At 35.8% G+C, this 144,179-nt stretch overlaps 1 protein-coding gene across 2 annotated transcripts; it reads right to left on the minus strand.

Annotated features, from left to right (window-relative positions):
- Nucleotides 1-9,554: 9,554 nt before the first annotated feature.
- LOC149770139 (sodium- and chloride-dependent glycine transporter 2-like) lies at nucleotides 9,555-92,727 on the minus strand. 2 transcript variants are annotated; one of them, XM_089949328.1, is made up of 15 exons: nucleotides 92,465-92,727; nucleotides 76,304-76,527; nucleotides 66,903-67,034; nucleotides 64,557-64,697; nucleotides 62,113-62,284; nucleotides 57,910-58,042; nucleotides 55,709-55,843; nucleotides 45,627-45,730; nucleotides 42,873-42,997; nucleotides 40,153-40,265; nucleotides 33,664-33,804; nucleotides 32,319-32,418; nucleotides 28,798-28,898; nucleotides 27,706-27,885; nucleotides 9,555-21,487 (listed from the first exon to the last, which is right to left on the minus strand). In XM_089949328.1, the coding sequence occupies exons 2-15, from the start codon at nucleotides 76,509-76,511 to the stop codon at nucleotides 21,308-21,310; spliced, it is 1,965 nt and encodes a 654-aa protein (XP_089805454.1). In that variant the 5' UTR covers nucleotides 76,512-76,527; nucleotides 92,465-92,727; the 3' UTR covers nucleotides 9,555-21,307. The 2 variants fall into 2 exon arrangements, with proteins under 2 accessions (XP_089805454.1, XP_089805456.1); XM_089949330.1 differs by lacking the exon at nucleotides 92,465-92,727 and adding an exon at nucleotides 87,371-87,456.
- Nucleotides 92,728-144,179: the final 51,452 nt, after the last annotated feature.

Here is a 144,179-nt window from a genome sequence, read left to right on the forward strand (position 1 = left end):
ATCCGACATGGTGCCATGCCGCGAGCAAGATAATACAACGAAGGATAAAATTCAGGACTTCGGGTTATAGATAAGGTGTGCAAGGTCGTTAACTGTCAAAGGTATGTGAGTTCGGCGGCTTTGACGTCACTAAAAAGATTGCGATTGAAGCAAACAACAGTAGTAGCGAAAAGTCGGGATCTGATTATAAGACTTTACTGAACCAAGACCACTTTCATTGAAATGACTATTTACTTAATTACAATTTGTGTGATTAATTTTCATTTATTTGAATTTTGTATACATTGCAATAAACCCAAACTTATGCAAGACATCACGTGGACAAATTAATATCTTACAAATCGACCATCCGTTGAACTCTTGAAACCGATGATCGATCATAAAACATGAGCCAATTCTCAGCTTTGAGTCAGCAGGTGCGTTCCTATATTCTCTAGTCTTTCTGAGCACGGTACTTAATTGAGCTTAAAGTCGAAAAGTTCGACAGTTCGCAATGTCAAATATAGTAAAGTTCAAGACAAAATCTTTTCACACTTTTATTAACTTGAGTACATGTCCTAGAATATCTGATTATGGGACTTAGAGCGTGAGTTTAGTACAGAAAAAAAATTGAGTTTATGTGGCTGCTACGAGTGACGTTGATCACACAGCTTTGAATTAAGTGATGAAATCTCGGCTTACAAAACACAAAGAAATCCTTCAGATTTAAAAAAGAAAGTGCCATATATTTGGTCCCTCCCCCCCCCTCAAAAAAAAATGAATTATATGTACATGATACTGTATAACCATGCCTATGATTTTAACGTACGAGGTTTTGAAAACTCGAAAACAAGTTCCCTTTTGTAAGCTTTTTGACTATCAAACCAGGACATATACTATCGAAAGTTTAATTGTTATATGCTCATTTTTGTCTCATTTGACTTTACATTGTTATTGTTTATTGGTGAATATAATATTATTTATTTATTTTTGATTACAACATAAATTCAATTATTTTCTTTTTTGTGGTGTATGTTTTTATAACTAAGCCTTAGGTAAATAAGAATATGAGTATATAATAAAAAGGTTACTGCAATTGAATGAGAAAGTGTGAGCTAGTTTTATGGGAATAAGGATACACTCCCAAAGGTCGTCCAGTATTATTCAGGAAAGAAAACCTTGTTCATATTTTCACCATACAAATGCAATAACCAAAAGTACAATACTCATGACTCACGTCGAGTAGTTTGATTAAATGCGTTTTATGCATTACTGCACTAATATTTCTATATTATATTAAATCCAGTACATTAGTAACTTTTTTATATCCACCAAGACGAGTTTACTTATGTTAGGCTCTTACAGAAATACAGCAAATCCCAAAACATCCGTATAGTTTTAGTCGCATTTTCTGCAAGCTGTAGTACCCGAACGAATACACTGGAAGTTTTAGTGCCTGTGACTTTTCTGGAAAGTGCCAAATCACGATTTATTACGTTGTCATCTTACGCGAAATACAAGAGGCTGAACTCATTAAATATTTATTTCCTGTATGGGCCTAAATGCTGCTTTCTGTAAAATGCAGGTAAATCATTAGTGGTTAGCACGTCACCAGGAAAACATCAGAAATAAAATATTAATGCCTTTATCCGGGACTGTAGCATTATGCAGAAACAGCTGATCGAGTCAATTAGTTCAGTGACAACTTATAGAGACGACAAAAGCTGTCCATACTTAATCCATGTATTTGTAGCAATACTAGAGAAAAGCTTCAAACTTTGTTTGCATGTTCTCTAGTGTATTTTGCTCCAGATTACACTTTATCTGACAATACAAATATCTAAGTTAAGTGTCGTGTAATGGCGTAGATGAATTTTACCAACAGGACAGATGTCGATGTGGAGTGTCGTGTAATGACCTAGATGATTTTGTCTAACAAGATAGATGTCCAATTGAAGTGTTGTATGATACCCTCGATGGTTGTACCTTGCAATACAGATGTCGCAGTGGAGTGTCCTTAAATGGTCTTTGTGCATTGTTTAAAAGACAGATGCCAAAGTGAAGTCTTTTGTATAATGGCCTAGATGATTTTATCCAACAAGACAGATGCCAAAATGAATTGTTGTGTAATGGCGTATATGATTTTCTCCAACAAGACAAATGTCTAAGTGGAGTGTCGTGTAATGGCTTAGATGATTTTATTCAGCATGACATATGTCTAAGTGGAGTGTTGTGTAATGGTTTAGAAGATTTTGTTCCGCAAGACATATATCTAAGTGGAGTGTCGTGTAATGATTTAGAAGATTTTGTTCAGCAAGACAGATGTCTAAGTGGAGTGTCGTGTAATGGCTTAGATGATTTTTTCCAGCATGACATATGTCTAAGTGGAGTGTTGTGTAATGGTTTAGAAGATTTTGTTCAGCATGACATATGTCTAAGTGGAGTATCGTGTAATAGTTTAGAAGATTTTGTTCAGCAAGACAGATGTCTAAGTGGAGTGTCTTGTAATGGCTTAGATGATTTTATTCAGCATGACATATGTCTAAGTGGAGTGTTGTGTAATGGTTTAGAAGATTTTGTTCAACAAGACAGATGTCTAAGTGGAGTGTCATATAATGGCCTAGATGATTTTATCCAACAAGACATATGTCTAAGTGGAGTGTCGTGTAATGGTGTAGAAGATTTTGTTCAGCAAGACATATGTCTAACTGGAGTGTCGTGTAATGGCTTAGATGATTTTATTCAACAGGACAAATGTCTAAGTGGAGTGTCGTGTAATGGTTTAGAAGATTTTATTCAGCAAGACAGATGCCTAAGTGGAGTGTCGTGTAATGGTTTAGAAGATTTTATTCAGCAAGACAGATGTTTATGTGGAGACTCGTGTTATGGCCGAGGTGAATTTATCTAAAAACTCATATGTCTATGCGGAGATTCGCATAATAGCCCATGTGACAAATATTAGGTCCAAATACTCAGACCCACTTTCCCTACTCAGAATAAATTACGCATCATTTATATATTTGAGATAGTTAAAATACACTTATGAAAAAATACCAATTATGTTCAATTTTAGTAAAGTTTTCAATATTCCTTCTTTAAAACCAGATACAAAGTATCACAATATTTGGCCGAAATATACAGCCTGGTTGTTGCTTTGGAAGTAACAAGATCCACAACAAGCTTAATATGGTACTTCAAATCAATCAATTACTGGATCTGAAGAAATTATAAATATAAAACTTTAAAGATATGAGACCATCGAGATTTACAGGAACACACTGGAGTGACATATATTCATTTGTATGTTGATCTGCAATTGTCAAAAGGCGTGTAAACTGTTGACAATGTATTATGGCACTTGTTTAGGCTGTAATAAACAGTAACACATGAAAGGGTGAAAACAACAAGCTTTGAAAAATATACAATAATTTACTTCCCTGGAAAAATTCTGTAAAAATGAAAAAAATATAATCTTACGGTATTATAGAATCAATTCGAAAAACAATCCAAGAATAAAATGTTAGTAGTCCTAATAATAAAATGTTCTACTGATTTCACGTTCCAATCCCGACGAAGAATCCAAGATGGAAGACGATGACGTATGCTTCCATCTTTAGTGTTAAAGTCTACATTTCTTGTAGAAACCAGAATTATCACTCCGGTTTCAGATAGCTGAATATATTTATTATATTAACAAAAGCTGTCATTGTTCCACAACATTACATGAACGCACGTATTTTACAGAAAAATAAAGGATTTAATTCTTTTTAATCCAAGTAATTTGAAACAACTCCAAACCAATTAATTTGAAATAACTCCAAACAACACAACATACAACTAACAGTTTAACAGCCCAGCTTCTACTGAGATTAATTCTCCAAAAACATGGGTTATATGGTCTTTCTAAAACGTAAACAAGGGGTCACGTGATCATCTTCTGGAAGGTTATAGAAGCTAGTACTTGTTACAGATCACCTTTACGTAGTGTGACCCTGACGATAACCATACATTTTACTCTTAATAAAATGTTTACATCTTAAAGACAAAGTCCCATCACGACCTGGAAAACAACCAATCATTTTAAAATAAAATTTACTTGTTTACGTCGGTTGCTACAAATTTGAAAACAAGGTTAGGATTTAGAGCAATACCTGGTGTTTATAAATTACAGTCAAGGTCAAACTATTTTCTGAAAAAAGTATCATCTCTAGTGAAGAAATTGACATTACACTATCATGTAATGAAAAATAAAAAATGTAAAACTGACACAACAATTAAATTTTAATAAATATATATTAAATCAGATATAATTCAATCAAATATACATAACAAATGGCAAATTTTCGAGTCAAACATTTAGTATATTTCTCATAAATGAACAAACCTAATGCACCAAAGCATGTCTTGCCATCTTAAAACAGACAAGTCAAGCTGTTTTCAATAGAAAATGTAACGAAATATGTAAGTTTGTAATTCATGCAAACACATACATAGGATTATTTCTGTTATGGGATCAGTGCCTTAAATAATTAACATAGTCACATCAAACTTTTTGCATCCAAATAAATTTTCCAATCAAATCAAAGCTATGTCACCATGTAACAAATTATTGTGTATAGTAAGTGCAGAAAAAGTCTTTTCCGAGGTTGATGATTGCAACCTTAAAACAAAGAAAAAAAGCGAGCTGCTTTTATTGAGGTACCCACAATTGATGAATGTCTTCAAGACATACCTGATGATCATGCTGATGAAAACGTTATCATCAAAACAGCATATACAATCAACGTGGTTATTGGTTTCTTTAAGTTTTCGATCACTTTGTCGACATTAGGTTCCACTCATAATTGTCCATAAATACATATGGAAATTAAGTTATTTTAGTGTTGATTTTCCGTTCTTATGTTTCCTAATGAAAATGAAGTCCTCGTCTTAAGTCTCTTGTATCCGTTTCCATAGTCCTGTCTGCATCTATTAATATACAAAAGGTATCAATGTTGTCTTGTCATTTGAAAGCACTCGTGAGACCTATCTTGACCGTCGTATTATGATAAGGATTTGTATCATAATCTTCTTCTCATTTCTTGTTATGAGAAGGAATCAATCATAAGTTAAGAAATGTCTTTGCCCATCGGAGAGAGAGAGAGAGAGAGAGAGAGAGAGAGAGAGAGAGAGAAAGAGAGAGAAGAAGAAGAAGAAGAAAGATTTCAGGATCTCTTAACAAAGGGTGTCACTGATAACGGTGTGGATACGGCTATACGTTGGGGAATGAGATACAGAATCGCGAAAAGGAAAGGCAGAGCCCTCTGAAAGATTTTTAAAAAATATATATATATATATATATATATATATATATATATATATATATATATATATATATAATACTACATTCTTGAGATACGTTTATAAAGCCTTTATATTTAAAATATACGAAATACATGCAAAATTACTCTTTTCCTTCGAGCTTACCAACTTCATACATTTGTATTATTTCTGCATTTGAGAATATAATACAGATAATTAAATCTCGATTAACTTCATGATAGCCAGAGTATAAAATTCAATAGTTGCGATTAATGCAACACTCATTTTGAAGAATTGTATTTTAAAAATTTAAAATAGAATACTAATTAGGAATAGATTACTAAAGTATCATTCTTTATTGCTTGAAGAATCTTTTATTTCCAAATTAAATCAAAACATGGTAATACATACCACAAATACTAATGAATATAAATTCTTTGAAACGCTTAAACATTTTATTAAATTATAAGATAAAATGGAAATAACTCACAAAACTTATGCATAAAATATCAAGTCAGGATGTAACTTTACCATGAAAATCTCAACATTAAAAAGTCATTATACTTTAAAGAAGCTTACGAATACAGACGATTCTTACCTGTAAGGAACTACATAGCCCTAAGATTCTCGATGACGAATTCATATAAATACGCAAACATGCTCTCAATTTATACACAGTACTTCTGTGCGTACATTTCGAATCAGAACAAGGCTCTCATCCTTTCCATGGGAAATGCATTCATCATCTAACTTACTCATCCATATAGGATTTAGGAATCTGCCTGTTTAGCAGATACCCACCAAGTCTAAATTGATGACCATTGGATACAAGAGAAAAGTATTTTATGGAGTCTTGCACTTGCTCGTAAAGCACCATCTTTATTAAAATAGTATATAGTTATAATACAGAAATAGATAAAATTAATCTCAATATATTTTAGTGGAAAATTACTTTCAATATAATATAATGAAAAAATACTTTTAATACAATTGAGAGAAAATTTAAATCTAAATACTTTTACTCTAAACTTCTGTCCTAATAGTCGTACAATGGAAGTATGTTTAGAAATAAGAGAAAACCGGTCCAAGCCTGTTAAACAGGAAACGAATAACAGGAAAAGGCAGAAGAATTGAACATCACGCAACATTTCGGCCCAACAGTTGCTGTCCTCAGCAAAGATTCCCATTCGATTTCGAGCGTTCAAAATCTGTCTTGGATAATTCCTTTAGTGTCCTCTCAACAAAAACTAAACTGAGGACAATGATACACTTTTTGACTCTTGAACATAGTCACATGTTTGTGTATTGTATGTGGTTGTCACTCCGTTTTCTTATCTAAGCGATATCGGGTAACTCAATTGTATCGACACCTCTGTCTGCGTGGGTTCGAGTCTAGGATTCGACTGATGTGGGTACGTGAGAAACCTTGCCAGTAGCTTCTCGTGGGTCGGTGGTTCTTCCCGGGTTTTTCCTCCACCATTAATACTGGCCGCCATGCATAGCCTATCGTGTGCTGAAAAATGGCGTTAAACCCAACAACAACAACAACAACATCAACAATTGTATCGAGGTCATCAGGTCACACAGCTGCCCAAATGAAGATGTTATTTACGCATACGCTGTCCATTTACCCAATTAACACTCACGGACTTGCTCACACGTTTGCATAGACAAATATCTTAATAATGTCTTAAAAAGTAATACATTTGAGGTTTATCACTGCAACAAAGTGAAATAAAACTAAACTTTTAGCACTTACAAAGCAATGTCTTTGCACAGCCAGCTAAAACCTCATACATGTCTTTCAGTTGATGGTACAAGTTCACAAAAGCTGGCCTTTAAGCAGTAACACTAGATCCTAGTCAAAGATAGAGCCGAATCCAGAATACACATCATAATATCGTTCGGAATGGAGGATAGACCCCTTGATGGGGTCATAGGAAGCAAAGCCTCTTAAAGATTTTGTATTTAAAACTTTTTTAGGGCACAATTTTAAGGATCTGACTGGGAAAAAAACTCGCTCTAACAAACGTTTCGGTTGTTTCTAGCTTAACTAGGGAGGGGCGCCGGCTGGGCCCACGCCAGTCAATAACAACCACCTCCCAATTTAAATTTTGGAGGACAGCAGTTTTTGGCACGTACTTGTGTTAACAAAATTATGAAAGCTAAATACTTCTGTGAAGTGCCTTGCCGTCTATATAAACATGTAAAAGATTCCTTTGTTCTACATTTCCACTCATACAAATACAAGTAATCTACAATGTCGCTGCAATATTCACACTAACGTGAGATGAGTCTACAGACTTTCGAACGATTGCAGTACTAATAATGGTGTTCAAGGAGAGGCAACGATCTACAGATTTACCAGTATAAATGCGTCGTTATTGATTTGTTTCTGCGTTAATGAAGGAGCACAATCAAGAGGTATGGGGAAAACCAAGTTATTTAATTGGTTTTCGAAAGCATTTATGATGTTGATGGTAGGGCATCGCCAGGTTCAGGAAAAGTACCGATAAGATTTTCAAGACGGCTGCATTATTGTCCAAGAAAAGCAACAATACATCATAACAAGTCTTCTGGTGAAAAACCTGGCAAATAACGCACAAAGACAGGGCAAATACTTAAGATAATGGAACATATTTACTGTTGACACAAAATGTTTGAATAAATATATAAGAACTAGAAAATGTTTGCTTTGCCTATGTGTTGATCATTCATTTTTAATATCCATTACACTCAACGGACATAGGGGCAGTACAAGTGCGGTGTCCTCTACAAATCGGCAGCTATCAGCACAAAAATAAATGTATCTATCTTTCTTTAGATAAAACCTGTACCAATACAGTTACATTTAGCTGAGCTAAGTTTTAAAATGTCTCTGCACGCCTTTCTTTTCCCCCAATACTTACCATATGTATATTACAAATATATACCCCTAAGGAATGTATTGCATCATTATTAAACGAGATAAAATGTCTAGTTTTATAATTTTAGAATCAATATTCAGTATTTACCAGTATTGTCAGTCTCAAACGTATATGTGCCATCTTTGCCATGTCTTTGATGTGTACTCTAACTATAAAACTATCAAGACATTGATTATATACATATTTCTTTTATTTCTTTTGATTATTTCTTTTGATGAAACACATAGCAATAACAGAACATTTTCAGTTAAGTAAAGTTTTAAAACGTCATTGCAAGCTTTATTTCCCCAATATTTACCTGCATAATAAAAATATGTCTCTCCACGGATGCAACAAATAATGAGAAGAAGATTCCATTTTTGTTGACTAAAGACACTTCTAAATATTTACAATAAAATTTATTACAATTGAATTTAAAAGGACCTTTAAAAGGGGAACAACATATGGAAAATAGAACATTTTCATTTTAGAAAATTGGAATCAATATTCAACTTTTGTCAGATTGCAATGACCATGTGTCATCTTTGCTGGTATTTGTGGCAGTCATATGCATTGCACTCGTGTGTGCAAAAAGAGGTAGAGTATGGGGTATCAAAGGCGTGGATTTGGATGAATAACCACTGTCTTAAAAACCTATTTTACAACCAATAACTTACATCCAAAATAGCCAATATAATCATTAATTTGTGTGCTGAAACCTCCATGCAGGTTACAGTTTGCTTGCTGAAACAATTAAATTTTGAGCCGTACCATACATACTAAATGTGTCATACCAGTACATCTTAGAAGTAGGTCAACAGTGTAAGCAACTGACACAGCATGAGAAGTAGCCTATACTGCATGCCCAATGGTCAGCTGATCATAATGGATGGTACCAACATTGCTGACATAAAGGAACATAACCTGGAAAATTCCACTGACCCATCATACAAACCATATAGAATAAAGACACATGCAACAGACAACTGATAAATTGTTAAAGCTATGTTAAAAATAAAAATCACGCACACAAAACAAAACCAAACTCAAGGCTACACACACTCACTGGGTTCAATCAGATAATGCTTTTGCTCCATTCCCAATATAAAATAGATAAAACTACCAAGCTGGTGATTTACATGGTTAGACAAATGTTTGCCCAACAACCGAAACATGAGCAATGTGTCTTAATAAGTATAATGATTCACTCCTAAATCTAGCTGGTGACTGGGTTGATCAGCAGTTCCCTGAAATCTCTTGAATGCAATGATCATCAGATGACACCCACAGCCATAATCTAAGTCACTATATGTACTACTAACTGACACATAACGATATTATAACAATAATAATAACAACAGATCTGCATACCGGTACATAATCTTTTATTATTTTCTTCATAATGTCAGGTTTCAAAAGCAAGTCACAAATACCGCATGAAGCTTAGAGTCTAAGGCTTCATATCACAAACATGCCAATAAACACTGATAATATATAACAGGGTTCTCAATAGATTTCCAAACTGAAGAGTCAGTTGACCCTTGACCTCAAAATCTCAGGAGGCAAAAAGAAAATCATAAAACTGTCAGTTCACTTTTCAACTAATCCTTAAATTTTGAAACAAATTTTGCAGACTGACTCTTCTTCTCATCAGATCTGACACTATGTTTCGGTTTCTTTGGAGTCTCAGGGTCAGAAAATTAATCACTGACGGGTCGTTTCTGAGACAGAGACAGAAAAGAAAACATACTTCTTTGCATCATTGTGCTTTTAAAGTTTAGATGTATGCACTGAGTGTTATGTTCATTAAATTTGTTTCTGAATGGTCCATTAATTAAATCGTTTGAGGTTTTAAATGTTTGATGATTTAAGCAAATTAATCACCAATAAAACACAATCCCATGCCGAAAACTGGCTTAGTGAGAAGCCATATATTTCCGTTTTGTCTAAATGATTATAACTTAAAGTGCAATGAAACAAATGCTGATATTTTATCATAAATGAATCTAGTGAAGTCGTAAATGATTCCAAACTTTTAAACACCCTGCTAAATAAAGCAACTTGCCAATAAAATAAAGTTGGTCCACTTCTGTTCACAACTGGCTTCACGAGCCACCAAAATGATATGTTCCAGTTCTAACCAGTTAATTATAATTTGATGTCCCAACATACCAATGCTGACATTTTATCCAAAGGCAGTCCATTTATGTCATAATTGTTTCCTCTTCCTCCATCATAAACTTCAGATGTAATCTCAAAACAATCCAACCTGTCAGTTGAATCCTGACTTCAGTGAACCACTAGCTCCTGCCAGTTCATGCATATCTTCCATTGGTGGGATATTATTGGCTGTCAAGGTCTAGTAGATTATTGTCAAGCAGATGTCAATCAATGCCTCATACAGTAAATTTGTCTAAGTAAGAAACTATGCTGAAGTGAATCAATGGTAACTAAGGTTGATGTTCCAGCCAAAATTTACAGGCATAAAAAAGACACAGAAGTTGAAATTTCCGTGTGTCAAAAATGGGTAATTGTTAAGTTCCAAGCGTCAAAACCCTAGGGTACAAGCTATTGAAAACCCTGTACAATTTCATGACAAGAATACTGAAAGCACCCAACAAGAACTGTTACTGTTAATATAGCACTCCCTCACTATAATACCATTCATCGTAACATGGTTCCTTTATAACAATAATAATATGATTATGGTTCACATTTAATTATGAATACTATTATATGTATAATGTACTTGATTATAAGGCAGTTTTACTATAATGCGTTATACTCGATGGCTTTCGTGGACAGCATTACGATGCTGTACATGCTTCCGAGATTATCCCATCAAAATGATTATTAAATGACTTATGTATGCTATAGATCTACAAAGACATAATGCCCCACTACTGTAAACCTGTGATTTTCAATGCTTTTCTCAATAAAAGGACAATGGCTGAACATAGATGTCAACAAGAATTCACTTAAGTGACATTTAAAAATAAAATGTTTCCAAGAACAGCAAACAAAATAAGCATTATAAATAGGCATAACAGTATGTCTTGTACCTACAACATTTGCATCATTTTGAGGTACATGTCAAAATTTACACTTAAAAATGGTGCCAATGTGTTATTTGGTAATCCAAATTAAAGCTATACACAAAAATTGTTGACCAGAATACATGTCAAGAGTTCCTCATTTTTGTCAAGTTTTTACTACCGGTATTATATTTGCCATTTCCAGCAACCAAAAAAACAGATAAAAAAATAAAAAAAATAAGGAACATTATGTTAGAAAAACACTGAACTAGTAAATACCCAGTAGGTTAAGGGTTGGTAAATTTGAGTTTAAAGGATGGTCAAGTAAACATATGTTATGGGATAGCAAAGTTAGTTAAAATTTAACAGGTCTTTATCAACTCATAAATGACAAACTACAGATTAAAGTGGAAAATAGAACACCCGTAAATCTGAGATATAATGGACACAAGAGACCCCAAAATAAGAAATTATAATATATTATTATAACTGACACAACAGTAGGCACTTACAATGAAGCCATTAGTTAAAACACAGCAATTTTGGTCATGGATTCCTTTTCATCAAGTAGAAGTAAAATTATTAGTGTAATATACTTTATTATAAGGCTGTCTCAATACGAGGGATAACACTCTGTTGTTCCTATGCCGAGTGCATAAAAAAAGTAGCTCAAAAGTCAATGCCTTTTAGACATAAAATAAGATCTATATAAAGAAAGTGTACAGTATTCTTCAGAATGAGAGGCCCATGTGTTATCACTCACCTTTGCAACTAAAAACTGCAAGGTTGTGAAGTAGACTCACATGTGTACATACTGTAAAACTGGAGTGGAATGAAAATTTTGGAGTACTTGGTTGCCACACAGTCCTAAAATATTTTCATGCTAAAAAAATTGGATTGGTTGGCCAGAAAAAGTTTTTTCTTTCAAATCATCAAAACATGACCTAATCTTATAACTTTGGAAAGAGAGACCAATAGTTAGACACAACTCTCTACATCAATATATATATATATATATATATACACACACACACGCACACACACAAAGAACCATATCTCTCTTTTTGAGTCCCGTATGCCAAACAAGAGGTCGCGAGTTTTAAAACTCGTAGCAGTCCCCCAATCTTTAAAAATATTTTGGCATTTTTTTCATTTTCAAACTTTCCTTTAACTCAATCATCCAAATTTGTATTACTTTTATCTACTTTTATCTACTTTTTTTTCCTTTTTTTATCTTGAAACTTTCTTTTATCACTCCCATGCAAGGACAGGCAATCCAGCTGCCAAACAAAAGGTTGGAAGTTTGAAACTCATGGCAGCCAGTCTTTTTAATACTTTTTCTTTATGTTGAAATTAATCCCTTCCTAGGATGGGCAATCCGACTGCCAAACAAGAGGGTACCAATTTCAAACTCGCAGCAGCATCATAATTGTTTACAATACTTTTTTGGTATTTTTATGTTAAAACTTTCTTTTCAACAGTCTCATCTCAATTTAAAAAAAAACAATTCTTGTTTTAAATTTTTTTTATGTTGAAACTTTATTTTACCTGTTCTAGGATGGGTAACCTGGCTGCTAAACAAGAGGTCACAAGTTTAAAACTCACAGCAGCATTACAATGTGTTTTTTAAAAATACTTTTGTAGTATCTCTCATAATCTTACCTAATTATTATGCAATTCTTTATCAAACTCATCCAAATTGAATGATATTCAGAATATATTACAGTTTTGGTCAATTGAAACGCAGCCTAAAGAGTGGAAGCAAGTTCATCCAATCAGACACATCATCATACTGTTAATGTGGATGAAAGTTCATTATCAAACTTGCATGGATGAAAGTTCATTATCAAACTTGCATGGATGAAAGTTCATTATCAAACTTACATGGATGAAAGTTCATTATCAAACTTGCATGGATGAAAGTTCATTATCAAACTTGCATCGATGAAAGTTCATTATCAAACTAGCATGGATGAAAGTTCATTATCAAACTTGCATGGATGAAAGTTCATTATCAAACTTGCATGGATGAAAGTTCATTATCAAACTAGCACCGATGAAAGTTCATTATCAAACTTGCATGGATGAAAGTTCATTATCAAACTAGCACGGATGAAAGTTCATTATCAAACTTGCATGGATGAAAGTTCATTATCAAACTAGCACGGATGAAAGTTCATTATCAAACTTGCATGGATGAAAGTTCATTATCAAACTTGCATGGATGAAAGTTCATTATCAAACTAGCACCGATGAAAGTTCATTATCAAAACTGCATGGATGAAAGTTCATTATCAAACTTGCATCGATGAAAGTTCATTATCAAACTTGCATGGACGAAAATTCATTATCAAACTTGCATCGATGAAAGTTCATTATCAAACTTGCATCGATGAAAGTTCATTATCAAACCTGCATCGATGAAAGTTCATTATCAAACCTGCATTGATGAAAGTTCATTATCAAACTTGCATGGATGAAAGTTCATTATCAAACTTGCATCGATGAAAGTTCATTATCAAACTTGCCCAAGATTTTGATGATATAAACACATATTCCAAGTTTGATTGAAATCTGCTCAGAAATATGGACCCCGAGTGGCAACAAGCAACCGTTGATGGCTGGACAGACAACAGACAACACTTAACAGAATACACGGTCGTACCATATTCTCATTTGACCAAGTAAGCTAAAAGCTCAACGGAAAACGTTTTTCATATATCTACAACAAAATATTGAAATGAAGGTTTTGACTCTTGAACTGCTTTCAAATTTAACTCAGACTGCTTAATAATTCACACACACACACACACATCAGATTTTCCATTACAAATATAATGTAAATTAATTTATCTGGTATATGCAATTTTAAAATATATGACAGCTCATCCTGTATTATAAAATCAAAGAACAATTGTGTATAGCATGGAATATAATGAATAACAATTGATGATGATATAACTAATACTGTAATTAGTTACAATACAAGATAAAATCCAATACTTTAAAAGGAAACCATAAAACATAGATGGTTCTAATGATGTTTTAGTGATATATGTAATGAATTCATTACATATGATGTTTTAGTGATATATGTAAGGTATTCAATACATATAATGTTTTAGTGATATATGTAAGGTATTCAATACATATGATGTTTTAGTGATATATGTAAGGTATTCAATACATATGATGTTTTAATGATATAGGTAAGGTATTCAATACATATAATGTTTTAGTGATATATGTAAGGTATTCAATACATATGATGTTTTAGTGATATATGTAAGGTATTCAATACATATGATGTTTTAGTGATATATGTAAGGTATTCAATACATATAATGTTTTAGTGATATATGTAAGGTATTCAATACATATGATGTTTTAGTGATATATGTAAGGTATTCAATACATATGATGTTTTAATGATATAGGTAAGGTATTCAATACATATGATGTTAAAAGTGTTATGACAGAATAAACTAAAAGTTTATTCCAATGTCAGTGAAAGGAATGTCCAATATAATTTTTGCCTTTTAACAACATATTTTACAATATGTGTTTCCATAAAAAGAAAGTTCTCCATCTGTGAACATTAGAAAGGATATTAAGCAATTGTAAATAAATTGTGTACATAATTTTTTGCCAACTTTTTTTCTTCTGGTGGAATTTTCAGTTGTAGCATGGCAACATTGAGAAACATCAATTTTTCACACATTCAGATTTTCTTTTGCTTACAGAGAGCATAAAGCATAAACAGTGGCAAAATTTACTGCCAGAATACATACACAATTTACTATCAGAATACATACACAATTAATATCAATGATTTGATACAAATATTTGATACAGTAATCTTTTCTTACCAATGTCACTCAAAAATATATCAACCAAATACACAACCCACCATTTCACAAACATCTGAACCTTAAATTTACATAATATGGGCTACACCACTTAATTGTACACGTTAACCAAGGAAGGCTATAAAAAAAATGCCAGAGTACTATAATTAGTCAGATCTTTGAAAACAAATAATTTTAACTTTGATCAATGGGGGGGGGTGTCTTTAAACGCAAGTGCAATTTTAACTTGGATCAATGGTGATCTTTTAAATCAACACAATTTTAACTTGAGTCAATGTTGGTTTTTTAAATGAAGCATAACTGTAACTTGTTCAATGGTGGTCTTTAAAATCAAGCATAGGTTTAACTTGGATCAATGGTGGTCCTTAAAATCAAGCACAATTTTAACTTGGATCAATGGCAATCTTTCAAATAAAACACAATTTTTACTTGGATCAATGACAATATTTTAAATTTAACACAATTTTAACTTCAATTAACAGTGATCTTTTTAAATGAAATATAATTATGCCAGTTAACTTAGAAGAATGATGATCATTTAAATCAAACAAACTTTTAACTAGGATACATTGCTTTCTACTTTAATTTTAAAGTGCCTTCCCTGGGTCCCAACTATGTTTAACTGGAACTGTCCTAATTATGCCAGTGTCAATGAATGAAGAAGATGTCAATTTACCAACCTACTCTTTAATCCAACACTTTAATTGGAAATCATTGCAATACTGATGTACTGCAAAGGGCAACGATGCTGTAACCTGATAAGCTTCTACACATTAGAATCTAATTACCAGTAGAGAATACATACTTTAGGATAACTATAACACTAACACGTTTAAATGAAATACCGTAAAACAAACAGGCATTGTTTTGAGTATTGTTTTATCAAATATTCAACTCTCGTTATAACAGAATATTTGGGTTCCAACATAAAACTGATTTGTGAATTTTATGTTTTAATGGAAACTTCAGCAGATTTCCCAGGAACAAACACGTATATTTCCTAGATTCTATTGTTCTTTCCTTGAAATGTTACATTTCTGGGAACATCTCACCAAGATATAATGTAAACGTTTTTAATTCTAGAAAAATATCTGAAATGTGGGAAAATATGTACAAGATTGACCAAAAAATGAATTATGATCATGTTATATATGAAGGATAGATTTAAATTTTGTTTTCTCATTACTACATCCTGCTTTGCAACAAAAATACAAGGACAATAACTCTTCTAAACTAAGGTATGATCTTGACAAAGACGGATACGTTGCAACAACAGAAGGCTGGAAATGAGCCTCGTCATTGTAAAACAAGTTTCCTGTAAATGTTTCAGCTCTAGGAAAGCTAAGACCCAAAATTAATGGCACATTGTTCCATTGTTATTGCATATCTTCGTTCATGCTGTTGCAATGAAACAAAGAAAAGTTGCCTTATGAGTTCATAAAACTGTATGCAAGCTGTTTTAAGCCCTTGGACGGCAAAATGAGCAAAAATTATTTTTCTTAAAATAACAAAATAATACATCTGAAAACTTAAGACTGTTATACAAATCCAGAATACAAGTTACAAAAATAAAATACAAACAATCTTACAAGATGCAGACAAAATGACCTCATCTTCATTATCATTTTAAAACTGTTTATTTTGGAGCATCCCCAAAATGAACAAAATTATTACAAACGCTGAAATATACAAGTGTACGAGATACAAAATTAAAACATACAACATGTCCTTCTCTAATATACTTTATTACATTAAGAATATTAAATTACTACAGGTCAAAAATTAAAATGAACTTCCTCAGAAGTTGGTTCACATTTTGAGATCTATTAATTTCCATTTACAAAAGAAAAAAAAAAAAACCTGAAGTTTAGAATCCTTAGATGAATATTTACAAAATAAAAGGTAAGTTCTAACAAGGTTAGGAACAACATTATAACATGAATGTGTTGTACCACAGTGATTGTCTGTAAAGAATTGGCAGATTTTGGTAATATCAAGGGGAAATAAAATTGATCACTGCAAGGAACTAAATATATCTCATGTTGGAGAACATATAAATCAATTACATATTTACATGATTTTTTAAAATCAGTTTATGAATTAATTTCATTTACATGCTTCCATTTATCACAATATCTGGCAAAGAAATTGAAGCAAAAACTGCACAATAAGTAAGAAATTAGATTTGTGTTGTCAAACATGAATGCCTCAAATACAGCAGTTCAGTCCAAGTCCCAATATTCAAACCTAATACTTTGGAAAAATTGCTAGACTGTCAGGCAAATCTAATCATGTCATCAATTTTTGCATACAAACATTCAAACCAAATTTCATATGTCTACCTTGCATGATTTTTCCTAAACTGTGCTCACAAAGTCTTTTTTTTTTGTATAAAAAAAAAAGGCCATAAAAATACAACAAATCTTTAAAAAAAATTAAAATCCAATCTGGTTATCTATATATGAATACAAGTGTGCCTATAACATTTCATCTGTCTACCTCATGTGGTGTTTGCTTATCTGCTCAAAAATGTATAAAAGATTTTTTTAAACTCATCGAAATACTTCTGCTGGTCTGAAATGTTTTAATTAGGTCATCAACTTGTGCCACATTTAAAGTGTGTAAAACTTCATGGCTCCAAGTCAAGTAGTTTTTGTGCTGAAAGGGATTTTGGACAGAAGCAAAGAATTATAGACATCTGACAGTCTGTAGCAAAGCAATCTGCCCCCTTCTGCGATCCATGGAGGCATAACTGAAAATAGCATTATTATATTTGATGAAAGTATAACAGTTAAGCATTATTAAACCTGAGAAATTCCAGTGAATAAACATCTCAAGTCAAGCAATGCTTTTCTTCAAAGAAATTCTAACCATTCTAATAAAAGTAATACCATGAAAACATTTATAATAATTTTTTTTTCAAAAACTCAGTGTAAATGTGAAACAAATAAAACATTTAAATTATTAAAAGTTCTATGACTGGGACAATGTAAAAACTTTTAGACTTTATCAAAGGGATTGATGATAAGCATTTTTAATATCATCTTTTAGGAGCCACAAAATCAACCTTAAGTAGTTCGAAAAGAGAATGAATAATTTATGCATTACGTGTATTTGTAAAAAATACTGTTATTTATCCCATTTTCAAACATTGACAAATAATTACTTCTCTTGCTGTCCATATAATTTGTGTCCAAATGAAAATTATCATTTTTCCCCCGAATTATGCTATTCCAAAAATTAAAATCTCTATTGTGTACTGATGTGACTGTCCTAAGTGGCCTAGGTAAAAAATGTTGTATCATTTAATGGCCTGCGAAAAAAATAACACTTTGATGATGTTTTTGTTCACAAATAATACTGGTTGCCATGCTGGGATTTTTCTTTTCTGTTCAAATAAATAAACTGCCATTTAAAATTGTGTGCCTAGTTGTATCAGATGCACATTTCAAAATGTTTTTGTTCTGGAATGGGTGACATCCCCTTTTTTGTCAAAACAATGGCTCTGGTAAATTAAGTGATGGTCTCAGCCCTGAAAATGTCATGGCCCAATCTGTGAGAAATAAGTTTAGTTTGACTGTTAATGTAGTATATACTGAAAGCTAATTTTCTCTCCAAATAACTCGTACACAAAGTTGTTCAGCTCAAGATTAATGAGAATTTGGTGACCTATAGGAAATAAAAGTGAATGTGAAAAAAACTGATAAAAATTGGCAAATGAAAATGTAATAAATCACTAGCTTTTTAGTAAAAAATTGAGTTAGTGCCTGGAAATTTGAATGAATGTCATGAAATTTGCAACATTTAATTCAAAGTCATATATTTTGTTCAATTTTCCTTACAAAAGTTCTCAGAAAACTGTTAACATCAATACACGACACATTTTCTGATCAATTAAAATGTCAGTCATGGTGGAAACACTTTAACAAATTAAACTACCAAGTAAATAAGTTTTCTTGTGTGAAATTTGATCTTAAGTTTTATCTATTTTTAATTTGGTTTAATTAGAATGATCATAAATTAAATATTGAATTCAACATAAAAAGTGTCAGTCAGTTGTCACAAGCATGTCTGAGCATTTCTGTGAGAACCTAATTCAGCATGGTGTTTCTCCTACCTGTGTCAGTGTTTGTTACATTGTTACAATCTATTAAAAGTTGACATGCATAGTACTATCATGTTTATTACATACTTTGTCTCAAATCAAGAAAAGGGAGAAGAATAAAAAAGCTAAAAGGCATGCAAATCCTATTTGTGAATGAGCTATCAGTTACAGTTGTGTGTCAAGCAAGTTAGTTAACCAAACACCAATATAAAAATTATTACACCAGTAATATAATTAAAGTATAAAACATGAATCAGTAATTTATCCTATTCATTCACCAAGGAACCATGCAATAGACATAAACAATACATGAAGCACCCCATTTCACAGACAGGGTTCATTATGGAGAAACAAATTTGAAAGTTTCAAGTGAACTCAAAATTCCCAAATTGGCACTCCATGGATGAGAAGAAATTCAAAAATTACTTACAGTGAAATTACTGCAGATAACAGGACAATACAAATTGAGTTTGACATTGTTACTTCATGATCTCAATATCCAGCATTAAGAAAAAGAAATCTTATTTTGCTGTGAATCAACAATAACACTAGAAGGTATTCATACTAACATACAAAATGCATTTTATGTAATACACAATATGTTTTCTGGTATACATTTGATGAATGCTGAACCTCTTGGAGTAATATTTTTAAAGATCTTTCTGAGATATTTATTGGCAATTATTCCTAATGAAAGTATAAAATCAGTATTCAACCATTTAACCCACCCCTTCCCCAATCACCTCACTGGAAATGTCTATCCCTTTCTTAATTTTTCAAAAGTCCCATGGTAACTCATGTTCCACGTATGCTGGGGTAATTGTTTTAAGACCCCATTATGCAAGAGCTATTGAGGCATTGGTGAGCTTAAGGACTGAGGCATTGGTGAACTTAAGGAAACTGGTCTCCAGTTACAGCCTCTAGTCAAAAGAACACAAGGTAAAAATGTACAGTCCTGCAACATGATACAGTGGGAGTGGCCTTTCTTGGGAAAGGCCTTAAAAAATACCACTAGATAAGAATTTTAAAAAAAAATATCTTGAGAATTACCACAGGGCTGTACATAAATATCGGGTATAACTGACATGCTTTTGCTGCTGTTAGGTTCAAATGAATTAAGAAGGCAAATATTTACAGACCTGCCAACCCTGATGAGACCATCTCAGTAAGGCAGTTGATTTATTTTCTTTAAGTTTGACCAGTTTTCAGTAAGGTGTAACAAAATATAAACTGTTATTGTAAAGCTGGAGAACGTATTTAAAAGTTCGGTATTTGAAACAAGCAGAGATGGTAAACATGTTCAACTGAAAAGTTTGTAAAGTACATCCAGACCGTATTTACCACTAGTACCAGTGCACAAACTTCAGTTCCAAATGCTATGCTGCTAGCTCAATGGCTTGTTGCTATCTCTCAACTAGATGTAATTGTTGGAGAAAAAAAAATCCATTTTACGTGAATATAGCAATTCTTTTATTCACATGAATCTGAATAATCCTTTTTATTCTTCTGTGTTGATTCTTAACACTTTAAGAGGCTTATTTTTTATTTTGTCTTCAACATGCATCACTTGCTGGACGCCAATTTTAAAGAATTCTATAATCAACACTTTGATTATGCAGATGCTTCCCATGAAAACAATATTTACAGTTTAAAGCATCTGAGGTACTGATGTAAAGATAGCCTGGTTCCCTGACAAACTGCACTAATTCTAATATGAAACCGGTATCCAAATCAAACACGGATGAACAAATTTTCCGGACTTTTCAGCAACGATCATTTTCCACAAATTTTGATTTAATGCCATAAGTCTGTATTTTAAAGATAATTTTTGTAAGACTTCAGGCAAAATTATAAGGGTTGGCAGGTCTGTGTTTACCTTGTTGCTAACTTTTAAGGACATTAACTATCTTGAAGTGAAACCAAGTAACTTTTGGTTTGCCTAAAATCAATTTAAATAATTTTGTAGTTATTTATGTTCATAATTTTTCAATACTCTTGAGATAAATTAAAAAATGTTTCCAAATTTCTTATTCATAATTCATTTTAATTCCACACAATCTGCAATATTACTCTTTTGTGAAATAGAGTACCATCAAAGCACACTTAATCATCTTAAACATGGGCATCATACTTCTGGAGTAAGGCATTGGCTGTATGGGTATTTCCTCCAGTAAGTGGCAGCATAGATTCCATTTGTTCTGCAGGAAGACAGTCGAGGGCTTCACGAGTGGCTCTGTGCTCCTTCTTTACAGGACCCCAATCTGGATCTGTTTTGGCCAGGGACTTCATGCACTACAAATGACAGAAACAATAACTGTGAGTTTGTCTCCATGAATAGGGAAGGAGTCCCTGCTGTATTCAAAGACAGACATCTAGAAAGTGTGACAAGTCACACAGGGGTCCCATGTTAAAACAAAACAGAGATAAAAGGTAATAGCTCTGTTCCAAATGAGGAGTCATAAAAGGTACATGTAAATGTATGAGACAATGTTTATACAAAACTGCACTAAAATATTTTTTAACAGTTCTTTAGCTGTGCACTAGCAGCACTAGAGGCTAGGGTAAATAAACTTTTCACTGAGATGACTATTTCCCTCTAAGTTAAAAGAATAATGAAATTGTTCAGGGTCTACGGGTGACTAGTCCACACCATCAGATGGAAGGGAATGTCCACACATCCTCTTAGGCAGCACATTCTTCCTTTAGCTATGCAACTTAAAATCAACATTACATGTCAAGATGGGGCCCCAAGTGGTCTAAAGCGCTGTCCGTTATGGATCACTGTCATCTCACCTCTGTCTGCGTGGGTTCGAGTCTCGGATTCAGCCAATGTGGGTATGTGAGAAAGCTTGCCAGTAGCTTCTCGTGGGTCGGTGGTTCTTTCCGGGTTCTTCCTCCACCATTAATACTGGCCGCCATGTATAGCCTATCGTGTGCTGAAAAATGGCATTAAACCCTACAACAACAACAACATGTCAAGATACTGTCAATGCAATAACTGTATCCAAATTGAAGCTGACAAAGGGGACATTTAGGTACACGAGACAAAGTACAAACCAAAATATACTGAATGGTTCCTGACATAAGCTCTATCTGTTTTTAGCAAAGATTTACAATTGATTGCAAAACTGCAATAACTAAAAAAAAATTGAATTGAGGTACATTGACACCGAACTGGTAAGTTAACTCATCTATCGAATGGCATTGTATTGTGTAGATTTTCAGAAATATGATGGTTATAAGAAATGTGAATGGACAGACATACGAACAGACAAAAGTAGTAATTACTTTAACACTCCCAAACCCTGATGAAGGGCCCTTATTATTCATTGGATATTCAAACTTTATGACTTGTAACACCCATGAAGTCTGGGAAAATTGTTACCTAAAGACCAAAAGTGAATTAACTGTATAATTATAAGTGTAAACTGCATTTGGAAATTATACTGCATATAACAGTCTACATGCACTTGCATGTTGATAATGAACTTATCTATAATGATATAATTGTAGGGTCATAATATATTACTGTATCTGACATTTAATGTCTTTCCTAATTAAGCAAGGACCACTAGCTGAGGATTGTAGAAATATATAATTGTGCACATTCACAAGTAACCCAAGCAAGACACAGCAAAATGAGCTGAGCTGGTACAAAAACATTATACTGCAATCACAGTATATTCATGTTGTTGTTGTTGTTGTTGTTGTAGGGTTTAATGCCATTTTTCAGCACAAGATAGGCTATACATGGCGGCCAGTATAATTGGTGGAGGAAGAACCCTGGAAAACCCCGGGAAGAGCCACCGACCCACGATAAGCTACTGGCAGGCTTTCTCACGTACCAACGTTAGCCGAGGCTGAGACTCGAACTCACGCAGACAGAGGTGAGATGGCAGTGATCCGTAACGGTGAGCGCTTTAGACCACTCGGCCACTCGGGGCCCCCACAGTATATTCATGCATTCAAGGAATTCAGGAAAGGCATGGTCTAAGTGGCTCACCTTGGCTAAAAGCTGCCTAACAAATACATTTTTGGCAGCTGGCCAAGAAATCTGGGTCAGAATGATGCTTTGTCCTGAAATTTTATCCAATGCTGTTGATTGCATATGTTATGAAAACAAATATTTCAAGTTTTCTCCATCTTTTGTATCTTCATCTATATTTTGGATGGCACATCAACATCATTTATTTAACATTAATTGGCATTTAACAAAGTGCTTTGAGATAAAGTTACTGAGCAATTTTTCTATTTTTACATATGATGGCCATATTTGATGCCAACTTGTCATCAGTTTTATGAATCTGAAAGTCTTTCAAACAAGGATGCTGTATCAAACTTGGTCAAATTCTATACAGCAGTTGTCAAGAATTTGTTTCCTTCAGTTTCTATCTTTAGTAATAGCAGCAATATTTGATAGCCAATCAGCATCATTTGTACAAAGCTTCAAAACATATTGGGCCAGTGTGCATGGTTTTGAATTTGGTCAACTTCTGCTACGCAGGATTTGAGAATTCTTTTAAAGCTAATTTATTTTCAGCAAGGGCAGCCATATTTGATGGTGGATAACATAAAATATTGAGCTGTGACCTTGATCTTCAATATAGAACCCCAACTGTCTTAATGTGACATACATACTAGTAATGATGCACAAGTGTACCATGCTTCATTCCTTAATCTCAAATGGTTTTAAAGATACCAAGTGGAAAAGTCGTACAACGGAAAATGTAAAATATTTAGGCAAGATCTTGACCTTGAAGACAGCACCCCTGTTGTGGAATATGACATATGTTCAAGTAATGATGTAAAAGTATTTACAGATTACTGCATTTGTATGGGAAAATATGAACAAGTTTTTCGGATTGATATACTGCAGGACCTTGGGAGTGCAGTATATCTATCCGACAAAAAGAGTTTATATTTTCACATACAAATGTAGTAACTTTTTTTATATATTGCTATGCCGCTACTTCATGTATCTTCCGATCAGCTTATTTTAGTCAAAACACGTTGTAGTCAAGCGTAGCCATTTTCAAATATTTCTTCATACATCGAAATGCTCGTTACCTGTTTGCGTATTTAGTACAACAATACAAGATTTTAAAATTAAATTACCTGGACAGACATTCGAAGATGAGAATAATATATTCAGGTAGGTTTGTCACGACTGATCATATTATCTAATATTATGTTAAATTAGAAGAATTAAAACACAGAGTTGTGTGTATTACTGTCGTGAGGTCAGGTTCCATCAGCATGGTCGATTTGGATTGCCTGACTGATTGCAATACTCATGAATCCATACCTTGTTTACCACAATGCTTACAAATGCCAAACCTGTATATAAACAGCATCGTTGTTCCAAGTCGTAGACAGATAGGGGTAGGAAGATATGGAGGCAGACAGAAAAAGGATAGAGGAAAGGACTGGTTTAAGCCCTATGAATTAAGACTCACAAAAGTCTTATTTGTATCTAATGCATGCTTTTTCTTCTCATATCTGCTTAAAAAAAGCTGGCTTGTCTATTATGATTCCCTGTTGAACCAATCTGTGTGCCATATGCAAATGCTGTTGTTATTAGACTAGCCACTAACTGAATTTGTCGAATGTATCACAGCACTCCCAAAAAAGAATGGAACTACAAGCAACTTCATAGACTGAATACTGAGCTATAACCTTGACCTTGAAGATAGCACCCTCAATCTGGTACATGACATTCCCTGAAGTGGTGATTTAAAAGTAAACCAAGATTTGTTAATTAATTTTGAATCACTTTCAAGTTACAGCATAGAAGGGAACATTACAAATGTGATATATTGAACTGTGACCTTGAAACTAGCACTCCCAACCTTTATCTTCTGTCCTGCAGCCCCAATTTTGTATATTAATACTTTCTACTGCTTATGTTCCAGTACACCAAGTTTCATCCTTTAGTCTTATACAGCATTCAAGTTACTGAGTAAAAACAAAATTCTGCCAGATGCATAATGTATATGAACACTAATGTTCATGACTGTCTTCCAAAATTCTTTTCTATTTTACAAATGGGATTCAGTAGCCTCAGCATGTATGTCATAGTGGCTTAAATAGCTGATGTTTTTTCACAAGGTTCTTACAGATATGAGATATTTCGTCAGGAAATTCAAACACTTTTCAGAGACCAAAATTAGTTTTCAAGCACCGAAATTAACCTCATGTAAACTTCAGAAAATGTTGATTATAGTATGCAGAGTCTACAAAATTTATGAATTAATTTTTAAACAAGAACTCTGAAAAATTATTACTCAACTAGGTCTAGGTGAATATACTAGGTAATAGGACTTTGGGGCATAGGAGTAGGGGTACAGTTATCTCACTGGGGCTTTGGGACATATTGGTGAAGGTGCAGTTATCTCACAGGGAGTCTGGGGCACAGTGGCCAAGGTGTACTTGCATTGCAGGGGTTTTGGGGCATAGTGGTTAAGGTGTACTTATATTGCACAGGTTATGGGGCACAGCGGTAATGGTGTACTTGTATCGCAAGGGATTTTGGGGCACAGTGGTAAGGTGTACCTGCATCAAAGGCATTTTGGGGCACAGTGGTAAAGGTGTATTTTTATCACAGGGATTTTGGGGCACAGAGGTAAAGGTTTATTTGTATCATGGGGATTTGGGGGCACAGTGGTAAAGGTGCATTTGTATCACTGGTGTTTGGGGGCACAGTGGTCAAGGTGAACGTCTATCATAGGGAATTGGGGGCACTTGGGTATATATGTAGTCATTCCACTGGGAATTGGGGCGGTACAGGGGTAAAGGTGAAGTTATCTCACAGAGACTTAGGGGCACAGGGCTCAAGGTGTAGTTATTTCACAGAGGCTTGAGGGCACAGGGGAAAGAGGTGTCGTAATGGCATGAGGGTTGTAGTGTATTTAACTCACAGGGGCTTTGGGCCACAGGACTGTGGTGTAGTTTTCTTACCAGTGTTAGTTCAAGAGCTAGTACTCTTATCTGCCACAGTTTCTAACTCCTCAAGGTTTGCATGTTTTCATGTTTAAGTAAACACTATTCTAAATTTATTCCTCCCATCAATATTTAATTTTTATTATGCTTTTCCCTCTTGCCATGAGACCTCTGGGTACTGTGACTCATTGACTTAGCTAAAAGTGTCTCTCATTTTCCTAGTTTTAGTGATGGTAGGGACTTTAGCTCCATATATCCATAGTAATACTGCTGGTAGGGACTTTAGCTCCATACATCTTTAGTTATACTGATGGTGGGGACTTTAGCTCCATACATGCTTAGTTATACTGCTGGTAGGGACTTTAGCTCCATACATCTTTAGTTATACTGATGGTGGGGACTTTAGCTCCATATATCCTTAGTTATACTGATGGTGGGGACTTTAGCTCTATACATGCTTAGTTATACTGATGGTGGGGACTTTAGCTCCATACATCCTTAAGTTATACTGATGGTAGGGACTTTAGATCCATACATCCTTAGTTATACTGATGGTAGGGACTTTAGCTCCATAGTTACATCCTTAGTGATACAGATGATGGGGACTTTAGCTCCATACATCCTTAGTTGTACTGATGGTGGGGACTTTAGCTCCATACATGTTTAGTTATACTGATGGTAGGGACTTTAGCTCAATACATTTTTAGTTATACTGATGGTGGGGACTTTAGCTCCATACATGCTTAGTTATACTGATGGTAGGGACTTCAGCTTCATACATCCTTAAGTTATACTGATGGTAGGGACTTTAGCTCCATACATCCTTAGTTATACTGATGGTGGGGACTTTAGCTCCATACATGCTTTGTTATACTGATGGTGGGGACTTTAGCTCCATACATCCTTAGTTATACTGATGGTAGGGAATTTAGCTCCATAGTTACATCCTTAGTGATACAGATGATGGGGACTTTAGCTCCATACATCCTTAGCTGTACTGATGGTGGGGACTTTAGCTCCATATATCCTTAGTTATACTGATGGTAGGGACTTTAGCTCCATACATGCTTAGTTATACAGATGATGGGGACTTTAGCTCCATACATCCTTATTTATACTGATGGTGGGGACTTTAGCTCCATACATGCTTAGTTATACTGATGGTAGGTCCAAAATAAGAGGTTTTTCCCTCTGTATTTTGTAGTGCAACCAGAAAGTCCAGATTATTTGGTATCATTGTAGAGCTACATCTGTCTACCTTTCTATAATACCACCCACTTTAGTGTATCATACAAGACCATGATGCTACAGAGCTCGGCAGTAGTCTACAACCTCCTGCCATGTAAACTCGTCACCAGGGGTTAATATGTTAATTAAGGTGTTATTATGTATTAAAAAAAGCAGGATAGATGTATGGATGGATGGAAGAACAGACTGGCCAAATGTAATATCCTGTTTTCTATCAAAAGTGGGCGACAACAACACAATAGTAGCAACGTAACAACAATGGCAAATTATACTTATTTCTTGTTAATGCTTCCAAAGATGGACAAAAAGTAAATGGTATTTACCTCAAAAACCGATGTGCCATTACTGCGTTTGTGTTGGATAATTTTATACACCATGATGACTGGAATTGCAAGAACTGAAGAGAAGGAAATCAACCAACCCAGAGCATCAGACCATTTGGGGAATTCATACTGTCCATATACTGTTGGCTTGAAATCTGCCCATGTAAATACCATGATGGCCTTAAAGAAATAAACCAGAATGTAATCAACAATTACATAGCTCACTTCCACTTTCATTAGTCTCCAGTGGTCATTGTAAATATTATCATGCAGAAATCAACAATTACATAGCTGTCATCCACTAGTCTTTAGTAGACACTGTAAACATTATCATGCAGAATATAAATTCAGACTACAGTGATATCAGAACCTTTTCCAACTGAAGATTTTCTTTTGCAATCTGCCATCTTAACATCTGAACTTGTAATCCTTATCAAATTTATATATTTAGGTCACACTGTGCCTCTGTTGATATAAAAGTGTGGTAGTAACAGAGATGTAACAGTGTGGTAATAACATAAAACAGTGTGGTAGTAACAGAAGTAACAGTGTGATAGTAACAGAGATGCATAAATAAACATCACTAACTTTCATGATTTGATTTGACATTTTTACTTTTCATGATGTACTCCTTGAACCAGGTGATATTTTATATATCTCTCAGTACCACAACCATACTAGAAATGGTCAATGTGACCTGCTTATATATATACCAATGGTCACAAGGATAAATTTAACGGTTTGCAAGTTTTACTTCCAGAAACAAAAGTGTCAATTGAAATTGGATGGACAGATAGACTAGTGAACAAAAATGAATACAATACTGAAACTAAACACTTCCTAAATGTAAAGGCACATCTAGATTACTAGTCTAATATATGTATTAGGCTATACTGAGATATCTTTTAAAGTTCTGCAGTTACGCTCCAGATACAAAAGTGTAATGGATGAAATGAGCCCTTTTCTTTAAAACCCACCAACTTTGTTGTGTTGCCCGCCCCCCCCCATTTTATGTGTCTCTACATAACTAGAAAAACTAGACAGCCACTTTTCTCCATGCTGATGACAATAGCACTGTCAACCTTTACCTACCAGGAGAACAAAAGGAGAAACAAACTTCCAGGCATAGGCCCACATGATGTGTGGACGGTGTCCAAGCATGGATTGAATATCCTTCAGGAACCTGTCAACACCTATTGAAGATAAAAATAAGAGAAGCTGAAACTTTAAATCTTGCATTTTTTCTTTTTTTTCTTTCTTGGAGTTCCATGGGGCTAAAATCTGTCAATGTCTTGATAAAAAATATTTCAAAATCATTCTTTTTCATCTGCAATTTCAACAATTGTTACTTATGAAGTTAATTCTGAAATTCTTTCACTGAAATTATGGCACCAAACCACATTTCTGATCATCCTAAGAAAATAACACGAAGGACTGCACTGGGAGATATTTCAAATCAAAGATTGTGACTCAAGACCAAGAAAAATGAGACCTGAATGTCACTCCACCATTTCTTGAAAATGTAGTGCAAGTAAAAAAGAACATGTGCTGGCAGAAGCATGTATTTATTAAACATACAATGGAATTTGGATGTTCGTACCTGCACCCATTGCTTAAAAAAATTGTAAGTAACACTGGCAGAATGTAAGCATGTTAATATAAAACATTCAAAAGAATATTCATAATGCCAAATCCAAGCTTAAATAAAGAGTGAGACCCTTGTGCTTAAATAATTGTACAAACAGTTAAAATCTGTAACACCAAAAGAATGTATAAATAAACATGCAGAAGAACATGCAATCCCCCAATACCACTTGTGCTTGAACAAGTGGTTAAGTTGAAAAAGCAATAATGCAGGCAGAAAATATGCATGCAGATATGAACATGCACAAGAACATGAATATCCCTAATCTTACTTGAATCAGTGGTACATGTAGAAAAGAGCCAGAATGCTAGCAGAATGTATGCATATATATATATATATATATATATATATATATATATATATATATATATATATAAAAAATATATATATATTTTTTTAACATGCAAAAGAATACAGATGTCCCCATCTCCAACATTTGTTTGAATTTAAAATGAGCATACATATAAATATAAAACATGCAAAAGAACAATTAATAATAGAATTAAAAAATAAACAACAACAAGTATAACTCAAGAAAATCATCAGAACATAATAGAACAAGCTCGCCTGATGTCATTACTGTCAGCTAAATTTCAGCACAATTCATCAAAAGCTGTGGGATTAGTTGCACTCACAAAATTTCTTTTTTGCTACAGAAATTACATCAAGAAGGGACATAACTCTGAAAAACAGGTAAGAGCTTGATGACAGAATGAAATACACATACTGGACTGATGTCAGCCAAATTTCAGGGCCATTCATAAAAACAGTGTGATACATTTTATACACAAAAATTATCTATCACAGTATACACATTTAGCATCAGAAAGGGGGATAAGTCTAAACAGATATACATCAAAGGATAATGGTAGAATAATAGGTACAGACTGGGCAATTCATCATAAGCTGCCGGCTTTTATTATATATGGTATGTACATTTAAAACAGAAAAGGGGCATAACTCTGGAAAAGTGCATTCGCACAAGTAGAACAAATTGCATATATGCCTCATTTCAATAATGTCTGCCATGTTTCATGACAATTCATCAAAAGTGTGAGACTAGTTTCATATACTAGAATTATCATATATAACACATATACTAACTACCAAAAAAAGGTATAACTCTATATAAAAAAAATCATATCAAATGGTAAGAACAGAATAAAATGCTTTGTTTGCTTTGTGTCAACATTATCTGCCAAGTTTCATGACAATTAATTCAAAGGTCTGGGATTAATGCACATCCAAGAATTGTCGTGTATAGGCATCCCATCTAGAATATTTAATCATTATGCATTTTTCTGTTAGCCTTAAACAGAGTATATAATAAAGTTCCAGTGCGAATATCCATGCCTGATTCCTGAACCTTGAATTTCTTCAACATTTTAGCAAAACCAATAAAATTAATGCTAGTCTTCCTCATAAATTATTCTCATTGTTCTTCCTTTTTCATCTCTGGTGCCAATTTTCACATATGTATAACCTCATTCAACTGGTTTTTTGTTATGTAGCATTAGTTTTTTGGTTTTTTGTGTGCAAAGCTATATTCTATGTAGATTCTAATCTATCATATTGGTGCTGAAGAACTTTTGCATTTGGACCACCTCAGCTATTTCTGGATTACAAAAATCTCTCTCAAAACATTTCAGCACAGTAATTTGCTGAATAGTCAAATATATTTTCTTCAGAAATGTCTTTGCAAAAGAGAAACTGCAATCTCTTTGGACCATCTTGGCTATTTCCATGATTGGGCTGACCATACAATTCACAGTAAGTTTGCAAATGAAACAACAGTTTGATATATTCACAACTTCTTGGTGAATACTCATTTCACAAATATATGAGGAGGTCTGAATGGCAGCTATCAGAATACATCCCAGGTATGAGCCATACAACTGACCTTGAAGTTGCAAATGGTACATTTGTTACTACTTGTGTCTGCACAGAAAATTTCTATTCAAAATGTTACCCCATACAATTCTGATTGTGGAATTGTCAAAAATGTTTTGTATTATGTTTGCTCATACACTCTACTCTTTAAAAGTACAACTTGCTTCAAGAATAATTTCTTTCTTGTCCTGATGTGTTATTTATGAAGAACCTTTGTCCCTGAAGTGTCCTTTAGATGGAACTTTTGTGCAATGTGCTCTTTATGAAGAACTCGTCAATAAAGTGTCCTTTATCAAGAGCTTTTGTTCATAAAGTGTCCTTTATCAAGAACATTGGTCCATAAAGTGTCCTTTATAAAGAACATTTGTCCATAAAATATCCTTTATCAAGAACATGTGTCAATAAAATTTCCTTTACCAAGAGTTTTGTCCACAGAGTCCTTTACAAGGAGTCTAGTCAGATGTATCCCTTATAAAGGGATTTAGTCCCTAATGTGTCCATTAAAAGGTTTTGTCTGATGTGTGCAACATAAAGAGTTTTTATCCAGAGTGACCTCTACAAGGAGTTTTTGTCCAATGTGTCCCTTGTAAAGAGATTTAGTCTGTAAAGCGTCCATTACAAGCAGTTTTTGTCCAATGTGTCCCTTTTAAAAAGTGTCCATTACAAGTAGGGTTTGTCTGATGTGTGCTTAATGAAGAGGTTTTATCCAGAGTGACCTCTACTACAAGTTTTTGTCAAATGTGTCCTTTATTAAAAAGACCTTTAGTGCTTAACGAGTCCTTTACATAGTTTTTGTCACCAAGAGTCATTTATAACCAGCTTTTGTTCCTAAAGTGTCTTTCACAAGAAGTTTGTCATCTGATGTGTCCATTATAAAAAAGCTTTTGTCCCTAAAGTGATCTTTATACAGTATTTTTCCTGATGTGACTTCATTAAGAGTATTTTCATAACTGCAGAAAAAGGAGTAAATCAAAGATTGAATATCATTTCAAACACTATTGCAACACTTTGGCAATCAATCAATATATTACATGTGAGGGCTCACTGACCCCCCTTCTATTTTATTAGTTTAACTCACCATACACCCATGACAACGCCAGACACTCCACAAGGCCAATGATCAGGAGAGAGTAAGTTGCAGCATAGTTGTCAAATAACTGCAAAATGTACATTCCTCCCTACACAAAAGAAAACAAAAAAAACCAACAGACAAAAGTAGTTTAATGATTCTCAAAATGTTGAAGGAACAAGTTGTTTAAATTTATAACAGCTAATGTTTGAACTTCCCCCATTCTATAAGCAGGAGGCCTATATGTAACTGTGATAAAAAGTTGGAGGTGGGCTTATCATGGAAAAAACTTTGCTAGGTGCAAAAGAATTGCCGAAAGTAAAAGCTGAATCTAGCCTTCACATTAAACATTGGCTTATTATTAGATGTATATGACAGTGGCTTAAAGTACTAGGAATCAAAGGGGAACTAATTTGTTCTAGTAAAATGTTTCTTTGAGAACACTTACCCTATCATAATACCTTAGGAGAACTACTACAACCTCACAAATCCAGCCCACCTATGTGGAAGTCAGGCAGAGTGATCTCGCCTAGGTATAGGGATTGGCACCAAATCTCGTGAATATCTCAATTTACTACTGGAGCTTAAGGCACACTCTATGTGGCTGTAACTGCAGGGAGACTGGGAGGGTATATGTACATTATGATTAGGTAAGTATTCTTGAAGAAACATATTTTACTAGAAAGAATTTGTTTCTTTAAATATGTTACCCTATCATTATCATAATACATTAGGAGAATAGGAAAGAGGTGGAAGGAGATACATTCCCTTACCCTGGAGAGACCATCTCTGGTCCCCTAAGGTATGTGAGACAGCTTTTAGATAACCTGACTGGAAAAGACTAAATCTACTGGGGAACAGCTTCGAAAAGGAAATGATCTGGAAGGGTAGCATCCGTGCCCCAGCTAAAGGTTCCTCCAGATTTACTTGAGCCGTTTAAAGATGAAAGATCTCAATAAGAACTGGAAAAGTGCATTCACATCTTCAACCTTCACCATGGACACAGATGGAGAACTGTTTTACTCATATGCAGTGGTTGTGGTGACTTAATTAATTAATTTTACCCTATTGGAGCATCCTCTTTCAAGGTTTTGCAAAAACAAAATTGCATTTTTATTTGTGCTAACAGTTGCAAATATGACACTGATAGAAATGTTAGTTTTGCAAAGAAATCATACTCCTGGCACCTACATTTGTGGTTTGTTGCAACTTTGAAATGCACAAAAGCTAGTATCCCTACAAAGAAAAGTGAATTGATAGATCTTGACACTTCCTTTTGTGATGAAGCAAAGCATGGTATGATTGTTTCAAGTACCAATATAATGTTAAGCAAATACGGAAAAATCCAACTTACCCGTGAACAGAAAACCAACCCAATCAGATAGCAAATAACACAAATGCTGATGAGAAGTGCAAATTTCCTTTTCTGATTCTTCCTGAATACAGCTGGGAACTGATCCTGAAGGGTTGTGTTTACCGTGGTAACAGTTGCAATCTGTAATAGAATCACAGAGGATCTTGCATGAGTGCTCATTACAATGACTTATGGGAACCTAGGCCAGCAAAAGACTGAAGTTATTTGACAAGTTTCTCAAAATTTATTTGAAATTTTGCACAATCGTAAGGTTCTGTTTATCTCATGATTTTAATTGACCAAACTGCAGAATAGTGTGGTGAAATGACTTTGAAATATATTTGAATCCGTTGGTCATTACACCTGTCTTTTGTATGACATGTCATTTGTGTAATATTATGTTACTTGGATGACAATATGTCATATGTATGACACACTGTCATTTGTGTAACATTATGATGTCATTTGTATGAAATAATGTCATACATTATCTCATTTGTGACATTGTGATGTCATTTGTACATGTCATTTGTGTCACACTATGATATCATTTAAGACATCATGATGTCATTTGTATGACATTATGTCATTTGTGTTACACTGTGATGACAATTGTGTGACATCATAATGTCATTTGTGTGACAATAAGTCATTTGCTTGACACTGATGTTATTTATGTGACATTGTCATTTGTGATGTGAAAAGCCTCCTGACACAGGAGGTGGTTTGGGGAAAATGATCACATTTTAATACATAATATGATTCATATGACATGAACTCCATCTTTACAGACCATGGGAGGATGGTCATATCTGGTATCATGTTTCACAAAAAGGAGAAACTTTTTTCTCAACATACGATAGAAAAATCTAGCTGATTTGCTAACCTTACTTTTCTTATCTCAGTCTAGTCATCTCAGACCAGTCATCTCAGTCAAGGTGTCCACGCGCTCAGAACTACTTTCTAAAAAAGAAACCATTGTTGTCTTCTGCTGTGCCTAACGTAGTTGTTCTAAAATCAATCAACAACAACAACAAATGTATTTAAAAAAAACAGTAACTTAAGGTCAATCCATCGTTGAAAACACACCATACAAAAACATTTTGAGAGAGACAAAGACACACATGCATAGGATATCAAGCTTTTTGATATTATGCTAGTTCGTTCCATACAGCATGCATTGGTCAGTTTTGTCCCATATACAGGCCTAGCTCAGTACATTTTCAGGTCAGCATCATTAAATGTAGCTAAAGCCACCTAACTAGTTTTAGATACTTCGTGTGAAACAAATTATACACTGTCTGCTACAGTTAATGATGCTGGCCTGAAAACTGTGTTACAGATAGGATACAATTCTCAATGCTGTGTGAAATGAATGTGTGTGTGAGATTTGGATTTTTAACGTAGCTTTAACAATTTTTCAGTCATATTGCTAAGATGTCTGCAGTGTGACAGTTTATAGTGATGTCTAGCACTGGGTCATCATGCCGCAGACATGTAGCATAATGTCCCACCCAGTCACATTGTCCTGACACCAGGCCGACCAGTCCTAACACTAACCTCTTAATGCTGAGCGCCAAGTGAGGCGGCTGTTAGTGCCACTTTTGCAAATCTTTGGTATGACTTGGCTGGGGATCGAACCCATGACCTCCTGCATCTGAGGTGGACACTCTAACCACTAGGCCACCAGAGCGGTGTGTGCAATGAACTATGACAGAAAACACTGATCCATGCACACAGACTATAGACCTACTCTTATGTCACTTGTTTATGCTCGAAATAAACAGTAACACAAGAAAGAGTGAAAACAACAAGCTTTGAAAAATACAATAATTTATTTCCCTGGAAAAATTCTGTAAAATTGAAAAAAGTATGAACTTCTGGTTTTATAGAATCAAATCCAAAAATAATCCAACAATAAAATTTGAGTAGTCCTAATAACAAAATGTTCTACTGATTTCACGTTCCAATCCCGACAAAGAAGCCAAGATGGAAGACGATGATGTAACTACACACTTAGTGTTGAAGTCTACAGTTCCTTGTAGAAATAAGAATTATCACTCCAGTTTCTGATAGCTGAATAAATTTTATCTAAAATCTGTCCTTGTTCCACAATATTACATGAGCACATGTATTCTCCAGAAAAATAACAGAATTAATCCTTCTCAACCTAAGTAATTTGAAATAACTCCAAACAGCACAACAGAGAACTAACAATTTAACAGCCCAGATTCTACTGAGATTAATTCTCCAAAATATGGGTTAGATGGGCTTTCTAAAATATAAACAAGGGGCACGTGATCATCTTCTAGAAGTTTACAGAAGCAAATACTTGTTACAGATCACCTTTACCCAGTGTGACCCTGATGAAAACCAATCATTTTCACTCTAAGAAATAAAAAAAATAAAAAATTGTTTATATCTTAAAGACAATGTCCCATCATGACCTTGGAAACAACGAATCATTTTAAAATAAAATAGAACTTATTTATGAAGGTTACTACGAATTCTGAAACAAGGTCAGGATTTAGATCAACACCTGGTGTTTATAAACTAACAGTCAAGGTCAAACTATTTTCTAAAAAAAGTATCATCTCTAGTGATTAAATGAACATTATAATATGTAATGAAAAATATTATTTTTGTTTAAACTGACAAACAATTAAATTGAAACAGATATATATTAAATCAGATATAATCAAATCAAATATACATAGCACTATACACTTCATAGCTTCTCAACTCTATTAACACCTATGGAAAGCCAGAAATGTGTTGTGTCAAACATGCTTTATTCTAATTTTGTTAAGCATATCCATTGTGCCCCAGTTGAATCAAAAACATACCTACAATATTTAATGACAAATAATGCACTTACCAGCCAGAAGGAATCATTTATCCATCAACAAAATAATCCATAAGCAAATTTCACTGTAGCACTTGCCATGTTTCCAAGACAGAAAAATACATTTTCAAAGAATCCATGAACTTGAAAGTTTCGCACATGGTTGTATGATAGGGTCCATATTTGAAAGGTCTTTTATACACTGGGATAATTTTACAATCAATATTAAGGACAACACAAGTATATCACAAACAGTTTCACCTCCTCCAAAGAAAAGGAGAGTTATATAAGATAGTGACACAGATCACTAATTACCCATGAATAACTCAAGCATTGGACACTCATGCTACATGTAACTTTTCGTTATAATAATAGCCTATACACTAAAATAAAGGTGTGGGCCCAGTATTGTTCCATTATTTACAATATGATTTTCTTGTAATAAATATTAGCTATTTATTGTTAATTTCATGTAACATCCATATATTAAATGTGAATATTAAATGTGATAATACCTCAATACTATGCAATGTTTTATGTTGTTATTTTTTTGGCTCACGCATAAAAACTGTACTTTGGATGACATGGAAATACCACAGTCCTCATTAACATTTTTGTATTAATTCACTGCATGTAAACATTTGCATGTGAACTATATTGCACAAGTGAGAAGTTCTTTTTTACTTTAAAGGAAATTACTGGGAGAGAAAAATAATCTAAAGTTGGGTTTTGGACCGAGACAAGGAAATCCTAGTCGTGGGGTTACATTATATGTCTCCCCACTCAGCAAGCCTCGTGGCGAGACAAATAATGTAACCCATTGACTGGGATTTCCACGTCTCAGCCAATAACCCAACACAGATTCCATATATCCCCTAAATAAAAGTCCAATGCTATCTTGGTTGGTAACTCAGTGTAATGATTACTGAATTTGCATTTAAAAACACCGCAAGAAAACCAAACCAAAAAACAAACAAAACTGTCTCAGTGGTACAGTGAATGGACGACAATGTAGGTTTTAAATCCATAATGAGACCAAACAATGAAACAAATACTGACACAGTGTTCTTACTTACAAAGACCAAACCCTTTCACTTTTTGTACTACTGAACCTTGGTTTGGGTCATTTATAGACTGGCAAAGGAGGCCTATCTATTTCCTCTGGTTACATCTTTAATGCACAAACCTGCACTCATGATTCATGGATTCTCTATCTGGAAAATTGTCTTGTCTTATTGAAGAGAAGAGGTGCATTAAAAAAGGATTTCCAAGAATCCATGATATGTCCATTTCTAATGTCCTTTTAAACTGCTGATTAATGAAACCATTTCAGATACTCTTTAGAAACTCCAACACACCAAAGTTTGTTACAAAAATGTATGCTCACAACATATTTGATAAGTGCAATAAAAGTGTTTTGTCATAGCCTGATTTTGAACCTGATATGATGGAAAAAACATCAATAAACTGTCTCAGTATCTGTCAATATATACTCACATGCAACATTTGGATAAATTTATAATTCTTACTTCTTTTCTGGAATAAACCCATTTTTGATATAAAAAATCTGGCATCATTTAAGGCATTGGTCTTAAAGATATGGCCCACCAAGCCATATCATGTAGCCTGCAAAATGATTGCTGTCATAAGGTGTCATGACAGATATCAAAGGTGGTGTGGCCCTTGGGTCATCAAAATTATCCTCATGCGGCCCTCAGTGTGGTTTGAGTTTGAGACCCCTGATTTAAGGTATTCTTCAGCCGAGGAGGGTTGATATCACTGATGCATTGATAAACTGCAATGATTTCCTTAGTTACAGTTTATGGTCTCAAACTAATGACACAGGACAACATGATTCTTTCCAGCAATTTGAGTAGTTTTTATGAAGTAATTCAAATATTTGATTCTAGAAGTAATTCAAATATTTGATTCTACTTTTAATTTGATTATTTGATTTTGGATCAGCATTTTTGATAATCAGAAACAGCTTCATGCCATGATCAAAGTGACCTGGTGATGCAAATTCGTGTTACACTGTAAAGCCTTAAAGGAAGGCTCACCTGTACTAAAGTGTACTGAAATAGCAGCTGCATCCCCATTTAGATCATTGAGTTGTCTGTACATACTGGAACAAATGACCATGATAGGAAACACCAAATTTATTGAATTTACTCTGAAAATCAAGAGGTCTGATTGGTTTGCATTGACAAAAATCAAATATTATTTCTGGATGGTTTAATAATGAATGTGGTAATTTGGAAATAGAGTTATGCAGTATTGGCAACATAGAATTTTGTTCCGTTTAGGTGAGGAATGATATGTATACCAACTTGGTTTCTGGCCCTAAAGATGACATGATTTGCAGAAATCAAGGATTACTTGACAATGTGCTGAAGAGCCACTTTGTTTATCTGAGATAAAATGATTCATTTGCCTCAACAGATTTTCTGAGATTGAGTACATTCAGGTGTGATTATGAGCTCAATCATATGCTATTAAGCCATATAAGGTCCAAGTCCTGCATAACCAAAATGAGACCTTTTTGTCTGTTCCCCATCCAGCATTTACCATGAACTGCATTAGATCCAGGACTCAGTATTGCACAGGGAGTGAAGGCTCATGGGGTTCAGGCAACATTTTGTCCTATGTCCCAAAAACCTTGACCCTGTGTGCCACCCCTGCTTTTCATTAAAACAAATATGCACAGCTTTTCATTAATGGGTGCCTATCTATGTTTCTCTTGGTGCTAACAATGGCCACTGTCTCAAAAGGTGATAAAAAGTTTAAGCAATGAAAATCTCTTTTAAAACAATGTATTTGGCAATGAAAACATTCAGGCTTTTGTTCTAAAGTAACATTTACAGCCATTAGTGTAATGTATTTTCAAGATCAAAGTCATCCATATGGTAAGGAAGATTTAATTTATCTTTGCGGAAATAACAACAAATGAGACTAAATTTTATGCAAATACACAACTTGTCATTTAATTAATGATTTTGTTAGTTTGGAAATAAAAGCAATTCAGAAAACAAAGATATTTATTATAATAAATGCTAGTAGATCAGTGCAAAATCTGGGTTGGAAAAATCCACCGTGCTGCTCATTTAAGGTTAACATGATATTCAAACATGAACAAATGATATAAGTTTTACTGTAATAATGTAAGTGTCCATGAAAAATATATTACAGTACAGACAAAAAGTTATGGTTGCAAAACTATCAAAGCATATAAGATTATCAAATTTTTAGGCCTATTAGCACATTATGTAATAATAATTTCTTTTGTCCCTCTAAAATGCTGTGCCACCCCCTTCAAATGTGGAGGGTGGGGGACACAGTGTCCCCTGCCCTTGGATCCTATGTGTAACACTGAAGGCTTAGCAAGATCTGTACTCAAGGCATTTATTAAGCAGATGGAAAGTTTGTTTATGGTATACAAAAATCACAAATATAATTTGCGGAAGGAACAGTTTGCGGAAAGTCTCTGTAACAATCTTCTCAGCAATTCTGAATGAGTAACAATAACAATCAACTGCTAATGCACAATGAACTTGAGCCCATCACATAAGCTTCTCTGGACTTCATATAATAAAAGCTCTGGAAAAAATTAACAACCATAGGAATAAAAGTTACATTTCTTTTACCTGGGTACCAAATCCAAGTGTGACAAGCATTAAGAAGAATAAGACAGACCAAAGCTGGGAGATGGGAAGTTTTTTCACCACTTCTGGGTATACTGTAAAGGCAAGTCCGGCTCCTGAAATGGATATGTTTGAAAAGCACATTCAACATAGCAAGTTATTTTTCCTGTTGTCAATTTTCATAAAACTGCTGTTAAAATTAAAGACAATTTTTTCCGTATGGAAAGCAGGCTCATGTATTACAGCATCATGGAAAATACTCTCTGAAGAATTAATAACCCAAACTACCTGAGTCAAATATAAATATTGGTGGGAGTTAGAGAGTAGATGTATATGTCTGTGTAGCTGATGTGGAAGGATGAATATAATACTCATATAAATTTGAAGACACACATGTATGTCAGTTTTCTTTAATTTATTTACACAGATATTTAAAAACAGACAAAGACATGACCAAAAAGGTAGAGAAAATGTAAACATGATCAGAAAATTAATATCTGGTAGTACAAGCATATATGAATCCTTGGACTTAGAAAATTTGGTATAAGGTGGATTTTGGGCTTGATCTGATGTTTATCCTGAAAAGTATTTTCTTTGGCTTCTATTAAAATATGCTCTGCAAAATCATACTCTAGTGAAAATGTAACATAAATTTCAGCAAAATCACTGAACATTTCTTGACATTCACTCAAACGTTCTTTTTCACTAAAATTATATAAGATATAACAAAAACTTTTTTTGTTTCTTGTACAATTTGAATGATTTTCAGCAGCATTTATATTCCCTATTTCTGACAGATGTAATTGTATTGTTTATTTTGGGCATAATAACTTCTTTCCACATCTTTCCGTGTTATATTTCTTTATCAAATTTTGTTGTTGTTGTATTTTTGTTTAACTTAAACTGAATTTAACTTCAAGTTTTCTTGTTTTGTTTTAAATCAGAATTTCACTTTCCTCCTGACCTGAATCTGATTTTCCTCGATACGGACCCTTTTTTTAATATCGTCTCCAAAACTTTCTTTTAAATAATGCTCTATCAGGTCCCATTCTGCAACGATAAGCATTTGTTCCATTTATTATTTAAAGGATGATCGCTGTAAAGAGCTTTCCTGATTGGTCAAAATTTTGTACTTGCCCAATGAATTGTTGCATAAAGAAAACTGATAGGAATGCTAAACATGGCAATTCGAGCCAGATACAAGTTTGAATAACCATTTGAAACGTGTGCGGCAATGAGAATAGCTTAAATGCAAAGTCGATGGGAACGTAATTGGTCAGTCTGTATGAAAACTGAACGCTAGGACTAGCATTTTGCTTTTCATGCCATAAAGAGCTTCAAAGTAGCACTTAACATGCTAAATAGGACATGGAATAGTACCAGGATGATTTCGAAGTTATGTAACTCAAAACTGATTAACTTCCAGAATGAATTTAAGGAGGACAACATAATATCACTGATGGGAATTGTTGCAAAATACCCATGTCTAACAAAGATTGTCATATCTTTGCGGAATTTTCTTGGCCCACACGTAGAATCATTTTTCAATATCGTGAGGCATTATTGTGTATATAATCAAAATATTCTAGGTGTGTTGCAATTCAGTGTAACAAGAGTAATTATATCATGATAAATGTTTGTCACAGCTACTTATGGAACAAGGACTAATTAAAGAGACCACAACAGCATCATAGTTTGTACATTAATTAAAAATCAAGTCTGCAGTACAAGTGACATACGGCAGGCTCCTAGCATTTCTTCTTTTCATGTCTCAAATGGATGCTTTTCTGTAATCATTAAGTTTTGTATGCGAGAAAGAAAATGAGCACAAGAAAAACCTAAATCTTATTTGATAATGTCTGTCAAAATAAAATGTATGATCCATTTTAAAAATTATTGTCAATATTTATCATTGATTCCCAATATTGTCTAAGAATCATTAGGCAGTTTAATAGAAATCTGAAGCAGATTTTTGTATGGTTTTGGCAGAAAGTGCTTAAAAAACCCGTCTGAAATCCGCCTTAACTATACCTGGAAAATTTTGTACGGGATAACTATTACCAAATTCCATATGAATTATTTAAAAATTCCATATGGATCATGTACAAATTCCATATGGTATATTTGCCAATTCCATATGGACTATTCACAAATTCCATATGGAGCATTGCCAAATTCCATATGGATTATTCACAAATTCCATATGGATTATTGCCAAATTTTATTCCAAATGGGCAACCTACAGATCTCATGGACTAATTCGCATATTCCATTAGATTTTCCATATGGAGCACATAAAGAATCCATAACATTTCCATATGGATACACTGAAATCCATAAGAGTGCTTCAGCTATAGAATAAAAATGTCCAGATGGATATTTCTGTAAAATTACATGTACGTATGGATTACATACCCAATCCATGTGGAAAATTTCGCAAAGGTGGTAGGCTAATACTCTGGAGAAAAGGGAAGCAAATATCTATACAACTATTTCTTATGAAAGAACTACAAGCAAGTATAAACTAATTACAAGAGTACCATAAACAACTCTTCTGGAGATTATTGGTCAATTTGTCTCAATGCAACCTTTGATCAGAGTATGCAGTCTTTAACTAAACTTAATGTACAAAAATCATATTTTCTGATTTGAATTAACATGACCAAGATCTTTGAAGTTTCATTATTACCTCAGAATTATTCTGTTAACTTAATAAAGCTTACCTCCAACAACAACTTCATCAATGCCAACTTTCATTTCAGCTGCCATGTATCCAATAATGGAGAAGATGACAAGACCAGCAAAAACACTTGTTAGGGAATCCGCAATGGACACAAACACTGCATCACTGAATAAGAATTGTATTAATTATTTGTTTACCACCAGACAAGAATACTGTGTGTGTGTGTGTGTGTGTGTGTGTGTGTGTGTGCACAGGCATGCATTATCCAAAAGTTCTTGCAGGCATTCTTTCAAGAATGTTATTGCTATTATTTCTCAAATCTATTTAATGTAAAACTATTCAAAAGAGGTTTTATCAACTTGTGAAAAAGAAATATTTGATTAACATTTATTACATAATTTTTCGGAGCCTTTTCCAAGGAGGGATTGTCCCATTCATTTGCACTCAATGGAAATTGAGTTCTGTGGGAGTTCTCCCCAGAATAACAAGATCTAGAAAGCAGCATACCTCTCTTGGGGTAAAGGGCTTCAGGTACTGGGAGAATGTTGACAATCCACCATGATTGGAGGGGCCCACATGGGGGTTGCAATCATTCTCCATAGATGGACATTGTTCAATCCCCTCTGTGGTTAAGTTTTATCACAACCTAAAGAAAGTGATGCCCCTCACCTACTGTAAGGGGGTGGGGGTGATTCCAATCCCAGCTTTTGTTGTAGCCCATAGTAATTGTTGCTGTCTTTATCTTAGATTACACTTTCTTGTTATCTTGAAAGGCACTACTCCTCCCTCTTTTATTTGGGGAGTGCAATCAATCACAATATCCAGTCGAGAAGTTGTTTCTGCCTCAAAGGAGGTAACAGTTTCTGTCGCGGAGAAATTGCTGTCTCTTTCTCTTTTATTAGGCGGGGACACATTTGATCCCATTATTAGAAGGTACAATGAGATCCTCAGGATTCAGTGACTGACAAGGAAGAAAATGCTCCCTTTCTCTCTTTGTAAGAGCCTGTTTTTGGTGAGGCTCCAGATACTGTCTGACTATAAACAGCAAGACATGTTGTATTGGTATTCTATAGGAACCCTTTTATGCCCCCACTTGCCCACAAGTTGTGACATTCTGAAACAAAAATATCTAAAATATCACAAATTATGAATGGTCAAATGTGCAATCTCTACAAATGTGATCTAGGGGATTACAAGTGAATTTTAATGATCAGTGTTGTTATGTATATTTGACTTAATTATATCTGATTTAATATATGTTTATTTCAATTTAATTGTTTGTCAGTTTTAATTTTTTTAATATTTTTCATTACATGATATTGTAATGTAAATTTATTCACAAGCGATGATACCTTTTTCAGAAAATAGTTTGACCTTAAACTGTTAGTTTATAAACACAGGTGTTGATCTAAATCCTGACCTTGTTTCAAAATTTGTGGCAACCATTTAAACAAGTTCTATCTTTATTTTAAAATGATTGGTTGTTGTCAAGGTCATGATGGGACTTTGTGATTAAGAGGGAAACAATTTTTTATATATTTTATATCTTAGAGTAAAATGATTGCTTTTTGTCAGGGTCACACTGGGTGTATGTGACCTTTAACAAGTACGTAGTTTTTATAAGCTTCTAGACGATGATCATGTGACCCATTGTTTATGTTTAAAATACGATATAACCCACGTTCTGGAGAATTATTCTCAGTAGAAGCTGGGCTGTTAAATTGGAAGCTGTATGTTGTGCTGTTTGGAGTTATTTCAAATTACCTGGATTCAAAAGGATTAGTTCTGTTATTTTTCTGGAAAATACATGTGCTCATATGAGATTCTTAATCAAAGACATTTCTTATAAGAAATTTATTTTAATTTCCAATACCGCAGCGATAATTCTTGTTTCTACAAGGAACTATAGACTTCAACACTACAGATTGCAGCATACATCGTGCTCTGTCTTGGATTCTTTGTCATAATTCGAACTTGAAATCAGCAGAACATTTTGTTATTAGGACTACTAAAATTTTATTCTTGGATTAGATTCTTAAAACTAAGTTTATATTTTTTCATTTTTACAGAATTTTTCCAGGAAAATAAATTATTGTATTTTTTCAAAGCTTGTTGTTTTCACTATTTCTTGTGTTACTGTTTATTCAAGCCTAAACACATAAGAGCATTCTAGAAATTTTTGTTTTCTACATGATAAATTCCAAATCCACAAAGGGAATGGAAGGTATGGGATTAATCATGACTGAAAATAGTGAATTCTGGACTATAAAATGAAGTCTTTGATAAGCAATGGACTAAGAGATAATGTCCCCTAATCAGGAGGAATATGCATAGAAGTTCCTTAATGCCAAAAAAAAAAAAAAAAACACTAAAAGGTACTTTTACCTCGAGCAAGAATTTTCCACATGTTGACAAGATGTCTCATCTTATAAAGAACATGGATGCAATATTGTGCACATGCCAGTGACACTGAGTTTGACACTGACTATGCACATCCTAAGAACATCTAGGACAGGAAGAAGGTGAATCTGACATGGATGAGGGGGTTTCTATTGTGGAAAGAGTAAGCTGAACAATAGTGACAGGTCAGTATTACTGACACTAAAATGCTTTTACCTTAAATTCAATTTTTTACATCAGGAAGAGATAATAAACCTTCTGTGATATCAAAATATGTTTCTGCCTTTCATGGTGTTAAAATCTGTAACACAAGTGGAATAAACAAAAATAAAAAAGAAATGGGATCATGGGGTATCATATCAAGAGTATCATTTGATAAAGATGGTTGACTCACAGAAAGCAGTTGTTGTGGAACTTGTTGTAGCTGGACAGCGTAATCAGCCCTCCCCAGCAAGGAGATAGGGAGAAGAAAATTTGTACAGCAGCATCTCCCCATACCTGCAAAGCAAAAACATCATTGTTATTTATGTATATGCATCAAATGCTGTCTCACCTGCAACAAAACATGCAAAGATGCATGTAATGACTATCATCAACTCTGCTATGAAATCTTGAAACAAAGTATATACAGTTGACACATTTGCCACTCTATCTACTGATGCAGGAAAACAATTTATTTCATTCCTACACCATTGAGACATGTTTCAGATTAATATAATCCATCATACATACTAGTTTAATGCCACAAAAAATAATACTGCTACTAAAATTTGTCTTTCATTACAAAAATTGATAGAAACTTTGCCAACATTCATGATATCACCAGTATAATGATATCTACAGCAGCAATGAATGTACTTCTTACATCAGATGGCTCCAGATGGCCGAGTGATCTAAAGCACTCCCCTCTGCCAATCACTGCCATCTCATCTCTATCCACATGGGTTTAAGTCTCAGGCTTGGTTAATCTGGGTACGTGAGAAAGCTGCCAGTAGTTTCTCATGTGTCGGTGGTCCTTACCAGGATATCCCTGGGTTCTTCCTCCACTTGCCTTTCTCACATGGAGATACCGATTTTCCCTAGTAAAATATGTTTCTTTGAGAATACTTACCCAATCATAATACCTTAGGAGAACTACTACCATCTCGCAAATCCAGCCCTCCCAATTAATACTTTTAGCTAAAGGGATCTAAAAGTTGTCTGCCAAATAATGGTGGTGATCAGGCAGAGTGATCTCCCCTTGGTATCAGGATTTGCAGCAAACAAACGAACCTCTAAGCTATTATTACTGGTGCACAAGACATGCTCTCTATGGATGTAACTGCATGAAGGCTGGGAGGTGTATGTGTCTTATCATTGGGTAAATATTCCAAAAGAAACATTTTACTCAGAAAAATTGGTTTCTTCTTTAAATACATTACCCAATACCCAATCAATACACCTTAGGAAAATAGGTAAGAACCGGAGAGAGGTACTTCCCCTTACCCTGAGATACCATCTCCAGCCCCTTAAGGTTTATGAGACAGCTTCAGGTAACCCAACTGGAGGGGATTCCATATGTTGGGGAGTGGCTTCAAATAGGGAAAAAATTTCACCCACCCCACGCAAAGCCTGTGGAAGTTGTTAAGCCAGGTCTTAAGAAGTTGTTGATTGACCTGGATGGGTGACCTGTTGAGCTGCAGATATAGGTCCCACTAGATCAAAATGGGCCTTTTGGGATAAATACTAGAGAATGCGGACTCTGATCTCCATCAGACGGCCTGAATGTTGGATAGAGAACACTTCCAGTTGAATGCGATGCTGATGGACACTGCCCTAATCTCTTGAGCCAAATTGTGTAAAAAGTTCATTTGAGCGGACGTTATCTCAATATGTGTGAATAACCCACTTAATCCAGGATGAGACAGTCTGTGTTTATATATCTTCTAATGTTCTTTCTTGAGAGGTAATAAAAGGCGTGATCTCCCTCGACACAGCAGATCTGTTCTATTAAGGTACCACTTCAAAGCCCAAGCTATATCTTACAGGTGTGCTTGAACTGATGTGTCCAGACTAGACAAAGGTTTCATCATCAAAGACTGGTTACCCTTGGAAGGGAGCCTGTTCTTGGTTATGAAAAGGATGCTGTCATGAGTAAAACTGTCCCATCTTGTGGGAACTGCATGTAATTTGGGTCGGCTGGTAGGGCAGGTATTTAGCAAATTCAGCCGCAGTTTCTAATGCCATGAGGAAGCTGATCATGTACGAAAGGAGAGCCAGAGATGCCCTTGAAAGTGGTTCAAAATTTGTCTTGTTCTGCCAGGTTAGGACCCAAGACAGGTTCTACATTGGGCAAAGGGCTAATGTTTTTTTGCAATGTCCACTCAGTGTTAGAGAAGAGGTCAGGTAAGTCCTTGTTTTGTCCAGGATCCACTCTTCTGTAACGATGATAGGTATCAACAATCACAGAGTGGTAACTTTTAGTCGTACTGAATGCCAACTTTCTCATCAAAGAGCCAGAGGAGGAAATTAGCTATTTGTGGTATAGATGCCTGAAGAGGTAAGATGTGTTTGTTTGTGCACCACTGGTTGAAAATTTGCCTTTGTATGCTTTCAGAGAGGAGGGCCTTCTTGCTTGAATTCTCTCTAAGACTGTGAGAGTTGTTCATTTCTGAGAGCCTGTCTAATATGATCAAGATGTGAAGGTTCCATAGCTTTGGGGAGGGATGAAACAACTGCGATCATGGTTGTAGATGAAAAAAAATCTGAATTTTCTGAGGAGTTTCCATTGCGAGATTAATGCAGTTAGTGAAAATAGGGATGAAAATTAGTGAATTCTGACATGAATTTGTGAAGCGATCTTCAAGTCCAGGAATATTTGTCGGAACAAATGTTTAGCATGGTCTTCAGCTGATTAAGGTAGATTGCGTTCAACAAGAAAACTCACAAACAATGCTTCAGCACTGGTAGCTTGCAGGTCTTCTGTTGAGAACTGAAATCTGCTGCGAGTACATAATTTTCCCAACCTCTGTGTGCTTTTTGCAATGTGCTTCCTCACATCATCTCTGCCACCATACCCAAAGCTAAATAATGTGGCACACTGCGCGCAAAAAGCATGATGTATATCACTGTTTGATGGCTGAATGCAAGGCACATTTTTGGTATATTCCAAACTAAACTTAAATTTTTGTGTGATACATTTCTTTTACCTTGTTGGTGAAGACATTTTCAAGATACGTGTTAATTTGTGAGTGTACACATTAGTTTACCCCAGAATAAAGTGCCTGTGGATGCAGTGCAGAATGGTAATTCAAATCAGGGTTTGCGGCACATGTGCAGAGCAAAATTTTGGTTAGGCCCCAGTTACTCTCAAAAGCATTTGTAAAATAACTTTTTTATAGATCAAAATACACTAAAATGCTTGCTACCAAGCCAACTGTATCAATCAGCTATAGTTACTTTATTAATGATTTAAAATAAGTGAGAATTGGGGAATTCCTGATATTTTGCATGCAGCATGAATCCATGAATTGCTGAAAAAGTCATGAAATTCATGCCAAAATCATGAGGGTTGGCAGCTATGATGATGAGGTCATTGATCCAGAACTTCTCCGATCTGAGTGGTGTAATGAGGATAAGACAACTCTGATTTTCTTGCTTTCTGTATCACTTTTGGAATCTGAGGTGTTGGAGGGTAGATGTAGGCATCCAGAATGTTTCAATCTTTCGACAGAACACTGACTATCCATGCCTCGGGTCTGGGACTAGAGGGTTGTTGTTGTTGTAGGGTTTAACGCCATTTTTCAGCACAAGATAGGCTATGCATGGCGGCCAGTATAACTGGTGGTGGAAGAACCCTGGAAAACCCAGGGAAGAACCACCGACCCACAAGAAGCTAGTGACAGGCTTTCCCACATACCCACGCTAGCCGACCCTTGGACTCGAACCCATGCAGACAGAGGTGAGATGGCAGTGATCCGAACGGTGAGCACTTTAGACCACTTGAATACTCATGGCCCCAAGACTGGAGGGACCAAGGTTGGGAGGTTGCTACTCCACCTTGTCACAAACAGGTTCACCAACTGTTGTTCCCACCTGGTACATTTCTGAGTAAAAATGGAGAGACCATTCTGTCTGTATTAGTTGACAGTTCCAGGACAAAGAATTGGCAAGTATGTTTAAGCATCCCTGGATATGATGAACTCGTACATGGATTTGCTGTTGACAATACCACTTTATAAAGTCCCACACCAGGATGCAAGGGTTTGGGGACTCGGTTCCTCCTTGTGGTTTGAGAATAAGTAACTACTGTAGAATCGTCAGATAGAATGAGGACTCCCTTTTCATTTAAAGATTCATGCACCCAGTGAAAGGTTTTTCCAATGGCCTTTGTTTCCAGAATATTGATATGCAGAGACCAAGCATGGCTGGCTTCCCAGCCCTTTGTACTTGCAATGGTACAGACTGTAATCTCTGGTGGTTGTACCTGCAGAAGTATACCCACTGTGAGCCAAGTTAGATTGCCCCAATTTCACAGATGGTACCTCAACTGTATGCAATGGTGAGGGGTTGGTCCAGTGGGCAAACTTTTGGCCTCCACTGGGACAGAAGAATCATTTGCAATGGGTGCGTCTAAACGTAACCAAGGATGATGAGGTCCGCTGCAACGTTGAACAAGCCTGGTAAACAAGGAATTTCAATGCGGATAGTTTTCTAGAAGTAAAGAAGCCACCATGGTTCAGACATTCAGTACCCATTCATAAAGGAGACAAACTATGTTTGCTTGTTTATTGACCTCCATACTTAGGTGAATAAATCGTTGAGATGGTACTAAATTGGATTTTTCCTTGTTGTCAAGAAAGCCCAGCAGTGTGACATGGGTTATTCAAGACATGTTCTAAGATATAGCTCACTTGATGTTTCTACAGAATGTCATACAGATAAGCTGAGGTTGCCATTGTCAAAATGGTCCAGACATGCGCTATTACCTGGTTCATTAGATGAGCAAAGACCCAGGGGCTGATGTTGCGTCCAAATGTGAGTGCTCTGAATTGGTATATAGGCGAATTGCAGGAACTTCCTGGAAGCCTTGTGAAAAGGGAAATGAAGATATGTGTCTTTAAAGTCCACACTGATCACTCTTAAATGTAATTCAAAATATACCATGGTGTTTCCACTGAAAACCAAGGAGCATAAATTAATTGATTGAAGGAACTTAGGTCGAAGACTCTACATAGAGTGCTGTTTGCTGTTGGGACCAACAAAAGTCTGAAATAAAACCCTGGAGAATTAGCATTTTGAAAGAGATCTACTGCCATTTTCTGGTGAAGGTTGTTCATTTCTTGCTGCAAGGTGGTGGTTTTGAATGGATCTGTTGGGACTTTTGTAACTGATGGGACTCTGTACAGAGGATGAGGAGTGTAGAAAGTGATGCACAGTCCTTTGGAAACCACTTGTTGAGTCCATAGTCCATAGATCCACAAGGTAAATCCTGACCATTCGGCAGCAAAGAATTGGAGCTTTCCTCCTACCAAGATGTGTGAAAAGGGTGGAGTGGAAATGATGTAATGTTTTGAGGCGGCAGCTGTCAGGAGGAGAAATGTTGGAACAAATGATAGGACCTTCTCTGTGTTTTACTCGCTTTAGTTTGTGAGAACTGTGGTTTTCACTGGGTGGAGCTTTGATAGGATGGTTTTACAGAGGTTTGTGTCCTGTGTGTGGCCCTTGTGTCCTTTTGCTGATTTGCCATAATATCCCTGTATCATTGCTGTGGTTGCAGGGAAAGGAAATTGCTGTCTTTGGTGGTTTGTTTTTGGACCTTGTGAGAACTGAGGTTTTCACTGGGTGGAGCTTTGATAGGATGGTTTTACAGAGGTTTGTGTCCTGTGTGTGGCCCTTGTGTCCTTTCGCTGATTTGCCGTAATATCCCTGTATCATTGCTGTGGTTGCAGGGAAAGGAAATTGCTGTCTTTGGTGGTTTGTTTTTGGACTTTATCAATCTGGCCAATAAACAGAGGTTTTGTGAATAAAGGCTGTGCTTGTACCTTGATCTTATAGTGCTACTTCAGGAAAATGGAGGTTAAGAACACCAAATCGTATTCTGCCAATTGCAAATTTTTAGCTGCGGGTACAGCATTGGACAAAGTGTGTCGATCAGCTCTGTTCAGTAATCAGGCCATTCTTGAGACCGACTCCCAAGCATGCTCTGAGGTATTTAGAGTGGGAGAGGATAAGCTACGTTCCACTTGTTGGAAGATAGCAACAGAGGTAAGTTCAACATGGAACCCACAGCTAAGAAATTGCTCACTAAATGCTCCATGTCATCAAAGGCCATCTGCCTGATCCACACATATGAAGCATTGATATCACAGTCAACTTCTTGGGTTTCCAAATATAATAGTGATGCATGGCAAAGGTAGAATCTTCAACATAAATTTGATGGGAGAAGAAGAGTTAGTTGATGCTTGGACCTTGCAATTTATGATGAAGGCAGTTCAGAGTGTTTGTAACTCACCCAGACTGCAGAAGCAATTTTAGTTTGATTCTTCCATTTTTGTTATAAGATCAACAGATGCTTGAGCTCTGGTTCAAGTAGTTGAGAGAGTGGGAGGAGGAGGGTGAATTTCCAGGAGAAAGGGGTTAAAAGCTAAAAACTTCCTCAATGAAGGCCTGGAAGGCTGAATCTTCCCATGAAAACGTATAGTCTAGAACTGATGACATCACCTGAGAACAAGCATCATCGTCTTCGGTGGCATGAGGTAAAGCTAAAATCTCCTGTAAGGCTTGGGACTTTGCTGGTGAAGAATGACAACACCTGCTACTCACTAAACTCACAGAGCACCCTGAATTTGAAACCATCACTTCCAAGTGGTTGCTGATTAAGGAGACTCTTCTTGTGTCAGGGTGTCTTGAGATTTGTAAAGTGACATCGGCTGAAATGTGAGGAACTAAGCTTGGCATCTTGTGTGTGTGTGAGATTTGGATTTTTAACATAGCTTTAACAATTCTTCAGCCATTTTGCTACGATGTCTGCAGTATGTCAGATTACAGTGTTGTCTAGCGTTAGGAGATCATGCTGCAGACATGTAGCATGATGTCCCACTCAGTCTCATTATCCTGACACCAGGCTGACCAGTCCTAACACTAATTTCTTAATGCTGAGCACATAGTGAGGCAAATGTTAGTAGCATTTTAAACTTGGTATCGTAACAAACAAGTAAACAAGTCTCTCGAGGCAGTATATGAGTTAAACTGGTCCCTATAAATATCTGCAATGGTCAGATCTAATGCATGGAAGCCAGCCTGTTTCTTGGTGACATATTAGCTGTTTTGGCCTCTCATGATCTCTAGTATGTGGCCAGGGCCAGTCAAAGCAGAAATGAGACATCCATGTTGGGAGGATGTCATCAGAATCGTCAGTTGGGAGGGGTTCTGGGATGTTTGATCCATGTGTCCAGTCCATTTATCTGCTGAGTGAGAAGGAAACTTTGGCTGTTTGTATAGTTCTTTCCCTCGCTGTTCCACAACAGAAATAGAGTCAAACAGACCAATAGGGGTCACCAATAGTGTTGAGTCCAGTGGTGGTGGAACAGGCTCAAATCATGTCGAATTCCAGCACTTTGTGACTGAAGTGTCAGGAGTCTATTTATCTCCCTTGTCCTCCAGAAAATCTCTTACTATGGAATGGTCAGCCTACAAACTTACGATGTCTTCGTCCTTCTGTGTTTCTGTGCTTTGCCCATGGTTCCAATCTGTATCACAAATAGAACAGATTTTAAAAAACTGTGTAGCCCCCCACCCATCTTTTGAATACATCGCTGGTGCAGAGCTATATATAACAAGCTGGCCCAAAATTGATAACAGTCTAATAAGCAATGAAGCATACAGGCAAATATAATGACAATATCACCTGTAGGAAGGATAAATTATAAGGTACAGAGCTATACTAAATAATGGTTACCTGGAAAATAGTGATAGCAGGCAACTTCACGTCAAATACTACCTGTAGGAAAGGTCAAGGATGGCATGTGCAGGTAAAATCATTGAAGCATGACATCCAGGACACTAAGAAGACCATGATAAAGGAATGCAGTGTCCAGGTATAATATAAGTACAATACTACCTATAGGAAGACTCAATGATGGCCTGTACAAATAAAATCAATGAAGCTTGACACCCGGATGCCAAGGACGCCTTGGTAAATAGTGCATATGTATGTGTGTCACCTGTATGTATCAGCAGTGATAAAATTATACAATATAAGGAGTTTCTTAATGACATAAACACTTGCACACATATAACATTATTGTAGCCCGAATCTATCCTGTGAAGTCACATAGGCTACCAGCACAAGTGACTAAGTGCTCTTAACTATGAAAAGATGACAAAGTGTTAGCAAATTGAAAGGTAGAACCTTGTCGGTGTAAGGAATAGAGAAAAGCTGGAAATAGACATGAAGTGTACTTTACCTAGAGGTGAAAGGACTCCTCCAACTTATAACGATGTGCTTCCAAAGCGAAACTGGTTTTGCGAGGTCTCTTGTGGTGAGAGAGGATGCTGCTTCGCACGAGCAGAAGCAGTAACTGAGAGGTTCATGGGTTTTGCCACCAATCTATATACCAAGGAAGAGATCACCACCTAGGTTGGCTAACAGTTTTTAGCTCCCTTTAGCTAAAAGTATTATCTGGAAGGGTTGGATTTTGTGAAGTAGTGGTAGTTATTCTAAGGTATGATTAGATAACATACTTAAGGAAGAAACTATAATATACATATATACAGGAGTAAAAGAAAAATCAATTAGGTATTTATTCTCCCATACCATTTTCATAGTACAAAGGGATAAAATATGAAGACAAGCAATGGTATCCCATAAAAGTGCACTTGATATGAAATTAAACATACTATTGTATTCGACTCAAATGACCTTAATCTTAGTGTAATAGACATAATGGACACACAAACACTTAAGCCAAAAGTGATTGCTTCAACACTCATCTTAATCTAGGATCTGAACACACATAACTGATGCAAAGATCTGCACCAAAGTGACTGCCAAGTCAAGCTACTGCCAGGACAGGACTGACAGGCAGCATTTTTGTTTTGGAATGACATCATCCATTTGTTAATGACAGCATATAATTTTACCATGGCAGTAATTAAAGCTATCAAACACAGCAAAACACTCCCAGGTATGATATTATGTTAATTCATATCTGCAAGGAATTCTTATAAAGAATCAGTGAAAAACATACAAGAAGTGAAGAATTATGCAATACTAATGTGACCTATGTGAATCTTTGTCATGAATAAGCGAGTGATTGAGCAACCAATCACAGTGCATGAACAGACACTAACATCAATTCCCTGCCCCTGGCACTTCTCCTCTCATCTTGGGATGGGCAACTCTTTTACTCCCTCTAACATTTGTACATTTCGAGTCGGGTAAGATAAAATTTATGTTAGTGAGTTGACATAATGAAATACCGGCACATGGGTTGTGTATTGTATTTGTCCTGTTTGTGGTATTGTACATTAAGTATTCGTTCTGTTCTATTTTAGGTTTATCTCACACGTTTCCTGTTTGTTAATATACTGCACGACCAGCGAGAGTTGTAGTCATTTAGACCTACATTACACCTGAAAATGTATATTAAAAAGACCATGTCCTCTCAAGTTTAGTACATACAAAAAACATTGAGCATGCTTCTGTGTATTGCAATGTTATAGAATGCTGGTGTAGGCAAGATTTTAGTATTCTCATTCAATTGTATGCAGTAAAAACTTACTTGAAGAAAACTGTTATAGGAGGCTTAACTACTAATTCACTAATTTATGTCACATAGAAAGTGCAATCACATTTTTAAGAGGTCACCTTTATTAGATTTAATGTCTTGTTGACAGTCTGGGGAGAGGTAGTATCATAAGACAAGCTTTACTGTGCTGAAATCTGTTTTGTTTTTAATATTTTATGGTACAACACATCAAGGTTATATGATGCCAAAGGAATTAAAATACTCATGGACACACCATGGCAGCCAACCATGACTGTTGTGATGGAAGGATCTGTGTCTGCACACCTCTGGGTCTGGCAACTGTGCCATTACAGCCACCAGCTTATAATTCAATTAAAACCAGGGTTACAATATTTTTGCATGCTAAAGTGTACATTTTCAAAACCAGTTTTCAAAATTTAAGTGCACAATCAATAATGTCCAACCTTTGCATAATTTTGGATGTATGGGCTTAGAAAAGAATCCACTGTGTATGTGTGCACCAACAAATTTCAAACCCAATGAACATCAAAAGCACAAACTGGTGTCCAAGTGGTTAGTTTATACATTATCTTTGTATTTCAAGAACAACCTAACATCTTACTCATACACCCCACCCCAATTGTAAAACCTGGATATTACGGAGAGAATCTTGGTGTAAGTTAACTACCATTACACCGGCATGAGTGGAAAATCAAATTCTTTCTGTGCTCTGTATGATAATCACCTTTGCAGTTAGAAGTCTCTCCCACTGTGGCTTAAAGTAGTACTTGATTCCCTCTGAAGATCCTTCCAGGGTCAGACTTCTTATCAACAGAATCAACAAGACTATATATGGAAAGAATGCTGTGAAATACACTGCCTGAAAATCAAAGAAAATTAATTAAAATAGGACTCATCACAAAAATGTTGAATTGGTCTTAAAATTCAAATAATTGGACAGGAATATCAAATAATTTTCTTACAGATTTTTATCTTGGAAAACATTTGCTAATATAACAACAGACCCAAGTGGGTGTGAGATTGCTCACCTGGCCAACATCTGCCTAACATCCAAATGCAAAAGCAGTTGGCCTAGAAATCTACTAGGTCAGTAAGCTTTTTAAAGAAATGTTTTCCAATGATGATGACTGCATATGTAAAAATTATGATTTGTGTACATTTATTTTCATCATGACTTTCATTCTAACTGTTTTGTAGAAAAAAGGTGGATCTCAAATTAGCAAAGAAGGAACCATTCTCTGCCAGTTGTGTAGCATATACACATCTTTACCTGCAAAATCAGATACCAATGTCAATATTAACTGAAAGCAACTCTATTGAGGATGGACTATACCAAAGCTCCATCAAAATATCTGTGTCAAGCCCATCTTAAAAGTTGACATGGAAAGAATTTATTACTAGTAGTTATAATGGCTGATATGTGGGCGAAATGGGTGCAGACAACTTGCCTAGGATTTTATACACCGCTGAGTTGCAGTAAAATGGCATATAGAACTCAGGGAGGTCATGTTCACTAGAATTGTCTCTATACCAACCTAACATATTTTTCAAACTGGAAACGTTCTGGCCATCTATGATTATTGTCATTAACATCTTCAATGCACACATAATAAATCGGTATGACAAAAAACCCTACTATAATGATTCCTGTTAAATAAATGTCTAATTTAAAATTGTAGACAAGTACACACTGAAATCTATGCAAGAAATGAAAACAAGATACTTGATGAGACTGATGTTATACTAGGAATAAATATTTTTCAAAATTCAAGACAAGACCAAGTTTCCTTTAAACTGTTGAGTGTTGAAACCTGATATGTTTCAGCAATAACAAGATTTTGATATGTTAACTTGTCACCATTTTGATTTAAGTGAAAACCATTTCATCCATTCCTGGAAGTACTGAAAACAGGATTTGTAAGACAGCTGCTGTGATGGCAATATTGGCTGTATGGCTGGGGTCCATTTTCATTTAGGACCAACTAGGTGTCATAAAAAGTGAAAACCCAATGTTGATATAGCCATTTATTTGGAGATAGTGGAAATAAGAATATTTTCAAGACATGAATTTCCATTCATGAGAAAAAGCACTAAGAAGATTTTCAAGATGACTATACTGGAAATCAGCTCACACCATTTCATTAAAGACCAACTGGATATCATATGAAGTCTTTCAGTGAAAACCTGATGTTGAAATGGCCATCCATTTGGGAGCAGTAGCGATAAGATTTTCAAGATCGTCATTGTGGAGGCCATGTTGTATGTCTAGCGGCACATTTTCATAAATTTCAGACTTTCAAGATGGCTGCCATAGTGATCATAATAGAGGTCAGATCATCAATTATTTCATTTAGGATCAACTAGATATCATACGAAGTCTTTCAGTGAAAACTCAATTTTGAATTGGCCATCCATATCCATTAAGGAGGAGAAGTGATAACAAGATTTTCAAGATCGTCTTTGTAAAGGCCATATTGTATGTCTAGCAGCACATTTTCATTCAGGAGCAACTAGACCATGGGATGAATGCATGTAAAATGTTTCAAGGTAATCCTCCAAGTAGTTTATGAAAATTAGTGATAATAAACTTATGCTAACAAATGATTGATGATAGACGACAGACAATCCCATTAGCTCTTCTAGCCTATGACCATAAGAGCTGAAAACAAAAATTACAAAATAAAAATACTTAGTAAAAAGAATTAACAATTACATATACATGTATGGCCACAACACAGAGCACAACAACAAAACTGATATTAGTATAATACAAGTTGCTTTCCTTCCAGCAGTCATGTGCAGATGGCACAAATCATCAGGCTAGTGATATGCATCATTATATTAATCTGTGACTGACCAATAAACTTCAATAACCTCAGTAGTAATGTGCACCTCTGGTATACACGAAGTCACACTTGAACTTACCTTGCCTGAGGATTTGATTCCCCTGGCCAGACAAACAGCCACAAGAACCCAAGCTAAAAGTAGACAGAGCACTAGTTGCCAGCGCAGACCTCCCACTTCCTGTATATTATCACTGATGTCAAGCACTGATTTACTGCAATGAAAGGCAACATTCCTTTATAAGGGATCATCATCACTGAATCTAACAATAAATAACCAAATTTTTTCAACTGAAACAATTAAGTTTTAACTATGGTTAAACGACAGCTTTAAATTATTTACAACGAAAAATGTACATCATGAAAGTTTATTTTTAAAGAAGATTAATGAGCTCATGAAGCAAGTGTATTCTAGGATGTGTGACTGTAGACATGTTCACCCAGAATTCCAAATTTATGCCTGCAGTCATGTTTAGAGGGTGCTCACCAGTTATTATGTACTTTTGAGAGAGTGACACATGTAAGGTTAAGTTGTCTGCATATAAAACATGCACAGTAGAGAGAATGTTGGCATACCTCTATGCTACTTTGATGTAACGTGGCTGACATTTCTTTGGATATTGTACTTATGGAAACTGTACATGACCAAAGCACACTGCTAACTAAAATGACTGCTCCCTTGTGCTAGAAAAAAATCAGCCTGCATTAGTCTAAAGTACACTATCTTTAGCACCAATTAAAATAGGGAAAATGAATTTTGCCCAACTAGACAATACCAGTTTCTGAAAGTGCAATGGATGAATTACCAAGTATATCAAATGTAAAAACATTTATCGGCTATTTTATTTACAATTTACTTTTGAAATTCAGTAAGTGAAAATGACCAAGTGGAGCTAGCACTTTTCTGAAAGTGCACATCTCGAGTAAGGCCAAGCTATATACTCTATAACCCATATTACACCCATCAATCATACACCAAAATAAAGGGAATTAAAGGTTCTTTGAACAATACCCAAGATATAAAAGGTCTTTTCTAAATAGCCAGTATAACCAGTGAGAAGGTCTTTTTTAAATAGCCAGTATAACCAGTGAGAACACCTGCAGAAATTCTTTTTCTTAAAAATGTTAACTCTGTGCAAAATACAAAACTGTAGAGTGCCACCTTACCAAGAATTTTAAATGATTGAGTGCAGACATGTTTACCCCAAATTCCAGGATATGTGACTGCAGACATGTTTACCCAGAATTCCAAATGTGTGACTGCAGATGTGTTTACCCAAAATTCCAAATTTGTGACTGCAGACATGTTTACCAAGAATTCCAAATTTGTGACCACAGACATGTTTACCCAGAATTCCAAATGTGTGACTGCAGACATGTTCAACCAAAATTCCAAGATGTGTAACTGCAGACATGTTTACCAAAATAGAGTTACATATTAAGTAGATTTTTTAAAAGCTACATCCTTAATTTAAGTCATCTGCCCATCGTTATAAATCTTAACACATAATGCCTGTATAGCACCAGCTTAGAACCACCGCACAAAGTATGTGGTACTTTCCAGCACTGCTGATCACATCTTATGTTTACACTCCCTCCGCCACTTCTATGCATTATCATAGTTACATCAATAGAATGATGTTAGTGTTGGTTACTTTTCTGCTGCATTTTCAGTAATTTTTATGTCTCCATCATGCCAAGGAATAGAACCTAATTGTATTTCCCAAGGAAACAGAGGCAGCTAGCATGGGCTGGCCTGTGTAAGTATCGAACCTGTGATCCTTTGATTATGCAAGAAACACTCTCCCAGTTGTGCTACCACAACTCCCCAACTTGACTGATGCATGGTCAAAATTCCAGTTGTCTTTCTTCATTTCTATTAACGACAATTTCATCTTATAATCAGAATTATTAAAATCCTTTATTTTCCTTTTCCACAGTTCATCAAAAATTAAAAATCACAAGTTTGACATGTAGTCTCTCTCATGATCAAAAAGATGCTTAAATTTACTACATAATTGCACTTGTGTAATACATCTTATCATGCAAGAGCTTGGAAAGAACTCCAGCATGCTACTTATTCATGGAAAAAGATCAGGCCCATAAAAATGATAGTTTAACCCCAGCCTAACTTGTCAAACTTTCCATGGAAACTGCTGTTAAACTGTAGCAGAAAAAGCTCTGCGATCACAGTTTTCATGCTAATTTATCAATAATAATTCCAGAAAATGTAATACTTAGAAGCAGGAACATCAAGAAAATGTGACACAGTTGCACAATATTCACAATTTTCCCTTGGTTCAGAAAATTTCTGAAATAGATTGTAGCCAATCTTTTTTAAGTCTGATCTGCACAGCTGTATGTGGAGACCTTAAGGGCATGACCAGAAGTCATGCTCTGTTGAAACTGTGGTTCACAATCAAATCACAGCTTTCAAATTTCTGAAAGTACTCATCATTTGGAACATTTGTTTCTAATGATAACTGTCCAGAATATGAAATTCCATGCTTGTTCCGATAGGCTACTAAACATAAGTGGACTGTAAGTTACAAAAATCACCAATACATTAACTGTTATCAGTGTCTGTCAGATCTCAACATAGGTATGTGGGTATCTGATTTTAATCATATTGGATTCTAGCCTCCTGTGTTACCAAGGTTAAAAAAACATGGATGAAAAGGTGAAATTCAGTAGCCCAAAAAAGAAACTTAGGTAACAGAGAGGAACCCCCAGGGTAACTAGAATTTAATGGTATCATACAGAAGCCCACTGGGCAACTATAATTCAAAATATAGTGAAATTTTGAAAAGTAAATATGGAACAGCAAACACATACATAAAGAATGTGCATACAGGACTTGGGAATTCTGCAGCAAAAATAATGAGATATCAAATAGGCTCATCAGTCATTGGATCTGTTGGTAATAAATGATAAACCTGGTCATGTATTTACTATGATCTGATTCTGCCCATTTTCCTTTCTCTAATCAACCATTAGTACTCAATCCAGTTGATAAGCATATAATTCTGTCAGACACAAGTCTTGTAATACAAACAATTATCAGACATGATTTTGGTCTTCCATAAAAAAAGCTGAAAATCTGAAAGGGGGCTTCGTGGGTCCTTCCCCAATGGGGTTTCAAGAAGCAGCGCCCCTGATTAGCAGGTCCAGGGGACTGAAGGACCCCGGCCAAAAATGCATTTTATACTCATGAAAAGCTGCTCCTGGTGCAACTTATGATCATAATATATAACAAAATAATCATCTGAAAAACTAACAAACTTACCAAAAATTTTCAACTTGAGTAATTTCACAATATTTAATGTCACATGAATTTGTTCTCCAATACTATTGGTGCTTAAGTTATTTCATGTGCATGTCAGTGTTCACATCGTAATTAAGGCAATAATTAGGCATTTTTTGCTGTCAACATATTACACTTCTCTCTTTTCATAACAAATCTGTAAAATACACACCCAAGTACATCACCTATATACAAATAATCCCATATATTCACTTGTCTTTTTGTCCAATGGACAAAACCTGTTGATATGCCAGTTGAGCTCTTTTTGCGGCTTTACCAAAGATATCTTTAGCCTTCCTTTTTTGTCAACAAAGATTTTGTTGGCTCAATGTACAATTGTTTCTTTTCATTCTCAATGAGAACCTTTTCCTTTAAAGCTCCAGCTTGTGTTGGCAACATGCAGTGTACATATTCTGTCAGAGGGCTACATCTATTCCAGACTTCCAACCATGACTTCCGTAATTTATATCTTTATTGCAGATGTCACAAAATGCCAGTCCTCTAGCATTCAGTTTTCTTATAAACTGACCAAATAATTTTCCGTCGACTTTTCGCTCCAGCCATTCCCATTTCCATATATTTTTTAAACCTTTATCTAAACTTCTCGTGTCATGGTCTCTCTCAACAACTCGGGATGCCATTTTTTGTCAGCACGCTTCTTCTTTCCATTGCCATCAGTTTCATTTACACGAAGATTCATTGGATGAATTTAAACTTTTGATCAATCAGAATACTCTTTATGAGTCGTGGGCTAACTAATATATGCAGCGAATATGTTACAAGGGTCGTTGCAGAATGGGACCAAACAGACCATTTAAAAACTGGAAAAAAAACGGATCAGACATAATAATAAAAAAAACTGACTATATCAAGAAAAATCGGATTCGAGTAAGGAGAAAAGCGGAATTCAGCTTTAAAACGGAGAAAAATCATGTCTGAATCAAGCCCAGCTTAACAAATATAAAAGCACCATAAATTTACTAGAAATATTCATCACTGGGAGAGCGAAGTTTTTCAGACTGGATATCTGTACAGTTTACAACAGAGGCCCAGACAGTGGCATTAACATCATTTTCAATGTAACAATGGTGGTTACACCAAGTTCCGTTCTGGTTGGTACAATCTGTTGCTTCAACCTTCTTTTCACTGCATGCTGAAAAAATGAGAAAGGAAAATTGTTTAATTATTTTTTCCAAAATTGCTCACCAGACCAAATTTATATTAGGAAATTATTCTCTTCTACCTCTGACCACAGACCCCCATGAATCTGATATCTTACTATATATACAAATATATATATATATATATATATATATATATATATATATATATATATATATATATATATATATATATATAAAACAAAAGGGAACTAACTCGTGTGTGATTTGGATTTTTATCATTGCTTTAAAAAAATTTTTTTAGTCATATCGCTATGATGTCTGCAGTGTGGCAGTTTATAGTGATGTCTAGCACTAGGGCATCATGCTGCAGACATGTAGCTTGATGTCCCACCCAGTCAGATTATCCTGACACCAGGCTGACCAGTCCTAACACTAACCTCTTAATGCTGAGCACCATTTTTGTAAGTCTTTGGTATGACTCAGCTGGGGATTGAACCCACAACGTCCTGCATCCAAGGCCGATGTTCTAATCACTAGGCCACTGGAGCGGTGGAAGTAACTTGTTCACATTTTAAATACCCTAGTTCCCTACTAGCACTCCAACTGTATTTCAGATGTTACCAGTTTAAGCTTAAATGAAATCTATAACAGAATGCTTGCATTTGCAAGGAGGGGTGGATGAGATTGGTAGTAATGTGATTGTGGCAATTCAGCAAAGATTACACTAAAATTCAGAGCTTTATTGTGAAGTCAAAGCTGGTGAATATTATGCCAGATGTAGTTTTTGAGATGTCTATGAAAAGATTGCATGTGACACTTAAACAGATCTTGAAAGGCACCTAAAAGGGCCAAGGCATTTGGAAAGGGCCAATGCGTTTGGAAAGAGCAAAGGCACACAAATCAACACCGTCAGTGGCATCATTGTGATAAAGAGGGAAAGCAGATTTAAGGGTTAGCGAATTTGATTAAGCTTTAAATTTTGCTTGCATTTCGTATGAAGAGTTTGTCTTTCTTGCACCAGTTGATTGTTTCAATTCAATTCCTGTGATCCATTTATGTAATTTACATAACGCAAATGTTACATAAATAAACTGTATATTACAATACACAGATTTCAAAATTTTGTTTATTCCTTTGTGAATCTTTTTTTTGTAAATAAATGGATGCAAACATTGATACAGATTGTTTTCTCTCCAAAAGCCAATTTTTTACCCAGGAATCCTGATTTTCATTCCACTCAAGGTGGCAGGTCTGTAACTATCATTAACCAGCAAATGATCTGATGAACTTGTTAACATTCATGATTCTTTCTTCTTTCTTGTATGAAATGGAACATGTACAAAAAAACACCACAAGATAAAGAAGACTATAAGAACTAGTGGTATAGCTTCTAAATTTTCACATTGCACATTCTCGAATGTGTTTGCAATGGGGAGAGAGGCCACTTCATCTGCTATTATGATAGTCACACATTGTAAATCTCTTCAGTGTATTAGTACCTTCTTATAACACAAGTCACATACCCAATTAATTTGGTTATATGTTCTACCATTACAAAGTCAATTTATTTCACTTGTAACCAGTAACAAAATTTACTCACAAGTCACATCCAGATGGAAAACTACAAAGTCACAGATCTAACATCACATACTGTAACAGCTGATCTGGGTTTATGCGGTTTGTTTGGAACAATCAGTAAAACAAACAAGATAGATTCTGATCTCCCAATGCATAATGCATTCAACAGATCACAATGTTGTTTACGGTTGGATCCAACTTATATGCAAGATGCTGCAACATTCCCAAGAAAAAAGGTGGTTTTTTTAAATTCATATCACTTCCTTGGTTCATGAAAGAAGCATTATGAAATTGGAACATTGTACTCTGAACAATTTGTATCATCTAAAGTGAAAGCTAAGTTAAGATTTTTATTAGGAAGTATTTATGCCAACAAGAATTGTACAGAATACTATGTTCCACTTGCTCTACCATAGACTAACATTTTATTTTAAATTCTCAGAATGTTAACATTTGTATATTTCATTATAGATGATATTTAATCTTCTTTCCAAATTGGTATGGTCTGAGCAATTTAAGGCACAGCAACATAAATAGGTTATTTAGTGCCAGGCTATTCTAACAGTAGGCCTTGAACCCTCAATCTTTCAGTTGCTAGCCCTGTATGCTAACCACTGAACCACTGTGATTCCTTTATCCTAAAATGAACTTTATAACAGAAAATGTCTCAAAATTATTTGGCAAAGTTTAATACTGAATTCAGCTCTCTTATATTTTGTTTACCTTCTGTACTCCAATCTCCACAGAAGCTCCAAGGTAACACAGCTTGGAAGGACGCAAACAGGTAGTACAGAGTGTAAGCAATGATCATGTTATAGTAGATGGCAATCAATACTGACACAATGAACATGGCCCAGCCCACACCTGAAAAACAAATACATAAACAGAAATCCTGTTATCAAGGTAGTCTGCAAATGAAACTAGTTATACATGAGGTTTCCTTCTGGCATGAAACAGATGGGACCAAAGATGCTACCACAGATATAAAAAAAACAGTACCTGAAAATGGAATATAAGCCACCGCATGTTTAATAATGATCTCTTTATAAGTAACTTAAAGTTATAATCAGAGCTTTCTTTTACTCAAAATGACCATGACCATTGACCTACCCAAGATGCAAGTCATCCACAGAGTTTGGTCCTGGTCTGGTCCAGGTTAGTTTTATTAAATTGGAATCTTGTTTCTTCTTTTATTCACAGTGAACTTAACCTTGCTTTTATGATCTCAAAATCAACAGGCTTCTTCTTGACCCAAAACGCAAGACATCCATAAAGTTTGTTTCTGGTATGTTGCTGTAGGGTTTAACACCATTTTTTCAGCACAAGATAGGCTATACATGGCAGCCAGTATACATGGTGGAGGAAGAATCCAGGAAAACCCTGGAAAGAACCACTGACCCAAGAGAAGCTACTGTCAAGCTTTCTCACATACCCACATTGGCGGAATCCTAGACTTTAACCTAATAGTATGCAGACAGAAGTAAAATGGCAGTGATCCATAATGGTAAGCACTTCTGACCACTTGGACACTCAGGGCCCCAGGTTCTGGTATGTGATGCAAAACTTATATTATACCTAAGTCATCTGTATTTTCTTAAAAAAATTCCCATGACAATGACCATTTTCCTTTTGACACAATAATTGGTGTTTTAACCCCAAAACTGAAAGGGTTTTTCTTTACATCAAGTGCAATACATATACAAGGTTCGGTAACCATAAATGATGGAGACCTTGAGTTATAAAACTATTTTTTAACCAATGTGGCAGCAATATTGGATGCAAGATTGGCAGCATTTTCATGTAAGACCAACAAAACATCATTTTAAGTCTTGTGGCAAAAACCCTCAGTATAATTGACCATACATTCAAGAATAATGATAACAGGAATTTAAAAATGGTCACCATAGTGGCCATATTGGATGTCAAAGCAATATCATTTTCATTTGGGAACAACAGGAACACAGGCTGAGCATATATGAAATTTCATGGTATTCTCCCAAGTAATTTAGGAGAATAGTGATGACTTCTGCAAACAGACGTTGCTTGCATTTTAACAGTACTTTCAATACTTCACTGACTATATTATGCAGAGAAAATGGTAGGTAAGTGTCGTTCCAAAGGACACCGAGGCAGATAACCTGTGACCCTCTGATTAAAGGTATGATGCTGTACCAAATAAGCTATCCTGACTACCCTAAAAACAGCTTTGTAAATAATAACAAACCTAGAGTAATACAGTAAAGACATGTTTTTTATTATTCCTCAAGGATCAAAACAAAAAACCTTGATAAAAACGTAATGGGCCAAAATCCCAATTTTAAATATTTCAAAATCATGAAGAATTTTCGATCTCTAAAATGTATTCCTAATGATTGTAGTATCAATTAAACATTACCTCAACAACAAACAATGAGCTTAGACCCCAACTCCAACCACCTCAGAAAAAAAGCCTGGGAACCCATCTTAAGAGCCCATCCATATACAATGAAATGTTGCAACCTGTTAAGACAGGTGGTCTCTAACAAAAGATAGCCTTAAACAGTCCAATGACTGTTATTCTATCGAACAAAATCAATCATTATCCAATGGTTTGAGTACTCTCCTGAAGCAGCTGACTGTGACCATAATCAGTTCACTATATTCAAATATTTGCCACAACATCAGGTATGATGTATTAATGTCAGCTGATGTTGGTTTGTTTTCTAATAGAACTTTCAGTACATTTTTGGCAATATCATACAAACGAAATATGAGCTAAGTGTCTTTACCATTGATATCCCAAAGGCAGTTGACCTCAGCTGGTATGGGCAAAAGTGAAGCCGATGATTTCACATTTCTTCCAAGGTAGTCAAACAAATATTTAATACTAGCAAATAATGCATGATCAAATTGTCACATAAACTGAACAATATATAACGCAATTAATCACAAATTACATCCAACAATGTGCTTTCTTTTTAAAGCTAAAATGTGATGTGAAATGAATTACATTTTATTGGCTGCAGCATCAAACAATTTAAAGCCATCTTAATTTTCGTACAAGTTGTTAATCTAAAAAAATTTACTTACCTTGAAATAAAGGTGATGCTTTCCATATAGAGACGACCCCAGAGCTGCCAAACTGTCCAAAGGAAAGTTCCAAGTACACAAGAGGAATTCCAGTTATAAACAGCATAACCACATAAGGAATGAGGAAAGCACCTGCACAAAAAAACTTGTATTGTTAAAAAGAGTATTGTCATAATAATAAAAAGGCCATAACAGCTGAAATAGATATCATACACACTAAAGCCCTATAATATTCCTTAATGGAAACTTCCATACATGGCAAACCAGGTCAAAAAGGACAAGGTTATGTATGAAGGCAGGATTCACATTTTGTTTTAAAACTGTCCTGAAATATCAATCAAATACACAAAAATCACACATTATTTTTTAACTATATTTATTTCTACATGAAAATTCTTCACTAATTAGAACAATCCCTCTTGTTTTTAAAATACAGGTAGGAACTGCACCCCCACCCTGGCAAAAATTTCAGTTTTAACATAGAGCCTGAAGTACAACATTTACGGGTCCCATCTAATCAATTCTGCTTTATATATAAAGGACACCTATTCCTAAAAGACTAATTTATCCATTCCATTAAGTCATTTATAAAGTTATTTACCAATTCCATAGTTCGTAAGACACTTTAAACTGCACTATATACTGTATTAAAACTGAACTTAAAGCTGATCTAATGAATTGTGTTTCACATCCTGATTAGACAAGAGATGCCATTTTTGTCAGCTTGCCTTCTTATATAGCTGGAATCTAAATATATTTAACACTGAGCTTAATCTAAATAGCATGAACAATGTGATTAGCCTAAATAGGTTGAACAATGTGATTAGCCCAAATAGCTTGAACAATGTGATTACTCTAAATAGCATGAACAATGTGATCAGTCTAAATAGCATGAACAACGTGATTAGCCCAAATAGCTTGAACAATGTGACAAGTCTAAGTGATTAGCCTAAATAGCATGAACACTGAGATTAGCCTAAATAGATTGAACAATGTGACAAGTCTAAGTGATTAGCCAAACTAGCTTGAACACTGAGATTAGCCTAAATAGCTTGAACAATGGGATTAGACTAAATAGCTTGGACACAGAGATTAGCCAAAATAGCTTGAACACTGGGATTAGCCTAAATAGTTTGAACAATGTGATTAGCCTCAATAGCTTAAACAATGTGATTAGTCTAAATAGCTTGAACACTGTAATTAATCTACTAGCATGAACACTGAGATTAACCTAAATAGCTTGAACAATGTGATTAGCCTAAATAGTTTGAACAACGTGATTAGCCCAAATAGCTTGAACAATGTTACAAGCCTAAATAGCATGAACAATGTGATTAGCCCAAATAGCTTGAACAATGTGACAAGCCTAAATAGCATGAACAATGTGATTAGCCCAAATAGCTTGAACAATGTGACAAGCCTAAATAGTATGAACAATGTGATTAGCCCAAATAGCTTGAACAATGTGACAAGCCTAAATAGCATGAACAATGTGATTAGCCCAAATAGCTTGAACAATGTGACAAGCCTAAATAGCATGAACAATGTGATTAGCCCAAATAGCATGAACAATGTTACAAGCCTAAATAGCATGAACAATGTGATTAGCCCAAATAGCTTGAACAATGTGACAAGCCTAAATAGCATGAACAATGTGATTAGCCCAAATAGCTTGAACAATGTGACAAGCCTAAATAGTATGAACAATGTGATTAGCCCAAATAGCTTGAACAATGTGACAAGCCTAAATAGCATGAACAATGTGATTAGCCCAAATAGCATGAACAATGTTACAAGCCTAAATAGCATGAACAATGTGATTAGTCTAAACAGATTGAACAATGTGATTAGCCTAAATAGCTTGAACAATGTGAATAGCCTAAATAGATTGAACAATGTTATTCGACTAAATAGCTTGGACACACAGATTAGCCAAACTAGCTTAAACACTGAGATTAACCTAAATAGCTTGAAGAATGGGATTAGACTAAATAGCTTGGGCAGAGATTAGCCAAAATAGCTTGAACAATGTGATTAATTTACATTGCTTGAACACTGTAATTAATCTAATAGTATGAACACTGAGATTAACCTAAATAGCTCGAACACTGATTAGTCTCAATAGCTTGAACACTGTAATTAATCTAAATAACTTGAATATTGAGATTAAAATAAATAGCTTGAACATTGTTCAAACTTAACAGTTTGAACACTGAGGAATAGCTTGAGAGTAATCTAAATAGCTTGAACACTGAGATTAAAATAGATAGCTTGAACAATGTGATTAGCCTCAATAGCTTAAACACCGTGATTAATCTAAATAGCTTGTACACTGTGATCAATCTAAATGGCTTGAACACTGAGATTAATCTAAATACCTTGAACACTGATTAATCTAAATAGCTTGAACAAAGGAATTAATCTAAATAGCTTGAACACTGAGATTAATCTAAACAGCTTGAACACTGAGAATAATCTAAATAGCTTGAACAAAGGAATTAATCTAAATAGCTTGAACACTGAGATTAATCTAAATAGCTTGAACAAAGGAATTAATCTAAATAGCTTGAACACTGAGATTAATCTAAATACCTTGAACACTGTGATTAATCTTAATAGATTTAACACTGATTAATCTAAGTAGCTTGTACACTGTGATTAATTTAAATAACTTGAACAATGATTAATCTAAATAGCTTGAACATTGAGATTAATCTAAATACCTTGAACACTGTGATTAATCTTAATAGATTTAACACTGATTAATCTAAATAGCTTGAACACTGTGATTAATCTAAACAGTTTGACTACTGAAATTGTTATAAATAGCATGAACACTGATTAATCTAAATAGTTTGAACACTGATTAATCTAAATAGTTTGAACACTGATTAATCTAAATAGTTTGAACAGATTAATATAAATAGTTTGAACACTGATTAATCTAAATAGTCTGAACACTGATTAATATAAATAGCTTGAACACTGTGATTAATCTAAATAGTTTGAACACCATGATTAATCTAAATAGTCTGAATACTGAAATTGTTATAAATATCTTGAACACTGAGATTAACCTTAAACAGCGTGAACACTGAGATTAATATAAATAGCTTGAACACTGTGATTAATCTAAATAGCTTGAACACTGAGATTAATCTAAATAGTTTGAATACTGATATTGTTATAAATAGCTTGAACACTGAGATTAACCTAAATAGCTTGAACACTGAGATAAATCTAAATGGCTTGAACACTGAGAAATAGCTTGAACACTGAGATTAATATAAATAGCCTGAACACTGTGATTAATCTAAATAACTTGAGCACTGTGAAACAGGTTGAACATTGTGATTCATCTCAAAAGCTTGTACACTGTGACTAATCGAAATAACTTGATCAACGAGTTTAATCTATGATTTAGATGAGCAAGTAGGATAAACAAGAAAGTGGATTATTGCCAGCATGAGCTCTTAAAAAATGAACATTTGTAAGAATTGTTTAATAAAACCAGGAAAGTCAGTCAGCAGACCATTGTTTTGTATATTTGATTTAATTATATCTGATCTCATATATTTGTATTTTAATTTAATTGTCAGTTTTTAAAAAACTTATTTTTCATTACATGCTATTGTAAATTTATTCACTAGAGATGATACTTTTTCCAGAAAATAGTTTAACCTTGACTGTTTATTTTTGTAAACACCAGGTGTTGACCTAGATCCTGACCCTGATTTCAAATCCAAATTAAGAGCAACCACGTAAATAAGTTCTATTTTTATTTTTAAATGATTGGTTGTTGAAGTCAAGATGGGACTACTTATTTAAGAAGTAAACAATTTTTATTATTATTTTATTTCTTAAAGTAAAAACTATTGGTTTTCATTATGGCCACACTGGGTGTAGGTGATCTTTAACAAGTAAATAATTTTGACAAGGTTCTGGAACATGATCACATGACCCCCTTTTTGCATTTTAGAATACAATATAACCTTTGTTTTGGAGAGATATTGTCAGTAGTTGGGCTCTTACACTGGAAGTTATTTCAAATTACTTGGAATCAAAAGGATTAAAAAAAATTCTTCCTGGAAAATATGTGCTCATATGAAATTGTTGAACAGAGACATCTTTTATAAAAATGTATTTAGATTTCCAAAACTGGAGTAATATTTCTTGTTTCTACAATGAACTATTGACTTCAACACTACACATTACAGCATACATCACCGTCTTCCATCGTGGATTCTTCATTAGGGCTCAAACTTGAAATCATTAGAACATTTTATTATTAGGGCTACTATAATTTTATTCAAAGATTATTCTTGGATTTGATTCTTAAAACCATACGTTCATATTTTTTTCAATTTTACAGAATATTTCCAGGGAAATAAATTATTATATTTTTTAAAGCTTGTTGTTTTTGCTCTTTCTTGTGTTACTGTTTATTCGAGCCTAAACACGTAAAATAAGAATTGGGTAGCTCATCCTAAGGATAATTTTGAATTTTAGATACAATATATCAGAAAACATTGTTTTCTGAAATTTGAATTCCCGAGTTTTGAAATCTTAGTAAAATCAGCAAGCTTTTTCTAAAATGTCATCAAAAGTGGAAATATTCTTTCAAATCCTACACAGGAACAATTAGATCTTTTCAAAAAAGATGAACTGATTCAACTTGCCTGAAAATACAATCTTTCTGAGGTAAAGGCTTCCTTAACCGATTCGGCCCCGATCTCGTCTGTAGGCGTGATGAGGCTGTACCCTACTTCAAAGCCCTGCAGCATCAAGGCCATTTAAGATAGACCAACGTGGATGGTATTAAAAAAATAGCAGACAGATATAGCTCTAAAATGATATCAAATAATCTGGAAGTTCTAGTTGCACTACAAAATACAGTTAGAAAAAGCTCATTTTTTGGACCCATTTTTTTTCCACCCAAAATTCGCTCGAGATCGGAATGCGATTTTGTGTCCGGATTTTAGACTTTTTGGCCTCAGATCTAAGGCATACCGGTCTTAACTGCACACAGACAGTTGAACCTTTGCAAAAACTAGGATGAGGTGGGCATTTGGAATAAATTGCGGTCTCCATACGAAAATGATGGGTCTATTAAGCAAAGAAAAAAAAAAAAAAGAACTCCAACTTTTACCCTTCTGCTCATGCGCAAGCAAAATAACCAATGGAAATTGATGTTTCTAATACAACTAGGCATTATTCTCATGGATAATCCGTTGAAAACCGCTGTATTATGATGTATTCAGAAATAGCACCCCAAATCTCATTCCTACGCACATTTCAGGCAAAAACGACAAAAACCTCTGGGACCGAATGAGTTAACAAAACAGGAAATAAGAAATATTTGGTTCATTATTTGGTAGAAAAGGATCTTTTGTCATTTGGGATGAAAGGGTTGCCAAGTACATTTCAACGTCTCATGATTATGATTACCTCTGGTCTAGACAATTGTGATGCTTACATCAATGATGTCATCATCTACAATGACTCCTGGAAAAATACATTTAGCAACATTTCGGAAATTTTTTGACAGACTCACAGATGTATGTTTGACAATTTATCTAAAAGTTGAGTTCTGTCGTGCTAGTGTAACTTTTCTAGGTCATATCGTGGGACATGGAAAAATTAAACCAACAGATGCTAAGGTCAAGGCTATCTCTAAACCTATATATGCTAAGGTCAAGGCTATCTCTAAATCTCCTGTGCCTGTTAATAAAAAGCAACTGATGCAATTTTTAGGTATGGCAGGATACTATCAAAAATTGAGAAGTAATGTTTGGCTTTGATATTGGCATTACAACATTTTGAGGTTTACCTAAGTTCATCTCCTTCTTCGATTATTATGTTAAGTGACCACAACCCCCTTACTTTCACCCGCAAGATGAAGAAAAAATTCAAAGACTACTAAGGTGGAGTTTGTTGTTACAATAATATAATCTTGGCATGAAGTATACATCAAGGGAAAATATAATTTAATAGCAGATGCACTTTCCCCGTGTATAACAATGTATTATTTCATGTATACTGTGTGTTCTTTTTAACCTCATATATAATTAGTCTGCGGTAAAAAGAAAGCTTTATGCATAAATCTTTCTTATTCTTTATGGGGGGAAGTGTTATGTATATTTGATTTAATTATATCTAATATCAATTTAATTGTTTGTTTGTCAGTTTTAATTTTAATTTTATCTTTCATTACATGCTGTTGTAATGTAAATTTATTCACTATTGATGATACTTTTTCCAGAAAATAGTTTGACCTTGACTGTTCATATTAGTAAAGAACAGGTGTTGACCTAGATCCTGACCTTGATTCAAAATTAGTAGCAACCACGTAAATAATTTCTATTTTTATTTTAAATTGATTGGTTGTTGTCGAGGTCATGATGTAAACAATTTTTTAATTTTATTTCTTAGAGTAAAATGATTGGTTTTCATTAGGGCCACGCAAGATGTATGTGAAGTTTAACAAGTAAATAATTTTGATGAGGTTCTGGAACATGATCACGTGATACTCTTTTTGAGTTTTAGAATATGATATAACCTTTGTTTTGGAGAGATGTGCTGTTTGGAGCTATTTCAAATTACTTGGATTCAAAAGGATTAATTCTTTTTTTTTCCTGGAAAATTTATTCAGATTTCCAAAACCGGAGTGATATTTCTTGTTTCTACAAGGAACTGTAGACTTCAACACTACATGTTACAGCATACATCATCATCTTCCATCTTGGATTCTTCATCAGGACTCGAACTTGAAATCATTAGGGCTACTAAAATTTTATTCTTGGATTTTTCTTGGATTATTTTTGGATTTGATTCTTAAAACCATAAGTTCATATTTTTTCATTTTTATAGGATATTTCCAGGGAAATAAATTATTATAGTTTTCAAAGCTTGTGGTTTTCACTCTTTGTTGTGTTACTGTTTATTCAAGCCTAAACACGTAACATAAGACCATGTTGTGGGAACTGACACTCATCCCAAAATGTACTCTAATAGCAAACTTACTGGCAAGTGATGAATTTTTTTCTGAAGTTGTGCCTTTGCAGATACACATTATTTTTTAAGCAACATTGAATAAATCCTGGAAATTAAGTCACAACTGTTACAATACAAGTTGGATGTATGTCACAGATTCATGCAAAATGCTGTAATTTAGTATATTGAAATATGACCACAGTTGAAACAGCAAGGACAGTCACATGGATGTAAATATGGATAATGGACAATGAACAAAGTGAATCTTACAACACTTCATTTTCCCCACTTATCAAATCAGAGGTTTAGAAAAAGGAACTTAAACTCTAGAAGTCAAGACAGCCCAGTTTGCATAGAGTTGGACTCATAAACCAAGGTCATGTAGTTGATACCTGTCTAGAACAAATGGGGTGTGATGCCTAGATGTGTTATTGGGAAAGCTACTTAACTCCCAAGTATCCAACTCAAAGTGATATTGTCAACCAACCAACCAACCAACCAAGTCCTAAACCAACAGGTAAAATGGAACAAATTCAGCACATATCACATTAGTCTTTGAACTTCATCATTATTTGGTTTACATGAATGAAGCATGTGGATAAAAAGTTTGCAACACTGATAAAGTGAAAGTGGCTGACAAAAATAAGTGATATAAACTTTGTGAATATTTTACAGAAGTTAAAAATAGTAGAAAACAGAAGGTAAAATCCATCTTACTGTTCAAAAGAACAGATCACTAAGTTGAAGTACAGGCACAATGTCAAATTATCTAAAGAGTAAACATAACCTTCTCAATGAAACTGGTTCAAAAGACCCTTTTGCAACAACTTTCATTCTGAACGTTCTTCAGTGTTCAAAGTAAAGTGGGAGGAGTACTTTGAATAAGTACTCTTGATCTTTTCAAAATGGCTGCCATGGTGGCCATAATGGAGGTCAGATAAACATTATTTCTATTCAGAACCAAGCAGACATGGCAAGAAATCTTTTAGTGAAGAACTAAACTTGATATTATCATCAATTTAGGAGCGGCATATCGAGATTATAAGATGACTGTTGTGGTGGCCTCCTGAATCTGAGTCAGACGCTCTAACCACTAGGCCACCTGTGTGGCAGGAGGAATACCGATAACAAACAGGTATCAATGGATAGTTGGATGAAGGATGACAGACAAGAGGCCATTCCATAAACCTTTCTGGTCTGACCTTGACTCAGAATCAGTAAGAGATGAAGTAATCAACTTTTTTTATTTTATTTTTATTCTTCCTTAGTGTAGATTCATAAAGTGAAATTGAGGTCATAATGGGAGTAAGTGATGTTAGGCAAGTAAAGCTTTTATCTTCTTTCAGAAACATGATCATGTGACCCTCGTATGGGAATCCTTTCATTGCATATTAAATATGCGTATAACTCTTTTCTATAGTGAATTTAGTGAGCTGGGCTATATAAACTTTGACACTTCAAGGTGTTTTGTTGTGACCAGTGTAAGTTGAAATTCTGTTTTATGGAATTATTAATTCTTTTTCCTGGAAATATTTAAGTATTCATACAGAATTATTGGACAAAGACATTTATGGAAAATAAAATTGGGAATTCAAAACTGGAATATTATTTTCTGTGGTTCAACAAGGAACTGTTGGACACATCAGGACAACACTGACCACAGCATACGTCATTATCCTCCATCTTGGATTTTTTAATCAGGACTCCAACTCAGATTCATTTCGGCCCTTTTATTTCTAGGACTTTTATTTTTTAATTCTTGGATTATTTTTGGATTGATTTGTAAAACCATAAGTTCTTTTTCTCATTTTTACCTGTTTTTCAAGGGAATTAAATTATTTGTTAAATTTTACAAACCTTGTTGTCTGCACTCTTTCCTTGTTACTGTTTCAAAGAGCCTAAAACATTACACTATGAAAAGTAGAGCTAAAATCTGCTTTGTTTCCAGTTTCAAGACTAATGCTGTTCTTGGCCAGCTGCCTACAAAAAAATTCCAACCATAAAACAATTTAAAAAAAAAACAATTCCAGATTTTCAGAATGTCATGACCAGGCTGAATTTTGAGTTTGCTTGTAGACAACAGTATTATATATTATGACCATTAAGAGACAGGTTAATTAAAAATGGACAACAGACCATGCACAACTGATGTGGGGTAATACCATAAGTTCACCTTAACCTGGTCAAGTAAACTAAATATTGGAAAAGCAAAACAATTTTATTTGATCATCTTCATGTGATGACCTAAATATAAACCTAATCTCGTGGCAGTCTATCAATAACTGGATACAGCTGTGTTCACAAAAGTTAATGCCACATGGAAAATTAGGTGAATGGATAGAGATGAAGCCATCTTTACTGAAAAAAAAGCGTATGTTGCAAAATTCCATTTTTTAAATATACTTCACCTGCTCCATTACGATAACACACATAAGGAAAGCGCCAGACATTTCCAAGCCCAACAGCATAGCTCAGGCAAGAGAGGATAAAGTCCATTTTCCGGGACCAATTTCCTCGTTCTTCATTTTCTTCTCCAGATGTGCAAGAGGAACTGTCACTGTTACCATTTATCTTTTTATCAACTGTTAAATGTAATTCATCTTTGTTGGCAGGCATGTTTGCAGGAGATTATCTGCAAAGAAAAATCAGGATGAACATTAAACTCTCTTAAAACTAAAAGAACAAGAGGAATGCTGAAAAATCCGCTCAAATGAATATCTACTCTCAACTTTCTCAAATAAAACACCTACCCCTATTACAAAGAGCACCATTTTCATTCAGGACCAAGTAGACCCTGGGATGAATATGTGGAAAATTGAATGGTAATCTTCCAAGCAGTTTAGCTGGAAATAAATTTAGTTGCACAAAAAAGCTGGAATAGTGATAACAAACTTTAGCTAACAGAGAGGCACACAGTGGGCAAGGGAAGACAGTCAATGGGCTATCCACTAACTTCTGGCTTATGACCATCGGAGATAGAGGTAACACAAATCTTCTGACGATAGAGTATAGTGACTTATCAGTACAAACATCTAATAACTATGACCATAACATTACCAAACCAAACAGTAAACCACACACAAAAAAAAGAGTAGCTGCATCCACAAACTGTCCTACTCTGCATGCTGCTGCTAAGTTAATAGGAGCAATAACTCGTATAAAAATCATGTAAGCACAAAGGTGAGTCAATATATTATGCATTATTAGCTGACACCATCAATATTTGTAAAGTTCCATATTTGTTCAGCCTCAGCTTCAATATAATATGATAAATTGGTGATCAAATTCTGTAAATTAAAGCTCAATACATGCACTGTCCCTTTAATACTGTACAATGTCATTGTGTGGAAATTTCAAAATCATCATGAAATATGCAACTGTTATTAAGAAACCATCTTTTTGTATGATTTTCTGCAACACAAATATTTTCTCAATATATATAAAGCAATATATGATGATAATTGATCAATAAAAATATTAGTTAATGACTACTAATGACAACAAACAGTTTTATCAAACTGCCTTTTGTTTCCTCTTTTAAATTCATTTCCAGTACTAACAGTCTTGTCAAATTACCTTTTGTTTCCTCTTTTAAATTCATTTCCAGTACTAACAGTCTTGTCAAATTACCTTTTGTTTCCTCTTTTTAAATTCATTTCCAGTACTAACAGTCTTATTAAATTACCTTTTGTTTCCTCTTTTAAATTCATTTCCAGTACTAACAGTCTTGTCAAATTACCTTTTGTTTCCTCTTTTAAATTCATTTCCAGTATTAACAGTCTTATCAAATTACCTTTTGTTTCCTCTTTTAAATTCATTTCCAGTACTGAGGACATAAATTAAATGCTTAACTGACAGCAAAGTAGGTAGTTGCCACAGCATCTGACTCACAATCCAAAGTTCACAGGTTCAAGGCCAGCCTCAGCTGGCTACCTTGGAAAAGACACTTAGCCTCCATTTCCTCACCAAGATATTGGCAATAATGTTTTAAATATGTGATTAATACAAAAAATCCTTATGGCAAATTTTACAAAAATCTGGATGCAGTAGTCCAAGGCAGTGCAAGTGCCATGTATTGATTGTGTTTATTAGCACAAAAACAACATGGAGTTGTCATTGCTTTACCATGTGCTATTGATGAACATATGCCTCATCTATTAAAAATCATTATCTTGTGTGTGTGTGTGTGTGTGTGTGTGTGTGTCTGTGTTTTGTAATAGCACAACAGAATAATAATGGTCTTAACCACTATTTAACCCATATTACACCCATCAATCATACACCAAAATAAAGGAAATTAAATGTTCTTTGAATTATACCTAAGATATACAAGGTCTTTTTTAAATCGCCAGTATAACTAATGAGGACACCCAGGGAAATTTGTTTTCTTTAAAATTTTAACCCTATGCAAAATACAAAACTGTAGAGTGCCTCTTACTACAAATATGAAAATGTATGCAATTATTTGTCTGAGGCTCATGTCATTGTGTGTGATGTTCTGAACAAAATGGTACATTAAAATTGATATTATCCATGAAAATAAGCTACTTATGCTTATGTTGCTCTTGCTTACATAATTTGCTATGAGGCTAGTTTGTGTGAGCAGTGACCTTAATTATGGGGAAATTAGAAGTCTTCGAATAAAGGAATAGTCAACTTAAATTTAAAACTGTTAAATAATGCAAAAGAAATATATAGTGAAAATGTATTTTTTCATTTATTTGCAACGAAATTAAACAATAAATGATGACCAAGCAAATTTGCTTTCTTCCGTATCAAATAATAAGCAAATCTTTTAACCTTTGACTTCCATGAACCACATTTGTTCCATCCCTTTTCAAACTGTCAAATTTATTGGTGGCATCTCAGGAATAAATCTGGCAAGTTTCATGTTCCTGTCTTTCAGCATAACATTGGCTATGTTGAAAAAATTATGTAACAGGCATTTTAAAAACTTTTCATCATGGGGGGAGCTGGGCTTGTGTGAGACTTTGACACTAATAAATATTGTTCTGTTGGGGGAGGGGGGAATACGGGAGAATTATTCAAAAGGACTGTTTTGATGCTTGCAACTTAAATTTTTCTGCCATACAATCAAAATTAACTCATATAATAATAATACCTACATGCTCAATAAGGGGCACTCACCAGCTCACCAGTTATTATGTACTTTTAAGAGAGTGATGTATGTAAGGTGAAGTTGTTTGCATTTGAAACATGCATAGTGGAGAGAATGTTGGCATACCTATGTGCAAGTTTAATGTAATGTGGCTGACATCTTTGGATATTGTACTTATGGAAATTATACATGATCAAAGCACACTGCAAACTATAATGACTGCTCCCTTGTGCAAAAAATTCGGCCTGAATTAGTCTAAAGTACACTATCTTTAGCACCTATTAAAATAGGGAAAATGAATTTTGGCCAACTAGACAATACCAGCTTCTGCAAGTGCAATGGAAGAATTACCAAATACATAAAATGTAAAAAAAGTTATCAGCTCTTTTTTTTACAATTTACCTTTGAAGTTCAGGAAGTGAAAATGACCAAGTGGAGCTAGCAGTCCGAGCTGTATACTCTATAATCCATATTACACCCATCAATCATACACCAAAATAAAGGCAATTAAAGGTTCTTCAAACAATATCTAAGATATACACAATACCTAAGATATACAAGGTCTTTTTTAAATCGCCAGTATAACTAAGGAGGACACCTGGGGAAATTCCTTTCTTTAAAATTTTAACCGTATGCAAAATACAAAACTGTAGAAGGCCATCATATAGCCCAAGGCAAAATGAAGACCTCAGGCCATCAAATAGTTGGTGTTGATTTCAATTAAGCCAACAAACTCTTGCACATTCATTGGCATGTGTTTTGTAAGGTGATTGACCATTAACCATTTCCTGAGAAATTTTGTCCACCCAAAATGCGCCCGTGGTCGGAATCCAATTTTGTGTCCGGATTTTAGACTTTTTGGTCTCAGATTTAAGACAGACCACTATGAACAGCAGACAGACAGATGAACCTTTGCAAAATGTAGGAGAAGATGGGCATTTGGAATGGAGTGGTCTTGATACAAAAATAATGGGTCCATTAAGCCAACAAACAAAAAAATTCCAACTTTTACCCTTCTGCTCACGCGTGAGCCAAACAGTCAAGGGAAAAGGACATTTGTATCACAACTAAGTATTAGGTTATTGGAAAATCACCTGCAAGTTGATGTATTAGGATGTACTCAGAAATAGCTTTCAAAATGTGTTTCTACTCGAATTTCAGGCGAAAATGACAAAAACCTCCAGGGGTTATTGTGTTAAAGGTCACTCAGCAATTAGCTCCCCAACCTAAAATGCAATGATGTGCTAAGGCAGGTACTTCAAACGTTGCAGCCACTTGGGGCCTCTTGAATATGGGTACAATGTTCCTTGGTTAATATTCCAACCTTAATTGTTGTTTTTTCATTGGCTTTTTAAAAATGTACTTTATGTCTGGAAATTTTCCCTTTTGTGCCAATGATGTAACAGTTTACATTTCTAAGCAAAAAAAGGGAGAAAATTCATAATTCAGCAATAAATTGAACTTGATTAGTTTGAAAACAGATTTTCAGACACTGAGGTGAATCACAAATAGAATACATGTACTTTTAAAAATGTGTAATGGCTATCCAGAACCGAAAATTATATAGGGCAGCCATTTTCTAGTACTCTTGCACCAACTGTGACAAGCAATTAAATTAAACTGAACATTTAGATTGGTATTCATTTGTGTAAATCATTCTCTAATTTCAAACTCTGTATTACTTACGTCTGTCTGTCAAAGTTTTCTATCAGTATCATATCAGCAGAGAAATCTGTGCATTCCTTATATAATATCTTCCTGAATGAAAAGTACAATATCATACCCACTGACACCTCAGCAGGTTAACTATTAACTTTTTTAACATTTCGACTCAATATGAAGAATGCACATTCACAATGGCAATAACTAATAGTCCCTTACTTGCTCTCTATAGACAGGTTGACTGCGATTCCAAAAATGTAGCTTCTATTCAAACATAAAACACATATCTAAAATGTGCAACCTTGAATTATTGAAGTGTGTGTGTGCTTTAACAGACATTACAATTTAGCACAATAAAAGGACACCTGTACATCTATTTCATCTTTATTACTGTCCTGAAAGTAACCTGAGATTGCTAGTTACAACTAAGTAACCTGAGATCACTAGTTAGGTTTTGCATGATTACTCATCGAAAATCTTTTTTCTTCTTCTTCAAGATCATAATTAAGGTATAGGCGTAATAATAATACTGATAGGTAAGCTATTACTGACACTAAAATAAGGATTTATAACTTGTTGTTATGGGAGACATCCTGTTGACAGAGATACAATTCCAACTTTGTACAATAAGCTGTTACTAAGCAGCTCAAGATGACATGGTCATTACATTATGACCTCATTGACAAGATCTCATTTTTAATCATGGTGTATGAAGCACCCTGAACTGCGGGAGTGACTGGATGCGAAATGATGTGGGTGAAACTATCTCGCATCTTAAATACCATATATACTCATCTAAATGTCCCACCAACATGCAAGCTGCATAGATTAAGATCTGTCTTAACAAAATGCACTGGCATATCTGGATATGTGCAGTATGTTGGAAGTAATCAGTAGAACAATAACACAGACCCTGACCTACTTGTGCATTATGTGACTGCAGATCAGCGTCTATGTTGTTTGCAGTTGGTTCCAATTTGTAAGTGTATATATACAGTACATATATTTTGAACACAATTTTAATAATCAGAAAAACAATCATGCAAATTAAAATGATTTTAGACTTCTTGACCGCTTAGCAATGTAAACATCTTTCACAAGTCAAATAGTCCAACATTTCACAAGGAGCCCAAAGTGGCAGAGTGGTCTAAAGTGCTCACTGCTATGGATCACTCACCTCTGTCTGTGTGGGGTCACGTCTCAGGTTCGGGGCAATGTGGGTATATGAGAAAGCTTGCCAGTAGATTCTCGTGGGTGTGTAGTTCTTTCCAGGGTTTTCCTGGGTTCTTCCTCCACCACTTATACTGGCTGCCATGTGAATCCTATCTTGTGCTGGAAAATGGCGTTAAACCCAACAACAACCATCAGTTCACAGGCGACCATCCTAAAAACAAATTTGAGCAGTCAGGGTACAATTTGTTGTTGTTGTCATTGTTATAGGGTTTAACACCATTTTTCAGCATGCAATAGGCTATACATGGTGGCCAGTATTAATGGTGGAGGAAGAACCTAGGAATACCCCGGAAAGAACCACCAACCCACGAAAAGCTACTGGCAAGCTTTCTCACATATTCACACTGGCTGAATCCGAGACTCGAACCCACGCAGAAAGAGGTGAGATGGCAATGATCCATAACGGAGAGTGCTTTAGACCACTCGGGGCCCCAGGTACAATTTGGAATTATGAAATGTATGGCTATGTTTCTAACTGTTACAGGAGGCCATTATCAACTGAAAGACACCCAAAAAATCTTTGCACAAAGAATCATGCACTGGCAGACACCTACTTGCAAAGGACCTTGTTTATGAACCAGTTTCTCCAGTATGCTTACAAACTGTATCAGTATAATAACACATACATTCTATTTCCGTGACCACCAACTTTCCCTCACCCACTCAAAATCTGTGATCATGGTTTGAGTCCCTAATGATAAAAAGTAAGAACAAATCCCGAGGCCAATGTTAGTTACATATCTGAATTAAAAAAAATGAATGTAAATGTTTCTCTATATATAGTGCCCCCTTTCTACAGTGCAAATTAATCAGATGTTTATCAAACTCATTCACCAATGTGAATAACAGCAATGGAATCAAGTGACAGTGTTTCCCTTTACCCTCATTTGTGCTTCAGAGACCCCCAAATATTTAATTTGACCCCCAGTTTTGATACCAAAGTTTGGTTTTACTCAGTCTGACCCCCAGGAGATTTTTGACTCTCACTCTTGCACCACTAGGGGATACACTGAGTGAATGATGTACTCTGTGCATGAAACCCTTCACAGACACATATTACTATTTGGAACAGTGGTCAATTAGTCATCTGAAATGATTCAGTATTTTCTATAAGTAAAAACTGGATCCAACCCTGCCATTGGATTATGGGTGGATTCATCAGCTATCTATCTGGTACACTGTAACATGAGAGCAATGTACACATGCAAGAACGCACAGTCTTCTGATGAACCTATGCATAAATCAGAACTTTTCTGTCCATTTAAGTTACAAGGATAGTGAAACCAGAGACCAGAGGTGATGAGGCCATTCCAGCAGATGGATGGGAATGCCTCCATTTTCTTTCAATAAATCTTTTAATTCTCAGTAAACCGTTACACTAAAATTATGTTTAAAGTTCTAATGCAGACGTTATATATAAAAAGTCGCATGTACCAAATCATCTTGTAAGAAACTGGTCCTAAATATTGTTGTGTGCCGTAAAATCTAGATAATATAGATGCTTCATCACAATATGAGCCATATAATGCCTCCCTCAAACCAAGAAAACCGGCAATTTTTCAAATTCATACAAATTAGATGTTGATCAGTTGACATCCATGGGTCAACAAATTTCAATCAAAAGCTGGAATAAAAGATTTGATGACATCACCATTGTAAACAGAAGGTGGCAACACCATATTATGTTGGATTATGGTAGATGATCCTTCTGTGATACACTATTCTCATTTTGTGTTTGATATGATGCAGTACTGGGCCCAGCATTTACAAGCATTTTCTTCTTTAAAGGCATAAGTTACAGATGTACATTATCTTTTAAAAGTCCATGATGTATGCTTACCAATTAAAATGAAAATACACAACAGCTGGGTTTGTTTTCAGACCAATTTTGAACTTGAAAATATTCTAGCACCCCATCTGATCATCAATATTCACCTGAGCCTTAATTTTACCTAATGTACACTTTTTCTTCTCAGATCCGCTCAAAAATAGCAACCCTATCTCTCTTCATTCCCTAAACAAAAATAGCAACCCTATCTCTCTTCATTCTCTGCCACATACAAATGTTGTTGTTATTAGTCAATAAAGGAATTTTTGTCAAATGTGTGACATTACTATTTTGTTATTAGATTTGTCAATAATGGAATTTATTGAATGTATGACATAACTACTTTTGGAGCACTGAAAAGAACAAAATTATGAGTGACTTTGGCAACTAAATTAAGAGGTGCCACCTTTTAATTCTAATCTGAACATCTGAACATCGTTTGGACCTAACATCATGATTATTTCAAAGAACAGGTCAATTTCAGTTTTTTAACAAATCATTTCCTTCCTTCCAAACTTTAGATTGATTGGAAGAATGGTGAAATGTATGAAAAATGGTGTCAACAGGTCCATAAGTAATTATGAAAACTGTAAGTGTACTGTTTATTGACCCCATGCACACAATAGGCCAGGACCATGGAGCTTGACAGGTAACCATGAGAAAGGTTAGAACTGTAAGACACATGTACACTAAAAATGGATCAAATTCGATATGGCATGAATAAAATAAATGTCAATGAGAATGGTATGGCACATTCAACCAAGCATAATAATCATTGAATATGCTGTTCTGGAAAAGAAGCTGGAAACGGGTCTTAAACCATGCTTTTAATCATTGCTGCACAATTAGGCAGCCTCCTGGTTATAATTTTGGTGTCACATGTCCTCAGGAACATTATACCAAGTTTGATCAAACCTGGAAATGAAGTAGAGAATAGTTTTTAAATGTTTCTATGGTAGTGGTACTGTACCTTTTGTCTTAGAGATGCTACCATATTAACAATTTTCAGCATATCCTCAGGAACAAGTTTGATCAGAACAAGCTCAACAATTTAGATAAAATTAAAACTAGCTTTGCTATACTTTTGCCATGGCAGTCAAACTGCTTCTACAGATATAAACCCAGATAAAAGTCTGGTGCAGCATGTCCCCTAGAACCACACTTGACCAAATTGAATCAGATTCTCTGGAGGAGCTTAAATTAGGTTTTAATATCTTGTTGCTACAATTAATGGGGCCTGAATCTATTAAAAACCATGACGTATATTCTGTGTCATGACCACTTTATTGTATTATCAAAAGTAATCACAATAATGTTTGGACCCCTTTATTTTGTGAAAATATTGTAATTGGTTCATTTTTGAGAACCAAATTGACTATTATTATAAATACAATGTCCCACTGCCTTACTCTGGAAGAAAAATGGTGGCTCATCATGCGACAATGCAGAATGAAAATTAGCAACATTAATTTTATCAATTTAAAATTTGATAAAAATTGACTAGAGGTTATTAATTTAACTAGAAAAAATTAATGACAACTCCTGGTACGAAACCATTCCAATTAATGGCATTTTCTCTTCACAGTCTCTTCATCTATCTGTTGACACAATGCCGATCCACAAATGAATGAGTATGATCTATACAGCAAGGGCTGAAGATGTAGATCAGACTAGGCCAATGCATGTGTTCTAAAACATCTCTAGAACATGCAGATGGTGCATCTAACATGGATGAGGTCTTTCCATGCAGACAGGTATAAGCGTAAATTATAATAATACTGATAGGTATGCTATTACTGACACTAAAATAAGGATTTATAACTTGTTGTTATGGGAGACATCATGTTGACAGATACAATTCCAGATATGGTTAAGGTGAAATAATTGCTCGAAGGAATATTCCTACCAAGTAAAATCAAAACTGGCTCAATTGTTGTTACACAAGATGAAAGAAAATGATTGATAATACAAGTCCTAATATCACAAGGAAAAAGGCCTGGATACCCAATGAAGCTTCAAAGTTAACAATCAGTCAAAACTGCCAAAGTCCTCATGTACAGTTGCAACATTACAGAAACCATCTGGGGCATAAAAAAAGATAAGAAGTCACTTTTCTCTTCTGGCAAAAGACAGCAAAATTAGCAACCTTGAGTTAAACTTAAACTTAACAAGAGCATTATCTAAACACATGCAATCTGAATTAACTGGTTGTCTTTTTTCTTGTCTTGTCTTTTCTCTTCTCTTATTTCTTAACAGATAGCTGAATGTATCAATCAAAACATATTTTGCGATAAATACCTAAGCAATTACCTTCAATATACACTTTTTTCTTGAGAGTGTGTTTATTTGGAGTATTAAAAACAAGCAACCAAACTTGAACAAGGGAGGTGACCATTCCGAGTCTAACAGTTTTCTCTTAGGATAAGAATTGGATAATGTCCCTTTAAATAACCAGATTGTTGTTTTTTAATACCAAAAGAACCAAATATAGAAAAGTGCCTTTCATTGGGGAAAAAATCTCCTGAAATCGTTAATACTAATCACAGAATGCTCACATGATTTTAAAACTTTGAGTCACAAACCATCAACTCAAAAAAAGCTGAAAAATGATTAGTACCAAGTGCATTTCCATGTCATTTTCTTACACATCAAATAACACGTACAAATTTCACATTATCTTGTTTAATAAATGAAATACAAATACTTAAAAAAAAAAACTTTAATTCTTTTACCAATTTTCATAAAATCAGTCAGGAAGAGTGATGCTGCAGAGATCTGATGAACACAGATTAATAGCACATGTGCATACTAAGCCCATAGGTTACATATACCATGCGTGTCAATTACTGGTGATTTATTTTTTAAATTCAGACCTTATTGTGTCTCTCTTTTGTGTGAAAATATTCACTGCTGACAATGTGACACAAATTAGGTGGTGTGTTGTATGCATATTGCATGCATCTGTCAGACTCCCAACAGTAGTTTTAATCCAAATAATTTACATACAGTAAATACATGAGAGTTACTGTAAAATGCACATATACCCACCCTGCCTTTAACAGTTCATAAGGCACTTAACACTGTAAATTTAATGTACAGAAACCATTAATATATGACTGTCACCTATGCCTTTTCACCCTAAGACCTACAGGTTTCTTTATACTGTTCATGCATCCATAAAGTCTTTAATGTAAGAGTCTTTAAAATTTTCACTTTCTAATTTGAGAAATAAACTTTTTCTTGATTTTACTAAACTTGTTGGTTTGGCTTCTTTTGTTACCTTGTTTAAAACCTAGACTTGTAACAATAGTCTAAAATAGTTTTCAGTATTCTAGTTCATAGACTTTTGTCAACTCTGTAAATATGCTGAAGATTTCTATCCATTAAAAACAGAACATTAATTTGATGTCCAACTAACTAATGGTGCCATATTATCATCTTTATTCCAATAATAATTATAAGTAACAATAATATTATAATACAGCCTTAATTTATGTTATGTTAGATGGAAGAAACAGATAAATGTTTCATATTAAGAACTTGTTATAATTCTTCTTTATACAAATTACACAAAAACAACTTCTACCGCTACTATTTAAAAAAGCAAATTTTTTACAAAACAAGAGCACTTACTGGTAACTTTGGTTTATCGTCCCACAATATTTTGATGCCACCCTATTTGACACAGTGTCATAAAGTCCCAGTTCTTGAAAGAATGCATCTCATACTTCTCTTAACAGATCTTAGACACATGGTATTTCATACAGTAATGACTGTAAGTCTTGGGACACCCTAAATTATTTTCAAAAGTATTTTTATAAGACCTATAATTGTTGGGGAATAAAATTAAAAATTAAAGTAATTTTCTCATGTACAAAAGTCTTGGGACACCATCAACATTTTTTTCTACTAATCAATCAATGTATTTCTCATTTAAAAATGGACTGTGTTTGTTAAGGAATTATTATCATGAATTACATGGGAATTTTATAAATTCAAATAATTTGTTTGAAAAGTCTATAAATAGATTTAATTTTCCTGTTTCCTTATTATTTCTACCCAATTCAAAATGTGTATAATCTGAATGATGAATAATCTGAATGATGACAGAGTTGAGTATTAGCAAGTTTCTGTAAGCATTTACAACAATAACCTATCCCTTTTGTCTTCAGTTTATTACTGTTTTGTTTAAGTATTATTGCATTAGAAGGGGGCCCCCGAGTGGCCAAGTGGTCTAAAGCGATCTCCGTTTCGGATCACTGCCATCTCACCTCCGTCTGCAAAGTTAGATTCTCAGATTTGGGGCCAATGTGGGTATGTGAGAAAGCTTGCTAGTAGCTTTGTATGGATCAGTGATTCTTTCCGGTTTTCCTGAGTTCTTCCCCCACCATTAATACTGGTTGCCATGTATAGCCTATTGTGTGCTGAAAAATGGCGTTAAACCACATAACACCAATGCATTAGAACGTTGAATCAATGCACCAGAAATTATAATGTGCTTAAAAATGTAAATACCAAACTCGTTTAAAGTGTTCTCCCAGTATGACAAGAATGAAAAACAACAGCTTTTGGTTCAACACTCGCATTTAGTTAACATGTTTAAATCATGGTGTTACCATATGTCCATTGAAGATTCTGACTTGCACTAAATGAAGTACGTTCTTTGGATCTGAATGACAAGTACAACTGCACTTACAGGTAACTTAAATGACACCACCAAAATTTGATTTGATGCAAGCAACCATAAACAGGTTCCTGCTTACTCAGCCATGGCAATCATGCTAATCAACCAAACAAGTGTTTATATCCTAATTGATTGACAATGACAATCAATGGTTAGTGAATCCAATATAATATTGGGGGACCAAATAATTTAGTACTGCTTTTAAAAAGGGCATCTCATCCTGCTCAACCCACTTCTGATTTTACAACAGTTAATTCATGATGATTAATGGTGACGAACAAACAGTTATCCAGCACTGTTGACAGACAAAAATCCACCATTTCTCAAGCCAGTTTCATGATACAAACAATTACCTGGTCTCCTGTCAAAAAACAAAAGACAAATCTGACAATTATAAACAAAACGAACTGCCAGGACAACCAGTTGTCCAAAATCAAAGGCAGAATGAAAACTGTGTTGAAAGTTACAAATTTCTGTTACAGTAAGATGAAACACAAAAGCAAAATGTATCAATGAAGATCAGTTGTGTGAATATAATGAATACTGGTTATGCAACTTGTATAATTAAAGATATGTGTCATTTCGTAACTCTAGGGGAAATGGGTCAAAATAAATAAAATAGCAACTGTGATTTTGAAGAATGAGATTTGGTAGAAATGATGAATAAAGTGAAATCTACATCTAGTATTTTTGAGAGTAATCAAGGATATCCAATGTACACTGTGTAACGACTGTTCAGTACACTATTTATAGTACAAGCCAAAACTCTAAAGTGCCCATGAAATATGGAAGGTTTTTTTTACCTTTCATGTTGAAAAATCTGAAATATGTGAAAATTAATAACATGAAAACAGTCATAATAATTTATAACAGTTTACTGACTTATTAAACGATGAAGAGCTGGCCAATGCTGTGTGTAGTATGGCGATCTTGCCAACTTTGTCTTGACTTCTTCTTTTACATCTATACACTTTGGGTCACCAAAAATGCTGTAATTTTTTAATGCGTGTAAATCTTGGGACATGGAAAAAATTAGTTTTTCATGTCCCAAAACTTAAAGTCATTACTTAAGTTTTCTGTAGTGAACCTGGTTACTTTTTGAATGTTTTTGCCAAAAATAATAGCTAGTAATTTCTGAGGGTTTAACCAGTCAGTCAGTATCTTGCTCTCATTTTGTAAAAGATGTATTAAATTATTTGGCTCTTTATGGACGTGTCATTTATAAAGATATTAAATATCAGAAGTCCTATGTATTGAGCCTTGTGGTACACCTTTAGAGGTTATATCCAAGTTACTGTACCAGTCTCATAGCTGAATGTTTTTAGTTACACAAATAGTTTTCAATAGTTTGATAAGAGTTTAAATCTAGGCTTTACATTTTCTGATGATAAGGCTGTGCGGAAGACGGTTGAAAGCCTTGGATAGGTCAATTAGTATTGCACCCACAATGGAGTTATTGTCCAGTGTGCCCCTCCAGTCCCCTGCCAGTTTCAATAGAGTTGTCTGAGATCTGTAACCTTTTCTAAAGGCAGATAGCATTAAAAAATATTATCGAAATACAGTTCTATCTGATTATACATAAGATTTTCAAAATTCTGGAGGTGCAAGGCAAATTCTAACTAGTCTGAAGTTTCCCTTATCCACTGGATCAGATTGTTTTGTAAATTTGGGTTAACTGCTTCTTGAAGATGATCTGGAAATATCCCTTTGCCAATACAAATATTAAAAAGTTTGCTAATTTCTGGACATAAAACTGGTGTGTACAATTTAGGTAAATTAGGTGGCATGTTGTCCACACCTGTAGATTTCTTTGTATTAAGGCTTTTCATAATTTGTTAAACTTGTTCTGGCATTACAGGTTTTAATTTGAGAGATGGGTATTTTTCAGATGGTTGACTATCATGAAAATCTTGTATGCTAGGATAGGTAGTAGTGTTATCTCTCAATTCATCTGATCCAAAGTTTTTTTTTACAATATTTATGCAGTATTCTTTAAAAGTGTCACTCATTTGTTTGGTCAGTAATCAGGGCATATCCTTAATGAGGAGGATGTAACAGTCTGAACTTTTATTTTCGGATGATAAAAAGGGTTTAATGAAATGAACTCCTTTCATAAATATGATCCTTCATGGTGATACCTCTCATTACTTTAGACACCTTAGTTATTTTAGCATGGATAGCAAATGAACATCATATACTACCTCACTATCTATTTAGTGGTCAATGACACTTCAGCTCAAGGGTTACAGTCTTCATCGAGACTTAAATTCTGATACCATAAAGAAAACCAAATATGTTTACCGTTGCTGACCCTTGCATTTTTCCCACATGGTACAAAAAAGAATTGAGAAAAAAATCCTAAAATTGCTTTGTACATCAAAATGAACATATTTGCCAAGTACTTTGGCATGCTTAGTACATTATATATACTAAACATTATAAGATACTGTATATATTTTTTTTAAATTACCTACCTCCTCTAATTTTAAAACCAGTGCTATAGGAAACACATATATTTTTGACCTAATGCCTTATTTAAGTAAGCACCTTCTTCTATTTTAACTTTAGCACCCTCATTTCTCCTAATGTCGCTATTCTTACCCGATGAACGTTACCTGCATGCAATGTACCATTTATTGTCTTGTCTTTTAATTAGTGGTAATCACTGATGTTGTGCATGCTTGCAAAGGATACAATAGTCATATTATTAAGTGTACTAATCCCTGTTAGTCTTACACATGTGCATGCATAAAAAGATTGTGCACCTGCATGTTGTCTACTAATTAATTATAGTTTAAGTTGATGTACTGTCTTTCAATCTGCTGAAGATAATTATCTTTTATCTAACATTGCACTATCTTTTAATCTGTTGTTCCCATTGGTAGTGTATTGTCTGTATGTATACTGCTATGCTGTAAATATGTACTATCTGTGTACCCGTCTGTTAAATAATAAAATACTTTGTTATGTTGATAAAATAGCTTGCACAGAACTAGTGTTTTATGTATTTTACTCAGACCATCGATGGTAAATAAAATTTCTTGTATCTTGTAACTTGAAAAGTAGTGATTATGAGCATCAAAACTGAAGTCCAGGATACGATGTTTGTTCTACTGATTACTCCTAACAAACTGCACAGATCCAGATCTGCCAGTGCATTATGTGCCAGCAGATCGGAGTCTATGCAGTTTGCAGCGGGACTCAACTTATAAGCAAGTACATATGGTATGAGTGACAGGATTTAGTTGGTTGCAAATCTTAAGCCTCTGTTAAAAAATTTCCCAGAATAAATATTTGTTTTGAAATTAAAATTTCCAAATTCTAGGGATGAGGACCACAAAATGTTATTGCTGAAATCATCACTGATTCTATAATATTTTTGTATTTCAACTATATAATCAATGATTACATATATTATAAGGAAACAAGTTCTTATTATTTTTTTCTTCCAATAAGGTACAATACAACGCTCTGGTGCATTTCAGTACCGTTTTGAGTACTATTTGCTATTACTTGTAATTTTCCAAGAGCTACTTTAAAAATGAGTTAAAACGACTTTTACCGTCCGTTCCGATGTTTATATCCACCATATGGACTTGATTTGAATACCTTTGTATACCATACTAGCGTATTGCATCATTCCCTGATAAACGATCCCACACATTCTTCTCGCGATGCTAGAGTGAAGCTGCTGCGTGGCAGCATGGGTCTTTCATCATCAACCGAGTTTTCATAACCTGTTGTTAGGCGTAGCACAATACTATGTATCTCAGTATGGGACTGTTAAAGTTTATTTTATATAGCAAACCGAAATACTAACAGATTTCAAGAACAATAACATAATGTTTGCCTCACCATCAATCACTGACAATAGAAGAAGCAAAATTATCGTTCCTTTACGAATAACTCACTCGACACAATCCATATTGTCTTGTTTGACGTTTGCCAAACGAACGTTAAATTCGCTCTCATATCACTAAATGTTGTAAATCATTATGCATAAATATATTCGAACCTGCAAAATCACAACAGCGATAACTTACGATGTGACTTTTTCCGCTTCAGCGTTAAAGGAGGTGGTCTTTCAACAAAGCCATGAAGAGCACGCTTAAAAATACATCGTCTGTCAAAACATTGAACAGGCATGGGGGTGAGATGAAAAGTAGAAACATTTTACGGGACGAATATTATTTATCGGAACGAAAACAATACTACCAATCAATATGACTGTTTACCGATCAGACGTATGTGACGCAAGAACTGAATTACTTTTTGTCCAAAACAGCCCACCTTGACAACAGTCTTGATAACTATGAAACACTCTGAAAGATGACACTATCAACAAGCTAAATTACCATAACGCTTAGCTGACAGTCAATCCCTTGTACAACTGAAAAGGCTGTTACGATGTCACGATTTCAAGGCTTAAGTTGAAATCGAAATGAAATGACAGAAAGGTTAACGATTCAAGATTAAAATACGTCATTCAATTGATTTGAACTTCGAACGATAATACAACAATGCTTACGAAAAAGAGACAATATATTGGAGAACAATGCATTTAGTATAATCCCTAAGTGTTACAAACTAAGCCCAGTTTATTATGCAGCTAAGAAATATTATATAAACTGATAACATAATTGCATCAAAACAAGAGGGGTTTTTTGTCTTAAAAAATGGACGAGCATAACAACGTTCATGTATTTTCCCTAATATACTGAAAAATTTTATAATACAAAAATGCATGAGATTTGTCCTCAAGCAATCTGTTTAAAATCAGATCTCCGCTTTTCTACGCATAGGCCACTGGAGGTCATATTTTAATCTGATTGCGTCCACAACTTATAATAAAGTATTACGGGAATGAAAGTTACAGAAAATGTTCTTAAGCAAAAGCAACTTCGTATCTACCCCTTTCAATACTAGGTTTATGGCTAAAACATCAAGATATTAAAAAGTCCCTACAAAAGTAAGAAAATAATCATATGCATTGATATTTATGGACATCAGTCTAGGACTTGGCCGAAAAACTTGGATCTGCTCTTTGATCAGGCGGCACACCAACATGGCGTCCCGTGCTACTAATGCGACCTTTCCCCATATAATATTACCTAAAACCCGCAGCCCATCTTCCCTCAGTCAAATTGCCAGATGTGTCAGTTCGAACTCTGCTTAACATTTAATTACGACTTGTATCTACATTTTAATACGCGGTTAACCGAAATACCTAACTTTGAAGGAGGGGTAATGTGAAGGTGATAATGGTCTTATAATAACTGTTACATGGAGTGGTCTCATATAAGCTGTCTCAGAAAGAGGCCTCTTGTTAACTGTTACAGAGTGGGGTCTTATAATAACTATTACAGATTGCTGTCACATAATAACTGTCACAGAGAGTGGTCTCGTATTAACTGTTACGGTGAGTGGTCTCATACTGACTGTCAACGAGAGTGGTCTCTTTAACTCTCATAGAGGGTGGTCTCATTCATATTAACTGTCAAAGAGAATGATCTCATATAAAATGTCTCAGAGAGAGAGAGGCCTCTTGTTAAATGTTACAGAGAGTGGTCTCATTAACTGTCACTGTGAGTGGTCTCATAAACTGTATCAGAGAGAGGCATCTTGTTAACTACAACAGATTGGTCTCATTAACTGTCACATAGTGATCTCGTATAAACTGTATCAGAGAGAGTCCTCTAGTTAAATGTCACAGAGAGTGGTCTCATTAACTATCACAGCGAATGGTCTCATAAACTGTCTCAGAGAAAGGTCTCTTGTTAACTGTAACAGTGGTCTCATTAACTGTCACGCAGCGAGGTATCATATCAATTGCCTTACAGGCTTACATAAAATGTCAATTTATTAATTAATTACAAACTTTAGTTCCTATTTTTCTTTTTGGTTCTTGCCTGGGTTGGTTTTTTTTGTGTACTGTTACAAGTGAAGAGATCCCGCTTGTATTGCTGACTGATTATATCTTTTCATGCCACTGTTGGTATATAAAATCTTTTTCTGAGAAAAATCTGCATCGTGAAAAATCCATGCAAAGCCAGACCTAAGGATCTCATTTCGTAGCTGTGACGCCCATGCAACAATTTACAACAGCATCGTGTATCTGAACATGGTACCAACTCAAATGTTTGGAACGTTTTTCATTCCTGCAGAGGGGCCGAGTGACCTAGTGATTTAAAGCGCTCTCCGTTACTGATCACTACAGGTTCGAGTCTCAGGTTCGGCCTAAGCGGATACACGATAAAGCTTGTCAGTAGATTCCTGTGGGTCGGTGGTTCTTTCCGGGGATTTCCCGGGTTCATCCTCCACTGATTATACTGGCCGCCATAGACGGCCTATCTTGTGCTGAAAAATGGCGTTAATCCTCATGACAACAACAACACTCTTGTATAAGCTAAATAGAATCTAGGACCATCGATATCTGTCTTTCTCTTTTCGTTGTTAATGTCACAATTAATTAGCGTTGTTTTTCCTTCGTATGTTATAATTGTATCGAGCAAGCAAGTAAAATATAGTTGCATATGCCTCGCATATCACTCACATCCATATAACAAATGTCGCAACCAAATGGTGAAGTGCTAACGTTTGTCATTTAGTAAAGCGCAAGGTTGGTACTTGGGGGACTTGGTCAGGGTGACAGGTTGATGCACTGGGAACAACACCGTATCATAAAAAGAGTGATGAAATGCACCATTTAAAATTCTGCGTTAAGTACAAACAGTTTTCGTTCCATTCCACGGTTTGTGAGCACCGTTGAAATTGGGCAAGGCTGAGGATACAGATTTTTGCACTACAACTCTAACAATGTAAACATTTCTTTTATACGTCTTTCGCGTACTTGAATAGACATTTACATTTGATCACCGTTAGGAAACCTATATGTTGTCTGAAGCAGACCGATGATGATGTTGTCTGCTTCAGTTTGCAGGGGAAATATCAAAGTAATTGCACAAAGTACATTCTCTGTCCTTGAATATTATTTTTTTTAAAATTCGTGTATCAGTTAAAATTATTTGAACATATGATTATGAAATTACAAAAATCAATCCTCTAACAGATTCACACCAGAAGCAAGACCTAGCGGTGTACTCTCAACTCCATTATTCACATATGGGTTCTCAACCCCATTACTGAGATATCAAAATAAACAAAAATTGTGGATTCATTAAACCTAGCATAGGATATACGCATTGCTCTTTTCATAGCAATGAAAACCAGTGTGGAAATTGGTGGTTCTTTAAATAATTATTCTGTAAAAAAAATGCGAAATTCAAAAGCGGATGCTTTCTAGCCAGCAATACTTATAAATAGTGATATAATGCACAAGTAAAAATCTTACATAATTTCAACTTGCCTTTACATCACGATACACATTAACAGTAGTGTAATGCACAAGTCAAAATTCTAACATTATTTCAACTTGCCTTTAGAACACGATACACATTAACAGTATTGCAATGCACAAGTTAAAATCCTCTAATTATTTCGACTTACTTTCTGAGTCACAGAAAACCCTAACAGTAACGTAATCGTTGCCATAAATTACTGATTTGAAACAAATGCAAAATAGATAAACATTTTTTTAATAAGTTGTACTTAAATAGATAAACCGAATGCATTGGACATTTTAGCTCTGTACAAACTATATAGGACTTAATGATGATCGTTGTGAGGAGATCCAGCCCGGCATGGGGGTGGGGATGAAGTCGAATATATATGTTTATCACAGATCGAATCCTTTACACCTATTAAAAGGAAGCGAAATGGAAATTGTCATTCAACCATTCCTCTCCATTTTACACACCAAATATTGTGTAGAAAATATGTGAAAGTACGAGAAGTAGAGTCTGTGATACCATAAAAATGCAGTTTTGATCGATACTTCATTGGTTTGATAGATGTCCAGCAAAACCAGAGAAATTAAAATATTTTAAAATAGAAAATATGGGAAGGAGGAGGAGAAGGCAGTGGTGATCTTGACAGATACTATATAAAATCAGAGTCACCGAAACAGACATAGAGAAATTTACAGGTTAGTCGTATTTTAGAGAACTTCTCGTAAGTCCATCCTATTATATCTTCCAGTTTCTAAATGTAAACTGTATCTTTTCATGGTTCTCTTGTAATAAATTCTGAAAGGTACTGACTAAGCGATCTCAATTTTGCTCACTTTCCTGCTAGACAGTATTATGAGAAGACACCAATTACTGTTAGAATGTACTTGTTTCAGTTGTTATATTTTATAGACTTGCGTGCAAACAGTATCTGTTTGCCACTGGTCATCCCCTGTCGAACATAAATTCTTGTGTGTACAACTTTGTCTCACTCTTTTTTTAAATGTGTTAACCATTTTTTTCCCTATTCAGAATATTTTCTTTTCGTTTTGTTCCATTTAACCTGTTACTACGTTTTAGTGATATCTGCGTAAGCAGCGGGACTGTCAGAATCCGACCGCTCCGGTGGCCTAGTGGTTAGAACGTCCGCCTCGGATGCGGGAGGTCATGGGTTCTATCCCCGGCTGAGTCATACCAAAGACTTACAAAAATGGTACTAACAGCTGCCTCGCTTGGCGCTCAGCATTAAGAGGTTAGTGTTCGGACTGGTCGGTTGGTGTCAGGATAATGTGACTGGGTGGGACATTATGCTACATAACTGCGGCATGATGCCCCAGTGCTAGACATCACTATAAACTGCCACATTGCAGACATCGTAGCGATATGACTGAAAAATTGTTAAAGCTCCTCTATAAATCAAAATCACATCACACACACACACACACACACACACACACACACACACACACGCATACACATAACACACACACACACACACACACACACACACACACACACACACAGAATCCTAGCAAGGATGCATTAAGTACTCTTTCTATTTTACAAAGTACACTTTTGGTGACGCTGAATTTCGGGTCACATGTGTCGCTTTTTCGTCGATTATGACTTTAAAAATAGAAACAGTTATAAAACATAGAGAGAGAACGTTTTGCTTGATATTTTGGCGTTGTCAACAAGCCAGCTTGACGAATATATAAAATAAAGTACATGTATTTTCATCAGTGTACACGTGTATGAATGATTTTAGATTATGTCAAACTTTGCCATTTGGCTGATTTTGCAACAAGTGCTTCACATATTGAGTCACCATTGATTGTGTCAAATCTTACTTTGCTCGATAAATTCATTACTGATTGCTTTAGCTTTTTTTTCAAAACAGAATTATTGCAGATTGAATTCGTAAAAGTTATGAGATATTGTACTGCAAATGTAACCGAATAAACATGGGAGCATTTTCCCCACATCAAATAGGTAATTTATTTGTTTTTCATGCCGTAATGTTTTAACTATTTTGCTGTGACGATTGACGCTGTTATCTCAATCCTTAAATTGTTAATTGTAATCTAGCCATTGTTGTAGCATATTTTACAACATGACAGACTATGAAAAAGTCTACATTTTTATATTTTTTTGTAACAGAAATAGCCTTCACCACATCAAGACATGTAAATAAATACACGCTAATGATAACAACAGCGTTACTGTCACGTTAATTCTATCTGAAATCTGATGAATGCAATGCAGTGTAGTTTTGTGCCATTATTTATAAAAAAAATTAAAAAGATGTTTTGTGCTCGCTATAACTTCTGATCTTTTATTTTTGTTTTAGTTTTGTCTTTGTCCACACGTGAGTGGTAAGTGTAAGGAATAATATGTTTTGTTATAGAATATATTTGTTGTCACCATATGCTGAGTGGATTAAATGTTTGGTCTAGAAAGAAACATTTATAAATTCGACTATCTCAACTTGAATGTAAATACATTTAAACAAAATAAACAAATATGCGAGATATATTGACAATGCATTGTGTGACACGTGTATACATGTATAAATATTTTGTAGCCTTACAGAGTTTCATAAAATAGCGAATAAGTCCCTGAATGCGTTTTGGATGGATACATTTTCAGCTTATAAACAATTATATAGTATGTTTACTGTTGAAAACAAGTAACAACCCCTTCAAACACAAACATGGATGAATCCTAATATCCTTTTTGGAAATTCTACTGTAATTTGCAAACACTGTATTGAAAACGGAGTCTTCTCTATAAATGCCGTTGGAAATAAAAATAGTCCATAGATCAGTCTATACACGTTTTGTAATACATTTGGATTCCATGTAAAATTCTTAGAATTCCGGGGGCTATTGGACATTTTATGTATCAATTTTTTATATACAGTACCCACGTATGCACCTGTCTGTTCAGTCTGATTAAAATCAGATCGCCACTGTCGTTCACGCAGGACAGTAGAGAACTGAATTTAATTAGATTGTTTACCTGTTTCACTTATAATAATGGACAAAAGGCTGTAACATAACTTTAAAAATGCTTATCTGTAATAATCAAAAGCGAGCAGTAATTTCCAAATGGAATACATAATTTGACAACTTAGATGAGAATAAATGGAAAAAACAAAACAAAAAAAAAACGCTTTTATTCTTACCTCATTAGGTATCCAGAAGTGATAGACATAAATGGCTTCAAACAGATTTTGCACCTAATTTTGGCAACAAATAATTATTTTTTATAAATTGGAGAAAAAAATTACAGTTCTTTTTGTACTCTTTCTGCTAAACCTCTGTAGAAATTATATCACATCTCTTCAATGGTAATATCCAAAACTGAAACAGTCTTGACGAGGTTCATAGAGTGGCTAATAGTGAATGCGGTCATCTAAATAACTTCCATTGTAACAAAGAGATCATTTCTGCCCGGCATAACAGATAACAAAAATCTGACCACGTGCTTAATAACTACAGTTGGAATATTTATAACAGTAGATTTAATAATGAATTTCCAAATGGGAATAATTTTGACAAAAACCGAAATTGCACTTTTTCTCTGGATGTTACATGTCTGCGGCATGATATCTCAGTGATGGGCATCATTATAAAGTGCCACACTGCATATAAAAAATTACACCTTTGAACAGATTGTACTTAATCTGAATACAAATTTATCGCTATTGACCATTGTGTGTGTGTGTGTGTGTGTGTGTGTGTGTGTGTGTGTACTATGTAAGGTACTGGTACATTTGTATAGATTTATGCATAAAGGTTTGTTTGCAGTACTGGTACATTTGTATAGATTTATGCATAGAGGTTTGTTTGCAGTACTGGTACATTTGTATAGATTTATGCATACATGTTTGTTTGTACAAATGGGCGGAAGGATGGATGACAAAAATCATAAAATTAGAAATGTAGGAATACGAAAATATTATATGTAATATATGCGTTAAAAACTGTTCTTTTTGTGACTCTCCCCCCCACCCCCCGTGTCTCTGTCTAAGTGTATGTCTCTCTGTGTCTCTGTCTATGTCTCTGTCTTTCTGTAAAATCTTTCGTCACAGTTATACTAGCTATAGTTTAATCGGGTAATTCTTGATCTACTATTATGATATTACATATTTATGCTTTCCCATAAATTGTAAACGGTGAGCCTAAAGCCCCAACCTGGGCACCACACTGTGTATGGTGTAACAAATACTATCTATTCACCCTACTACCTAGCAATAACTGTTCCCATCTACTCCGTTATTAGTTGCCTTTTGACCCTGTCTTGACAACAGATGTCAAGCAAGTTTAAACAAATCTCAACTGTAGCAATTAATGAAGATATACTCAGCAGGTTATTAATTTGCACACTAAGTGAGCTTTAAAGGATGTTATTGAGGAATACGGATCATGAATAAAATGTTCTACGGCAGTTTAACATGTGAGACACGCGTTTATTTGTGGTTTTTAATTCCTTTTTTTTCTTCTTGTTTTTCCTGAAGAGCTGGGTTCTGTTGAGTCAATGAAAGATTATTTTGACCAAAGGGAAAAGATTTATTAAATTCAACAGTCTATCAATCGACATCTTCTTGATTATTCAGACGTTTAACTCAAACAAAATGTTTTAGGATACAATATAGAATTTAGGCTTTGATCGCTCACGTGGTGTGATTACCCTGGCAAAAAATACATCAAATTTTAAATTTAAACGAATTTCAGAAAACAATCTATGAAAATTCAATGCAAGGTCAATATATATAATGCACATTGGCTCAGCCGTGCTGTAGTAGAAGTTGAAGACAGACTAAAGCACTTTGCTATGAAGCCAATGTCATGATAGAAAAAGCCCTCCAGAAAACACTTACGTTTGAGAATTTCTTAAGTAAATGTCTACCAAGCCAGATAAAAGTTGGCTGAGTCATCCTGGAAAAGTGTTTTCTGCCTGGTCGCTGTGGAGATCTCACGGTTTCTACGGAGCTACTCGATTTCAATTTTGTAGAGAAAATGCCCAAAGAAACATTCCGACAATGCTTGATCATTACTGACAGGGTAGTTTTGAGAAGCTTAAAATTAACTAATGTGAACGGACGAACACCCGCACAACACATTTGTTAAAAATTTAGCCCTAAATGGAATATTACAAAGACCGGTGCCACTCCGTCAGCATCTACAAGATTAAGCAAGGTCTTTTCTCTCCATCTATACCAAAAAAAGATAATAAAGCTGTTACATACATGAGCCAAAATATACATGGCCACTTATTTTAGTTTACCTGTTTATTGGTGTAAATTACACCCAGTTGATTGTTAATTCAGCGATGTAGATGGCTGATATTTTATATAAAAAGGTTGCGAGTCATCATTTAAGAAGTAAATGAATGCGACTCGTAAAGCATAATCTCCGATGACTGCCTCATCCCTCAAAAAATTGCACCCAATATACAGAGAGCATCTGATTCTCTCGAAAGCAAAAGTCACTTTTACATACCTCGCCACCACCCCCACCACCCTTGCATATCTTAAACAACCAACGTATTCTCTTCCCGTGAGTGGCTGGGAAAATGATGTTGCGCGTCATATCAAAGTTTAATATAATAGTCGTACGAAGTCATTTCGCAAATCACCTATCTAGTTATTTCATACATAACCTGCCAAGTACTCTGTGTCCATGTCAAATATAAATCTTGGAGTGTATTATCTTTTAGGAAAATGTGGTTGACTATGTTTAGGATTGTCTTAAGAATGCAGTTGGGATGGCCCCTACTGCTTTAATATTGGGCTTTTACTATTTCCAATTTTACAGATTTATCATGATTCTTCAAAAGCTTTTCTTTTAAATATCACTGGTTGACATTTACATTATGTTTTATCAATGTTTCATTTAAACTTCAGAAAGGGAACGATGTTGTGATGGGTAGTTTTACTCAAAGAGGTCGGTTACATAAGCATGATGGGTAGTTTTACTCAGAGAGGTCGGTTACATAAGCATGATGGGTAGTTTTACTCAAAGAGGTCGGTTATAGAGGCACAAAAGCTTTGGAGGCATTGTGCAGGAACTATCTAAGAGCAGATGAAAAGGAAACAGACTAGTACTTGTTTGTTTTCTTTTGAACTGACAATGTCAGATAAGTCCTTCGATTAGACTTGTGTTATGTTGTGTTTTTTTTTATCCCTGACTTTTAAACGATTTGCCTGAGAATATATGGGAGTGCATTCGGGAGCATGGATCCAAAGAATCTTGTTGTAAAATGATTTTTTTTTTTTAAATCACATAAAAACAAAACATAATAACTTTGTATGTATTCTGCTGTACTCTACAAGTACAAGTTGCGTTTAGGATTGCAGCATTGTAACTTTATATAATTGGCACGTCATATTATTTTGGCGGATTAATTTAAACTACGAATTCTAGTAATAAAGAAAGTTTGTCAAAAGCGGAGACTATTTAGGTTTCTGTCCAAAAAGTCACACTTGTAATTTCGGACATTAGCATCTGTTTAATATGTCGAACAGATCGAATTAAAATTATAATAACTCGACGACAATGACTTCATCAGCAAAAACAGTCCATGTATGTGAAGATATATGTATGCATAATTGTACATTTTCGAAGCCGTAAGAAAAAAAAAACTTTTTACATTATCAAATAGCACCTAAAAATTTAATTTCAAACGTTTTTCAGTGCAATTAAAATTTCGGACACATGGAAGTAAAGTAAATTTTGTGGCATATATCCAGGGGTTTTCGGAAATCGTCGTCTAAACGCAGATAGTAGGGTCTGGGCATAATAGGTGCCCTACTCCTAAAGGTCATAATCATAGATGCCCTAATCCTGGATTTCCTAATCCTAGATGCCCTAATCCTAGATATCCTAATCATATATGTCCTAATCCTGGATGTCATAATCCTAGATGCCTAAGCCTGGATTTCATAATCCTAGACGCCCTAATCCTGGATGTCCTTATCTTGGATGCCCTAATCCAGAATGTCATAATCCTAGATGCCCTAATCCATAATTTATTTTAGTAAAGTGATCTGAGAATTAGAGACTTATTGGAGTTTCATGCAAACACAATCTGCTGAAACTGTAATAGCTTTAGCAACTTGTTCTATATATCTTGGTACATATTCAAATATATAATATTTGTGGCAGTTCACTACATATGCAACAGTAACATCATGCCAGGAAATGCAATACGTTACTGTCATTGAAAAAACCTCCCGTTTTTAGTGTCACTGTTCTTGTAATTTGAACGAAAAACAAAATAAAATAAAAAAGGGATGAATTCGATGAAAAGATGTAACAGGAATAGGCGTCACATGGCATGCATTTTGGAAACCAAGTTCGTATCCGTATGTGAAAATTATTGATTTAAGTGCTGTATTGACCCAACTGTCGGATTCATGGAATACCCCCCACCCACCCCCATAGAATGACTGTAATAAATAGGTTCCTCCGTGACACCATACAAATTAGACGGTGGGGGAATTATAATTGTGATTTTCTTTTGATCGAGAAAGACAATATTTTCTGTGATTGTCAATTCGAAGTAAAAATATAGGAAAACAAGTTGAATAAAGGCCTTCGTTTACGTAAAGGCTTACCAGCTAAATGGTCCTTGGTTGATTTAAAAAAAGCGATCAACAGACCTTGACAATTGTTAGATTATAAGTTATTTTGCTTGTGTGCTAAATATTCTTCTTTTAAATGAATTTATTATTTTTTGTATTTAGTTAGTTTGTTTCTTGGTTGAGTTTTTAAATGTTTTTAAGTTAGTGCATTCTTTTAGTTATCACCCTCAGTATGTATTCATTGAAATAATCAGGAGAGCCACATCGGATTAAACTAGATATATGGTGCCAGAACATAGACGCCCCATCATTCCCCACCCACTAATTATTTTTAAATAGATGAGGGGTGTACTCACCAAGACAGCCACAAATGTTTACTTAACCCAGCAACTAACAGTGCGCCTGAAACTCACTAAACCGCAAAATGCAACCAAAGCAACTGAAACGTGAAATATAGGTCACTTTGACTCACTTTGGTAAAACGATGATTGTCTTAACAAGAGGCATCCACACATAAGATTTTATGACCATGGAGGCAAAAGCGAATTCTAAACTGACCTAGCTGCTAAACTTTATTAGGATGTGGCAGACAAACAGGTGGAAAAACAGAGGGACAAATGGATTGCAATTCCATATGTCCCTCTAACCATTAGAGAGTTAATAATATTTTCTGCAAACTTTGAAACCTGGAGGATACCAGGTCTGCCACACGAAGCACGAGAATGCTTTGAAGTCCAATAACGTTTTGTTTTTTTTCCTTCAACACAACAAATCTTCATAATTCTCCTCGTGGGATACCAACTAACATAGATTTTCACCCAGAATAGCCGACAAAAAAGTTAATATGGAGAAACGGCGCATGGCGATGGTTGTTATCGTTCGAGTACAATACAGCACATATCGTAACTGGTGGAATAAAACAGTGCTGTATCTGTCTCCGTCGAATGCGAAAATCGTCAATTGATATTTACCCTATTGTATTTGCTAGTGCTTTCCGAAATAATTAAGGGTGGTCAGTTTAAACCATTTAATCGATTGAAAAAAAAAAATAGAAATTTTGTTCCATGTCACTCAAGCTGTTTAAGACTTCAGGCTTTTTAAAATATAGTTTCCCTTTTGGAAAAGCACTGTGTATACAAATTAATCGAATGTTACCCGATTATCAATTGGTTTGTAGAAACTGATGACTGATCATGAAATTTTAAGCTATTTCCAAAACAAGTATGTATTATCAAGAGAAACTTGCCAGTCATTTCTGTGTAGTCACTTACCTCCTAGCGTGACGTCCACGGTTATTTCAGCAGAGATTACAGTATATTTCAAACTTTATCGTGACCCATTTAGAATAATCGATCAGGAGGAAATTCAGATGTAGTGACCTTGAGAACCGGTTCATTCCGGTGTTATCACAGCCTTAGTACAATTTAAAACAGAGAGGATCAACTTTTGATCACTGTAATGGGAATTTATCTCGTGCCCGTACGGAGAGAAGGACGCGCGCGAGCGTACCGTCGTGTATTCGTCATAGCACATACATTTTAAATTATGATTTATTTGTTGCTCGTGAATACTAATCAGGAGAAATCATATCGCGTTTCCATACCGAGGCGAAGTTAAGTTACTGTGTATACAAGCAAATTTACAAAAACAATCTTATTTTATATTTTACTATGTGCTTAATGAATCTAAATCCAGAAAAAACACGTCTCTAATAAGGACGACAACATCAGCTGCTACTACCACCACAACTAATAACAACAACAATTACTACACCGCTTCTAATGTTACTGTGTCTACGCCCCAAAAATGTCGTTTCTATGTGTTCTAAGTCATTCCTCACTGCTGTACACTCTTATGTATGTAATTCCCACACCATCCATGTTAGCCACATATCTCCAACCCACTCCGCGATTTCCCTGACTACTGCTACTGTAATGCCACTACCAGCGCTACTTTGTATGTAAACGGTTGCCTCTTATTATATTGTACTTATGAACAATTGTTTAGTGTCATGCCAAATCGTAACATCTCTGGAATTTAAAGGAGTGAAATTTTCCTTCACGTTTATCAATGAAGTGCGATTCAGAAGTTTCTTGTGAATAGGAACCAGTTCGAAAACTGTAATCACACGCCAGAAAATACGTAACTCTACACCAAACATTCTAAACCAATTCCTAAAACAGGGAATGGAACCCAATTTCTGTTACATGAAAACATTCATTTTAGATACTCAGATCTTATCGTTCGTCCTGCCTCGAAATTCAGAAAATGCTAATATTATGGCATTCTGAAAATAAATTATTATTATTATTATTATTATTATTATTATTATTATCATTATTATCATTATTATTATAAAACAAACACAGAAGAATTTGGATTATCATTCAACTACTCAAGGAAACAGTCAACTAGTCGAATTTACAAGAGAATTCAAATTACGGTTGATTGGTTGGATATCATTATTTTATATACTAATGTACTACTTAAATAATTGATACAAATATTTCGGATTGAGTTACGACTTTGTGACAGTTTGTTTTGTTTTTGTGGGATTAACGCCATTTTCCAGCACATAATAGGCTATACATGGCGGCCAGTACACTTGGCGAAGGAAGTACCTAGAAAGACCCGGGTAAGAACCACCTACTCCAGGGAAGCTACTGGTAAGCTTAAACATACCCACACGGTCGAGCCGAGACTAAAACACACGCGGACAGAAACGAGATGTGCGAGTGATTTGTAAAGGCGAGTGCCTGAGACCACTCGACCACCAGCGGCCCTGACGTTGTGACATAAATTTATTGTAGTTTCCGTTATGTAAGATAAATACAAATACATTCTTTCATGCGACGCCAGTCCATTTTAGACTTTTTTGGTAATTTATTATTTTTTATTTTTGGCGGGGGGTAAAAACCTTTAAATTGCGTGAAAATACGATGCTGCTCTGGAGTTTCCAATATTATATTTGAGCCGTTTGAATCCATTCGAATTGATGAGAGATTAGGGAATCAAGTTATAAGATAATGTTTAGACACAATGTTTGCACCAGGATCTGATGTCTTAGAACTTCTAACATTCTGTAACTGAGCAAAATTTATTGCTAATGTCCAAGACTTATAAGCATATATTTTATTCATTTCTAAAATGGCTCAGAATAATGAAAAGAGAACTCCAGCTCAACGACGTCAAATGTTTGTTCAGATTTAGACCATAATAATACTGTGGGGCGCCATATCTCTGAATGCGAAGGGGAGGAGGAGAGGATTCCAAATGTTTTAAACTCTTTCCACATTTTTTTTTATGACAATGTGATCATGCTATATTTGCAAAGGACTGGACACCGTGGATTTCTTACATCGGCATATCTGGTGATAAATATTGATGCCAATCCATCTATGTCCGGGCCTCTATTCTCCAGTCGATTTTCTTTGTAATCTGAACGATGAACTCTGTCTACAGAGGACAGAAAGAAGGTAATAGTATTTGCCATGATGAGTCATGATAATTACAAGGTGATATAAAGGTTTCAGACTATGACTGTAGCCAAACCACACACATACCACTCTTATGTTACGTGTTAGGCTCGAATAAACAGTAACACAAGAAAGAGTGAAAACAAAAAGCTTTGAAAAATTTAACAAATTATTTATTTCTCTGGAAAAATATTGTAAAAATGACAAAAAAGAACTTACCGTTTTAAGAATCAAATCCAAATATAATCCAAGAATAATCCACGAATACAATTTTGATAGTCATAATGCTGAAATGTTCAAAAAACTGTAAAAATGAAAAAATAAGAACTTACAGTTTCAAGAATCAAATCCAAAAATAATCCAAGAATAATTCACGAATACAATTTTAGAAGTCCTAATATTGAAATGTTCTAATGAAATCAAGTTCGAGTCCCGACGAAGAATGATGTATCCTGTACAGTGTTGAAGTCTACAGTTCCTTGTAGAAACACAAGAAATAACACTCAAGTGTTGGAAATCCGAATAAAATTTGTAAGAAATGTCTTTGTTTAAGAATTCTGTATGAGCACACATATAATTTCAGAAAAAAGAATTAATCCTTTTAAATCCAAATAATTCGAATAAACATTTAAATAACTCCAAACTGACACAACAAAAGAACACTTTGACATTAAGTGTTAAAAGCCCAGACTGAGATTATTTTTCTAAAACAATGGTTATACAGTAATTCTGAGGCGCAGAATGGGTACCCGTAAGAGAGTCAATGATCATGTTTACATCACGTACTCAAAACATCATGGCCCTGACGAAAACCAATCATTGTACTCTAAGAATACATTTATTTAAAACAGTTGTTTACTTCAATAAAACTATTCACAAGCCTAGGTTCACGTATTCAATACAGCTTCGATCTCACTATTATCATTCCCAAAATAAAAATAAATTAAAAACAGAACTTGTTCACGTAACTGTTACTAATTTTGAATTAAGGTCGGGAACTAGGTCAGCTTATGTGTTTACCAAGGCCAAACTATTTTTTAAAAAGGATTCCACATCACGTAAACAAGCTTATATTATAATAACATGTACAATAAAAATCAATTTGTAGAGCTGACAAACAAGCAATAAAATTAAAATAAATATGAATTAAATCAGATATACGTACACCACCATCCCCTTGCCCTAGTTAGCACCAAACAACAAAAGATAATGTACAGAAGTTATGTATGATGACTTTCATCTTTCTGTTATATTTCTTAATTGTTTCTTGCTTCCAGGGTTAATACCGTTTGCTTACATCGCCGTGTCTCACTCGAGATGTCGGTTACTCATTTAAATAAGATGTCGGTTACTCATTTAAATACCCCCACCCCCAATGTAGCTATGACCTTGCTGGAGCCTCTCTGATTGCTCTTTTCAGTACGACTGTAATGTTGTCATACGTTTTGAATGGACGCATTGTTTGACATTTGTGCTTGACAACTGCTACCTATGGTCTGTGATTTGTAAACAGACAACAATTAATATTTATTTAACTCGGCATATTGTGTTTGATCGCTTACACAGGAGTGCGCGTTCCAGATTATGTGCATCTTGTCTTTCAGTTTATGAAGAGAGACAGACAAACAGACAGGTTGAGAAATACTGGGACAGAAGAAGGTTTAAATGCAGATGTATGATGGGTGTTAGTAGTGGAAATTAATGCAAATACATTTTGCATGTATTAAGATTAATTAGTTAACTAAAATATTTTCTTTTTCTTTTTATTAAGTTATCTATATTACAAATAATCTATATGGGTCACAATAAAATCCTGCTTGGGCTTCGTTATATTGACACTTGGATTCGTAGTGTAAAGGTATTATAGTTATATGAGTGAATGTTTACGGGAAATACGGGAATTAACATTACGCCGTAGATTTACATTATGAACCCCTTGTGTGGCAGGGGAAACCATATGTTAAGATTGGCCATAGGTTTATCATTGGAATGGACAAAAGTGTTTATGGGGACACGTGTTTTTATAGGAACAAAATTGTTTATGGGGACAAATGGGACTGACAATGTTAAACTTGCAACTACGTTTTGACTGCAATCCAAACACAGCCCACCACTATCCTGCAAACCGGTCTTTTATTATCCAGCATTTATCCTTTTTATTACTATCCAATTTCACACCTCTTAATATCCTACGATACGGAAAGGAATGTTAATGCACACGCCATACTTACATACAGACAAACATATTATTCAATAAGGGTAAGAAGTGTTCATAGACACGTTGCTACACGTTTCACACATATTATTACAAGAAAAGGGTGATGGTTTTAAGTTTTAGTTCTTGCGAAGAAAGAATAAGACATACACATTAGTATCTCTCTTTTCTAGAGATCTGGGAGGCCCTGAAAACAGCCGCTGGGATTTCTTGACAAAGGTCGGTTAACACAAGTGACATCGCTTCATAGGACATCTTCTTCTGAAGCTTGATCCGTAGACTATTAACCGCTTCAATCACCATTTTCTCTCCAAATGCTTTCTTCTCTTCCATATCGCTGTGTCAGTGATCCTGTAATGGTCCATAATGTGTTTATATGCACGGTGTAGTCCGAGTTCAACCGCATATCCAAGCGATAGTTGAGGGCTCTACACTTATTAACATTCTGTAAGTTGTCTTGATAATAAGTGACACTATAGGAGACGGCACTTGTATATATAGCCTAGGACCGAATCGAAAAAGATAGAATTGTTTGACGAATCTCTTCCAATCAAGTGAGAGCGGGCGGACAGGTGACGTCACTTTTAATAAAAAGGTGCACAAACAATCTTATGGTTTACAGTTGTAGAACACTCTGGGTACAAAATCTATGAGTAAAAAAAAAAAAAAACAACAACAAAAAAAACGAAGACAATGTATTGGAGTGCACCTGCCGTGGGCAATACATCGTATAATCGAAGTTTCTGCACCATGATTACAGCCGCTGAAGCCAGTATTCTTCCAGATGAGTATGACTTCATTTAGCTTTGCTTATTTCCTGTCGCTCCGCAAGAATGTTTACCCGCGACGATTGTACTCCCCTCTTCTCATTTTCCATCATTACCATTGGTGGATGATTTCAGAAGGAGACAAAACAAAGAGTTGGGGACTTGTTTGCAACATCAGAAAAAACCAGAAGAAGCATTTATTCAATAACGGCAAGAAGTGGGAATAAAGCGAGAAGAAGAAGAGAAGGGGAATCGTCAGCTGAAGAAGGCAGTGCAAACGAAACTTTGAGTTTATTTCAAGACAATCTGAAGGAGTTAAAGTATCTGATCGAAATGTAAAAGAGTTCTTAAGCTCAACCCAAACAATAGGAACCTTCGTGTGCTAATATTTCTAAATCTTCACTAAATATACCCACTCTTACCGCCACTGAAATGACAACTGCAGCAGCAGTTACTACAACTGCCAAATAAGCAATAGTGGCAGCAGAAGGAGTAGACTTGGCTGTAGAAGAGGATTAAGCTAGCTAAAGTTGATGATCTCAAGTCCAAAAGGACTTTTTGAGATTCAAAATGAAACAAATGCAAACGGTCCTTTTCAGGGTCATCTATATTTCTTAGAAAAGAGATACAAATCAATGATTGTCAAGTCAAGTAGAACTGACATATTCCTTCCCATGACTCTAAAATGTGCGTGTATGAGTGTTTCTAAGTATCTGATCCATACGAAAAGCAAAATAAAAATCAAGACAAAAAGAAATTTACGTTTCATTTTCTTTCCTATATGTCTCTTTGAATAAGAAACAAATGAAAATTTCATAAAATCAGAATAGTCCGGTTTCATTCTTTTTTTTTCTCTCTTTCATTGGATGTCTCTCTTTGAATTTTATCACTGGAATGAGTTCTTCCTGTTCAGTTTCTTCAAGTTGTCTTGCATTTTGGAATTTCGTGTCGGTTATGGGTTCTTGTTTCTGTTTCTAAAGAACGCCCCTCCTCCTACTGCTTCTTCTCCAACCTATTCTCTTTCTTCTTGGGTCAAACTGAAGACCAATGTCCTCTTCCTCACAACGATAGCGTGTATCCTTATCTTTCTCTCTCTTTTCTCTCATTTTCTTTGAAGTTATGGATATTCTGGAGCCCAGTGTTCCTTCTTTCGACAGACATAACTGTTTTGACTTTCATCGTCAGTGTAGTAATCATCGTTCTTATTGGAAGTGGTGTACTCTGGACTGATAGTCTGTACATCTTTGACAAGAAGGGAGATTTCTTTTGACTCTTCCATCTTCTTCACATTCTGAAAGCTGAATGAATATATACTCTTAGAGCAAGCAGCTCTATCTATCTATATATAGGAAGAGACTGTATAACTCAGTAAAATCAAATTCTGGAATCAAGATAACACAATCACATTTTACTGAGACGAAACCAGAAGTAGAAGCCAACAGACGACGCGTTTCCAAGTAGCTTTATATGCTAAGTCAAATGTCAACACAGAGTCATTGCAGTGAGTACGCGGATGGCACGAGTGCACCTGAACCAACACCCTATACCTCTACCACAAGACAAAGAGAGTTGTGTGTGATGTGTGTGTAATTTGGATTTTTAATGTAGCTTTTAACACTTTTTCAGTCATATCGCTACGATGTCTGCAGTGTGGCAGTTTATAGTGATGTCTAGCACTGGGGCATCATGCCGAAGACATGTGACATGATGTCCCACCCAGTCATATTATCTTGACACCGGGCCGACTAGTCCTAACACCAACCTCTTAATGCTGAGCGCCAAGCGAGGCAGCCGTTAGTACCATTTTTGTAAGTCTTTGGTATGACTCGGCCGGGGATCGAATCCACGACCTCCCGCATCCGAGGCGGGCGCTCTAACCACTAGGCCACCGGAGCAAAGAGAGTCAAGATCCATGAACAAAATCTCGTTCAATAGCAAGGATTATTCCCACATATGACAACCTGAAGGTGACTTCCAGAAAATTTAGAATCAGCGCTTACATCTGCATGGTGAACTTTAAGGAGTTCATGTTTGGAGTGCCAAAAGAGAAGCAATAAGTTTCATTACAGATTATTAGGATTCCATGTTAGAGAAATTAAAACGACAATGCCATGGTAAAGACACAATCGTTAGAGTATCTTAATTACTCACGAGAGTATTAAGTCTTCTGATGGTATCAAGTTTAGAACACCAGCAGAACTAACACTGTCCAAAATTATCAGCGTTGCGCAGGCTTCATTACTTGTCTGAAAGTGACGACAAATGGATACAACATGCTAGAAACGGTTGATAGAAGAAAATGGAAAGTCTTTCTGTGGACGGCTAGGATTTAGAAAAACCCCAGGCGGTGTGTGAATTCTATGGATATTTATTTCAAGGATGTCGCACTTGTTTTCCTCGGCGAAACCTAAACGCAAACATACCAACGACGCCTGACGTTAGAAAACCAAGGCTGTCGTGTGAAAGAATTGCGGGACCACGATTACAATTAACCTTTCAAAACCGATCCAGAATTCTGACGTATTGCCAAAAATTACAAAATTGAACATTTGAATCACTGTGTTAGATTGTTTGAAGACGGAACAATGTGACACATTTCGTGTACCACGAAAATGAATCTCAAGGAGAAGAAATCAAATACATCGATATGTGTTGTTTGTATCCTTGGTTGTGCAAATATCGGCGATTCCTAACCGGGCACCTTGACGTCAATATGAACGGTTTATCAAATGTAAAGTCTTACCCCGAAGAACTTGTACCTTCCCATCTTACCACATCATTGCCAAGAAACACCGATGTTTCCCTTATGCCGTACATGTGATGAAATATGTAATCTTGACCAACCTAGACGGCACTAGGACGAATAACGCTTATTGACAGGAACGTGGTTAAGTGTTAATTGTTTCATGCTATCGATCCCCGATACCAACTGTTAAAAGAATACACAATTTTGCAGTTTCCTGCCACAGAGCAATACCAAAAAGGACGACGCCGATGAAGCAATTTTTTTTCTCTGCATCAATGAATTCCTAACATTGAAGCAAGAAACTAATGGCTAGCATTCTCTGTGTCAGACTCCAGAAGACAAAGACAAATTCTATCAATAATACGGAACTCAGGAAAGCATCACTTTGGAACACGTGGCTCAAGACGTTCAGAGAAGAGGCTGAACATCAGGATGGGAATACAAGTATCAAATGGTTTGCCTCAGCCGGATTTGTCTCCTCGGTAGTACAGTGTTTCAGTTTTGGTGTGAAGATCCACGAATGGGAGTATAAAGACTCAGCTTTCCTAAACATTCCAGAGGGTCTCCGTTTTGTTACTAAATCCAAATCATGAGGCATGATTATTATCCCCACGGATATTTTAAAGGAGAACATTCTTTGATAGCTTCCTGATCTATGAGAACGCATTTACAAAAAACTTGGACAGATTCACGAAAATCGCAAAGAATAATAGCATCTTTTATGACATAGATTTGATTAATCTGAATGTGTTCAAATGGTTTGAAATCTAATAGCTACCCATAATTCATAAGATATTCGATGCTACGACCTCGACCTACAAGGTTGGAATACTATAAAGAATTCTTCCAGAGGAAGAAGACTCATAGGATTACAAAACATAACTTTTAAAAGAAGTGTGACGTCAAGACGAGACTTCTTCACGGCATGTGTAAACTCGATATAGTGGATTTCTCTTTCACGTTCACGGAGAAGCATCCTTGTGCTGCGGTGAAGCCAATGATAAGAGACAGTCATCCATCTGGATGTTAAAACCAGAGACGACTCACCAATAAAATAACCCTTTTCAGGGCCAACTACATCTCTAGAAGAAAGAGATACTAGAAAATGAACAATTGTCTATGCTTGTGTACGTTTGCCCATGTCTATATCTTTGTCTTTTCCCACAAAATCTAAAACCTGAAATAATTATTCCCTCATAAAATGTATGTTTTTTGGGTATGGTGTATTATAACATCCCCTCACTAAAACTAGAAGTATTACAAACATGAGAACAATGTCCACATGAGACACTTGAAGAGGGAAATCACCTCTCTGAGAATATTTAAAAATGTTCGTGAAGGAGGTGATTCATGAAGTGATTGAAAAGATCACAAGGGCATGGTCGGATGAAAAGAATCGGATGAATAACCAGGGAAAATTAAAAACATTGGTCCACTGAGACTGGATCCCAGAGGAGGAAAAGGAAGAATGAAAGAAAGAGGCAAACAAGCCGAGGTTTAGGCTCATGGTCTCCACCAAAACATCTTGGATGGAATACGAAAACATCAAAGGGCCATAGATGTTCTGCCTGTGGTGCTCGACTCAGGAGGTGCAACCCTGCTGAGAGAAATGAGCTACAGAAAACAAATCGCCCTATTTCAGGACTACCCAGATCTCTAGAAAAGATAGGTACTAATACTATTTGCCCATTCTTTCGTGTTTGAGTAAAAACCCTTACCTATTCTCTTGTGATATTAAGTGTGAAAGGGTATCATATTGTGTCTATAAATACGTACTACGTGTTTGACATTATGTTTGTGAGTAGATAAGTACTGGGAGGTGTATAAACAAACCTACCGTTTGAGTTGGATAGTAGAGGTGTTTGGATTCTAATCAACAAGCGGTTGATGAACAGTGTGTGTGTGTGTGTGTGTTTGTGCTGGATAGTAATAAAAATGTGGGTTGCTGGATAGTATGGGTCTATGTCTTGATATTAATAAAGAATCAGTTGCTGGATAGTATATGTGGTGTGTTGGATTGTAATCAAAAGGCAGATTGCTTGACGATAGTGGTGTGTGTTTGTATCATAATATAAAAGGAGTTGCTGAACTGAATAGGTGTGTGTAGGATGGTACATAAAAATTTAACACTTCCGTTCTCGTTTGTTCCCCAAAACGTCTTTGTCCATATAAACACTTTTATCCCCATTATTACTATTTCCTTTAAAAAATATAGACAATTATAACGTAGGATACCCCGTTTCCCCAATAAGCTCCTAATGTAAATTTACAGCTTTCTGTTAATTCCTGCATGTCCCCCTAAATGCTCATATAACAACTGGTATTATGTGAATCACTAAGCAAGACATGTCTTATTTGATCATAAAGTATTAACAAAAGGTGTGTGTTCAGTATAAAGTATTACGTGAATCACAAAGCAAAATTATTTAAATTTGTATGGGGTGGAAAAGTAGAGATAATAAAACGTGATATACTAGTATAACCAGAAAACAAGGGAGGACTACATATGATACACATATTTTCATTCATTAGGGAATATTAAGATAAGATGGGGAAAAAGATTGCTGGAAAAGGAAATAGGAACGTGGCAGAATTTATTCAATATAACTATACTCAAAAATAAAAAGGATATTTGGAATTTAGGGAGATGGAAACTAGAAGAATTTAGTAAGCTAATTAAAAACAGTTTTCGGAGGGATGTACTTTTGGCAGCATCTAACTGAAAAGAAGAACCGCAAAATCCAAATGGGTATTGTCCATGATTATTTTCAATTTTGTCCAATTCCCCCTCCAAAAAAAATGTTCTATAAAAACAAATCCTGGACAGAAGCCGGTTTTGAAATTCTGAATGATCTAGTAGATGATCACGGTAATTTAATACCCTTTGAAATAATAAAACAAAAAACTTGAAGCGACAATTTCTTGAAATATTTCTCCTTAATATCCAAAATTCCAAAAGCATGGAAAGACGCCATAAAAAAACACCAATTTAGTACATAATAATTTTGATAAGCTGGAGGATAAAATAACGAACTTGCAAAAACAAAATTCACTCAAGTTTGATTACAAAGATCTTTTTTAAAAAAATCTAAAAGGCAAACTCTGCTAATCAAGATACTTTGATGCAAGTATTTAATAAAAAATATAAGTAGTGAGGAGTGGTCTGTGATTTATAGCCGTGCGAAATGCTGTACCTAGGATACCAAGTTGATCTCTTTTAACTTTAAATTAATCCACAGAATAATCGCTACTAATGATTTTCTAAAAAGAATTAACATATTAGACGACAAGAAATGCACTTTCTGTAAGAGTGAAAATCAAAGTATTGAGCATATCTTATATGATTGCAATATTACTTCACAGTTTTGGTACCGTTTTATTGAACTTTCTGCACCTTTTTGCCCCAAAAATTACACATCTGTCCAAAAGAAATATTGTTAGGAAGTGAACAAGTGGACAGTTTGTATAATTTTTCACTTACTTTGGCAAAATATTATAATTTATACTTGCAGATTCAATATGAAAAATCCTTATATTTGTTTTTTAAGCAAATAGTTGCAATGCATAAGAACACTAAAAAATACACTGCTAAGGTAAATTAAAAAGAGGACCAATTTCTTCATAAATGGACCTCAATAATGAATATATAAATTGTATCTGATTTGATGGCAAACAGGAACAAAATACTGTAATATCACAAAGTCCATGTCACCTAGATTGTGTGCCATATGCATGTGTGTATCTTTTTCTGTATATTACATTTATTATCCCTAGATTGCCTGATAACCAGAAATGTTTGATTGTAAGGTGACCCTGGGATGGTTCCACGACTCAGTGGTTAACCTATTACAGGGTTAATAAAAAAAGCACAAAACAAAAGTGTTTGTTCAATCATGAATTATGTAAATCACTAAGCAAAAGTACTTGCGAGCCCGACGCTCTACCAAGTGGCCGACTGCGACCGAGAAATTATGTTAGGACTACTTCACACAGACGCTAAAATAATAAGAATATCCATATTTAACAAAACCATCGCAAAAAGGAGAAAGTATCGAAAGCTCCGCGATTTGTTGAAATATTCGCAAATATGCCTAATCTGCAAGCGTTAGTTTTCATACGAACATTTATTCTTACTAGCGACTTCTTTAACGGCCTATGACTGAAACCTTTAATATCGGTTCCACACAGCATTGTGCTATGCACTACTACATCCAGTGGCCTAGCGGTTAGAGCGTCCGCTACGGATACGGGAGGTCGCGGGTTAAAACTCCGGCCGAGTCATACCAAAGACATAAAAATGGTACTAACGCTGCCTCGCTAGGAGCTCAGCATTAAGAGGATAGTGTTCGGCCTGGTGTCAGAATAATGTGACTGGGTGGGAAATCATGATACGTGTTTACGGCACGATGCCCCAGTGCTAGACATCACTATAAACTGCCGCACTGCAGACATCGTTGCGATATGGCTGAAAAATTGTTAATGCTGCGTTATGCAAACACACTACTACTACTACTACGCGCATTGTTTCGCCTATACGTGAGTGTGTATCACTACTTCACCCATAACACGACACCAGACTAAAGGTTCGCAGATGACAATGAGCCTCATTTTGGAAAGTTTACGCTTCGACTGGACAGACTTCATGTTTTGTTATCATAAGAGAAGATTTGTCTTCAGGACCCTCAGACCATAAAGTAAACCATAATAACACGCAGGGGATGGTCATTATTTATAACACTTCATATATCTTTTCTTTCCTCTAGATCAACTATACTCTAGTGGACTGTAGGTCTCAAAGTTTCTCGCGCTTTGTCTTACCTTTGTACATCCGTTACAGGTTTATTCTTCTTTTTTCTGGCTCATTCATGGCCAACACAGGTGAAACTAAACCCAAGTTAACAAAAGAAAGTTCCACAATAAGACATTAGTCAGAAGGGTGAGAACATTTAGTGTCTGGAGCAGTTGTATTATCCTAACCACTTAATATTCATTTAACGGGATATTCTCTGAACTTTCTAAGCTCGAAACTCAAATTCAAGTTCAAAGAGCAAATCGTTGGACGGCATTTAACTTTTATCAGAGTAAAGTTAAAAGCATGGAACTTTCAGGATTTTCTTAAATTGGGTAACTTTTTAAGTCTCTTCAACTGCCAAATTCTTCCAAGTATCAGGATGGTTTGGGCTGGAACTTGAGCTCCAAAATGCTTGAAAATACAGTTTCAGGTGCATCAACGCTAACGCCTGCATAACATTTAATAACGCAAGGGCACGATGAATTCTATTGTTGTAACTATCACACCAAAAATTTACAAGAATTGTCGTCTTTGTGTTATCGTTGTAAAACCAGCGAAGACTAAGTCAAAATATCAAGATATCTAAAATTTCATCATTTTTTAATCTTATACGTATTTTATTGCAATAAAACTATTTTTGCCTACAAAAAACTAGCTAACTTACAAACAGTATTCTTCTATATTCGGTAAAAGCACAATCCCATAGAATGGCAACGTCGTTGTAGAATTCACATTACTGATTCAGCTCCCATAGTAAACCTATGGAAACAAATTGATATTTAAAACTCAATAACTTTAAATTTTTGAATGCTCATGATCAGACCTATATTTCTTAATATAGCCCCATCCTCGATCCAAGCAACTGTGTGGGGAAAGATATATGCTCCGCAGCATTTATTTTATTTACAAATGTTTTCAAGTCAACACCAAAATAATTAGGTGCTAATTTCTGTAATTAGTGATCCATAGTCAAGACTGTAAAAGGAATAAAATTCCATCAACAAAAATGGTCTCTGCTTATTTCAAACGATACCTTTCTGCAAAAAAATTTTACTTCTCATTATCAACCAAACCCATATATTCTCTATTTTATCTTCATCCGGTGGTTCCCATTCTCCCAGTTTAGTACAGATGGTCCTGTAAAAACCACGTATAAACAAAATATACATTTATTTACCGGGATATTGCTGTTGACGTAGGAAGATGAATCTTCCGTTATCGTAAATTTTGTAGTTGCAAGGAAATTTATGGCAACCACTCAACAATGTGCAAGAATGTGTAAGTAGATGTCAGATTCCTCCCTACAGTTCTATAAATAATGACTATAACATAAATAGATTTTTGCATCATTTCTACTGAGTTTTGTTTTTTTTAAAAATAACAAGAACAGAGAAGAATAAAAGCCGTTTTCGTTTTAGCTTGTTCTAGGTTTTCGAAGGAAGTACAACTTGACAACGATGTAATTAAAGCTGGAATAGAATACGCTCTTACATTTTATTTTTTATTTTCTATACGTGGTCCTCTCTTGCTTTTGTAATTCTGGTTTCCAGATTCGTGTGCTGATCTGCTAGTCCTTTGCTATCTTATATCAATTCCTGCGTAAAAATGATCCAGGAAGCAACTGGAATAAACAATTATGAGATGACGCAATAGGAATGATGCTATGCTTTGGAGAGAAAAAAAATATTGCCTGCACGCATTTTCTCATCTTCATTATTTCGTGTTTGTGTTTGTATTTGAACGTATTTTTAACCATTGTAGTCGAATTGCTGCGGCCTCTGTTCATAGTGATGTCTAGCAATGGGGTATCATGTCGCAGACATGTAGGAGCATGTTCCACCCATGCACATTATCCTGACACAGGCCTACAGTCATAAAAACAAACCGCGTAATGCTGAGCGCCAAGCAAATCAGCTTGTTTGGACTATTTTTATAAGTATTTGCTACGAATTGGCCGGGGTGCGAAACTGTCATTCATTAGTTGAAGTCTTTGTAAAAAATAAATCATTACATGATCGAATCGCTGGTTAATGTTACACTAAAGGTAGCAACTGATAGAGTTAAAACCGACATTATCTGTACAATTCACATTAGTTCACTAAGGAATATATACTTATCAGGATACTTATGTAGCTGTTTTGTTACGTCTCTTTCTTCATTTGTCGCCATTGTTTTCTAATTATATGACAATATGGAGTTTTTTTTACCTGACATTGTGTTAGAAGCGCGTAGCTCAGGATAGCACAAAGAAGGAAACCGGACTAGTTCTGTACGAAATCATCCACACTAACGTGGCAATAGTTCGCTTTATTACTAATAGGATATGACGGTTTGTAACCGAACATTTTATCTTGGGGTGGACTGGAGGTGGTTTCTTCGAACTGGATATTATTTCTTTACTGATGACATAATTTTTCACCACATAACATGCAGCACACGAACAAAACGAAAGAAAAACAAATAAATGTCACACCTAAGACGCAAATTACCATTTAATTTTCGATGGCTTTTTTGGTGGGTGGGGTACTAACATATTTTCTTTTGATCCGGAATATTTTTAAAAAATATTTATGATAGTTGGACGGGATGGTATAGATTGGAGATATACTATTTTTTTCAAGCTATTTCAGAACTGGAATTTCTTTTACAAAATAATTAGGCCCCTCCAAGAAAATTAAATGGTTGGTCCTTTATTCACCCTCTCCTAGAACATGGCTGGTCAGGAATCTAAAATTTATACAAATAAAACTTACGGCTTACATAATTTACATACGGTTCTGAACTTCTAAGTAAGTGGTAATTATCCATTGAAGTGATATACAATAGTTTATTTCCCAAATTCTGCACTTTGAAATCTATATATTTTTCCCCCAATATTTGAAAGATATGTGTCTTTTGCGGAGGGAAGATACTAGCATTTTCAGGGCTTCCTCTATTTCGAAATTTGTCGTTTATGAAATTGAGACATTTGTATCCCTTGAGGCAGGCGATTGTCTTCTAAACGAGACTAGTTAAATATGTTTTCAAGTGCAAACACATTTGGGTCAGTACCCTATTTTCTTTCAAGTACTTAACAGTCCCTCCAGATAAGAAGACTAACTAATCAATCTGATCCAAGCGGGAATGTATTAGTGTTTACCATTCTGTGAAGAGACACGATGGCCCATGACTGCGCTCCGATAAGCAAAGCGTGCTACTATGGACCCCATCTCGCGAGATTTCACCGGTTTAACAGCAGACGAATCATGCATTATGCACGTTCTGAACATCGTCTAGCGTTTGCGTGTAACGTAGCTGATTTCACGACTTCCCTTTGCGTTTTTTCCCCACCTCATTCCATCTCCCGACTTTATTTATGCCATAACAGCTTCACTTCCAATGCAAAGGCTCAAAACTTTTTCGTTTGATTTAGATTATAGCGTTCGAAGATTTGTAAACCTTGTTTCATATAATGGGTTATTTTATTTCTATTACTAATCTGAGTAAGAGAGACTATTCAAGATTCAGTCTGTATGTTGAAATGAAGATCTCGTTGGTTATTTAAAATAGGATTTACAATTATGTAAACATCAGTTTTAGCATAATGACAGCACCTTTGATAATTATCGTGTATTATGTAACACAATCTTCATTGTTATTGTACCAGTGTTTGTCCTTTTTGCACGTTCAGCTTGCAAAATGATTCATCCACGTACACGGGACATGTATTTGGCATTTTGTATACTATGACATTTTGTTGTTGATGTGGAGTTCCAAAATATACAATTTTTTTTTTCTTTCTCTTGTGCAAAACAAAATATAGATATACAGTAGGAAGGTCAACATGCATAGTTTGTCCCTTATGTAGGTTATATGATCTACGGGGGGTGAATGTGTAGCGGGGTTAAAGTATGCTAAGGAAGATTATGGTAGCCAACGTAGGAAGCAAAGCATGGGGTTTTACAAAGATGTTTGGAGATATATGTTACCTTGTATTGTGGCTGTTATTGTGAAGTAATTCTTGGGGACATCACACATAAATAATGACATATTTAAGTATTTAGTCAATACTCACACACATAAATAATGACATATTTAAGTATTTAGTCAATACTCACACACATAAATAATGACATATTTAAGTATTTAGTCAATACTCACACACATAAATAATGACATATTTAAGTATTTAGTCAATACTCACACACATAAATAATGACATATTTAAGTATTTAGTCAATACTCACACACATAAATAATGACATATTTAAGTATTTAGTCAATACTCACACACATAAATAATGACATATTTAAGTATTCCGTCAACATTCACACACAGTGGCGTACTAAGGATAAATGGCGCCCGGGGCGACGATGAGGGCCCAAAGTGGATTTGGTGCCCCAAGACATTTGGCGCCCGAGACAACCGCCCCGTCCACCCTCGCCCTCGTTAGTACCCTACAACTCAAACAACACCAAATTATATCAGGTCAGCAACGAAGTTTTATACTTAGCAAGTAATTCGAAAGATCGAAGAAGAAGAAAAAAACATTAAGGAGATAGATATATAGATATGTATATATAATTTAATCTCTGGAGATCCTTCCTTTTATCCAATTGATTAAAAATTCCAACACTGTCGATATTAAACTGTATACTAGATACTAGTTGATGTTGTAAAAGAAAAGCATGATGATATTAAAGCTAATACATGCAGTTTAGACTTTCCATTCTAAATAATTATTTCATCAAATCAGGTTAACACCGTTTTCTTTAATAAATAATTATTTCATCAAATCAGAATAACATGTAGTAAATAAGGCCGTCATATACATCATGCAATGTCTGTAGTTCACAATTAGTTGTTTGCTCGAAATATTTTAGCTACAAATCACAATCTTTGTTTTAATGATGAGCGATGACCGATATTTAGTGTTGTTGTTGATGGGTTTAAACGTCATTTTTCAGCACATGATAGGCTATACATGGTGGAATATATTTTCTGGATAAAGAACCCGGGACGAACCAATGACCCAGGGGAATCTACTGGCAAGCTTTCTCACATATCAACGTTGGTCGAACCGAGACTCGTACTAACGCGGGCACAGGTGAGATGTACGAGTGATCTGTACTAAAATTCAGAAATAGTTCATTCCGATATTAACCTTTTCCAGTATTTTTTGACAAAACGAATATCTGAAAAATATTTTTTGTACACTTCGTAAATCCATCCCTGCCACCTCAATGCCACCCCCCCCCCCCCGCCCCATCAGCCCCAAGCAAAATATAATTACAATGTTCACATTCTGTACCAAGGGACGTCATTTCAACTTTTTTCGGGGCGGGGGGGGGGCAAAACTTGACGGGCTTGTTAATTTTCGTATATAGGCAATAGCAAATTTACATTTTACAGCACATGCAAATGGGGGGAGCAAATATCCCCCTTGCCCCCCCCCCCATGACGTCCCTGCCTGTACCGATCATCTGCACTAACGATAACAATACAGATACTCCTTAAATTAAATTTGTATTTTGTACATTGTATACACAAACTATTCTCTCAATTTACACAGTACACTTTCAACGGCTTCGGTTTCGGCGTGATGTGGTCGTTGAGATAGCGAAAACAGGAAAACCGGATGTAAGCCAGTAACTTCAACGGGTAACTACATACCCATGCAAGTGTGGACCTAAAGACTGAATGAGGGACCACAGAGCTGTTGAGTTAACACGTTTCCAGAGCCAGGTACAAATAACACCCAATGAACGTAACCGTAACAAAATCTCATTGGAAAATACTCTTCAAAACACAACTTTCTAAACAATGATTTATAGTGTTTACTTTCTGCAAGAATCTCGGTTTCGGCCAGTGTGGATATGTGAGAAAGCTTGCCAGTATCTTCTTTTGGGTAGGTGGTTCTTTCCAGAATTTTCCTGGGTTCTTCCTCCACCATTAATACTGGCCGCCATGTAAAACCTATCTTGTGCTGAAAAATGGCGATAAAACCTACAACAACAACAACAACTTTCTGCAAGTAAAGAACATTTCTCTGCTTGCATGTGAATTATAGCAGAAGTAGACAGTGCTAATAGGCATGTCTTTTTTTTATCTGTTTATCTTTTTTGTTTTGTTTTGTTCTGGAATATAATTTTATCCCAATAATTACTACATGCGTAGATTCTCGCTAAGGTAAGGCTTACAACTGAACTGAGAGTTGGAATGAGTTAAAGTTGTAACAGACGAAGCGGAGGGGGGGGGGGAACAGACGAGCAGCGTATGTCTTTAAGTACTTTGAGGATAGAATGGGACATTAGATAATATTTGTCAATATATCTTATGTTGTGTGAAATAATGTAACGTCTCTGCGTGGATGGGGGGGGGGGGGAGAGCATGCAGATTGAAAATATGGCATATACTCAAGCATTCCACCAGTTATACCTTCTATACTCGCTTATATGTCGATTCCAACTGCAAATAATAAAGACTCTAATCTGCCTTAGGATAATACGCTGGCAGATCAGGGTCTATGTTGTTTGTTATACCGATTACTCCTAACAAGCTGCATATATTTAGATCAGCCAGCTCATTATGCGACGACAGATTTGGCTCTGTGCAGTTTGCAGTTTCATTCGTCCTATAAGCGAATATAACGGTACCATTGTTAGTTTTATGTTTTAGACAAAAAGATCGATGATTCACGTTTCTACATATCTACACACAGCTGCAGTTTCTTTCATGCATGGAGTTAGTTTGTTATAACCGGGAGAGGGACATGCAGGAGATGCTGTCAATTAAAATGCACTTACCTTTTTTACATAACAGGTTTAAAAAGTCTCAGAGCGTGAGTGAGTTGCCCAGATATCTCTGTCTGTCTGTCTGTCTCGATTAAGATAATGCAGCAAAGTGACAATGAACAATGCAAACTAGTTTTCTCGTTAGCCCAAGCGCGTTCGACTCTCACCGAGTCTTTATCAAAGGCAAATACAAAACAAAAAATAGACTAACACTAAACATACAAGAAAGGATTGAAATTACACATTTACTGTGCTTTGTCCAAATGGAGATACTGATTGAAAACGATTTTGACGTCGTACCTAATTGGTTTGAACTTAAATGATATTGTCGCAACCTTATTGCTATAAACCAGCATATGGATAAGCAAAAGCGCCACAAGTTTTTGAATGTAAAGTTGTGTAGTCGTTGATTATATCCCGGATAATTTATTGGTTCTGTTATAATAGCAAAGACCATAACGAACACAAAAGTACTCAGAATCAGCTGATAACCACAAGTATCTTTTTCCCATTCACCTGTTATCGAAAACACTTCATTCGAAACATCCCATAACAAGTCTAAAGATTCCTCTGAACGTTTGATGAACCGAGGCTACGACAAGAACCTGATATATGATGAAGCACAAAGGGATAAATAAACAAACCGCAATGACCAACTAAATGAAAGAAAAAAAGGAAAAGGTTGATTTGACATCATTTATTCTGACTTTTACCATCCAGACAACGTCAGTGTAGGTCAAATCATCCATAAATCGTGTGACACACTCAAGGTAAGCCTCCAGGCAGACCAGGAATAGCTTATCGCCGACCCCCACTCAACCCGGAAAAATAAAATAAATAAATTCAGAAATAGAGCAAATCTAACTCCATTCACAAGCCAAGACCATACTGGCAAATCTGGTCCCTGTGATGATAAAAGAGGCAAGCCTGGCAAAGTATAACAGAGATTATTAATACTGTTATCGTGTGCATTGCGTATTGAGCCATTTAACAATGTCTTCATCAGCAACCTGCAGAGCCTGCAGTCCACCGGGGAATTTTGTCAGTGGACAGTTGTTCACAATGTGTGACATGGTCCACAGCAACGGGAAGAGTTAGCGGCCTGGCCTCATTAGACAAGGCTGACTGCACAAATACCCTGTTCTTTCCGAAATCAGTTCATTGTGATCCACAGATGACGTGGAAGGTTAAAGCCAGGATAATAGAGATAGCAAATTCTTTAGCTAGCGTCGAGCGACATATTGAACTTACATGGTCCAAAAAGACCGCGCAAAACTGAGAATATAGTTTATCTTATCACTTATAAGATATGCGGCCTCCAGTATTTCGGATAAAGCAAATGCTGTACAAAAGGACCAGTCTCCACCGATCTGATTGGATGACGCATCTGGGTACAAGCCGAATCGCATCTTCGCTAGCCAAGGATCCGATAACCCTATCTACACCTTGGCATATCGAGCAGATATTTCTGTTCTTCGGGTCTGTGAATTTCATTGGATGCGGCGGCAAGCCACCACAATCGATCAAAATTAATTTGTTCAAATTTGAACTATATTCCTATGTGATCGAGACAAGGGGAGCACACAGCTTGAATGGACTGATAAATAAACAATTTTCCAGTGCCGGTACGTGTTTGCACAAATACCCTTCACTCAAATACACCTGTAATGTCTCCCCTGTGGTACATAGTCATACTTTCGATGTTAAACATACAAAGTATCCTTTTTTAGGTCAATTACAACCACCGTTTTCGGTGGATGTACAATGCACCACGATATTGGTTAGTTGGCTCTACAAACCATGGGAGGCAACGCATGAAATCCAATAGACGTCGATAGGATAAAGCACCAATATAGCTGTTCGATATGCCAAGGTGTAGATAGGGTTATCGAAACCTTGGCTAGCGAAGATAGTCGAGTTGCAGAACACTTCTCTTCAACTTGTCATACTGTCAGTGATACGATACTAAATGCATTCACTAGAAACCGCAACTGGAGTTCAGAAACAGAAAAGAAAATGAATCTTTCTGTAAAAGCCGCCATACAATACTGGGTGAAAGCAGCATAACTCGCAAGAATTCTAAAAGGGTATCCGCACGCTAATAAATTCAACATCTATTACAGCCTCCATTTTTCAATTAAATAGATTGCTCATTGCTCACTCAAAAGCCTCAAATTATTACTCGTTTTTATTTTCTTCTTCAAAGTTGTTTCTAGGATTAGTATTGTATTAGATTGGCATGGAATACTCTGCAATAACTGCTATATCAACATTTAAAAGAAATGTGATGAAACTATCATGACCTTGCTAGTAATCTTAAATATATTAGCTGAAGAATTCTCGCAGACCTCTTTAATTGAGAGGTTTTTTTTTCTAAAAACTTCGTCAGTGTCAAAAACTTGAAAGAAAAGGTTCCTGTAAACTTTAAATTGCTAATGCTGAAGAAGGCAATAAACCTTTCACATTCAGGGAGTTACACCAGAACCAGATGGTAGCCATTATCAATTTCAGAAATGTTTATCTGAAACAGCTCTAAATACACTGCTAAACTGTTTTAGTAAATTTTGGGAAACAGGCGACTTCCCGCAGTCTTGACAAGGGTAATGCTGACACCGGTCCAAAACCGACCTATCCTATTTAACCAGTTGTATTTGCAAAACTATGGAATGGATGATAGCTAATCGACTCGACTACTCTTGTATCTAACAACCATCTATCTGACGTTCTGTGTGGATTCGGTACCACTGAGGTACACTAGGCCATCTTGCTCCACATTAATCATTTATCGAAAAAAGATTTCATAAAGAAGGAACGTATAGTTGCCGGTTTTTTTTTCAACTGGAGAAAGTGTATGACTCCATATCGAAGTACTGCATAATTAACTTAGGTCATACTGGGCAGTCTGCCTTACTTTATCTCCAAAAACGTTAGTGTTACTGTAGGCAGCACATTTTCTGAAGCTATCTTCAAGAAGTGGGTTTACCTCAGTGCGGCCTATTGTCAAACACCGTAGTCAACGTCAAAATTAACAACATTATACCTTAATAATCGCTAAGATACGCATAACTGTAGGTTCATTTTTCGAATTATCACAAGTCAGTCCTATTTGACGGGTTTTATGAATTCGTACGTCAAACCATTTTCGTTCCTTCCCCCGACTCAGCATCTTCCCTAGCTAATGTTCCGATATGATAACCCTATCTACACCTCGGTAGATCGAACAGATTTGTTGGTGCTTTGTCCTAGAGACATCTATTGGATTTCATGAGATACCTCCCTTAGAATGTAATGCCAAACTAACCAACAGCGTCATTCATTGTACATTGGCCGAAAATCGTGATGGAAATTGACCTAAAAAGGATACTTTGGAAGTTTCACATGGAAAGTATGACTATATATCAGAGAAACGCCATTACAGGTGTATTTGAGTGAAAGGTATTTGTGCAAACACGTACCGGCACCGGAAAATCGCTTGTTTATCAGTCCATTCATGTTGTGTGCTCCCCTTGTCTCGATCATGCAGGAACAGTGTTCAAATTCTTACAACTTAATTTTGATTGGATGCGGTGGATTGCCATGGTTTAGATAGGATTATCACATCGGAACTTTGGCTTGCGCAAATGCCGACTCAGTGCAAAACACGTAAAATAGCTGTATGTATTTATTAGCTAGATCAATATAGGAGAATAAGCCAATTCTATATATGCCTTTTCCTTGCTTTAAGGGGCGTGGGTGGGTGGTTGAGGTGGGGCTCATTGTCACAAGCCAAGGTCAACAATACACTAAACTCTTTTATCATCCGTGATCACCTTTACCGAGATGTGCTTGTTTTTCTTGAGTACACATAAACAAAAATACGTTATTTGCAGCACATTGTATCAATCTCCTACACACCCATTAAAGTACCCTATCGATTGATAAGTTGTTGTTGTTCTAGGGTTTAACGCCATTTCTCAGCACAAGATAGGCTATATATGGCGGCCAGTATAACTGGTGGAGGAAGAACCCTGGAAAACCCGGGGAAGAACCACCGACCCACGGGAAACTACTGGCAGGCTTTCCCACGTACCGATTGATAAGTAACCATGCCTGGAAAAGAAACTTTTGTTGGCTCAGCAAACGAATGAAAGGTAATGTTCGGTCACAACCGTGAGAAATTTGGACACACTCGCAGGTAACTTGATAAATTCCGGTGTTTATAAAATACGATCGCTTTTATTTAGACATTATAGGATTGCATATTGCATAAAAGCGTCACCTCCAAAACTAAGGAATTTGACAAAATGCAAAACTACTCTATACCGAAATTGATGATTTGGCAAGGAACGTGCCCTACAAAGCACGAACAATCTGTCATTTTACACCCCATCCCTACATGTTAACAGAATTTTTACAAAATTACAATCAAATATATGTTAAAATGACCTTAACAAGACATGAAAATACACAAAGTAATAGGGATAAGAGTTTGGAATTATTTAATTACCCTTAGTGTCACCTCTGGGCTGCTCGACGTAGGAATAGCATTTAAAACTGGATAGTAAATTGCCTGATAGTAGAGTTCTGACATTGCGGCGACTGTGTGAAGTATTCCTCGCAGTAACTGGTTACGCAGGTCTAAGCATATTCATGTAAAACGAGGAATTCGCCGCACAGGCAGCCACACGGGTAGTCAAGTAGCGGGTTGTCGCGCGTGACATGCAATGATCGGGGTGGGGGTGGGGTGGGATGGGGGATGAGGCATCAATAAGTAGGCGAGGTGTCTATGGGATGAAACTACGGGAAGCTTCTGCATTTTAGGCATTTCCAGGCCATAACTGTAACCGTTGAACTGTAAAGGAAAGTTACTTTTAAAATCGTTTCGTTCTTTTAAAAAGAATTTCATTTCGGGATTGGGATGGGTGGGGGAGGCGAATAGTCTGACCAGTCCCCCATCCTGAGCAGCCCCTGGTCTGGATAATAGCGTGTAATTTTACTATATTTTTGTTGTTGTTGAGTTATATTATAGTGGCGTGCGCACAATTGTGCATATGCAACTTTTTTTCTGACTGCACCTCAGCCTGCTAGTAGTTCCTGGGGAAGGGAATGGTGCCACCTCCCCCAGGCTTTTATGGGTTCAAGGAACCCTGATAGTTTGGCCTCAATCTGTGGGTCCATAAAGGTCCCTTACAGTTGAATGGTTGGCTGTCATTAGTGGGAAGGAGTGCTCGGGAACGGTCCTGGTTGCTTCACATCGCTGGTTTCTTGTTGCATTGGTCTGTTGTTGGTTTTTGTTTGCTTTTTTTTTTTCTTTTTCATTTTTTCTTCTTCAAAATGTTTTAAAAAGGGTGTGTGTTATATGCTGTTTATAGAGGTTGTTAGTAGAAATCTTGTATGAAAAGAGATTTTCAAGGTTATTATGGTATTACTAGACGAGGTGTTTAGGGTGTGCTTTCTACGTTATGTTATTTATAAGTTTTTAGATATTGTCTCTTTGAGTTATTTATTTATTAATGGTTTTAGAGATTGAATGTTATTTATACTTTAATTAGCAAGAGACCGGAGTCCTAGCTGATTATACCGTTCGTTAAGGACATCTAGGACCGGAGTCCTAGCGTATTACTCGGTTCATTAAGGACATCTAGGACATCCGATTTTGCGGTTTCCTTAGTTTTTGATAGGTGCTTCGTAAGTGAATCATTTATTAATATTTTTATAAAATTGAATAATATGTTATGGGTTTTTATGTGGGGGCTTCTAAATGTATTTAGCTAGTTACTGGGTCTTTTAGTTTTGTGGGGATAGTAATTATATTTTGTTCCTAAGTCCTGCTGAGTCTATGAATTTATTTTATATTTGTATATGCTGACTGTTTATTTTTAGTAGAGTCCATAAGTAACTCTGGGTATGTATGTGGTGATCCAATCTCTTTTTGGCTTTTGATAAATATTTTCCTAGCGGGTTGATATTATAGTGTTATACGCACACGGGTATTTACTTGACCGAGCGGTTGTCAAACCCTGGCGCGATTCTCGCTAGAAGTCATAAGTTTCCCCGACTTTCCAAAGACTTCCATACAACCTCAGTTGTAAATCAGAAAGCCCGACGTGTCCATTCTATACCTAAATTTTCCTCTAATTAATGCAAGACCACAGATAAACCAAACTGTCAACTATCCATCAACCGTACATCTGCGTGTTTTGGCTTCATTATGTTTCCGTACCACCAACCGTTCACGCCTTAGAACCTTTGTGAGTACTCCCTAACAATGGGAACTATTTTAACTCCGCCACCTTAGGCCAGTCAATGTATGCTTTCCAGGCACATTTCGCCGATATAACTGCACCATATTCGGCCGCATGGCGATATAAACGGTCTCTGCCAAGTCCCTTTTTATTTATGCCCTTGTGTAATTTACCGGTTTAATACCGTAAGTGCTGTCCTTGCAGGCACGCTACCAATGTATACCACTAGCTTTTAATATGTACTATTTTACGACAGGGACAGTCATTCGGTTCTGGTCGGAATTCACTACTAGTGAACCAGGACATCATGGAAACACACTAACACTTCACTCCGTGACGTTTGCTCCTATTGATTAGCTCATTAGTTCGGGCCAGGAATATTTCCATGGCGCCAAATTCCAATAATCAAACAAGTAATCACACAAATCTAAGAATTGCTTAAAACGGGGCACTACAACCACGTGCACATACTCTAAATTTACTACAATAGGCATATATTGAATACGTGGTGTAGATCTTCGGTGGTGTGGAAGTTAAAACAGTTAATGGTTGCTGGTTTGGGTCCTATAAACCTTCCAAAACTGCTTGCTAGTTTAGTTTTTCCAGTTATTATCCTGTTTATGGTTTTCTGTTCTAAATAGGTACCCTTAGGAAGCTGTATGTTCCTTTATACGTTTTTTTTTTGGGGGGGGGGGGGTTCATGGTGCTTTTTACCTTTTTGTGGAGGATTTCCAAAAAGCTTGCCATTTTTGGTCTGTATATGTTTGTGCGAAGCTTAGTGCTTCTGTAGAGCTATAGTTAAGCTTGATAGAGTTTTGATCTCCTAGTTTGGTTTTTGCAACTTTGTCTGCTGTTTCGTTGCCAGAGATTCCAGTGTGCTACGGTATCCACATGAGTTCGACTAATTGATGTGCTGTGGTGATATCGTCGATTAATTGGCATGCTCTGTCGAGGAATTGTTCCCTAGAGTGTGTATTGCGATTTTGGATCGATTTGATAACGCATAGGGAATCGCTTATAATGACTGCTTTAGGTATTTGGTTGTCTTTAATCCATTGTAGTGATTCAAGTATAGCCCAGAATTCAGTGGTGTAAATGGAGCAATAGTCAAGTAATCTGAATCCCGTTTGTATATTGAATTCAGGGATCACTGTTGCTGCTGCTGTTCTTGGTGGGTTGTTTGCTTTTGATCCATCGGTATATATTTTAGCATAGTCCGGGTATGTTTGGTTGATTTCGTTTACCAGTACAGGTTTTAGTAAGTTTTCTTGTCCTTCTTTATTGCCTAATTTGGTAGCTTCAAAGTTAATCCTTGGTGGTTTTTGTAACCATGGTGATTTGTTCTGGTCTGTATTGTTTGTTACCTGTTTTGTTTAGTAGATGTATTTTTTCTCTTAGTTCAAGGATTACTTTGCCACTTGGTGTGGTGGGTATGATTTTGGGTTTGAAGACAACTTTACACTTATTTATAGCTATTTTGGTGGGATGGTTGTCTGGGTGGGTATCTAATCGAATGGAGTATCGGAGGAGCACTTCTTGCCTACGTAATTTTAAGGGTAGATCTCCTGTTAGTGTTTGTAGTTCTTCTAATGATGTTGAGGGGGAGTGTTCCTGTGCATAATAGTAAGGCTTTTCTCTGGATAGTGTCAAGTTTTTGTAGTACAGGTTGCTTAGCCGAGTTATATGCTTGGCAACCGTAATCCAGTTTTGATCTAATTAGGGTTTTATATATCGTGAGGAGGGTTTCCTGGTTGGATCCCCAGTCAGGCCCTGTGATGTTCCTGAGTAAATTGAGATCTTTGTTACAATTCTGGGTGAGTTGTTCAATGTGCTGTTTCTATGTGAGGTGGTTGTCAAAGAACATTTCTAGGAATTTTACTACTGTTACGTATTTGATTAATTGATTTTGTATATAGAAGTTTGGATAGACTAGGTTGTTATTTCGTTTGGGTGTGAATATGATTGCCACAGTTTTTTCATGAGATATTTTGAAACCCCATTTGTCCGCCCATCTCCCTATGTTGTCTAGGCTATGCTGGATTTCTTTAACTACTGTTTTATTGGCAGGATTTCCATTCCTCCATATGCCACTATCATCTGTAAATTGTGACAAGTTTATTTTTGTGGAGGCTGCATTGAGGTCAAGGTCGTTTACCATTAGGTTAAATAGTAGGGGACTTATTATATTGCCTTGCGGTGTTCCATTTTCAAGTGAAAATTCTTCTGAATGGGTGTTGCCTATTGTTGTTGTAATTTTCCGGCCTGTGAGGAAATCGCCAATCCAGCTGAACAAGTGTCCAGTTATCCCAAATTGGGGGGGGGGGGAGCGAATCGAGCGGAGGGTTCTGGTCAGGCTTGCACTCCTTGTATTCATTTATATGACCGATAAGGTGATTTCATGTTGTCAGAAATTTCGTCGTACTTTGTTGATAAAACGTCAGACTCGTGTGGTTAATATACAACGTTAACATTGATATCATTCGGAAGCGAAGTTTATTTGTATGCATATTCACGAAAAAAATACCATTCTGCCCATTTACCTCCTTTCCTGTTTTTGTGAAATACCTAATTTTCAAAGTTTCTTAGAATTTACACTGCTTGTCTCATTTTGTCTTAGAGAGCGACCATTGAATTTGTGGGATGGGGTGGGGGCCTGAAGATTGCTTCCGAATCGGGATGTTTTTGTTACATTATTTATTTTCCCTCAAGACAATTTAACTTATTCCAGTAATATATTGGATATAATTATTTCTTTGCTTCTACAGTATAAGCATGACTATTTTTTTCAAGCTAGTTGGGGACCGGAAAATTAAACAAACTATCCAAGGACCCACACCCACATCTCGGCCTAATTCAATCGTCGGGCCCTAACATCTGATAGCCACGTACATTTATGGTAGGTAAACTTTCCAAAGCAGACGACCATTGCTGTTAATTGTTTTTAGAAAGTGCATGCAAGTGTGAAATCCCACGGGTTGCATTAGTTCGCTGTACAGTTGATCACGCCGTGATCATTTGTCTGCCTCATACGCAATTAAGATGACCTTAAAAGTGACAAAAATGCGTTCCTCGACATTCATGAACTTCTGAATCTCAGGTAAAAATAGAACGAAAGTATTTGATAGCATTGTTTAGCCATGACGTCACTAGTGCATGGTATAGACTCTTGACCATACCTCAAACAAAGGTTTCCGACCAGAGCTATTGCAGAAATTAACGTACCGTAATCTCAAAGCGTATTCCTGTACAAAATTTACGTGACTACTACGTGAATGCAAATATTTAAGGAGAGGGTGCCTGAAATTTAAGTGAGAAATAAATTCCGACCCTTAAATATCTTTTATAACATATTCTTGCTCCGAGTGACAGAAAATGAAACAGACAAAAAAAGGAAAGAAAGAAAAATAGTTATACACGTTATCAGTTGTTGTTGTTGTAGTTGTTGTAGTGTTTAACGCCATTTTTCAGCACACGATAGGCTATACATGGCGGCCAGTATTAATGGTGGAGGAAGAACCCGGGAAAACCCGGAAAGAACCACCGACCAACGAGAAGCTACTGGCAAGCTTTCTCACATACCGACATTGGCTGAATCCGAGACTCGAACCCACGCAGGCAGAGGTGAGATGGCAGTGATCCGTAACGGAGAGCGCTTTAGACCACTCGGCCACTCGGGACCCGTTATCAGTTGAAAAAGATGCACGTTGATATAAATGGAACGAATATTCCCGATTGACAGAAAATCCCCCAAAATCTCTCCCCCTTAAATCCTTAAATAGTTTCAAAAATATTTTCCCTCCGATTTAAAGAAAGAAAATATTTATCGATTATCTTTGTTGAAAAAAAAAGAATTATCTTGAGGCAAAACTTAATTTTTTATCGGCTTGATTGTTCCCCACCCCATCTCATAACTTAAATGGTCGGACTCTTAAGTAAAATTGGTTGTTGGAGGGGTTGGTATACATAAGGAAAAGTGAGAGATTTGGTCATTTGCTGCTTTAGAAACGGTTTTCCGGCACAAGTTTCTTACAGCGATTAGCTGACAAAATATTTGTAATGCTGTTGATAAGTACTGTACTCTTCTCACATGTATAGAGTTTGGTGCAAAGTCTTATTTTTCTTATAAACCTTTCAAAATCAATTACCATGTTTGATTGACTTCAATAAATGTGATATCATTTGGACAACCTCTGCAAGGCAAAAATATATATCAGACTTATGTCAGCGCAGTAATTTACAGAAAAATCATGCACTTTATTCGACGAAAATTATTTGCCTCAAAACCCCCGCAATCTATTGGAACCACCAGGCTACTTCTACATTTGGAACTACTGTAGTATTTACAGAAAAGCTGAGAAATAAAAAATTAGTCAGCTGCAGCGGCTAATTCTAGGACATTTCTTGTATCGTAAATAACAGAAGTGGTCCAAACATCAGTTAATGGATTTTTGTTGTTGTTGTTGTTGTTCTAGGGTTTAACGCCATTTTTCAGCACAAGATAGGCTATACATGGCGGCCAGTATTCTGGTGGAGGAAGAACCCTGGAAAACACAGGGAAGAACCACCGACCCACGAGAAGCTACTGGCAGGCTTTTCCACGTACGCACGCTAGCCGAGCCTTGGACTCCAACCCACGCAGACAGAGGTGGGATGGCAGTGATCCGAAACGGTGAGCGCTTTAGACCACTCGGCCACTAGGGGCCCCTCAGTTAATGGAATCCATCGGCATACATTCGAGGAATGATCTGTATAGTTGTATGTATGCAGCAGTATCTTAAGTTCAAAAAATGTGCAAATAAATTGCGCCAAAATTAGCAAGATGAACCCTTCCAGAGAAATGTAAAGATAAAATAGAAAATATCAAGATGTTAAAGTTGTGCAAAATGAATATAAAATAACAATATATATATATATATATATATATATATATATATATATATATATATATATATATATATATATATATATATATATATATATACATATACATGTAACACGTGTAAAGTTCTTCAAACGTTATTAAAATGTGTTATATAAATCGCATTCTCGTTATAAGTACAAGTTTTCCTCGGTGATATGTTCTCGGGATTGACCTCGAAATTTCGAATGATGTGACAGAGGTATACTCTGACTTCCGGAATATAAACTGAATGCGCTCTTCATTCACTAAATATCGATGCTAGAAACAATCCTAAAAGAATACTTCTATTTTGGCGTATTTGAAAATGGCGATATTTTGGTTGCAATATTCCTAATTTTTAATCGCGTGATTGATTTATTATTCTAATTTAAGCATCGATTTTTTTCTATAAAAGTAATATCTTCCCAAAAGGAAAAGAAAACTCATGTAAAAAACTTAAAGTTTCTCTTCGTTGTTCAAAACAATATTAGATGGCGAGAACAAATAATGAATAACGCAGGTGAACATGTAGGAAACGGAAAGAAAAGGTAAGATAGAAAACAGCAAAAGAAAGGAAATTGATAGATTTTGCTGCAGGTTATTTTCAATCCTTATAAGTTGTATGCAAATATTGCAGTACAAACCAATCCACAGTGGCACATCAGTTCACATCCAACACGCCTATCATACATTTGAATCTGCCTTTACATCAGGTGGCCTACCATCAGTGCATCCTAGGCGGTCCTCCTTTACAATATTACTTGAAAAACCGCATCCCATGTACCCTTGGACAGATTGTCAAATGGGCCAGTCCGACACTAGTTTAAACTTTAATTGTCGGAGGCTTGCCAGTAATATGATGATGATAATAATGATGAGAAAGAAAGTCGTTATCAAAGATAAAGTGAAGTGTTTTAATGTTTGTTGTTTGTTTGTTTGTTTTTTAATAAAGGTAAACGCTTGTAAGGTCCGTTTTATTTTTTTCTTTCTTTCAGATTTTTCACGTCATTGCCAGCAGTCACAGAAAATGATTCTCGTTGGCAGAGACAAACTTGTTGTCAAGGTCGTTCGGGCTGAGAAATCTGTATGGTGAAATCAATGAACAGTAGATTTGAAATAAGGATTTGGACTAGTCCCTACAAAACCCCCAAGGAGCTTTTAAAGTGTTGTCTTTTACAAGCCGGTCGACTCAGGCTGGGAATTTACAATGCGGTCCTGCCACTCACTCACTTTAACATGACGTATTCGTAGTAATTAGCCATTAAGAGTCGTTTGCGACACACCTCCACAGAATGATGACCGGTGTCACAATAATGCTGACAGGCGTGCCCGAAACTCAGTTATTGACAGCAGGCAGCAAAACCAAATACTACTCTATAAACACGAAGAAATGTCTTCGATCTAATGCTTGCAACAGCTGGAAGTTCACTTACCTAGGCGTGTTTACTCGCTCCCGTACTTATTAATCTCAGACAAGTTTAAGTTAAGTAAGAGTTCTAGAACTGGAGCCCTCCGCAGACCAAGGGTTTGCCAGATAATGAGTTGGCATGTTCGGAGCTAGCCAAGATGCCGGTATGAAAACCCTATCTACACATTGATCACCGCATCCAATCAAAGTTAAATTGTTCAAACTTGAACACTGTCCCTACATGATCGAGACAAGGGGAGCACACAACATGAATGGACTGATACATAAGCAATTTTCTAGAGCAGGTTCATGTTTGTACAAATACCTTTCACTCAAGCACACATGCAATGGTTTCTTTCTGGCTCGTAGTCATACTTTCATTGTTAAACGTACAATGTATCCTTTTTTAAATCAATGAACCGCAGTTACACGCATTACATACTAAAGGATACCAACTCATGAAGTCCAATAGATATCACATGGACAAAGCATTAATATATATGTTCGATCCGCTAATGTGTAGACATGGTTATCATATGGGGACCTTGGTTAACGAAGATGCGACGCCGGTTCAGAGTGATAGTTTTACATTATTTAATGAAATATGTACAAAAGGCCATACAGTTTCACGGGGAAATAGTGCTTAGCTGGAAATTCAAATTTGGGAAAAACTGAGTGGGTTGTACTGCGGTATCAGTGACGCGCAGAGCATAAATGGCTGAGTCATCTTGTCGGTTTCGAAATGTGAGTTGGCGCGGATTTGCTTTCTCTTCAAGGGAAAAAAAAAACAAGGCTAGGAGACAGCTTGATAAGGTTCTTTGTGAGTTGTGGACACACAAAAACATAATTTAGAGACTTATGTTTAATCGAATATAAACCTTAAGCAGTATATGCCGCAGAGAGCCTGAGATGTTTGCTAACTAGTAGTGAGTGTGAGACCGTACTACGGGCAAGAGAGATTAGACAGTCAGCTTTTGGGCGCAGGGTAGAGCCTCAACAGTTAGTTTCAGCGGCCAGACGCAGAGTTGTGCTAACACGGCCTGGTCATTCACCTATACACAGGGTTGAACCTTCTGTTCCAGACTACACGCATTTGTAATGTTGAGGGACATAGTCGACGCGGTTGTGAAAGATTACCGTGGCACAGTGCCATAAAAACACGGCTTAGAAACAGATGCTTTAACATTCATTATTTACATGACGTCTAGTCCGCTGGATTTCGTCGATAGGGAGCTCGGTAAACTCGGCAACCTGATGTTGTCACCCTGGTGTTGATAGAACAGATGAGGAAAGTTGCACCAGGACAATTGCATGTTCATAATGATGTAGCACAGAGTTTTCGCATTAAAGTCACATCTTATTTCAGAAGAGCAACCACCGTGCGCACGCGAATTGATGAAGTAACTCAACCGATTTCCCCAATCAACGCCATCGAAGAGTACACGAGTGAGGGCCCCGATGCTGTTTAGTGAAGTGCGTACCGCTCGATCGTGTGTCGATGTACCGCCTGTTTCAAAGCTTGAGATGCATCTCAACGCCAAACGTCATTCCGCCGAGATCTATCTTCAGTGTTAAAATCAGCAAACATTGCTGTTTCGAGTAATCTATTTTGTTAATTCTATACCAGGGGTATCAAACACGCCGCCCTCGAAGCCGTATCCTGTGACCCGCAAAATGATTGGGGTCACAAGGTGTCATAAGACCCCTGCTCTATACTCAGCAGACGACTATGCTGATCGTACGGAACAGTGTTAGAATTTTGTATGCCATCATATACGGCGTCAATCCACTCTTTTCCGTTCAAACCGTAGGCAGACACCAAACACACTGGCATCGTCGATGTAGGCCAGTTCGTTTCATTTCGAGTTTATTACAATTTTTTCAACGCTTCCGCTGCCAAGGATATTTTACTAATGTGCGGTTTTCAGAAGCTGAGACTGCTGTGCCGCCCCTCAATGCAGTTGTGACAGCCAGCTTGGCGGTGCCGGGCATAATATCATCGTAGCTACCAAGGTTGAGAAATCTGACAATATACGTCTGGTTTTAGTCTATTGTGTTTGGGTTATTAGTTACAACAAGGTTGCTCTGATCTCCCTTTACACTAAGGGCGCGTCGAAGGCAGCGGATTGGATCGAGTTTGCTTCCGTATTGAAACATGCTCGAAATACTATTGGGGTAAACGTGTCCTCTCTTTAATAAGCACACACTGCCTAATACAGAAACAGGACTAAAGGTAACTTTAACCTTTTAAAGACAGGCTTTGGTGGTCGTGAAGACTATCTAACCGTCAAATACGAAACCAAGTTTGTCACCGAAGGCAATGAGACTTAAGATCAACGGGCGAAATTCCATCATGGTCCAGTGGCAGCGCGGTGAGATCCGGGTGTAAGCAAGATGTATCAGCAAGGAGACTAGAACAACCCCTAATCGAATTTATTTTGGGGTTTTCCGTAAAGCGCACTATCAGTCTCAAGTTTATGGCAAAGTAGGACGGCACGCGCTCAGTTAAGTGTCATCGCATTTAATTTTGTGCTAACAACGAAAAACAACCCAAGTATATTAATGTCCACATCAACGCTAATAAGGCAGGAGGGAATCGCTTTTGTCCGAGCGTTGGTAATCAAAGGGGAACTGCTGTCAATTGAAGCACAACAAGCCCGTCACAGCTTAGAAAAAGGATCCTGACTGAAACAAGCAGATGAACAGATGATGAGCTACTGTCAGTTTCTGGGTCAGAAGATATGGCGCTTAAGGAAGCAGCAGCATAGGAACCTGATATCTCCGCCAACAAAGTGAGAGATCCCTAGATTAAACAGTGACTTTAGACGTACCGCGGTGCTCTTTCGATTACTCTTACTACGATTATGGAGCTCGTCAAAGACCTGACCAAAAAGAGAAAAATACTGGTTGAAGGGCAAGAGGAATCAATGCGCGAACAGATACATGCCCGCATTACATATCTGGAATGAGTACGTGACGATCAACTCAAGATTTTCAGCGATTTACGAAGGACGTTTCGTAACCAATTTACAGCTATTCAAAAGACGATCATCAAGATCGTCCACGAGGGTACAACCATCGCCAAGCGGCTGAGAACACTCTTCCATTTACAAGGTGTCAATATAGCCTCGACATTTACGGCACTTTGCTTTATCATAAGCACAATTGTGCTAGCAGTCACATGCGGAAGTGGTACAATACCCTGTTAGCTCCGAAACCTAAACGGGACTCGGATGGCGCCAAATAATGGGTAAAAATACGGCTACGCCTACCCCCGGTATTATTGGTACTATTGCACTATTCCTTCTAAAAACAGTTGGCAATACTATTGGCGGACCGTCTAAATGGCAGTCTGTTGTCATTTTTATTCATGCGAGCAATCACATTCTTTGCCGTTCCACCTCCTACACATAAAGTGAAGTCGCTAGAGCTGACGCCGTAATGGTGAAGTCATATGACTAGTTTTTTAAAAGCATAACAATCAGACGAGCTATATGTCCACCTTGATCAGATAAATAGAATACAGAATATTCTTGAAGAAATATAAAGTACCCTGCTACAACTTATTCCTTTAGGTGGTGAGACCTACTCGTACTGCCTCCAGTGAAAATCACACTAGAGTAATTACGTGAAGGCGGTATCCATGTACTGTCTATGAGTATTTTATATGAAAAACGATCACGAAGTGAACAAACCAACATTATCGCCGCCTTGCCAGTACACCACGGCAACAATTTAAACGAATGTTTCCACAAAGGCACTACCCCATCTTCTTCAAACCAATTACTTTCATAACACGCTCCGTATACACGAATTATAATAATATCGATATACTCAAAAATTCAAGACGGATTTTCGCGTGGAAAAAGTATGTGAGGCTGAACAGTGGCACCACACCCTACAGAAATTACAGTTGTGCGGCAAACGCGATGGACCTCTGGGCACCAGTGTAGCGGAAATGGAATAGTGTAAACAATCATTGCTGTCCCCATCGTTACCGTTCTTAAAATCACTGCTTTGAGCCGTGGACTGGTTTCCGTTGCAAGAACATGTAAAGCCGGCGATTCTTCCTGAGCGAAAAAGAGTCCTCAAAGAACGACAAAATCAGCGTCATAACTGAGACAAAGCTCATCAAAATCTCAGGCAACATATCTAACATATCTGGCCCTTGTGGCAGACGATCAATGGCTTCATCACTGATGGATGTTTGGCGGTTCAGGATGGATTTGAAATGCTCAGCCCAACTTTCGAGGATCTTTTCTGTGTGAGTGATCAGCGTGTTCCTATCCGCACTGAGGAGAGGGGAAGATCCTGATGATAATGGGCCATAGACTTCATTTAGCGCGTCCTAACTTCTTCATATCATGCTTGCCACCATAGTTTTGGATCTCATTAGCTTTGTTACTTAGCCAATAGTCCTGCATTAGCCATAGTTTCTGTTGAACAGTCCTACGGATGCTATTGAAGGAATCTTTCTTTGAGGTGGACTTTGGATAATTTAGGTACGCTTGGTAGATGCAATGTTTTTCAGTCAACAACTGCATGCTGTTGCCTCAATTCTCATCAGACCAGTCCGTGTGATCTCTGGAGAAGGGCCCTAAGATCTCTAGCGATGTTGTAGACCAGCTCCAGATAGGTGGCTTGAAGACGAATTTCTAGAGTGCTGAGAAAGGTCGTTTTGGAGTTAAAGTTCTTTATCTTGGCGATATTCAGCCGTTTGAAATCTTTTTCCTTGCAGGTGTCTGTTAGATTGGATACGGTGTTTAGTTTGGAGACTACAAGGCGGCTGTCGGTCTATCCTGATCACACCTGGGCTTGGTTTCCCGTGCATCACGTCTGTCCATCTTTGTGTCTATCACTTAGTTAATGAGATGCCAATGCATAGATTGGGGATGCATGCATATGGTCCTGTTGAGGGTAGGGAGACGGAAAACAGTGTTGGTAATGAGCAGTTCATTTTATGCGCAAATCGGAAGCAACAGAAGATCATTGCTGCTTCAGCGCCCGACGCCACACTTCCAATTACCCATTCCCAGAAGATCTTGTCAGAGCCAACTCTTGCATTGAGATCATCAAGAATGTTGAGCTTGTCATATTTGGGAATAGAGGTTATGATAGAGTGTTCTTCATAAAATTTGTCCTTTTTTCTTCCGGACTGGTCATGGCTGGAGCGTAGGCATTGACAACGGTGACATGTTCTTTTCCATTTGACAGGAGGAGTTTCATGGTCATAAGTCGGTCGTACACACCCTTGGAAGTCCAGCCACCTTGCTAACATAAACTTACTTCATTGCAAAGCCGACTCCTGCCTCACATTGCTCCTCACTTCCTCTTCCCCTCCAAAAGAACTTGTAGCCAGCTCCCCTTTCACAAAGTTCGCCCTCTCCTCCAAGGCGGGCTTCACTCATGGCTGCAATTTTGATATGTTATCTGACTAGTTCTTCAACAGTCAGGGCAGTTCTCCTCTGAGGTCTGTCAGCATCATTTCTGTCCAAAATAGTTCGAACGTTCCATGCGCCGAGGGTGAGAGAAACGATCTTCATCTTTTTGTGTGTGATGTTTCGACTGCCGATGTTATCTGGCTAGGGAAAGTAGGAGTATGCAGTTTTTAGGGCACCTTTTCTATTCCCTTCCTCGTGCCATGGAGGTGCGCAGTGCAAAATACTAAAAAGGGCTGCCCAGTCGCTTCGGCGCTGCCGAACTCCACTGCTGATCTGTGAAGAACGACCACATGGCCTGAGCCGCTTGTGCAAGTTGAGCTGCCAATGTATCCACACCTGCCGCTTTGTCGCTCGTCTGTTACCACAAGACCTTGGGGAGAAGGACTACGAGGTGACTTGCACGATGACTCGGTTTAAAGTGAGGAGGAGTTGCATGTCGTCGACCTCGCTCTCTCGTCTTAGAATATATATGTATCCAGTGGCAAGTCAAGGTTAAGACGGTTGGACATGAATCGGATGCAGTAGATGACCAGGACTACCTACGTGCCTCGTCATGCTCTATGCGCTCCACAACGCGTTACTGGGAATCGCCTTTTTGCCCACTGAACTAGCTATTGTGTCATACAAATAATAATAATAATAATAATAATAATAATAATAATGATGATGATGATGATGATGATGATGATGATGATGATGATGATAATAATAATAATAATAATAATAATATTATTATTATTATTATTATTAAGATTATCATTATTATTATTAAGAAGAAGAAGAAGTAGAAGAAGAATAAGAAGATGATGATGATGATGATGATGATGATGATGATGATGACGAATGTTTTAATAATTGATTTAAATGGTAAATGTGATTGGTCAGCAAACATGAGGGCGATTGTGTATCGATGTTTAGGATTTCAAAATGTTCTTTAGATGACCTTGAGGTAACTGTCTTTTTAATTTATTATTATTATTATTATTGTTATTATTATTATTATTATTTGCTTTCATAATTTTCTTTTTCACTGACGCAAGAAGAAAAGGAAATACATGAAAGGAAAATAATAATTAAAAATAAGCAAGAATATTTTTTAGATTTTATTTTAGGGAAACATTACAGCTAAGTGCCATTCAATCTGTGTTCTTTTTATCAAAGTGGCATTTGTTGTCTGTGTATTACATCATAATTATTCCACGCCACCCAAACTTGACCCCCCCCCCAAAAAAAAAACAAAAATAATAAATAAATAAATTATATGACACTATCCCCGGTCGTTTTCAAGTAGATAAACAACAATTCAAGAATGCTGGTTTCTTTTTAGGACAAGTGGAAGGTCAATTGCCCGGCCTTATGACCGGTAATCTAATTTTCGTAGGTTCAATAGCCGTTTAATTCATCCCGGGTCAATTGCCTCAGCGTGTCCTTGGGAAAGCACTTAACTCCCATTTACTCGGTATGCTATAGCCAACACTGCGTTGGAAATGCAGTTTTAAACCAGCCAACCAACCAAGCAACTTGTATAGCTTTTATTGTTTCACTTTTCTGCATGCACGGCAGGTTCTCGAGGTGTTACTCAGTTTTGAAAACCTTGAGTCTAAGCACCTTTCTTCTGTTATGTAGTAATCGTTGAATCTGTGCCAACAATTTTAGCCTGTATATGACAGGAATTTATTTTGTTTGCTGGTGATTTCTGCTAATAAGGTAAAGGAATGTGTGGTTGCTCAATGGTATAGGTGGTAGGCTTGTGACCAGAAGGGTTCGTGTTCGATTCCTACCATTAAATTAGCTAGAATTCCATACCTTGGAGTATCGTTGGGCAAGATTCTTTACTCTATATGCCTCCTCACTATATACCTTATAGTGTTTCTGTGCAGCAAAGCACAAGAATTAAAAATATGTACATTTAAACATTATAACCAAACCCAAACTTACCCAGAGTTCTGATATAATTTTACCTGTAAAATGTTAAACTGAGTTTCCACGTGTCAAAGCAAAAATGCTGCCTTTTGTATAAAATGTTTTCACCATTCTTCCAGTCTAAATGAAGTTTGGAAGGAAGGAAGGAAATCATT

The sequence above is a fragment of the Sinohyriopsis cumingii genome, unplaced genomic scaffold, assembly GCF_028554795.1.
Source record: "Sinohyriopsis cumingii isolate HCF-2022 unplaced genomic scaffold, ASM2855479v2 utg002626l, whole genome shotgun sequence".
Classification (NCBI taxonomy): Eukaryota; Metazoa; Mollusca; class Bivalvia; order Unionida; family Unionidae; genus Sinohyriopsis; species Sinohyriopsis cumingii.

Excerpts from the sequence above, each read along its gene's own strand:
- LOC149770139 (XM_089949328.1), bottom strand. The coding sequence starts at position 76,511 with ATGCCTGCCAACAAAGATGAATTACATTTAACAGTTGATAAAAAGATA. Across the intron at positions 40,266-42,872 it reads TGATGAAGTTGTTGTTGGAG|GAGCCGGACTTGCCTTTACA; the intron begins GTAAGCTTTATT and ends TATCCATTTCAG. Across the intron at positions 28,899-32,318 it reads GGCGTTGTCATGGGTGTATG|GTGTTGACAGGTTCCTGAAG; the intron begins GTGAGTTAAACT and ends TATCTTCAATAG.